The sequence below is a fragment of the Fringilla coelebs genome, assembly GCF_963513975.1.
Source record: "Fringilla coelebs genome assembly, chromosome: 27".
Classification (NCBI taxonomy): Eukaryota; Metazoa; Chordata; class Aves; order Passeriformes; family Fringillidae; genus Fringilla; species Fringilla coelebs.
This window is the reverse complement of record NC_140053.1, coordinates 912,717-1,049,020: the sequence shown is the minus strand read 5'-3', so window position 1 is coordinate 1,049,020 and position 136,304 is coordinate 912,717. Positions and strand designations below refer to the sequence as shown.

The following is a 136,304-nucleotide window of genomic DNA, read 5'->3' as shown; positions in this document are numbered from 1 at the left end:
TCCCCTCCCCTGTCCCCCTGCCCGCCCCGCCGCCTCCCGGCCCCCTCGGCCGCCCCTCCGCTCCCCCGCCCGCCGCTCGCCCGAGTCTCAGGGAAACTCCGCTCCATCCCCGGCTCGCTCCATCCCTGCTCGCTCCAGCCCCGCTCCGGCTCCGCTCCCGCCTCCCCCGCCAGGTGCCGGGGCCGAGCGGCACCTCCGGAGTAACCCTTTAGTGCCCGCGGCCCAGCAGAGCCCCCCGAGGGGGTCCCCGGGGGATGGGGGGGCCCCTGGGGAGCTCAGCGGGCTCTGGCAAAGTCCCCGCGGCTCCCTCGGGAGGGGCAGGACTGGGAGAACCGGAGCGGACTGGGATGGGGGGACCCGCGGGGGTCCCCGGCTCTGTCCTTGTCGCCGGCATCGCCCTCTGGGATCGGTCCCATCCTCCCCCTCCAGGGAAAAGCAAAAACCTTTGGTCACCTCGGTTCCAGCTCATCCATCAAGGAATGCCAGGGATCCCTGAGAAAGGAGCCAGAGGCCGCTGGTTTGGGATCTGAGATGGCTTTTAGCCCGTGGAGGGCAGCAGTTCTCCTTCTCCCACCTCTCAGGAGAAGTTGGAATACCGGGAATTAACTTCCCATGGGCAGCACTGGGATCAAACCCGGGATTCTCCCGCTCTGAGGAGAAAATCCCTTTTCTTTACATCCCTTTGCGCTCCTCTCCACATCCCTCCCTCATCCCCCCTTTCCCTGAGCTGCTTTGGGAAGCAAAAATGCAGCGAATTCCCGGGAACGCTCCCGGTGCGGTGCAGGATCGCTGCCGGAGCCCCGCCTGCCTCCATCGCGGATTTTTGGGAAGGGGAGCGAGGCTGGGCTCCTGCAGCGCCCTGGAATTCTTGGAAAGCCGAATCCTGCTGGAAATCCGACCTTGGGCAGGAATTTCCTGGGAGCTGGATCGGGTTTTATTCCCTGAGCAGCTTCCCTGGCGCGGTGGCACTCGGGGACACGGGAGGACAGGGGGATGTGGCACCTCAGCGGGAATGGATTCCTCAGGGAAAGGTGGGATTTGATGGCCTCGGAGCCTTTCCCAACCTTTCCGATCCTGCCATTCTCAGACTCCTCCTCAACCCCAGAGGAGATCCCGGCTCCTGCGCCAACGGGAGCAAAAAAAAGTGACGGATCCTTCCAGAAACCCTCCCGGGCACCCAGGGCCGGTAAATTCCCGGGATCCAGGAGCGCCTGAGGGGTTTTTGGTGGCGCTGAGGTGGAAGCCGAGCCGAGGTGGTGCTGCCAGGCCCTTTCCCGGCGCTTCTTTCCCGGTTTTCTGTTGCCCTCTAGCGGGACCGGGCGCTGGGAAGAGCGGCCGGGACCGGGGGCACCGGGGGGGCTCAGCCCTGCCGGGGATCCGCGGGATGAGAACCGGGCCAGGAGGGGAACGGGGCCGGGAGAGGCTCAGGAGAGCCCCAAAACCGCTCCCCGTTCCCGGCTCTGCTTCTGGGAAGAGTTTTCCACACGAGGCGTTACAGAACCGGGGATGGGAGGAGGTGGGAGAGACAGAACCGGCCGGGAACGGGAAATTCCCGGGGGCAGGGGAGGTTTGGGGAAATTCCTGGGGGCAGGGGAGGTTTGGGAATTTCCTGGGGGCAGGGGAGTTTGGGGAAAATCCTGAGGGCAGGGGAGGTTTGGGAATATTCCTGGGGGCAGGGGAGGTCTGGGTGAGCCAGCTCAGCCCCTCGGGGGACTCATCCCGGGCGCATTCCCGGGAATCCCGGCGGAGCGGGAGGCGGAGTTGGCCCCGGGCTGGCACGGACGGGCTCAGACTCCCCCGGGAGCGGCGCAGATGGATCCGAGCTGGGAAAGGCGTGAGCGGGATAATGATGGGGCTGAATCCCGGATTATCCCGGGATAGGGAGGGAAAAGAGGGAAGGAAAGGAAGGAAAGGAAGGAAAGGAAGGAAAGGAAGGAAAGGAAGGAAAGGAAGGAAAGGAAGGAAAGGAAGGAAAGGAAGGAAAGGAAGGAAAGGAAGGAAAGGAAGGAAAGGAAGGAAAGGAAGGAAAGGAAGGAAAGGAAGGAAAGGAAGGAAAGGAAGGAAAGGAAGGAAAGGAAGGAAAGGAAGGAAAGGAAGGAAAGGAAGGAAAGGAAGGAAAGGAAGGAAAGGAAGGAAAGGAAGGAAAGGAAGGAAAGGAAGGAAAGGAAGGAAAGGAAGGAAAGGAAGGAAAGGAAGGAAAGGAAGGAAAGGAAGGAAAGGAAGGAAAGGAAGGAAAGGAAGGAAAGGAAGGAAAGGAAGGAAAGGAAGGAAAGGAAGGAAAGGAAGGAAAGGAAGGAAGGAAGGAAGGAAGGAAGGAAGGAAGGAAGGAAGGAAGGAAGGAAGGAAGGAAGGAAGGAAGGAAGGAAGGAAGGAAGGAAGGAAGGAAGGAAGGAAGGAAGGAAGGAAGGAAGGAAGGAAGGAAGGAAGGAAGGAAGGAAGGAAGGAAGGAAGGAAGGAAGGAAGGAAGGAAGGAAGGAAGGAAGGAAGGAAGGAAGGAAGGAAGGAAGGAAGGAAGGAAGGAAGGAAGGAAGGAAGGAAGGAAGGAAGGAAGGAAGGAAGGAAGGAAGGAAGGAAGGAAGGAAGGAAGGAAGGAAGGAAGGAAGGAAGGAAGGAAGGAAGGAAGGAAGGAAGGAAGGAGGGAAGATAAAAGGAAGGGAAATAAAAGGCAGGATCGGCTCCTGTGGCTCCCCCAGCCGCTCTTGTTGTGGCTTTTGAGGTTTTAACCAATTAAAGGAACAAATTGCCCATTTGAGTGAAACCCACACTGCGAATCCCAGTCCCAGGGGATCCCGATCCCGAGCCAAAATCCCAGCCAGCAGCAGGAGAAAAATCAATTTTTATCTGAGAAAATCGAGCCAACTCTGGAGCTTTCTCCCTTCTGTCTGCAACCCCCTTTTTTTTCCCTGCATTTTTAATTTTTTTTGGCTCAGATGTTCCTGTTTTTTTTTTTCTAAAGGGTCAGGATGAGGAGACTGAACTGAGATTTAAGGAGAGAGGGATGGGGACGCTCTCCCAGCCAGGCTTTGTCTGGAAAAAAAGGCAGAATTGGGGCTCAAATCTGTTATTTTGATACGGAGCTGATTAAAGCACAGCCCTTTTCCAGAGAATTTCTCCAGCCTAATTGGATTTGCTTTCCCTCTTCCCGTGCACTCCTTGTTTGGTTATTTATGGAAAACATCTGTCCGAGGCCTGGCAGCTCCCTGAGCTGGGAATTCAGGGAAAAATCTTGGGGAATTTTCTTGGGGAAAAACATCAAAATATCGGGGACCGTCTGGGGGGGACAGCGGGGGCTGCCAGGAGCCCCCAGAAGGGCAGGGAAAAGCCCAAATTCCGTGGGAAAAATGGAATTTTCCTGGCTGGAAAATGGAGCTTCCTCCCCCCAAGTTGTGCTGGGATGAAGCCAGGGATGGTTTTTCCAGGTAAAAATCGGGATCAGCGTTCCAGAGCTGACTCAGCCGTGATTAACCCGGGTAATTAATCCAATTAATCCCGGGGTGGGACACGGCAGAGGCCGAGATTTTCCAGGCTGACCGCTCTGGAAAAGTCCATCCTGCCCTGTGGGTTTTATGGATTTTGGGAAGTTTTCCTCATTTTCCCACTCTCAGGGGGGGTGGGGCTGAGGGAATCGGTGCCACTGGAGCCAAATTCCAGCGGGAATCTCCCAATTCCAGCAGGAATTTCTAATTTCCAGCAGGAATCTCCCCAATTCCAGTGAGAATCTCCCCAATTCCAGCAGGAATCTCCCAATTCCAGCAGGAATCTCCCAATTCCAGTGGGAATCTCCCCAATTCCAGCAGGAATCTCCCAATTCCAGTGAGAATCTCCCAATTCCAATGGGAATCTCCCCAATTCCAGTGAGAATCTCCCAATTCCAGCAGGAATCTCCCAATTCCAGTGAGACTCTCCCAATTCCAGCAGGAATCTCCCAATTCCAGCAGGAATCTCCCAATTCCAGCGGGAATCTCCCCGATTCCAGCAGGAATCTCCCAATTCCAGTGAGAATCTCCCCAATTCCAGCAGGAATTTCTCAATTCCATCGGGAATCTCCCCAATTCCAGCAGGAATCTCCCCAATTCCAGCAAGAATCTCCCAATTCCAGCAGGAATCTCCCCAATTCCACCAGAAATCTCCCAATTCCAGCGGGAATCTCCCAATTCCAGCAGGAATCTCCCAATTCCAGTGAGAATCTCCCCAATTCCAGCGAGAATCTCCCAATTCCAGCAGGAATCTCCCCAATTCCAGTGAGAATCTCCCAATTCCAGTGAGAATCTCCCCAATTCCAGCAGGAATTTCCCAATTCCAGCGGGACTTTCCCCATTCCCGGGCTCCAGCCCCAGCTGCTCGCAGCCGCCGGCACAGCCCAGCCCCAAATCCCGGGATTTGCGGGCTGGGAACGGGCCGGGAGCCAGGAGCCCTGGAATTCCCAGGATTTGCGGCCATCCCAGTGGGATTTTCCCTGGATTTCTCCCCGGTCGCAGCAGGGATCCTCCTCCCACCCCCTCTCTCGTCCCTCCTCTCTTTCCCTCCGTCCCGAGGTCCCCAAATTCCCTTTTCCAGCCTCTCCTCTCCCCGTTTTCCGGAGCCACCGGGGCCCTTCCCGCCCCTCTCCCGGTGATCCCGGCTCTGATTTCCCGGGATCCCGCTCAGGCCGAGCTCCCCGCGCTGGGAACGGCGGCTCCGGAGCTGGAAACGCGCGGAGGGTGAAACCCGAGCCGGGCCCAGCTGATGCCAGAGCCGGCTGGAGGGAAAAACATCCCAGACCTCCCCGGGCAAGTGGGAATATCCGCAGGAATCCATCCCAGAACGGCTTGGCTGCATCCCAGGCTGCGGTTGGGACGGGGGCAGGTTCCTTTGGAGGGATGGGATCCCAAATCCAGCGTGGCAACGGGGGGGGATGGAACCCCAAAATCTGCGCGGGCACCCCAAAATCTCCGCGGGGACCCCAAAGCCCGGGGGACCGGCGCGGTTCTGGTGCCACGGGAGCGGCTCCCGAGCCCCCCCGGCCGCTCCAGGGCTCCTTCCCAGGGCTCTCGGCATTCCCGAGGCTCGGCCGCCCGGCGCCGGGGCCGGGGTGGGGACAAAGGGACCTTTCAGGGTCGGGATGTGACTCAGGGCGCTGTCCCCACAATCGCGGGTTTATCTTCGTCCTTCCCGGGAGGCGGGAGGCTGAGCCGGCTCCCGATGTTCCCACCAGGGAATTCCTGATGTTTTACCCGTGAATTCCCGACGTTTTTGCCAGTGAATTCCTGATGTTTTACCAGTGAATTCCCGATGTTTTTGCCAGCCAATTCCCGACGTTTCCTCCAGCCAATTCCTGATTTTCCCCCCAGCCAATTCCCGATGTTTTTGCCAGTGAATTCCCGATGTTTCCTCCAGCAATTCCCGATGTTTCCACCAACCAATTCCTGATTTTTCCACCAGCCAATTCCCGATGTTTCCACCAGCCAGTTCCTGATTTTCATTCCCGATGTTTCCCCCAGACAATTCCCAACATTCTGACCAAGGAATTCCCGATGTTTCCACCAATGAATTCCCGATGTTTCCACCAGAGAATTCCTGATGTTTTGCCAGTGAATTCCCAACGTTTTTACCAGTGAATTCCCAATGTTTTCTACAGCCAATTCCCGATGTTTCCACCAGCCAATTCCTGATTTTCCCCCAGGAATTCCCGATGTTTCCCCAGTGAATTCCCAACGTTCTCACCAAGGAATTCCCGATGTTTCCCCCAGCCAATTCCTGATTTTTCCCCCAGCCAATTCCTGATTTTCCCCCCAGCCAATTCCCGATGTTTCCCCAATGAATTCCCAAAATTCTCACCAAGGAATTCCCGGTGTTTCCACCAGCGGCAGCTGCGGGCCGGGATCCCCTCCTGGCTCGGGATGGCGGCCACCACAGGCCCCCAGAAGTGTCCCCAGGTGTCCCCAGGTGTCCCCAGGTGTCCCCAGGTGGGGCTGGATGGGCGCCTTGGCTCTGCCAGGGGGGTCCCAGGGTTCATCCCAGACATTCCCAGCTGGATCCGGCCAGCTCTGGCCATGGGAAGGGGCTCCAGGGGGGATTGGGGACCCTCCAGGGAGGATTTGGGTCCCTCCAGGGGGGGTTTGGGACCCTCCAAGGGGGATTTGGGGTTCCAGAAAGGATTTGGGTCCTTCCAGGAGGAATTTGGGTCCCTCCAGGGGGATTTGGGGTTCCAGAAAGGATTTGGGTCCTTCCAGGAGGAATTTGGGTCCCTCCAGGGGGATTTGGGGTTCCAGAAAGGATTTGGGTCCTTCCAGGGGGGGTTTGGGTCCTTCCAGGGAGGATTTGGGGTTCCAGGGAGGATTTGTGTTCTTCCAGGGAGGATTTGGGGTTCCAGGGGGGATTTGGGGTCCCTCCAGGAGGATTTGGGTCCCTCCAAGGGGGATTTGGGATTCCAGGGGGGATTTGGGTTCTTCCAGGAGGAATTTGGGGTCCCTCCAAGGAGGATTTGGGTCCTTCCAGAAAGGATTTGGGTCCCTCCAGGGGAAATTTGGGGTTCCAGGGGGGATTTGGGGTTCCAGGAGGAATTTGGGATTTGGGTCCCCAGGGCCAAGACTTGGAATTCCCGCAGCCCCTCCCAACCCCTCCGGACCCGGGAGCAGACGGGGGCAGGACCCGGGATTTTGGGATTGGGAAGGAAAAACAACCCCGGGGCTGGGAATGGGGCCGGGAATCATCCAGGAATAATCAGGGATATTTTTAGGATCCCCAGCCCTCCCCGGCCCGGCTCGGGGCTGGAATCTGCGGGGTCAGGGCAGCGGAAAAATCCCACAAAAACAAAAACAAACGGGAAAATCCCGCGGGAGCCTCGAGCCACCCGGCCCAGCCTGGCTGAGCAATTAACGCCGCGTTAATTAAGGCCGGGATGAATTTTGGGTGGTCTGGCCTGGCCTGGCTCTGGGCTGGGATGGTTTGGGGTGGTTTTGGGGTGTTCTGGGATGTTTTTGGGGTGTTTAAGGATATTTTTGGGATGCTTTGGGATAGTTTTGGGATGCCTTAGGAAGTTTTTGGGATGTTCTGGGATGTTTAAGGATATTTTTGGGATGCTTTGGGATGGTTTTGGGATGGTTCTGGGATGGTTTTGGGATGTTCTGGGATGGTTTTGGGATGTTTTGGGATGTTTAAGGATATTTTTGGGATGTTTTGGGATGGTTTTGGGATGTTCTGGGATGGTTTTGGGATGTTCTGGGATGTTTTGGGATGTTTTGGGATGGTTTTGGGATGGTTTTGGGGTGTTTTGGGATGTTTTGGGATGTTTTGGGATGTTTTGGGATGTTTAAGGATATATTTGGGATGGTTTTGGGATGGTTTAGGGATGGTTTTGGGATGTTCTGGGATGGTTCTGGGATGGTTTTGGGGTGTTCTGGGATGGTTTTGGGATGTTCTGGGATGTTTTGGGATGTTTAAGGATATTTTTGGGATGGTTTTGGGATGGTTTTTGGGATGTTTTTGGGGTGTCTTTGGATGTCTTAGGATGTTTTTGGGATGTTTAAGGATGTTTTTGGGATGTTCTGGGATGTTTTTCGGACGTTTTTGGGACATTTTGAGACTTTATTTGGAGGTTCTGGGATGTTTTTGGGGTGTTCTGAGATGGTTTTGGACATTTTTGGGATGTCTCAGTGGGAATGGGATTTTTATTGGGATTCACTGGGGATTCTCAGTGGGAATGGGATTTGTTGTGGGATTCCCCCGGGGTTTTGCTGGATCTGGGCACTGCCAGGGCCTCTCCAGCGGGGCTGAGGGGCCTCATCCCTGGGATGAACTGGGATGAACTGGGATGGGGCTGGGATGAACTGGGATGAGCTGGGATGGGGCTGGGATGGGGCTGGAATAAACTGGGATGAACTGGGATGAACTGGGATGAGCTGGGGTGAGCTGGGATGAACTGGGATGGGGCTGGGATGAACTGGGATGAGCTGGGATGAACTGGGATGTACTGGGATGAGCTGGGATGGAGCTGGGATGAACTGGGATGAACTGGGATGAACTGGGATGGGGCTGGGATGAGCTGGGATGAACTGGGATGGGGCTGGGATAAACTGGGATGAACTGGGATGAGCTGGGATGAACTGGGATGAACTGGGATGAGCTGGGATGGGGCTGGGATAAACTGGAATGAACTGGGATGGGGCTGGGATGGAGCTGGGGTGAGATGGGATAAACTGGGATGAACTGGGGTGAACTGGGATGAACTGGGATGGGGCCGAGCGCTTTCCCAGCTCCCAGTCCCAGCTGGGATCGCCGTGTCCTGGCACAGGGACCTGCCCCTCCCCCTCCTCCTCCTCCTCCTCCTCCTCCTCCTCCTCCCCCTCCTCCTCCTCCTCCTCCTCCTCCTCCTCCTTTCCCGTCCATCCCGCGGCCGCCCCCGGGCCGGGCGCTCTGCCGGCGGGGAAGGCGATACCCGCGGCAGGGAAGGACAGATGGACGGAGCAGAGCTTCTGGAACCTTCCCCAAATCCCACCCCCGCCCCACATCCGGGATTCATCCCGGTGAACTCCCGGGATCCAGGCCCGGAAAGTCGGGCAGGGTTAATTAGCGGGAATTTGGGATTAATGAGGGGCGGGTCCTGCTGAGGGCGGCAGAATTCCCGGCAGAATTCCCGGGCATCCATCGATCCCGGAGGATCCCGGAGGATTTATCCCGCAGGCTCTGCCGGGAAACGGCTCCAATCAATCCTGAGCCAATTATCGCCCCCGGGAGCGCCAAAGGGAGAATTCCCGAATTCCCGAATTCCCGAATTCCCAAATTCCCTCCCTCAGGGGAAGCTGGAACGGGCTCCGGAGAAGGAGAATTCCCGAATTCCCGAATTCCTGAATTCCCGAATTCCCGAATTCCTGAATTCCCGAATTCCTGAATTCCCAAATTCCCGAATTCCCTCCCTCGGGCGAAGCTGGGACAGGCTCCGGAAAGGGAGAATTCCCGAATTCCCGAATTCCCTCCCTCGGGGGGAAGGGGAGCCCCCCGAACCACGAGGATCCCGCGGGATCCCCGCTCCCAGCCCCGATTCCCTTCCCAGTTTTCCCTCTCCTCTCCCAAAAACCGGGATCCGAGCCCGGAGCTGCTCCGCTCCCGCCTTTCCCCTCTCCCGGATTTTCCCGGCGGGCAGGATGCCGCGTTTCCATTTCAGCCCCGCTTCCAGGGAGCCGGAATTCCTTTGTCTCTTCCTCCCGCCGGGAATGCGAGGAGCCCCCGCAGCTGACAGAAAGCTGGGAAACGTCAGCTGCCGCCAACTCCGATTCTGGGAATATTCCCCCAAAACCTCCCCCGGGCAGGGAAATCGGGATAAGGTTTCTCCCGGAGCCGGGCTGGGCTTTGTCCGGGAGGAGGTGATGATTTCCCGGGATGATCCCGGGCCGGGCGGGATTTATGGAGCGCTAAAACCCCGCAGCTTTTCCCTCTGCCTCAGCTGGGAAATTTATTTTTCCGGCCGAAAAGCTGCGGGATTTTTCCTTCCTTCCGGCACAAATCCAGGGGGAGACATCCCAGCTCCTTCCAGCCTGGGAATTCCCACAAAATCCCGTCCTGAGCCCCGATTCCCACACGGATCCAGCCAGGGTCTCACTTTCCATGGGCTGATCCACTCCAGGGATCCCATTCCAGGGAATTGGGGGGGTCAGGCCCCTTCCCGAAGGAGAGCGGATCCCAGTCCTGGCCCTGCATCCCCATCGGAATTCCCACATTCCCCAAGAATTCCCACATTCCCACCAAATTCTCAAATCATCCCAAATTCCCACATCCCCACCAAATTCTCACATCATCCCAAATTCCCACATCCCTCTCAGAATTCCAACATTCCTTCCAAATTCCCACATCCTCCCCGAATTCCCACATCCCCACCAAATTCCCACATCCCCCCAACTTCCCACATCCCCCCAAATTCCCACATCCCCCTGAATTCCCACATCCCCCCAAATTCCCACATCCCCCTGGAATTCCAACATTCCTCCCAAATTCCCACATCCCCCCAGAATTCCCACATCCCCCCAAATTCTCACATCATCCCAAATTCCCACATCCCCCCAGAATTCCCACATCCCCACCAAATTCCCACATCCCCCCAAATTCCCACATCCCCCCAAATTCCCACATCCCTCTCAGAATTCCCACATCCCCACCAAATTCTCACATCATCCCAAATTCCCACATTCCCCCCAAATTCCCATATTCCCCCAGAATTCCCACATCCCTTTCAGAATTCCCACATCCTCCCAAATTCCCACATCCCCCCAAATTCCCACATCCCCCCGAATTCCCACATCCCCCCCAAATTCCCACATCCCCCTGCAATTCCCCCATCCCCCTCAGAATTCCCACATCCCCCCAAATTCCCACATCCTCCCTGCAATTCCTACATCCTCCCAAATTCCCACATCCCCCTGGAATTCCCACATCCCCCTGGAATTCCCACATCCCCCCCAAATTCCCACATTCCCCCCACATTCCCACATCCCCCCCAAATTCCCACATCCTCCCCAAATTCCCACATCCCCCTCAGAATTCCCACATCCCCACCAAATTCCCACATCCCCCCAACTTCCCACATCCCCCCAAATTCCCACATCCCTCTCAGAATTCCCACATCCCCCCAAATTCCCACATCCCCCCAAATTCCCACATCCCCCTGAATTCCCACATCCTCCTGAATTCCCACATCCTCCCCAAATTCCCACATCCCCCTGAATTCCCACATCCTCCTGAATTCCCACATCCCCCCCAAATTCCCACATCCCCCCAAATTCCCACATCCCCCTGAATTCCCACATCCTCCTGAATTCCCACATCCCCCCCAAATTCCCACATCCCTCTCAGAATTCCCACATCCCCCCAAATTCCCACATCCCCCCAAATTCCCACATCCCCCTGAATTCCCACATCCTCCCGAATTCCCACATCCCCCTGGAATTCCCCCATCCCCCCCAAATTCCCACATCCCTCTCAGAATTCCAACATTCCTCCCAAATTCCCACATCCTTCCCAAATTCCCACATCCTTCCCAAATTCCCACATCCTCCCCAAATTCCCACATCCTCCCCAAATTCCCACATCCCTCCCTCCCTCCCTGCCAGGTGCAGCTGGAATTTCCTCGGCTCTCACGGAGCGTGGGAAGCGTGGGGGGAGCTGGAGCAGGGAATTTTTCTTGGGAAAATTCTCCTTTTCCAGAAGGTTCTGGGAGCTCTGGGTCCGTCCCCACCCCGAGGATCCCACCCGGATCTCCCGGCCCCGGAATTCCCGGGGGTTCCTGAACCGGGATTGGGGTTTGGGAACCCTGGGGGAACATTCCAAAGGAATTCCCTGGAGTTTCACCCCTCACACCCCAAAGGGGGCTTGGGGAACAAATCCTTCCAGATCCCAAATCCCTCTGGATCCCAAATCCCTCAGGATCCCAAATCCTTCCAGATCCCAAATCCCTCTGGATCCCAAATCCCTGCGGATCCCGAATCCCTCAGGATCCCAAATCCCCCAGGATCCCAAACCCCTCTGGATCCCGAATCCCTCAGGATCCCGAATTCCTCTGGATCCCAAATCCCTCTGGATCCCGAATCCCTCCAGATCCCAAATCCCTCTGGATCCCAAATCCCTGCGGATCCCGAATACCTCAGGATCCCAAATCCCTCTGGATCCCAAATCCCTCAGGATCCCAAACCCTTCCAGATCCCAAATCCCTCTGGATCCCAAATCCCTCCTGATCCCAAATCCCTCTGGATCCCAAATCCCTCTGGATCCCAAATCCCTCCTGATCCCAAATCCCTCCTGATCCCAAATCCCTACAGATCCCAAATCCCTACAGATCCCAAATCCCTCAGGATCCCAAATCCCTCTGGATCCCAGATCTTTCCAGATCCCAAATCCCTCAGGATCCCAAACCCTTCCAGATCCCAAATCCCTGCGGATCCCAAATCCCTCAGGATCCCAAACCCTTCCAGATCCCAAATCCCTGAGGATCCCAAATCCCTCCAGATCCCAAATCCCTCCAGATCCCAAATCCCTCAGGATCCCAAACCCCTCCCAATCCCAAACCCCTCAGGACCCCAAATCCCTCCGGATCCCAAATCCCTCTGTATCCCAAACCCCTCCAGATCCCAAACCCCTCAGGATCCCAAATCCCTCCGTGCCCCCCCAGCTGGGGGTGGGGGTTGGGGCTCCTTGTGTTTCCCCCATCCCGGGGGGATCCCCGCTGGGCTGGGGCAGGGCCCCCTCCCCCAGGGGACCCGCAGGACCCCGGCCCGGCCCAGTCGCTCCCAGTCCGGACTGGGAAGGGGCCGGGATCGGGAAATGGGAGCGGGAGGCGGTGCCGGGGTCGCGACCCCCGCGCCGGGCGGGATTAAAGGCTCAACCGCGATCCCGGAGCAGGAAATTGGAATTAAATCCCTTCCAGGCGGGGCCTTCCCGGCTCTCCCGAGGGTCCTGGAAGGTCAAAGGGGGTCCCGCGTGCCCGGGCTGAGCTTCCCGCGGGATATTTTGGAAAATCCGGGGCTCCGGAGGGTCCCGGGGGATGGAGCAGCGCCCTTCGCTCCGACTGCTTCCCATTACCGGGAATGCGGCTCCATCTGGGAGGCAGATTGAGCCCGGGGGCACCGGGGGGGCCGATCCCGCCCCGGGACCCCGCTGGGATCGGGAACGGCTCCAAACCCCCCAAAAACCCGGGATGGGAACCGGGAGAAAGTGCGGGGAAACAGGGGGGGGTTGGGGGCAGCTCCAGGGGGAATTCCGGGGAGATTTGGGATGGCCGGACCGGGAGCCGCTGATCCTGGGAAGCCCAACTTTCCCTTCCCAGATTTCCCTCCCCGCTTTTCCCTTTCCAGATTTCCCTTCCTCTTTTCCCTTCCCAGATTTCCCTTCCCAGATTTCCCTCCCTGCTTTTCCCTTCCCGCTTTTCCCTCCCCACTTTTCCCTTCCCCCTTTCCCTTCCCAGATTTCCCTTCCCGTTTTTCCCTTCCCACTTTTCCCTTCCCGCTTTTCCCTCTCCTCTTTTCCCTTCCCAGATTTCCCTTCCCAGATTTCCCTTCCCAGATTTCCCTCTCTTTTCCCTTCCCTCTTTTCCCTCCCCACTTTTCCCTCCCCACTTTTCCCTTCCCAGATTTCCCTCCCCACTTTTCCCATCCCAGATTTCCCTTCCCACTTTTCCCTTCCCGCTTTTCTCTTCCCGTTTTTCCCTCCCCACTTTTCCCTCTCCTCTTTTCCCTTCCCAGATTTCCCTTCCCTCTTTTCCTTTCTCACTTTTCTCTTCCCGCTTTTCCCTTCCCTCTTTTCCCTTCCCGCTTTTCCCTTCCCGCTTTTCCCTTCCCGTTTTTCCCTTCCCACTTTTCCCTCTCCTCTTTTCCATTCCCAGATTTCCCTTCCCTCTTTTCCTTTCTCACTTTTCCCTCCCCGCTTTTCTCTTCCCAGATTTCCCTCCCCTTAATTTCCCTTCCCACTTTTCCCTTCCCAGATTTCCCTCCCCTCTTTTCCCTCCCCGCTTTTCCCTTCCCAGATTTTCCTTCCCGCTCTTCCCTCCCCGCTTTTGCCTTCCCGTTTTTCCCTTCCCGCTTTCCCTTCCCAGATTTCCCTTCCCAGATTTCCCTCCCCGCTTTTCCCTCCCCCCTTTTCCCTCCCCGCTTTTCCCTTCCCAGATTTCCCTTCCCTCTTTTCCTTTCTCGCTTTTCTCTTCCCGCTTTTCCCTCTCCTCTTTTCCCTCCCCACTTTCCCCTCCCGCCTTTTCCCTTCCCAGATTTCCCTTCCCACATTTCCCTCTCTTTTCCCTCCCCGCTTTTCCCTCCCCACTTTTCCCTCCCCGCTTTTCCCTCTCATCTTTTCCCTCCCCACTTTTCCCTCCCCCCTTTTCCCTCCCCACTTTTCCCTCCCCTTTTTCCCTCCCCTTTTTCCCCTCCCCTGCTCCAAGGGCAGCTCCCGGCTCCCCGCGGGAGGCCGAGTGAAAATCGCCTCTGCCGCGTTGAATTTGGAATTTTTCCCCGTTTTTTTCCCAGCCCTTGCACCGTTTTCCCAGGGCCTGGGGCTGGGGAGGAGTTTGGGATTTTTCCCGGCGGATCCAGCGGGGGTCTGGCCCTGTTCCCCCCTGGCAGCAGATGTGGGATTAAGCAGCTCTGGCCCTCCCCAGAGTCCCATAAAAAAGGGGAAGGAGCTTTTCCAGGGATTTCCCCCAGCCCCTGAGAACATCAGGCCCCTTTCCACATTTATTCCTAATTTTCCTTTTTTTTTCTTTTTCCCTCTCTCCCCATAAATCTGGCTGCTGTCCCTGATCCCACACACGAAGCCCACCTCGCTTCCTGCTCTGGGAATTCAAGGATTTGGGATCAGAATGGAAAATGGGAAAGGGTGAAAACCCCATCGAGGGATTTTCCTCATCCCGAATTCCCAGTTTGGTTTCGATTTTTTTGAGGGAAAGAGAGCGGGAAGAAGCGAGCGGGACGACGACAACGATGCTCTTTATTGGCATCCCAAGGATACACACGGACAAATTCCACCCCCCTGGGCCTCCCCCGTGCATCCCCCCCGGCTCATGCTGCCCCCAGACCCCCCCAGACCCCCCCAAATCCTTCTATATCCTACAAAATCGGCCCTGGAATTACAGAGTGGGGAGTGGAGCAACACACGGGCTTGGTACAACACGAAACGAGCTCTGGCTTTGGCTTGGGTTTCCCTCCTGGCTTTGGGGTTTTAGAAGGTTTTTTGGGGTTTTTTTTGAATTTTATTTCATTTTTTCCCCGCAGCCAGGAGGGGTTTGAGGCAGCCCCTGGCTCCTCTTTGGATGTTGAGTTTGTCCCCGGTTCCCCCGGCCCTGAAAATCGGATTTTTGGGGCTGGGGGTGCTGAAATGCCTTCCTGTGATGGTGAAAACCTGAGGGTGAGGATGTCCTGAGGAACAGAATTCCCGGCTGGCTCTTCCAGGAAATTCAGTTTGGGTTTGGGCACCTCGTTCCAGGCACCCTCAGTTTGTCCTGGAGTCGCTTTCCAAAGCACCCAGAAGGGTGGGAAATACCTGAAGGTGCCCAGTGATGGAATTCATCCCAAATCCACCCCAAATCCATCTAAAATTGATCCAGAATTCATCCCAAATCCATCTAAAATTGATCCAGAATTCATCCCAAATCCATCCCAAATTCATCCCCCAAATCCACCCCAAATCCATCCCAAATCCATCTAAAATTGATCCAGAATTTATCTCAAATCCATCCCAAATTCATCTGCAATTCATCCCAAATTCATCCCCCAAATCCATCCCAAATCCATCCAAAATTCATCCCAAATCCATCCCCCAAATCCATCTAAAATGGATCCAAAATTCATCTCAAATCCATCCCCCAAATCCATCTAAAATTGATCCAAAATTAATCTCAAATCCATCCCAAATCCATCCCCCAAATCCACCCCCCAAATTCATCCCAAATCCATCTGAAATCCATCCCAAATTCATCCCCCAAATCCATCCCAAGTTCAGCCGAAATCCATCCCAAATCCATGCCCCAAATCCACCCCAAATCCATCCCAAATTGATCCAAAATTCGTCTCAAATCCATCCAAAATTCATCCCCCAAATCCATCCCAAATCCATCCCCCAAATCCATCCCCCAAATCCACCCCAAATCCACCCCAAATCCATCCCAAATCCATCCCAAATCCATCCCAAATCCATCCCAAACTGATCCCAAATTCATCTAAAATTGATCCAAAATTCATCTCAAATCCATCCCAAATTCATCCCCCAAATCCATCCCAAATCCATCCAAAATTCATCCCAAATCCACCCCAAATTCGTCCCAAACCCACCCCAAACCCACCCCCCTGTGCCTCGCTCTGGCAGGAGCTGGGAGTTCCCAGCCCACCGTGAGCGGGGTTGGAAATTTGGGGCAAATTTCCCTGGATTTGGGCAATTCAGAGGAATTTGGGGCTCGGATTTGGGATTTTCCAGCCTTACCAGCCAGAGGTGGCTCTTCCCAAGGGATCCCGGCAGGAATCCCCCAAATCCCAGCCTGAGTTCTCCATCACCCAGAGCACGGCAGGGAGGGAAACTTCCAGAACATTCTGGGGGATCTGGAATCCCACGGACACAGCTCCAGCCCCTGGGAGGCTCCGAGCCCTGCCGTGGGGTTTTTGGGGTGGTTTTGGGGGATTTTGGGGTTCCTCTGCCTCCCCACGGGGCCTTTAGGGCCAGAAACGAGGTGGGAGGGAAGGGGGAGGCGGGGAGGGGACAGGGCTGTCCCCAGGGGGGTCACACTGGGACAAACACCGAATTCCTATTTACAGATCTCAAATCCTGGTTCTGCCTTCGGGGAGGAATTTTGGGATGAATCCGGAGGGGAGGGAGCGGCCACACCTGGCCCGGGGGCAGCGGCCACACCTGGCCTTGGGGACATGGCCCGGAGCTTGGTGGCAGCTCAGGGGACATCCCCAGGCCGGTGGCAGCTCACCCCAAAATGCCCTTTGAGCGATGTCACCTCCCCGGGATGTGCCGGTGTCACCCCGGGGACATTCCCGGTGTCACCCCGGGGGCAGAGGGACCCGCGGGGACAATCCTGGTGTCACCCCGGGGACATTCCCGGTGTCACCCCGGGGGCAGAGGGACCCGCGGGGACAATCCTGGTGTCACCCCGGGGACATTCCCGGTGTCACCCCGGGGGCAGAGGGACCCGCGGGGACATTCCGGGTGTCACCCTGAGGGCAGAGGGACCCGCGGGGACATTCCCGGTGTCACCCTGGGGGCGGAGGGACCCGCGGGGACATTCCCGGTGTCACCCCCGGGGGCAGAGGGACCCGCGGGGACATTCCCGGTGTCACCCTGGGGACAGAAGGACCCGCGGGGACATTCCTGGTGTCACCCCGGGGACAGAGGGACCCACGGGGACATTCCCGGTGTCACCCCGGGGACATTCCCGGTGTCACCCTTCACAGTGCTGGCACAGCAGGAGCCCTTTCAGCAGGGTGGGGACAGCGGGGACAGTGCGAGGGTGGCAGGGGTGGCCTGGCCCGGTCCCGGCAGCTCGGGGACAGCGGGGACAGGGCGGGAGGGCGGAGTGGAGCCCTGGGGGTGTCCCCGCGGGGGCAGGCACTTGGTCAGCGCTTTCCACCTTCAGTGTCCCCTCGGTGTCCCCTCGGTGTCCCCTGCGGCCCCCACGGGGGGGTGTTGGCACCCCAAAATCTGCTCCTCAGTGTCCGGGGCGGTGGCGGCCGCGCCCCCCGAATCCCCGCGGAGCTGTGGGGAGGCCGCCCCACAAATTTCACAGTGTGGGGAGCAGGATCCCCTCCCCCAGCCCCCCCGAGCCCCCAAACTCTGGGGCGGGGTCTCCAGGGCGCCCCAGCCCCGCCCTCCAGGTTTGGGGGGAAAACCGCCGGATTTGGGGGCGTTTGGAGGAAGAGGAGCCCCGGGGAGACGCGGCTGGAAGGAGAGGAGAGGAAAGGAGAGGAGAGGGCTGAGAGCACGGCGGTCTCCCCCGTGTCCATCTGTCCATCTGTCCATCCATCCCGCAGCCGGGATTCGGGGGCGGTGGCGGGATGGCGACACCACCAAGGGCCCGGTACCGCAACGGGGACCGACCCCGCCGCATCCCCCGGGGGGAACCGGGCGGGGACAGCGTCCCCGGGGGCCGCCCCTCAGACGGGGGAGGTGGCGGTGGACTGGCTGGCCAGGCTGTCGGCGATGTCGCCGCGCTGCAGGCGGCGCAGGGCGGCCAGCAGCGCGTCCAGCGTGGCCGACTCGCGGCCGGCCCAGTGCGCCAGCAGCGCCCGCGCCGGCGCCTCCTCCCGCGTGAAGGACTCGATCAGCTCCTCCTTGTAGCCCAGCTCCCCCGCCAGCCGCCGCCACGTCTCCTCGGCCGAGCTGCCCAGCAGCTTCTCCACCTCCTCCTGCTTGCTGGCCGGCAGCGCCGAGTACGGGCTGCCCTCGGCCTTGGGGGCTGCGGGGAGAGAGCGGGGAGAGGGATGGGACGGTGCCCCGGGGGTGTGCGTGTCTGCCCGGCCCTTCCCGGGTGTCCCTGTCCTTCCCCGGGTGTCCCTGTCCATCCTTAGGTGTCCCTGCCCTTCCCTAGATTGTCCCGGCCCTTCCCTGAATGTCCCTGCCCATCCTCCCTGCCCTTCCCTTCCCTGGGTGTCCCTGTCCTTCCCGGGGCGTCCCTGTCCATCCCAGGGTGTCCCTGCCTTTCCCCAGATTGTCCCTGCCCTTCCCCGGGTGTCCCTGCCCTTCCCTGGTTGTCCCTGTCTATCGTCCCTGCCCATCCCTGGGTGTCCCTGCCCATCCCTGAGTGTCCCTGTCCATCCTCCCTGTCCATCCCAGGGTGTCCCTGCCCATCCCAGGGTGTCCCTGCCCATCCCAGATTGTCCCTGTCCATCCTCCCTGTCCATCCCAGGGTGTCCCTGCCCATCCCAGATTGTCCCCACCCATCCCTGGCATATCCATGCCCATCCCAGATTGTCCCTGCCCACCCCAGAGGGTCCCACCTGGCCCCTGGGTGCCCCCTGCCCACCCCAGGGGGTCCCCCCTGCCCACCCTGGGTGCCCCCTGCCCACCCGAGAGGGTCCCCCTTGCCCACCCCAGAAAGTCCCACCTCACCCCTGGGTGCCCCTGCCCACCCCGGGGGTCCCACCTGGCCCCTGGGTGCCCCCTGCCCACGCTGGGTGCCCCTGCCCGCCCCGGGGGTCCCACCTGGCCCCTGGGTGCCCGGCCCGGGGGGCTGCTGCTCGTGCAGGCTCTGGCTGTCCACGGAGATGCCGCTGTCGCTGTGCAGCTTCTCCCCCTCGGGCGACGGCGTCTGGTTCACCGGGCGGTTGTTGGCGCCCTGCTTGTTCTGCTTGCAGCTGTTCCACCTGCGGGGACAGCCAGGGGACATCCCCGGGATGGCACGGGCTGGCACCTCCCCTGGGGCTTGTCCCAGACTCGGGTTTCTGCCCTGGAACCACTGCAGGGACGGGGACAGGGACAGGGACAGGGACAGGGATGGGGATGGGGATGGGGACGGGGATGGGACAGGGACAGGGATGGGGACGGGGACAGGGAGAGGGACAGGGATGGGACAGGGATGGGGACAGGGACGGGGACAGGGACAGGGATGGGGACAGGGATGGGGACAGGGACAGGGATGGGACAGGGATGGGGACGGGGACGGGGATGGGACAGGGACAGGGATGGGACAGGGACAGGGATGGGGACAGGGACAGGGATGGGACAGGGATGGGACAGGGATGGGACAGGGAACGGGAACGGGAATGGAAATTGGAATGGGGATGGGGACGGGGACAGGGACAGGGACGGGGACAGTGATGGGACAGGGATGGGACAGGGATGGGGACAGGGACGGGGACAGGGACAGGGATGGGGACAGGGACAGGGACAGGGACAGGGACAGGGACAGGGACAGGGACAGGGATGGGACAGGGACGGGGACAGGGACAGGGATGGGACAAGGATGGGACAGGGACAGGGACAAGGATGGGGACAGGGACACCACAGAGACAGGGACAGGGACAGGGGACAGGGACAGGAACAAGGGGGACAGGGATGGGACAGGGACAAGGACAGGGGTGCAGTGGGTCCCCCACCCTGCTGCCACCTCCCTCCTCGCCCCTCACCCAATTTTGGAAATCCGCCCGTCCTGGTCCCCTGTGGCTGTGGCACATCCAGAGTGGGGGTCCCACTGTTCCCCCCTCCCCAAATCCCTATCCCATCCCTGTCCCTATCCCATCCCTGTCCCATCCCTGTCCCTGTCCCTGTCCCATCCCTGTCCCCATCCCTATCCCTGTCCCTGTCCCTGTCCCTGTCCCATCCCTGTCCCATCCCTATCCCATCCCTGTCCCTGTCCCTGTCCCCGTCCCTGTCCCATCCCTGTCCCCAAATCCCTGTCCCTGTCCCTGTCCCATCCCGGTACCTCTTGAAGGCGATGTAGGCCACCAGCCCCACCACCACGGCGGCCAGGATGGAGCAGTAGACGGGGATGAGGTTGTCACTGCCGCCGTGGGTCACCACGGGCTGCGAGCTGCCCATGACGGTGGTGGCCGTGTCCCCCGCCGTGCTGGCCGCCACCTCGGTGCTCAGCGGCTCCCTGGTGGCCACCTCGGGGCTCTCGGAGCCCCCCAGGGACGGGGCCTGCGTGGTCCAGCGAGGGTGGAGCCCTGCCAGGGGGAGGGGATGGGACATCGGGGTCAGGACAGGCCACAGCTGTCCCCTGCCCCGGGGGTGGCTGTGGCGGTGTCACCGCTGTCCCAGCACAGCCCCCTCGGGGCACAGCCCCACGGCCGACCCCAAATCCAGGGAAGCGCCCCCAAAGGCCACCCCTCCACCCCAAACCCACCCAGGAGGGGTGACACGGCCCGGGTGACACAGCCCAGGTGCCCCTCGCCCCGCTCGGAGCCGCTCCCGCCGCGCCAGGCCCCGGCTCTGCCCCTTTCCCGGCCCCCGCGGCTCCGGCCGGGAGTGACCCCGATGGATCCTGCCACGCCCGGGCGTGTCCCAGGAGTGGCGGAGCCGTCTGGGCTTGCCCAGGGAAACGCAACACCTGGGTGCCACATCCATCCCATCCACCCCATCCCATCCCAGCCCATCCCATCCCACTGATCCCATCCATCCCATCCCATCCCATCCCATCCCATCCCATCCCATCCCATCCCATCCCATCCCATCCCATCCCATCCCACTGATCCCATCCCATCCCATCCCACCCCATCCCATCCACCCCATCCCATCCCATCCCATCCCATCCCATCCCATCCATCCCATCCCATCCCATGCCAGCCCATCCCATCCCATCCCACTGATCCCATCCCAGCCCATCCCATCCCACTGATCCCATCCCATCCCACTGATCCCATCCCACCCATCCCATCCCATCCCATCCCATCCCATCCCATCCCATCCCATCCCATCCCATCCCATCCCATCCATCCCATCCATCCCATCCCATCCCATCCCATCCCATCCCATCCCACTGATCCCATCCCATCCATCCCATCCCATCCCATCCCATCCATCCCATCCATCCCATCCCATCCCATCCCATCCCATCCCATCCTATCCCAATTCCCTCTCCAGGCCTTTGCCCGCTGCCAGGGCCGGGTTACCTCCCCCAGCCCATCCTGGAGCGAGGCTGAGCCAGGAACCCGGCCAGAGCTGGGACCTCGTCCTGCCACCCCCCTGTCACCCCCCTGTCACCCCCTGCCGTGTCCCAGTGCCATCCTGACATGTCCCTGTCCCATCCTGCCCTCCGTGTCCCTGTCCCATCCTGCCCTGCCGTGTCCCAGTGCCACCCTGCCGTGTCCCTGTCCCTGTCCCATCCTGCCCTGCCATGTCCCTGTCCCTGTCTTTTCCTGCCCTGCCGTGTCCCGGCCCCCGCTGCCCTTTGGGAGCCGCTCCAGGGCCCGCCAGGGACAAAGCCAGCCCTGTGTCCTTGACTTGTGGCTCCATTTACTCGACCCCTTGGCGGAGCCGCCCGGCCCGGCGGCGGCCGGGACAAAGCGCTTTTCTCCCGCCGCGCTCGGGGCAGGGAGCGGCGCCACTGCCGCCTGGAAACGCTGCTGGGCTGCCAGGAGCCCCGGGGGGAGCAGCCCTGGTGGGGACAGCCCTGGTGGGAGCAGCCCTGGCTGGAGCAGCCCTGGTGGGATCAGCCCTGGTGGGATCAGCCCCCTCTGGATCAGCCCCTCTGGTGGGAGCAGCCCTGGTGGGGACAGCCCTGGCTGGAGCAGCCCTGGTGGGAGCAGCCCTGGTGGGAGCAGCCCTGGTGGGATCAGCCCCTCTGGAGCAGCCGTGACAGTGACACACACTGGGCACACACCGGGCACACACCAGGAACGTGACAGTGACACACACCGGGGACAACCCTGCGGTGGCCTCAGAGCCGCGACAACGGCACACACCGGGAACAACCCTGTGGTGGCAGCACAGCTGTGACAGTGACACACACCGGGAATGTCCCTGCGGTGGCAACACCGGGAACGTGACAACGACACACACCGGGCACACACCGGGAACGTGACGACACACACCGGGCACACACCGGGAACGTCCCTGTGGTGGCAACACAGCCGTGACAGTGACACACACCAGGGACATCTCTGTGGTGGCAGCACAGCCGTGACAATGACACACACCGGGAACGTGACAATGGCACACACCGGGGATGTCCCTGCGGTGGCAGCACAGCTGTGACAGTGACACACACCGGGAACGAGAATGACCCTGCGGTGGCAGTACAGCCGCGACAGTGACACACACCGGGGACATCCCTGCGGTGGCAGCACAGCCGTGACAGTGACACACACCGGGCACACACTGGGAACGTGACAATGACACACACCGGGAACGGGAACGACCCTGAGGTGGCAGTACAGCCACGACAGTGACACACACCGGGCACACACCGGGAACGCCCCTGCGGTGGCAGCACAGCTGTGACAGTGTCACAGCGACCCCTCTTACCCCAGAGCCGTGACAGTGTCACAGTGACCCCTCTTACCCCAGAGCCACGACAGTGTCACAGCGACTCCTCTTACCCCAGAGCCGTGACAGTGACACAGCGACTCCTCTTACCCCAGAGCCGTGACAGTGACACAGTGACCCCTCTTACCCCAGAGCCATGACAATGACACAATGACCCCTCTTACCCCAGAGCCGTGACAATGACACAGCGACTCCTCTTACCCCAGAGCCATGACAATGACACAATGACCCCTCTTACCCCAGAGCCGTGACAATGACACAATGACCCCCTCTTACCCCAGAGCCGTGACAGTGTCACAGTGACCCCTCTTACCCCAGAGCCGTGACAATGACACAATGACCCCTCTTACCCCAGAGCCGTGACAATGACACAATGACCCCCTCTTACCCCAGAGCCGTGACAGTGTCACAGTGACCCCTCTTACCCCAGAGCCGTGACAATGACACAATGACCCCTCTTACCCCAGAGCCGTGACAATGACACAGCGACTCCTCTTACCCCAGAGCCATGACAATGACACAATGACCCCTCTTACCCCAGAGCCATGACAATGACACAGCGACCCCTCCTACCCCAGAGCCGTGACAGTGTCACAGTGACCCCTCTTACCCCAGAGCCGTGACAGTGTCACAGCGACTCCTCTTACCCCAGAGCCGTGACAATGACACAGTGACCCCTCTTACCCCAGAGCTGTGACAATGACACAGCGACTCCTCTTACCCCAGAGCCGTGACAGTGTCACCTCTTACCCCAGAGCCGTGACAATGACACAGCGACCCCTCTTACCCCGGCACTCCGCGTCCGCCGTGGCCGTGCACTCCCGCACCAGCACCTCGTTCTCCTCGCAGGTGGTGCAGGGCAGGCAGGGATCCACGAAGTTGGCCTCGCTGGAGAAGGTGCCCTCGGGGCACTCCTCGCACACGGTGTCCTGCGAGTCCTTGCAGGGGAACATGAGGCCGAAGCCCACCTGGCAGACGCGGCACTCGCGGCAGCCGCCGCTGCTCTCGTCCTGGAAGTAGCCGTAGGCGCAGCGGCAGACGGCGTCGTCGGTCTCCACGCAGGGCGCCGACATGCTCTGCAGCCCCTCGCACTGCGTGCACGGCTTGCACGGCTCCGTGGCGCTGGCCGTGTCCGAGAAGGTGACGCCTGATGGAGGGAGAGGGGTGGGAGCGAAGCCCGGCTTCATTGCGCTCTGGGGGTCGCGCCTCTGCGGCTCTGCTTCCCGTCAATGCCTCCAGCATTCCCGCAGGAATTCCCAGCTCCACATCTCTCAGGCTCGTCAGCCCATTCGAACCTTCCCCATTCTCCAGCAATTCCCAGTTTGGAGCATCGTGCCAGGCTCAGCTTCCCAGTAACACCTTCCCCATTCCCACCTCCTCATCCCATTCCCACCTCCTCATCCCATTCACGCCTCCTCATCACATTCCCGCCTCCTCATCCCATTCCCTCCTCCTCATCCCATTCCCACCTTCTCATCCCATTCACGCCTCCTCATCCCATTCCTCTGCAGTTCCCAGTTCTGAGCATCCTTCCAGGCTCAACTTTCCAGTAACATCCTCCCCATTCCCGCCTCCTCATCCCATTCCCACCTCCTCATCCCATTCATCTGCAATTTCCAGTTTCGAGCATCATTCCAGGCTCATCTTCCCAGTAACACCTTCTCCATTCCCGCCTCCTCATCCCATTCCCGCCTCCTCATCCCATTCCCCCCTCCTCATCCCATTCACGCCTCCTCGTCCCATTCACGCCTCCTCATCCCATTCACGCCTCCTCATCCCATTCACGCCTCCTCATCCCATTCCTCTGCAGTTCCCAGTTTGGAGCATCCTTCCAGGCTCAGCTTTGCATTAACACCTGCACCATTCTAACCACAATTCCCAGATTCCCAGCTCCAGCACACTCCGGGTTCCCCTTCCCACTGACAGCTTCCCCATTCTCCAGCAATTCCCAGTTTGGAGCTTCCCAGTTTGGCTCATCTTCCCAGTAACATCCTCCCCATTCCCGCCTCATCATCCCATTCACACTTCCCCCATTCTCCAGCAATTCCCAGTTTGGAGCATAGTGCCAGGCTCAGCTTCCCAGTAACACCTTCCCCATTCCCACCTCCTCATCCCATTCACACCTCCTCATCCCATTCCCTCCTCCTCATCCCATTCACGCCTCCTCATCCCATTCCTCTGCAGTTCCAAGTTTCCTTCCAGGCTCATCTTCCCAGTAACATCTTCCCCATTCCCGCCTCATCACCCCATTCCCACCTCCTCATCCCATTCACACCTCCTCATCCCCATTCCCACCTCCTCATCCCCATTCCCACCTCAATTCCCAGTTTGGAGCATCCTTCCAGGCTCAGCTTCCCATTGACACTTGCACCATTCCCGCCTCCTCATCCCATTCCCTCCTCCTCATCCCATTCCCTCCTCCTCATCCCATTCCCATCTCCTCATCCCATTCCCTCCTCCTCATCCCATTCCTGCCTCCTCATCCCATTCCCTCCTCATCCCATTCCCACCTCCTCATCCCATTCCTTCCTCCTCATCCCATTCCCTTCTCATCCCATTCCTGCCTCCTCATCCCATTCCCACCTCATCCCATTCCCACCTCCTCATCCCATTCCCACCTCCTCATCCCATTCCCTCCCCAATTCCCATCTCCCCGAGGGCCCAGCCGGCTGCGCTGCCCAAGTGCCCATCCCAGCGCTCTCCGCTCCCGTCCCCGCGCTAATTCCCGATTTTATTCCCCTTTCTGACCTCCCGCCGGTCCCCCGGGCCATCCCCGCCCCTCACATCCCCCCCACATCCTGCCGGTGTCCCCGGGGCCCCGCGCGTCCCCGCTGCGGGCGCGGTGGCGGTGACAGCGCTGAAGCGCTGACTCTGCCTGACCCCGCGGCTCCTCCTGCGCTCCGGTTTCACCCCGCAGGACGCGCTGCGGGGGAAATCAATCCCCGGCCCCGCCGTGCCCGCTCCCGGAGGAGTTCGGGGATATTTTTAGCCGCGGAAGAGGCAGCGGAGCCCGTCCTGGAGGGCGCAGCTGCCGCTGCTGCCCCCGCGCCGGCCGCTCCCGGCGATCCCACCGCAGCTCCCGCCCCATCCCGGGGAAATTCCAGCCCCAGGGATGGAGAAGGGGCCGGGGAGCGCGGCTGCGATCCCTGCGACCCCTGGTCAGCCCCAGGGATGGTGCTGGGAATGGGTTCGGGCTCCCAGCGTCTTCCCCGGGGAGACCAAGGACGGGAATTTCGTGCTGATCCAGCGGGGGATGAAGCACCGCGGGGGAGGGATGGAGGTTCCATCCCAGCCTCGGATTTTTCCCATCCCCAACACCTTCCCTCACCCCGTGCCTGTGTGTCCTGGCTTTCCCTGGACCTGCAGAGGACGCAGAGTCACAAAATCCGGGAATGATTTGGGACAGGAGACCCAAATCCAAACCCCACCCAGCTCCTGGACAGGGACCCCTCCCGCTACCCCAGGCTGCTCCCGAGTCCATCCTCGGCCACTCCGGGGGACGGGGCAGCCGCGGCTCCCCGGGCCCCGCCGTCCCCGCCGCTGCCAGCCCTGCCCCGTGCCCGAGCAGCGCCGGAGCAGCCCCGGGGCGGCACACGCGGCTCCCATTAACCTGGGCTCATGCCTCGCATTATCCTGAATTATTGATGGGCGCCATTAGAGCGGGGAAGTGGCCAGGAAAGGCTTTCGGCTGAGTGGGCACATTTGCAGTGGCAGCCGAAGGGATCTGAGCTGAGCAATTACAGCCCAGCTCCAAACGGGGCCCTCGCCCCCAGCCCTCCCTCCCCCGGAGGATAAATAAATCATCAGGCAGCCCTGGGGGGGCTGAGATGGGGGAAAAAGGGGGAATTAGAGCGAACCCTCCCTTTTGGGGTGGTTTCTGGCAGCCCCCCGGGCTTTGGCAGGGGCTGGGCTTCGGTTGCAGCGGGTTTTTTCCGGAACGTTCCCCCCGCGGGTCGGGAACGCGTCCAAGGGAGTGCTCGGAGGAGGCAGCCCCGGGGGCAGGTGGGGACCCTCGGCCGTGCCCACATTCCTGGGGTGCAGTCGGGAGGCTGTGCCAGGAGCGGGGCTGCCTCCACCTGCCCGGCCTGTGGCAGCAGGATCCGGGGGGATCCGGGGGGGTCCAGGGGGTTCAGGGCCATAGGGGTCCTCTCCCCATCCCAGCAAAGGACAGATGCAGGGTTTGCAGTTTTCCTTCCCTTGACGCCCCAAAATCCCTCTCAGGGAAGAGCTGAGGGTGGGGAGGAACTTTTCCCATACTGGGATCCATCCCCACTGGGATCCATTCTCCACTGGGATCCATCCCTCACTGGGATCCATCCCCACTGGGATCCATCCCTCTCTGGGATCCATCCATCCCCCACTGGGATCCATCCCTGACTGGGATCCATCCCTCTCTGGGATCCATCCCTCACTGGGATCCATCTCCACTGGGATCCATCCCCACTGGGATCCATCCCTGACTGGGATCCATCCCTCACTGGGATCCATCCCTCACTGGGATCCATCCCTCTCTGGGATCCATCCCTGACTGGGATCCATTCCCACTGGGATCCATCCCTCACTGGGATCCATCCTCCCTAGGATCCATCCCCGACTGGGATCCATCCCTCTCTGGGATCCATCCCCACTGGGATCCATCCCTCTCTGGGATCCATCCCCACTGGGATCCATCCCTCTCTGGGATCCATCCCCACTGGGATCCATCCCTCTCTGGGATCCATCCCCCTCTGGGATCCATCCCTCACTGGGATCCATCCCTCACTGGGATCCATCCCCCACTGGGATCCATCCCTGACTGGGATCCATCCCTCTCTGGGATCCATCCCCCACTGGGATCCATCCCTGACTGGGATCCATCCCTCTCTGGGATCTGGGATCCATCCCTTACTAGGATCCATCCCTCACTGGGATCCATTCCCCAATGGGATCCATACCCAATGGGATCCATCCCTCCCTGGGATCCATCCTCACTGGGATCCATCCCTCACTGGGATCTATCACTGACTGGGATCCATCCCCACTGGGATCCATCCCCACTGGGATCCATCCCTCACTGGGATCCATCCCTCCCTGGGATCCATCCCCTCGGCCAGGAGGGATCCGGCCCCGTTTCCCGGCCGGGCACGGGCAGGCAGGGCTGTCCATCGATTTCTCAGGACGCTCAGGTATTTTTAGCCCTGCCCTGGCTCTGCTCTGTCCATGCTTGGCTCCTCCAGCCTCCTCTGCCTCCTGTCTGCTCCCTCCCCGCCCCAAACCCCCCTGAGCACATCCCAAACCCCCCTGAGCACATCCCAAACCCCCCTGAGAACATCCCAAACCCCCCCCGAGCAAGGCACCATCCCAAACCCCCCATAGCACATCCCAACCCCACTGAGCACATCCCAAATCCCCCCTGAGCAAGGCACCATCCCAAAGCTATGTCTGGGATCATCCCAAACCCTCCTGAGCACATCCCAAACCCCCCCTGAGCACATCCCAAAGCCCCCCCGAGCAAGGCACCATCCCAAACCCCCCAAAACCACATCACCATCCCAGACCTGTGCCTGGCATCATCCCAAACCCCCCTGAGCACATCCCAAACCTGAGCCTGGGACCATCCCAAACCCTCCCTGAGCCTGGGACCATCCCAAACCTGAGCCTGAGTCCATCCCAATCCTGAGCCTGGGACCATCCCAAACCCCCCCTGAGCACTGCACCGTCCCAAACCTGAGCCTTGGGACCATCCCAAACCCCCCTGAGCACATCCCAAACCCCCCCTGAGCACATCCCAAAAACTCCCCTGAGCACATCCCAAACCCTCCCTGAGCCCGGGACCATCCCAAACCTGTGCCTGGGACCATCCCAACCCCCCCCCCTCCCCGTGCCTGAGAGCCCTGCCCAGACCCCACTGTGGGGCTCTGCCCTTCCCCACACCCCAAACTCCCATTTTGGGTGAAGAATCCCCCAATTTAACCCATCCCCCAATTTAACCCATCCTTTCCCCATGATCCACCCCGAGCCCCTCCTGGGAACGCTGTGACCCTTCCAGGGGGGGACACGAGGGGGGGTTTGGGGGGCCCTGGGGGTACTCACTGTCCAGGCAGGGCTCGCAGACCGTCTGGTTGACCCCGCAGGGCTGCACCACGCCCTCGCCCACGTTGCAGAGCCGGCAGCACTCCCCGCCGGCCGTGAACAGCCTGGAGGCACAATCGTCCTTGGAGGCGCCAGCCCCGGGGCCCTGGCGGGAGAGCAGAGCCGGGAGGTCACTCCTGTCACCCCTGTCACTCCTGTCACCCCCCCCGGGGATGTGACAGCTCCGGAAGGGCCTGCCCTGGGGATGATTTGGGGGGAAAAGCGCTTTTCCAGGCAAAATTCACTCCTTGGGAAAGGCGCTGTGTCTGGAGGGAGCTCGCCGAACCCCAGGGTGGTTTGGGGTGATGTGGCCTCTGTTTGTCCTTGTCCCTCCCTCAGCCACCTCCCCTAAGGGCGCTGTGCCACCCTCGGGGGGCTCAGCCCTTCCCGGCTGAGAGGAGAGGAGGAATTCCCGGCTGGATGGAGGGTCTGGAGAGCCTGGGGGGCACCTCTGCCCCCCCAAACCCCCCTGGACACCAGAAATGGGGAGCTGAGGGAGCGGCAGGAGCTTTGGTGACCTCCCCGTCTGGTGACACCGGGTGTCCCTGCTGCTACAACCCGTCACCACGCCTGAAAGCCACCTGAATTCATCAAGCCACCCCTCTGCAGCCCGGGGAGGGCCGAGCTGCCCCCCAAAACCCCTCCCGGCCGGAGCCCGGGGTGCAGGAGCGCTGTCCCGCCGCTCCCAGCCCTGCCAGCCCTCCTCCGCTCGCATCCCCGCGCCGCTCCCTCCCTCCGCCACCCACCCACGGCTGATTTTGGGGAAGGGGAAGGGGGGGAGAGGCTCGGGGGAGCATCTGGCGGCCTCGTCAGCGCCTTGGCCGCGTCCCCGCGCTCGGTGCGGCGCTCGGAGCTCCGCACGCCGCATCCGGCGGGGCCGAGACAATGGAGCGCCAATTCCAGGCAGCTGAATGACAAAGTGCTCCAATTACCCCGCGCTGCGAGGCGGCCGCTCCCCCTCCCCGCCGCGGCTCCGCCAGCCCGCCCTGGCAGCCCCTTCTTCCAGACCCTTTCTCCAGAACCTTTTTCCAGACCCTTTTCCCAGGCCCTTTTTCCAGACCCTTTTCCAGAACATTTTTTCAGACCTTTTTTCCAGATCCTTTTCCCAGGCCCTTTTCCTCCCAGATCCTTTTCTCAAACCCTTTTCCCAGACCTTTTTTCCAGTTATTTTTCCCAAACCCTTTTTCCCAGATCCTTTCCCAAACCCTTTTTCCCAGATCATTTTCCCAGATCCTTTTCCCAGACCCTTTTCCCAAGCCCTTTTCCCAAACCATTTTCCCAGATCTTTTTCCCAATCCTTTTCCCAATCCCTTTTCCCAGGCCCTTTTTCCAAACCCTTTCCCCAGACTATTTTCCCAGATCCTTTTCCCAATCCCTTTTCCCAGATCCTTTCCCCAATCCCTTTTCCCAGATCCTTTTTCCAGACCATTTTCCCAGACCCTTTTTCCAGACCTTTTCCCAATCCCTTTTCCCAGATCCTTTTCCCAATCCCTTTTCCCAGATCCTTTCCCCAATCCCTTTTCCCAGATCCTTTCCCCAATCCCTTTTCCCAGATCCTTTTTCCAGACCCTTTTTTCCAGATCTTTTTCCCAATCCCTTTTCCCAGGCCCTTTTTCCAAGCCCTTTTCCCTCTCCAGGAGGGTTTGGAATATCGTGAACGCCCCCAGCACCCCGAATGTCCCCTGGGAAGGGGTTTGGGGTGAGGTGGTGCCCACCCGTGGGGGGCACATTTGGGGTTTTGGAGCCAAGCTGGGCACAGCCCATCCCACTGGGGCAGGGTTTGGCAGCTCACCCTTCCCTGGGATGCGCTTCCAGCAGCCGGGAATGGGGCTGGCAGTGACCGGGCTGGCCACGGGGCACCCAGAGCATCCCACGATCCCAGAGCTTCCAGAGATTCCAGAGATCCCAGAGATCCCAGAGCTTTCCCTGATCCCAGAGCTTCCCATGATCCTGGAGCTTCCCATGATCTGATCCCAGAACTTCCCATGATCCCAGATCTCCCCTGATCCCAGAGCTTCCCCTGATCCCAGATCTCCCCTGATCCCAGAACATCCCGTAATCCCAGATCTTCCCGTGATCCCAGAGCTTCCTGGGATCCCAGAGCTTTCCCTGATCCCAGATCTTCCCCTGATCCCAGAGCTTCCCTGATCCCAAAGCTTCCCCGGTTCCCAGAGCATCCCATGACCCCAGAGCTTCCCCTGATCCCAGAGCTTCCCCTGATCCCAGATCTTCCCCTGATCCCAGAGTTTCCCCTGATCCCAGAGTTTCCTGTGATCCCAGATCTCCCCTGATCCCAGAGCTTCCCCTGATCCCAGAGCTTTCCCTGATCCCAGAGCTTTCCCTGATCCCAAAGCTTTCCCTGATCCCAAAGCTTTCCCTGATCCCAGATCTCCCCTGATACCAATCTTCCCCTGATCCCAATCTTCCCCTGATCCCAATCTTCCCGTGATCCCAGATCTTCCCCTGATCCCAGAGCTTCCCCTGATCCCAGAGCTTCCCCTGATCCCAGATCTCCCCTGATCCCAATCTTCCCCTGATCCCAGATCTCCCCTGATCCCAGATCTCCCCTGATCCCAAAGCTTCCCCTGATCCCAGATCTCCCCATATCCCAAAGCTTCCCATGATCCCAGACCTTCCTGCCATCCCAGATCTCCCCGTACCCCAAACCCTCTCCCCACCCTGACCTTCCAGCTCCCCACAGCTGCGAGCAGCCCGCGTGGGCCGGGCCTGGCCGGGCCACCCGGCTCCGCTCCCGGGCCACCTGTCCCCTCCCCGCCGCCTCCCCCGCCCACGGTCCCCGCTCGCCGCGGAAAAGGCGATTCCCCGCTCCAGGTGCCGCGGGCCCCCTCGCTCCGGGGGTTTCCCTTCGGGGCTGGGGGCTCCGAGCCCCCCCGAGCCGGGGAAGGGGCACCTGGTCCGCGTTAGGCCGCGGAAATGCGCGCGTTATTAGCGCGGTGCCGGTGACAAAGCCGCGGAATTAACGCCATAAAGCACCCTGACAGCTGGCCCGGCCGGGAGGGCGCAGGCGACACCTCTGGAAGCTCGAAATTGCTTTAGGAGCCGGCTCGGGGGGGTTGGAGGCCGGGCAGGCGCTGCTGGGTGAGGACGGAGCCGCTCCGAGCGGGATTTCGGAGCCCTGGCAAGGCGGGGATGCTCCAGCTGGAGACGAGCCCGGCTGCGAGATCCGAGCCCGGCGGCGAGATCCGAGCCTGACGGGCGCGCTCTGCCTCTCTTGGCCGAGCACCGCGCCTGGGAGAGGCCAAATCCCGGCTCCCAGCGGCTCCCGAAGTTTGGGCAGCTCGGGGAGCCACGTCCGAGCGCCGCGGCTCCGGCCGGCCCTGGGAGGTACCGAGCGGCGGGCGCGGGGATCCCGGCGGTTTCGGGGGGTCTCGGGGTGCGGGGGGTCCTGGGATGCGGGCACAGCTGTGTGGGCACAGCCGGGGTCCCCGTTGTCCCCCCGGGACGCTCCCAGCCCCGCAGGTGCAGTTCCGGAGGGCAGACGCAGCCCCCGAGGTGACCCCGGGGCAGGGCAGCGGCGATTTGGGGACATCTGCAGCAGGCGGGGGGGGGCGAGAGGGCGACGCCCGGGGGAAGGGGGGATGGTTGGGATCCATCCGGCTGGGACAGCTCCGGACTCTCCTGACCCCCCAGCGGTCCCGGGGGAGTTTGGACCCCCCGATCCCGTGGGGGTGAGGGGGAAGGACCCCCCCGGCACGGCGGTGCCAGCCCCGCTCCGCTCCTCAGCCCCTGCCCGGAGCCGCTGAACTCTGCCTTCAATATCCTGCCCGAGGGGTGTCCGGCTGCCTGACGGCCCCCCTGGGACCCCCGGCAAATCCTGCCCCCAAAAAAGCCCCGTTCCTGTCCCAGCTGTGGGTCTGGACACCCCGGCCCCACTCCGGGCACTCCCCTCTCTGCTGGCCCCCCCGGGCCCTGCCCTGAAGTTTTTTGTCTGCGGCACAGGGCGAGGGCTCTGCCCGGGGGAAAAGGGTCTCAGCCTCAGCTCTGGGGCAGTTCGGAGCCGGGAAAGTCTGGCAGAGGTTTGGGGGATGCGCGGGGGGCAGGTGATGAAGGCACCGGGGGGGTTCTGCCCCCGCTCCCCTCGGGCTGGGGCTCCGTCACCCTTTGCAGCGGCAGCGCTCGGGGCAGCGGCACCGGAGGGGCTGCCGGACCCCCATCCCCACCCAGCTCCGCACGCCCCCTCTCTCCGCACCCCACAGAGCTCTGCCCGCCCCGCCCGGGGCTCTCCGGTGCCCCCGGGACCCTCCAGCCCCGCACGGCGGGGACCCCGCTCCCGCCTGCGCTGTCCCCTGCCCCTCACCCGCGGGGCTCCCATCCCGGAGCCCCCGCGACCCTCCGAACACCCCCGTGCGAATCCTCCGGGCCCCTCCATCCCGCCCCCGCCCGGTGCCTCGGGCACTCTCCATCCCCCGGTGCCTCCGGGGCCGCTCCCGGTGCCCCCGGGACGCTGCATCCCCTCCCCGCCGGGGCTCGGGGGCTGCCCCGGGCGCTGCTCCCCGCACTCACCGCCGGCAGCAGGAGCAGCAGCAGCGGCAGGAGCCCGGCCATGGCGGGGGGCAGCGGGGCCGGTGACACCCCCGGGAGCCGGAGCGCGGCCGGGCTGCCCTCGCTCTGCCGCTCTCCGCCGCGGCGGCGGCCAGAAAAGGGCTGCAAGTCCCTCCCCCTCCTCCTCCTCCTCCTCCTCCTCCTCCCCGCCCCCGGAGCATCACGGAGCGGCCGAGCCCGCACCCTCCGCCGCCGCCACACAAAGCCCGAGCCCCCCCGAGCCCCCCGGGCCCCCCCCGGGCCCCCCCGGGCACCCCCGGCCCCCGGAGCGCTTTTGGGGTGCGCTCGCCCCGAGCTCTTCAGCCCATCCATCGCTTTCCCTCCCGCGCTGTCTGTCCGTCCTTCTGCCCCCTCTGCGTCCCCTCCTCTCCTCGTCCGTCCGTCTGTCTGTCCCTGTCCTTCCGTCCCCGTCCCCGCCGTGTCCCCAGCGGGGTGGGGTCGCCGATGCCACCGCGGCCCCGTGGGGCGGGATGGGGTGACCGGACCTGCTCCGGCCGCAGGGGAAAAGAGACAAGGGACAAGGGACAACCTCGCCACGCTGGGGACACCCCGGGCTTGCCCCAGCTCCGCGGGTGACACCGAGAGGCCCCCAGAGGGGGGCAGGCGGCGGGGGCTGAATTAAATCTTTGTATTTCTGCCCTCCACAGCAAAGAAATCCCATCCGGGCGTCCCGTGCTCCCCGCACGGTCCCTGCGTGCCACCCTCCTTTGTCCTCCTCGGGCCCTCCCCGATCCCGCAGCGCTGTGTCACCCCCGGCCCGGCTCCGCGGGGTCATCCAGCAATGCCGTGGGGTCACTGGTGCCACTGGGGTCACTGGTGCCACTGGGAGCGGCCCCGAGTCGCTGTCACTGCCCCCGGGGCGGCTCCTGCGGCCGCGGCGCAGCGGATTTGGCCTGGTGCGCGTCCAGCTCCAGGTGTTTCCTTCCTGGAAAGCTCTGCAGGTGCTTCTGGGGCTCCCAAAATCCAGCAGTTCCCACCCCTGCAGCCCCAAAATCCCGCGGGAAGCGCCGCCCGGCTGGATTTCCTCTGGAGAAGCCGAGGCAGACCCCGAGGTGCTCGGGGCCGGCTGCTCCCGCCCGGCTCGGCCCGGGAAGGGCTTGACGGAATTCCCTCTCTCGCAGCTCCTCCGTGGGATGAAAGCCGAGCCAAAGCTGCCGTTTGTTCTCCTCCGTCACGGGCGGAACATCTGCGAGCCACATGGAGGAGAGTTCACAGCCAAAAACGCCACGCTGGGGCCAGGTGGGAACGGGCCGGGAGCTGCCCGGGGGCTGGGGCGCCCACCCGGGGCTGGGGTGCCCACCCGGGGCTGGGGTGCCCACCCAGGGTTTGTTTGGGATGCCCACCCAGGATTGGGGTGCCCACCCAGGGTTTGGTTGGGATGCCCACCCATGGTTTCGTTGGGATGCCAGCCATAATCCCAGCGTTTTAAGGTTTTTTTTTATGGGATCCCCGATGACACCGCAGCCCCAGCAGGACGGGGAGGGGGTGACAGGACTTGCCCCGGCTGCAGGGGACAATGGGGACCATCCCTGGGGACGCTGCCGGGAGCAGACGGGAGGCAGGGCTGGCACAGCGGGGGAGCAGCCGCGGGATCCCACAATTAATTTACCGCAGCAAGTGGCAAATCCAGATGTTTTCCTCCGGCCCTCGGATAAATCCCTCCTCCCCCTCCTCCTCCTCCTCCTCCTCCTCCTCCTCCTCCTCCTCCTCCTCCTCCTCCTCCTCCTCCTCCTCCTCCTCCTCCTCCTCCTCCCCCCGTGCTGGGTACACCGAGCCCGTGACCCGCCGTCCCCGAGCCCCGTCCCCGCCACCCCCGTGTCCCGGTGCCGGTCTGGGAACCATCCCGGGAATCCCCCAGCCCTGGAAGAGCCCGTCCCGCCCAGCCGGGCTGCTCCGGGCTCCCGGCGCTCCCAGCCCTGGAATTGCGGCTCCAGGTGGAGCCCTCAGGAGCACCGGGAGCAGCCCCGGGAGCTCTCGGAGCCGTTTTGCGTTCGGGGTAAAAAAAATCCTTCCCTGGGTTTGGGCAGCCGGGAGCCTCCCACCTCTCCTTGAATCCAGCCGTGCTCATCCCACTGATCCCATCCCATCCCATTGATCCCATCCATCCCATCCCACTGATCCCATCCCATCCCATCCCACTGATCCCATCCCATCCCATCCCATCCCATCCCATCCCATCCCATCCCATCCCACTGATCCCATCCCATCCCATCCCATCCCATCCCATCCCATCCCATCCCTGCCCTGCCCTGGATGCAGCCTGGGGAAAGTGGGGAGTGCTCTGGAAAATCAGCTCCCAGGGGAGATTTTCCCGTTGGGATGGGGCCGTGATTCCTGCAGGGATGGGATCAGTTATCCCATGGAAATGGGGCCCAGTTGTTCCTATAGGAACAGGGTCAGTTATCCCATGGAAATGGGGCTGTGATTCCTATAGGAACAGGGTCAGTTATCCCATGGAAATGGGGCCCAGTTGTTCCCATAGGAACAGGGTCAGTTATCCCATGGAAATGGGGCTGTGATTCCTGCAGAGATGGGATCAGTTATCCCATGGAAATGGGGCTGTGATTCCTGCAGGGATGGGATCAGTTATCCCATGGAAATGGGGCTGTGATTCCCATAGGGATGGGATCAGTTATCCCATGGAAATGGGGCTGTGATTCCCACAGGGATGGGGTCAGTTATCCCATGGAAATGGGGCCCAGTTGTTCCTATAGGAACAGGGTCAGTTATCCCATGGAAATGGGGCTGTGATTCCTACAGGGATGGGATCAGTTATTCCATGGAAATGGGGCTGTGATTCCCATAGGAACAGGGTCAGTTATCCCATGGAAATGGGGCTGTGATTCCCACAGGGATGGGATTAGTTATCCCATGGAAATGGGGCTGTGACTCCCATAGGAACAGGGTCAGTTATCCCATGGAAATGGGGCCCAGTTGCTCCCATAGGAACAGGGTCAGTTATCCCATGGAAATGGGGCCCAGTTGCTCCCACAGGGATGGGGTCAGTTATTCCCATGGAAATGGGGCTGTGATTCCCACAGGGATGGGGTCAGTTATCCCATGGAAATGGGGCCCAGTTGTTCCCACAGGGATGGGGCAGTGTCTGTGTGGGTGGAGCAGAGGAGGTGAATTCCCTTTGGGATGGACTGCAGGGCTTGGGGATACAGGGACCATGGGGGACACGGGGGGACTTGGGGGACTTGGGGGGCTCAGGGGACTCAGGGGACACAGGGGACTCAGGGGCCATGGGGACCCAGGGGACACAGGGGACACAGGATTGTCCCCCCTGGGGACCCCCTCGCCCCCGCTGGGGCCAGGATGTGCCCCCAAGGCTCCGAGCACCCCAAAGGCCCCGGGGCTCCCCAAACCCCCCAGACCCGACCCCATCCCCTCGGGGGGTGCCCCTCGGCCTCGCCTCCCTCTCCCCGGCGTCCCGGCCCGCAATTCCTCCCTCCCTGCCCCGCTCCGGCCGCTCCCCCTTCCCCTTTTCCCTCCCCTCCGTTTTTCCATCCATCACCCTGCCGGCGGCACGGGGGATCCGGCACGGATCCTCGGGCCCTTATAAGGCCGGCCTGGAGGAGCCGAGCCGGGCTGGGACAAACAAACCCCGCGCGGCTCCAACAATCCCGGGAGAACACCCCGGGAATGGGCGACGGGCGGGGATGGAGGACGGGGCCACGCCCGGCGGCGTTATCGATCGTTATCGATCGTTATCGATGATTGATCGGTCCCCCCGGGCGGGGCCGGCTCCTCCTCAGGGATCCGATTGATCCCGGGGCTGGATCGGGAATTCCAGTGCCCCGAGGAAACGAGTGTCGGTGCGGATGAGCCGGCCGAGAGGAGATTTTTTATTTTCCTTGGCTCAGGGCTGCGCTTTTCGCTGCGTTTGTTTCTCGTTTGGGGGTGGGGATTTGTTTTAATTGACTCGGCGCTGGGCTGGAGGAGAGCGAGAGATAAAGGAGGAATGGAAGGGGGATGAGTAGGATGGAATAGAAAGGAAATAGAGATGAAATAGAAATCAAATGGGGGGGGAAATTAGAAATAAAATAGAAATTAATTAGAAATAAAATAGAGGTAAATAGAACAAAGATGAGTAGAATAGAATAGAATAGAATAGAATAGAATAGAATAGAATAGAATAGAATAGAGATAAATAGAATAAAATAGAGATGAATAGAATAGAGATGAATAGAATAAAATAGAGATGAATAGAATAGAATAGAATAGAATAGAATAGAATAGAATAGAATAGAATAGAATAGAATAGAGAAATAGAATAGAATAGAATAGAATAGAGAAATAGAATAGAATAGAATAGAGAAATAGAATAGAATAGAATAGAAAGAAATAGAATAGAATAGAATAGAATAGAATAGAATAGAATAGAATAGAATAGAAATAGAATAGAATAGAAATAGAATAGAAATAGAATAGAATAGAAATAAATAGAAATAAATAGAAATAAATAGAAATAAAATAGAAAATGATTGAATATTCCCACCCTAACCCAACCTTCTAACCCCACTCTGCAGCCCAGAGTGGATCCAGTGGATTTTTGGGCTTCTCCCAGCCCTCTCCAGGCCGGGATGTTCTCCGTGGCTGTGCCGGCAATTCCAGCTGCCCGCCCGGCCGTGCCTCAGTTTCCCCTGTGCAAGTGGGGCTGGGAATTTCACCTCCGGGTGGGAATTTCACCTCCGGGTGGGAATTTCACCTCCGGGTGGGAATTTCGCCTCCGGGTGGGAATTTCGCCTCTCCAGAGCCTCTTCCCAGCAGGAGGAGGCAGCTCTGTCCCCAGCCCGCCCGAGGTGATGAGGGAAGTTAATTGCTGCCTTCATTGCTTATGCAAATGAGCCGCGGGCATCTGCGGGAGCGGAGCCGGGAGCGGAGCCGGGAGCGGGCCCGGAGCCGGCCCCGGTGTCCCCGCACACCCGGAGGGACCCCGCAGCTCCCACCCCCTCCCCCCTTCCACCCCCTCAATTACCCCGCGATTGGTTTTATTTTAATTAACGCCTTCCCAGCGGGACGGGGCAGCTTCGGTGGGGATCGGTGCCGGGAGGAGCCGCGGGCGGGGGCGGCTTTGGGCGCTCGGGGAGGGAGGTGAGAGCTCGGCAAAGGTCAGAGCCGGGGATCGATCGGGGCGGGATAATCGGATTGGGACGGGCAGCGCTGGCGCGGCCCCGCTGGAATTCTCGGAGCCAGCAAACAGCCCGGAGGAAATTGGGTAAAAGCAATTTTATCCTGGTTTGAAGGAGGGATTTAATGAGGGCCAGGACGTGACAGCGACGGGGAAAGCGCCGAGAGGAGGGCCCGGGGCGGGGAGAGGCTCCTGGGGGGTTTGGAGAGGGATCCCAGCGCTGGATGGACGGGGAGACGGATCCCCGGCAGCCCCCAAGGTGGGCACTGAGGTTTGGGGGGCTGGAGAGTCCCGTGCTGCGCTGGGGGGCTCTGCCAGCCCCATGGAATTGTCTGTCAGTGTCACAGAACTGTCTGTCAGCCCCATGGGGTCCTGTCCCGGTCCCATGGACTGCTGTCCCATCCATCCATACCTCCATTCATCCATCTGTCCATCCATCTGTCCATCCATCCCTCCATTCATCCATCCATCCGTCCATCCATCCATCCATCCATCCATCCATCCATCCATCCATCCATCCATCCATCATCCATCCATCCATCCATCCGTCCATCCATCCATCCCTCCATCCATCCATCTGTCCGTCCATCCATCCATCCATCATCCATCCATCCATCCATCTATCATCCATCCATCCATCCATCCATCCATCCATCCATCCATCCCCATCCATCCCTCATCCATCCATCCATCCCTCCATCCCTCCCTCCACCCATCCCCATTTCCCCGCGTTCTTTCCCGGGATTTTCCCTCCCCACCCCGGGATATTCCGGTCCAGCCCCGGGGTCCCTCTGGGGGCTGCGACCCCCAGGCTCCCCCAGCCCAGGGGGGTCCGGGGGTCGCTCCCGCCCCGGTTTCTCCCCCAGCCCAGGGGGATCCGGGGGTCGCTCCTGCCCCGGTTTCTCCCCCAGCCCAGGAGGGGTCCGGGGGTCGCTCCTGCCCCGGTTTCTCCCCCAGCCCAGGGGGGTCCGGGGGTCGCTCCCGCCCCGGTTTCGCCCCCGGGCGGGGCCGTGCCGGACGCGGCAGCCCCGGTGAAAGCCGAGCCGGGCGCTGGCAGTGACGGATGGGCCGGGGGTGCTGCCCGGGCGGATCCGCCGCTCCTGAAAGCTTTACGGCTCCCAGGCCGCCAGCGCCGGGGATTCGCTGAAGCCTCTTGAGCTCCCATTTTCCCTGGAACCCATTTCCACGGCATGAATCACCGAGCGGAATGAACTCAATTAGTCCAGACAGAGGCAGGAGATAAATCAGGGTCCCATTAGGAAACCTGGAGGGTAATTTATGGCCCCGAGCGGCAGCGCTGCCTGTCTCCCTTCCCTGCCCATCTGCAACCCGCTCCGCAGCCGCGCCGGGACCGCGCCTCGCCCTCCCGGGGCCGGGGATGCTCCGGGCCGGGCCAGCCCTGCCCTGGCCGGCTGACCCAGATCGGAGCGTGCTCCTTCTCCAGCCTCATTCACCCTCCTTGCTCATTCATCCCCGCTCGGGAGAAACGCGGAGCCTTCCTGGAAACCTGGGCTGGAATTTCCCCGGTTCCAGCAGCCGGGGCTGCAATCCGTGCCGAGCTCCCGGGGGATCCGGGGGTGCTCCGGGGGTTTGGATCCCCCTCAGCAGCCGGGGCTGCAATCCGTGCCGAGCTCCCGGGGCATCCGGGGGTGATCCGGGGGGTTTGGATCCCCCTCAGCAGCCGGGGCTGCAATCCGTGCCGAGCTCCCGGGGGATCCGGGGGTGATCCGGGGGTTTGGATCCCCCTCAGCTGCCGGGGCTGCAATCCGTGCCGAGCTCCCGGGGGATCCGGGGGTGATCCGGGGGTTTGGATCCCCCTCAGCAGCCGGGGCTGCAATCCGTGCCGAGCTCCCGGGGCATCCGGGGGTGATCCGGGGGTTTGGATCCCCCTCAGCTGCCGGGGATGCGGGGAGGGGGCCGGGAAGGAGCTGAATGGGCTCGTCCAGGGAGATCAGCCCGGATTTGGGGCGGTCACCCACCCTGGGGATGTTCTGTGCGCTGAGTCTGCCCTGGGCTGGAGCCGGAGCTGATTTTATCAATCGTTTATCAATCGTTTATCGATCGTCACTATCAAGCCCGCTGCTCCGGGCTCCTTCCAGGCAGCGGGGAGGGACCGGGGTCTGCCGGGGACAATTCCCGGTGCAGCGGCGGCGGCGGCGGCTCCATCCCCGCCCCAGGGCTCCGCCACATCCCCGAGCCAGGATTTCCCAGGGCTCAAAAAGGATTTTTGCCTCGGGGGCAAAACCCGCGTCGGGAGCCTCTCCAAGGGCTGGGAATGCTCGGAGCTCCTTCCAAAAATCAACCCAAAAAAAAAAGTGTCAGGTGCTGCTTTTCCCCAGGGACAATTCAGGTGCGGGGGTCGGTCCCCTCGAGGGTTTTCCCGCAGCTTTTGGGTGACACAAACTTTGCCCCGGGGGGACCCTTTCCTGCCCTCTTTCACCTTTTCCCCCCTCGATTCTCCGAGCGCGGCCGGATCCCTCCCTCCCCTTCCCCAGCACCCGCCAGCCCGCCCTAATGGGAGTCAGCGGGGAATTTGGGGGATCAATTAACGCGCCCCGGAATCGGGGGAGGCGGCGGAGCGGTCCCAGCCGGGAGCCTCTCGGTGCCGGGGAATGGGAAGGCTGGGACGGAGCCATGCGGGAAGTGACGCCTGGGGAGCGCTGCGGCCGCATTTGGCACGGAAAGGGCCCGGCCTGGCAGCCGCGGCAGCCGAGAAATGGAAACGATGGGGGGGCTCAGACAGGGCTGGGGCTGGCAAAGCCCCCCCGGGCCACCCAACACCCCCACGGGCCACCCAACCCCCCCCCGGGTCACCCAACCCCCCCCGGGCCACCCAACCCCTGCGCGGGCCACCCAACCCCCACCGTGGGCCACCCAACCCCCCCACGGGCCACCCAACCCCCCCCGTGGGACACCCAACCCCCCCGTGGGCCACCCAACCCCCCCGTGGGTCACCCAAACCCCCCACGGGCCACCCAACCCCCCCACGGGCCACCCAACCCCCCCCGTGGGACACCCAACCCCCCCGTGGGCCACCCAACCCCCCTGTGGGTCACCCAACCCCCCCACGGGCCACCCAACCCCCCCCCCGGGCCACCCAACCCCCCCCGTGGGACACCCAACCCCCCCCGTGGGTCACCCAACCCCCCCCCGTGGGTCACCCAACCCCCCCCCACGGGCCACCCAACCCCCACCGTGAGTCACCCAACCCCCCACCCGTGGGCCACCCAACCCCCCCCCTGTGGGCCAGAAGGCAGAGGCTGCGCTGGGGGGGAGCCCCCCAGGAGTGACCCCCGATATCTGTGACCCCCCCCGATATCTGTGACCCCCCCAGTGTCTGTAACCCCCCGATATCTGTGACCCCCTCCCTATCTGTGACCCCCGATATCTGTGACCCCCCGATATCTGTGACCCCCCGATATCTGTGACCTCCCCCCGATATCTGTCACCCCCCGATATCTGTGACCCCCCCGATATCTGTGACCTCCCCCCGATATCTGTGACCCCCCGATATCTGTGACCCCCCCCCCGATATCTGTGACCCCGATAATTGTGACCCCCCCCGATATCCGTGACCCCCGATATCCGTGCCCCCCCAGTCTCCCCCTGCCCACCGCTGCCCTCCTTCCCGGCCGAGGGCCCCGCGCCGTCCCCGCCGTCCCCCCGGGGCTGTGCCCGAGGCACCGGGGGCTCCCTGACCCCGGGCCGGCTCCGGCTCCACAAAGCGCCGGATTGTTCCCCCCGGCGGCCGCTGCTGCCCCTGCCAGACACAGGAAAGCGGCGGGGAGGCGTTTCCCGGGATTCCTGCGGGATTCCGGGATGGATCCTGGGCCCCAAAGGGCTGCAAATCCTGGGGGGGCCACAGTGTCCCCTGCCCCACTGATCCCATCCCACTGATCCCATCCATCCCATCCCACTGATCCCATCCCATCCCATCCCGCTGATCCCATCCCATCCCATCCCATCCCATCCCATCCCATCCCATCCCATCCCATCCCACTGATCCCATCCCATCCCATCCCATCCCATCCATCCCATCCCATCCCATCCCATCCCATCCCATCCCATCCCATCCCATCCCATCCCATCCCATCCCATCCCATCCCATCCCATCCCATCCCATCCATCCCATCCCATCCCATCCCATCCCGGGAATGAACACGGCCCAGAACCGGGACACGGACACGGACAGACACACGGACAGACACACGGACAGACACACGGACAGGTCCCGGGGCTGTCCCGCCCGCCCGTGGCTCCGGACCCGCCCCTCGCCAGGCCCCGATCGATCCCGAGCCTGGAACGGGACCGGGAGGGACCCGCCGGGGTCCCCGGGGCGCGGAGCGGCACCTGGGACTAATTGCGCGGAATAAATGAGCAATTAAGGAGCGCTGGAACATCCCAGAGCCCTCGCTGACCCCCGGGCGGTATCCCTGGAAACGGCCGCACCGGGACGCTCGGCCCGGCCGGCACCGGCGGCACCGGGGCCCTCGGAGCCCCCGCGGCGGCGGAAGCGGCTCCGGCCCCACCGGCAGCTGGGGAGGCCGCACTGAAGGGCCTTTGTCCGGCGGCGGGGGGGATGCGGCCGGGGGGCAGGGGCTGGCCCGGGGAGGACAGGGTTTGTCCCGGGAAGGACAGGATTTATCCCGGGGAGGGCAGGGTTTGTCCCGGGGAGGGCAGGGTTTGTCCTGGAGCGGGCAGGATTTATCCCGGGAAGGGCAGGATTTATCCCGGGAAGGGCAGGATTTATCCCGGGAAGGGCAGGATCTGTCCCGGGGAGAGCAGAGTTTGTCCTGGAGCGGGCAGGATTTATCCCGGGAAGGGCAGGGTTTATCCCGGGGAGGGCAGGATCTGTCCCGGAGAGGGCAGCATTTATCCCGGGTAGGGCAGGGTTTGTCCTGGAGCGGGCAGGATCTGTCCCTGGGAGGGCAGGATTTATCCCAGAAGGGCAGGATTTATCCCGGGGAGAGCAGGATTTATCCCGGGGAGGGCAGGATCTGTCCCGGGGAGGGCAGGATTTATCCCGGGTAGGGCAGGATTTATCCCGGGAAGGGCAGGATTTATCCCGGGGAGGGCAGGGTTTGTCCCGGGGAGGGCAGGATCTGTCCCAGGGAGAGCAGGATTTATCCCGGGATGGCAGGATCTGTCCCAGGGAGGGCAGGATCTGTCCCGGGAAGGGCATGGTTTATCCCGGGTAGGGCAGGGTTTGTCCCGGGAAGGGCATGATCTGTTCCGGGAGGGCAGGATCTGTCCCAGGGAGGGCAGGATTTATCCCGGGAAGGGCAGGATTTATCCCGGGTAGGGCAGGGTTTGTCCCGGGAAGGGCATGATCTGTTCCGGGAGGGCAGGATCTGTCCCAGGGAGGGCAGGATTTATCCCGGGAAGGGCAGGATTTATCCCGGGTAGGGCAGGGTTTGTCCCGGGAAGGGCATGATCTGTTCCGGGAGGGCAGGATCTGTCCCAGGGAGGGCAGGATTTATCCCGGGAAGGGCAGGATTTATCCCGGAGAGGGCAGGGTTTGTCCTGGGAAGGGCAGGATCTGTCCCGGGTAGGGCAGGGTTTATCCCGGGGAGAGCAGGATCTGTCCCGGGTAGGGCAGGATTTATCCCGGAAGGGCAGGATCTGTCCCAGGGAGAGCAGGATTTATCCCGGGAGGGCAGGGTTTGTCCCGGGAAGGGCAGGATCTGTCCCGGGGAGAGCAGGATTTATCCCGGGTAGGGCAGGATTTATCCCGTGTAGGGCAGGACTTATCCCGGGTAGGGCAGGATTTATCCCGGGTAGGGCAGGACTTATCCTGGGGACGGCAGGGTCTGTCCCGGGGAGAGCAGGATTTGTCCCGGGGAGGGCAGAATTTATCCCGGGGAGGGCAGGATCTGTCCCGGGGAGGGCAGGATTTATCCCGTGTAGGGCAGGGTTTGTCCTGGAGCAGGCAATATTTATCCCGGGTAGGACAGGATTTATCTGGGAAAGGCAGGATTCATCCGGGGAGGGTAAGATTTGTCCCGGAGCGAGAAGGAATGGAGGGATTTGGTAGATTTGGGAGGATTTTGAGGCATTTTGGGAGTCCCCGCTCCTCACCGGGTGTCCCCTGTCCCCCCTCCAGGACATTAAACCCGAGCCCAGTTCGGAAGGAAATGAAAATCTGCGCAATCCCGGAGCCCGGGCAGGGTCAGAGGTTGAGGATTCATTAAGTCATTAACGCCCTTTTAATTGCGGCGCTTTACCTGCGCGGGGACAGCGGCCGCCGCCAGGGTGGCACCGGCGCCTCCCGCTGCGTCCCCGCGCTCCGGGAATGTCCCCAACCCGCCGGGATCGCCTGTCGGTGCCCGGAGCCCTTCGCTCCGCCGATTCCCCGAGGAAGAGGAGGACGGGGAAAGGTGGGGACCGGAGGGGTTTGGGGGGGATGCGCGGTTTGGGGGTGCTGCGCTTTTCCCTGGGCCGGCCCCGATTTCCTCGGAGCTGACAATTCCCAGCTCCCGGAGCCTTCCCGGATAACGCGGCCGCTTCCAGCCGGCGGAGGGAATCCGGTTAAGGGCCGGTAACCACCGGGGAGAAGCGAGGAGCCCCGGGGAGCGGCGGGGACCCCGGGGAGCGGCGGGGACCCCGGGGAGCGGCGGGGACCCCGGGCTGGCAGCACGGGACGCTCCCGTTCCCCCCGCGGCTCCCAGCCCGGCTCGGGGGGCTCAGCCCCGGCTCGGGGTCACTCCCTGGTGGCACCGGCGACAATCCCGCCGCTCCCCGAACCCCCCGCGATCTGCCGTCCCCAAACCGGGGCTGCCCCGGTGGCTCCCGGGGGGGATTTTTGGCTTTGCCCCCGGGGCGAGGCGGGTGGGGCTGTCTGGGCGGAAGGCAGGCAGGGTTTTAAAGCAGATTAATTAAGCTGCGCTGCGGGGCCGTGCGGACAGAGTTCAGAATGCAAACAGCCCTAATTCGATTTCTCTGACTTGCAAATCGCGGCAGGGAACTCGGCCGAAATCACATTAAGGCCGTTTCCACTCCGAGCCGCGTCCTCGCAGGGCTTTAATGCAGTTTCGCTAATTGAATTTAAACGCTTATTGAGCATAATTCGGGTTTGTGCCGGGTGCGGGGCTGGGCTGAGACCCCCGGGCAGGGCTGGGACCCCCGGGGAGGGCAGGGCTGGGACCCCCGGGAAGGGCTGGGACCCTCGGGAAGGGCTGGGACCCCCAAAAAGGGCAGGGCTGGGACCCCCGGGAAGGGCTGGGACCCCCGGGAAGGGCTGGGCTGGGACCCCTGGAAAGGTCTGGGACCTCCGGGCAGGGCCGGGACCCCCAAAAAGGGCAGGGCTGGGACCCCCGGGCAGGGCTGGGACCCCCGGGCAGGGCTGGGACCCCCCAGGCTGGGCTGGGACCGGGCTGGGTTGGGCTGGGCTGGGCTGAGACCCCCGGGAAGGGCTGGGACCCTCGGAAAGGACTGGGCTGGAACCCACGGGAAGGGCTGGGACCCCCAAAAAGGGCTGGGCTGGGACCCCCGGGCAGGGCTGGGACCCCCAGAATGGGCTGGGCTGGGACCCCCAGGAAGGTCTGGGACCCTCTGAAAGGGCTGGGCTGGGACCCCCGGGCAGGGCTGGGACCCCCGGGCAGGGCTGGGACCCCCAAAAAGGGCTGGGACCCCTGGGCAGGGCCGGGACCCCCGGGCTGGGCCGGGACCCCCGGGCAGGGCTGGGCTGGGACTCCTGGAAAGGTCTGGGCTGGCACCCCCGGGCAGGGCTGGGACCCCCAAAAAGGGCTGGGACCCCCAAAAAGGGCAGGGCTGGGACCCCCGGGAAGGTCCGGAACCCCCGAAGGACGGGGTGGGTGGGAGTGGGATCAGCGCCAGCCCCACAGCGGATTTGGGGTGGAAAAGCCCCCAGCCCCGCCACCCCCCGGAATCCCCCCGGAATCCCCCCGGCCCCGGGGCCCGGCGCGTCGGTGCCGCGGAGTTTCGGGAGCGGGGCGAGGAGAAGAGGAGGCGCTTTGTTCGCAGCCCGGGGGGACAATGAGCCCTTCTTGAGCCGCCCGCGCTGCCCGCAGGAAACGTCCCCCCAAAACGGGAGCGCGGCGAGGGGGGGCTCGGCGAGGGGCCCAGAGCCGGTTTGGGGCGCGGTTCTGCCGCCATCCCCCAATAACGGGGTTCCAGAACTGGTTTGGGGTGCGGTTCTGCCGCCGTCCCCCAATAACGGGGTCTCAGCCCAATTTTGGGGTTCAATCCCACAGCCATCCCCCAATAATGGGGTTCCAGAACTGATTTGGGGTGCGGTTCTGCCGCCATCCCCCAATAACGGGGTTCCAGAACTGGTTTGGGGCGCGGTTCTGCCGGCATCCCCCAATAACGGGGTCCCAGCCCAATTTTGGGGTGCAATCCCACAGCCATCCCCCAATAAAGGGGTCCCAGCCCCATTTTGGGGTGCAGTTCTGCCGCCGTCCCCCAATAACGGGGTCCCAGCCCAATTCTGGGGTGCGGTTCTGCTGATATCCCCCAATAACGGGGTCCCAGCCCAATTTTGGGGTGCGGTTCTGCCGCCATCCCCCAATAACGGGGTCCCAGCCCAATTTTGGGGCGCGGTTCTGCCGCCATCCCCCAATAATGGGGTCCCAGCCCAATTCTGGGGTGCGGTTCTGCTGATATCCCCCAATAACGGGGTCCCAGCCCAATTTTGGGGTGCGGTTCTGCCGCCATCCCCCAATAACGGGGTCCCAGCCCAATTTTGGGGCGCGGTTCTGCCGCCATCCCCCAATAATGGGGTCCCAGCCCAATTTTGGGGTGCAATCCCACAGCCATCCCCCAATAATGGGGTCCCAGCCCAATTTTGGGGTGCGGTTCTGCTGCCATCCCCCAATAACGGGGTCCCAGCACTGGTTTGGGGTGCGGTTCTGCCGCCATCCCCCAATAACGGGGTTCCAGAACTGATTTGGGGTGCAGTTCTGCCGCCATCCCCCAATAACGGGGTCCCAGCCCAATTCGGGGGTGCAATCCCACAGCCATCCCCCAATAACGGGGTCCCAGCCCAATTTTGGGGTGCGGTTCTGCCGCCATCCCCCAATAACGGGGTTCCATAACTGATTTGGGGTGCAGTTCTGCCGCCATCCCCCAATAACGGGGTCCCAGCCCAATTCGGGGGTGCAATCCCACAGCCATCCCCCAATAACGGGGTCCCAACCCAATTTTGGGGGGTGGTTCTGCCGCCATCCCCCAATAACGGGGTTCCAGGGCTGGTTTGGGGTGCAATCCCACAGCCACCCCCAAAAAAAGGGCTCCCAGCTCAATTTTGGGAATGGGGATGGGAATGGGAATGGGGAATGGGGAATGGGAATGGGAATGGGAATGGGGATGGGAATGGGAATGGGGATGGGATTAGGAATGGGAATGGGAATGGGGAATGGGGATGGGGATGGGGATGGGAATGGGAATGGGATTGGGAATGGGGATGGGGATGGGGATGGGAACGGGAATGGGAATGGGGATGGGATTGGGAATGGGGATGGGGATGGGGATGGGAATGGGGATGGGGATGGGAATGGGAATGGGGATGGGAATGGGGATGGGAATGGGGATGGGAATGGGGATGGGAATGGAAATGGGAATGGGAATGGGAATGGGAATGGGGAATGGGGATGGGGATGGGGATGGGAATGGGAATGGGAATGGGAATGGGGAATGGGGATGGGGATGGGGATGGGGATGGGAATGGGAATGGGGAACGGGAACGGGGAGAGCTCACCCCACACGGGAACGGGAATGGGATTGGGAACAGGAACGGGATTGGGAACGGGAACGGGAACGGGAACGGGAACGGGAACGGGCAGCACGACCCTCGCACGAGCGAGGAGCAGAGCTCAGCGGGCGCAAATCCCGATCCATAAATCCCAGATTTAATGGGATTTTCCCTGTTGGATCATCCTAAGGGGTCACCCGGCAGCGGCACCCGCCGCGGGGCCGGGGTGGGTTTTTTTTTTTTTCCCTTTTTCCCCCCGTTTTTCGGGATTCCCGGAGCCGACGGGAGAGCGCTGCTTCCCTCTAGCGGCTCCGGGGACAGGAGGGGACACGGCCGGGAATGCCACCAAATCCCGGCTCAGGAAGGACCAGGAGCTACGGGAAAGGGCAGAAAAATGATTTATTTGGGGTCTGGAACAACTCGGCGGAGGAGAGGGAGGGAGCTGGGGCTGGTGAGGCTGGAGGAGGGGAGGATGAGAGTGGAGATATCCCACATTTCTATGGAAATATCTGAATTATCCATGGGAAGCTGTCGCTGGAGAGGGGATCCCGTCGGTGCGTGGGAATGACCTCAAATATCCATGGAAATAACTCGGATATCCATGGAAATATGACACTGCAGAGATTCCCACTGATGTGTGGGAATGGCTCAGATATCCATGGAAATCTCTGTTTATCCATGGAAATCTCTCATTTTGGGAAAGGGATCCCATTGATGTGTGGGAATAGCTCAGATATCCATGGAAATTTCTGTTTATCCATGGAAATCTCTCTTTTTGGGAAAGGGATCCCATTGATTCATGGGAATAGCTCAGATATCCACGGAAATCTCTCATTTTGGGAAAGGGATCCCATTGATGCAGGGAAATAGCTCAGATATCCATGGAAATCTCTCATTTTGGAAAAGGGATCCCATTGATGCATGGGAATATCTCAGATATCCACGGAAATCTCTCTTTTTGGGAAAGGGATCCCATTGATTAATGGGAATAGCTCAGATATCCATGGAAATCTCTCATTTGGGGAAAGGGATCCCATTGATTCATGGGAATAGCTCAGATATCCACGGAAATCTCTCATTTTGGGAAAGGGATCCCATTGATGCAGGGAAATAGCTCAGATATCCATGGAAATCTCTTTTTTTTGGGAAAGGGATCCCACTGATGCATGGAATATCTCAGATATCCATGGAAATCTCTCATTTTGGAAAAGGGATCCCAGGAATTCATGGAAACACCTCCCGGAGGTGTCAGACCCTGCTCAGCAGCGCCAGGACGAGGAGACACGGCCAGAAATCAACCACGAGTCCCGCCTCGGCAGGAGGGAGAGCTGTCCGTGGAGGGTGGCCGGGACAGGTGACCAGGAGGGGTCTGAGGTGTCCCTCTGGACACGCCACCCCCACCCGTGTCACCTGCTCCGGGTGGCGCTGCCTGGTCGGGGGTCGGACTGTGTGACCTTCAGGGGGCTCAGCCCATTCTGGCATTCCGGGAGCGGGCAGTGCTGTCCCCAGAATGCTGCCCGTGTCCCCCGCGTGTCCCCGTGTCCCCCGCGTGTCCCTTGTCCCCTCCACGTGCCTTCCCCCGCCAGAACTACATCTCCCAAGAGCCCTTGCGCGCAGCGCGCCTCTCCAACCAATAGCGCGCGGCCTTGCTCAGCCGCCGGGCCGCCGCGGGGTACACCGGGATCTATAGGCGGGCCGGCAGCGGGCACGGCAGCTGCGAACTACATATCCCAGAGAGCCCCGGGCGGCGCGGGCCAATGAGGAGCGCGCGTCTTGGCGCGGCGCGCAGGCGCGCTGCGGCGGGGGGCGGCCGCGGATTCATGTGGAGGTCAGCGGCGCGGCGGGAGCGGCGGGCGGGGGGGCGGCGGTGGGTCCGGGGAACCCAACCGGGGCAACCGGGGCAACCGGGCCGAGCTGAACCGAGCCGCGGCATGAGGCGGGCGGGCAGCGTGGGCACAGCGAGGCCTTGGCCGCTGGGGTGGCCGTGCTGGGGGCGAGCGGCCTAGCAGGGAGCGGGGAGGCCCGGGGAGGCCCGGGGCGTGGGGCCGGGGTGTGGGGGAGATCTGGGGGTGTGGGGAGATCTGGGGGGTGTGGGGGAGTTCTGGGGGTGTGGGGGAGATCTGGGGGTGTGGGGAGATCTGGGGGGTGTGGGGGAGTTCTGGGGGTGTGGGGGAGATCTGGGGGGTGTGGGGGCACGGGAGAGCGGGGTGGGAGCCCTGGAGGGTGCCCGGGTGCTGCGGGGCCGCAGGGTCCGAGCCTGGGGAGGGTCACGGGAGCGAGACCCCCGGGGCCGAGGAGACCCCCGGGGCCGAGGTGTTTGTGGGGCAGAAGGGTTAGGGTTAGGTTTGGGGCTCTGGGCAGGGGTCTCAGCCCCCAGTGAGTCTGGGGGCTCTGGGCAGGGGTCACTGCCCCCCAGCGAGGTTTGGGGCTCTGGGGTTTGCAGGAGGGCTCTGGGCGGGGGTCTCAGCCCCCAGTGAGTCTGGGGGTTTGCAGGAGGGCTCTGGGCAGGGGTCTCAGCCCCCAGTGAGTCTGGGGGCTCTGGGGTTTGCAGGAGGGCTCTGGGTGGGGGTCTCAGCCCCCCCCAGTGAGTCTGGGGGTTTGCAGGAGGGCTCTGCAGCGGGGCCTGCAGCGCTGAGATGGCCGCCAAGGTGTTCGAGAGCATCGGGAAGCTCGGCCTGGGCTTGGCCGTGGCGGGGGGCGTCGTCAACTCGGCTCTTTACAACGGTGAGTGGGGGGCTGGGCGCCCTGATCTGTCTGTCTGTCTGTCTGTCCAAACCCTGAGGAGATAGACTGCAGTGCCACGAGCACTGTCAGCTCCTTCCTCCCAGGAGCAGACCGGGGTGCCCTGCAGCTCCGCCTGCAGCTCCAGCTGCAGCTCCACCTCCGCAGCTCCACCTGCGGCTCCACCCTCGCGGCTCCACCCCCGCAGCTCCACCCGGAGCTCCACACCCGCAGCTCCACACCCGGAGCTCCGCCCGCAGCTCCACCCCCGCAGCTCCGCCCGCAGCTCCACCCGCAGCTCCGCCCCCGCAGCTCCGCCCCCGCAGCTCCACCCCCGCAGCTCCACCCGCAGCTCCGCCCCCGCAGCTCCGCCCCCGCAGCTCCACACCCGCAGCTCCACCCGCAGCTCCACGCCCGCAGCTCCACCCGCAGCTCCACGCCCGCAGCTCCACGCCCGCAGCTCCACCCGCAGCTCCACCCCCGCAGCTCCACCCGCAGCTCCACACCTGCAGCTCCCCCTGCAGCTCCCCCTGCAGCTCCACCCGCAGCTCCACCCGCAGCTCCACACCCGCAGCTCCACACCCGCAGCTCCACACCCGCAGCTCCGCCCGCAGCTCCACACCCGCAGCTCTGCCCGCAGCTCCACACCCGCAGCTCTGCCCGCAGCTCCGCCCGCAGCTCCGCCCGCAGCTCCGCCCGCAGCTCCACCCCCGCAGCTCCACCTGCAGCTCCACCCCCGCAGCTCCACACCTTCAGCTCCACCCGCAGCTCCACCCCCGCAGCTCCACCCGCAGCTCCAAGCCATGCCGTTAATTAAGCCGTGCCGTTAATTAAGCCGTGCCGTTAATTAAGTCTCCAAGTTGTTTTCCCCCCGCAGTGGACGCAGGGCACAGGGCTGTGATCTTCGACCGTTTCCGAGGCGTGCAGGACGTGGTGGTGGGCGAGGGCACCCATTTCCTGATCCCCTGGGTGCAGAAACCCATCATCTTCGACTGCCGCTCACGGCCCCGCAACGTCCCCGTCATCACCGGCAGCAAAGGTGGGTCTGGGGGCTCCAGGGGTGGGGGTTTTATCCTTCTGCACCTGCAGTTGGGGTCCTGAAGGCCAGGCTGTGGAGCAGGGATCAGACATGGAGCAAAGCGCACCTGGGTGTGGGGTAAGGGTGGCCGAGCTGTGGGACAGGTGAGCAGGAGTGGCCTGGAGGGTCCCTGTGTGGGCACAGAGAGGGAGCCCCAGGTGTGTCACCTGCTGCAGGTGACCCTGCCTGCAGAGTCCCTCTGGAGGAGTCAGGAGGGGCTTGGGCTCTTTAATAAAGGACAGCTTGAGGAACTCTTTGGGGAAATATTTGGGGCTGGAAGGGGCTCTGGAGGTACTCCTGCTCAACCATCCTGTGACTGTGGTGAATCACTGAGTCCTGAGCAGCTGGGGCTGGGAGGGACCTCTGGAGCTCACCTGGGGCAGGTGACACAGGTGGGGCTGGGAGGGACCTCTGGAGCTCACCTGGGGCAGGTGACACGGGTGGGGCTGGGATTCTCCCTCTGGAGCTCACCTGGGGCAGGTGACATGGGTGGGGTTGGTTCCTCTGGAGCTCACCTGGGGCAGGTGACACGGGTGGGGTTGGGAGGGACCTCTGGAGCTCACCTGGGGCAGGTGACACGGGTAGGGCTGGGATTCTCCCTCTGGAGCTCACCTGGGGCAGGTGCCACGGCTGGGGCTGCGATTCTCCCCCTGCAGCAGCGCAGGGGTGGGGCAGGGCAGCAAACCCAGCCCGTGTTTGGTGGGGATTTTGCTGGGCTGCATCCCCAGTGGTGCAGCAGCCCTGAGGGCGGTGCTGCTCCCCTGCAGACCTGCAGAACGTCAACATCACCCTGCGGATCCTGTTCCGGCCCGTGACGGCGCAGCTGCCGCGCATCTTCACCAGCATCGGCGAGGACTACGACGAGCGCGTGCTGCCCTCCATCACCACCGAGATCCTCAAGTCCGTGGTGGTGAGCGCGCCCCGGCTGCTGCGCCCTCCTGGAGGGGGTGGGGAAGGGGCCCTGCCCTGGGATTGGGTGGGGAGGCACCTGGGGGCTCCTCCAGCTCCTGCCCTGCCATGGGCTCCGAGCCCCATCCGGCCTGGCCGTGGACATTCCAGGGGTGGGGATGCCAGACCTCCCTGGGAGGCCTTTCCATGGGGAAATTCCTGCTGCTGTCCTTGCTGGGGGCTGTGTCTGGTCACTACCCGCTCCCAGCGGTGTCCATCCCATTTCCAGAGGTGTCCATCCTGTTCCATCCCGTTCCCAGCAGTGTCCATTCCGTTCCATCCTGTTCCCAGCAGTTTCCATCCTGTTTCATCCCGTTCCCAGCGGTTTCCATCCTGTTCCATCCCATTTCCAGAGGTGTCCATCCTGTTCCCAGCAGTGTCCATCCTGTTCCAGCTGTTCCCAGCAGTCTCCATCCTGTTCCATCCCATTCTCAGTGGTGTCCATCCTATTTCACCCTGTTCCATCCCATTCACAGCAGTGTCCACCCCGTCCCCGTCCCGTCCCCGTCCCGTCCCCGTCCCGTTCCCGTCCCGTCCCCATCCCCGTCCCCATCCCTGTCCCCACCCCATTCTGTGCTGTTCCACCCCGTTCCATCCCGTTCCCGTTCCATCCCGTTCCCGTTCCATCCCGTTCCACCCCATTCCCACCACATTCCATCCCATTCCCGTTCCATCCCGTTCCGTGCCGTTCCCATCCCGTTCCCGTCCCACCCCGTTCCATGCGGTTCCCACCCGTTCCATGCCTTTCCCTCCCGTTCCAGGCCCGCTTTGACGCCGGCGAGCTGATCACGCAGCGGGAGCTGGTGTCCCGGCAGGTCAGCGAGGACCTGACCGAGCGCGCGGCCACCTTCGGCCTCATCCTGGACGACGTGTCCCTGGTGAGCCCTGGGTGGCCCTGGGTGACCACAGTGTGAGGACAGGACAGGATCCCTGGGTGACCAGAGTGTGGGACAGGACAGGGGGGAGCCCTGGGTGACCACAGTGTGGGGACAGGACAGGATCCCTGGGTGACCAGAGTGTGGGGACAGGACAGGATCCCTGGGTGACCACAGTGTGGGACAGGACAGGAGCCCTGGGTGACCACAGCATGGGGACAGGACAGGGGGGAGTCCTGGGTGGCCACAGCGTGGGACAGGACAGGAGCCCTGGGTGACCAGAGTGTGGGACAGGACAGGGGGGATCCCTGGGTGACCAGAGTGTGGGGACAGGACAGGACAGGATCCCTGGGTGACCAGAGTGTGGGGACAGGACAGGGGGGGATCCCTGGGTGGCCACAGTGTGGGGACAGGACAGGGGGGAGCCCTGGGTGACCAGAGTGTGGGACAGGACAGGAGCCCTGGGTGACCACAGCGTGGGACAGGACAGGGGGGAGCCCTGGGTGACCAGAGTGTGGGACAGGACAGCAGGGAGCCCTGGGTGGCCACAGTGTGGGGACAGGACAGGGGGGAGCCTGGGTGACCAGAGCCTGGGGACAGGACAGGAGCCCTGGGTGGCCACAGTTTGGGGACAGGACAGGGGGGAGCCCTGGGTGGCCACAGTGTGGGGACAGGACAAGATCCCTGGGTGACCAGAGCGTGGGGACAGGACAGGGGGGAGCCCTGGGTGACCACAGGGTGGGGACAGGACAGGGGGGGATCCCTGGGTGGCCACAGTGTGGGGACAGGACAGGACAGGACAGGAGCCCTGGGTGACCAGAGTGTGGGACAGGACAGGAGCCCTGGGTGGCCACAGCGTGGGGACAGGACAGGGGGAGCCCTGGGTGACCACAGTGTGGGGACAGGACAGGGGGAGCCCTGGGTGACCACAGTGTGGGGACAGGACAGGGGGGGATCCCTGGGTGGTCAGAGGGTGGGGACAGGACAGGACAGGGGGGATCCCTGGGTGGCCAGAGCCTGGCGGGCTGGACCCTTGGACACGCGTGGCTGTGTCTGGAGGGACATCATGGTCACAGCTCTGCTGTTGTCCCCGTGACCTTGGGCAGCCCTTGGTGGCCCTGGGTGGCCTCAGCCCTCCCCGTGCAGGGATTTTGCAGCCCCACAGGAGCTGCTGAGGGGGGTGGGTTGGGCTGCAGGTGCTTGGGGATTGGGAGCAGCTCCACAGCACCAGGGGGGAAAATTCCCACTGGGACAGCAGGAAATTCCCGCTGGTTCCTCTGCTGAGCTATCCCAGGAGGGAGCTCTGCCCTCCCAGCTCCCTGCAGAGATAAAATTGATCCTGCTGGGAGCACGGGCCCGCAGGACACCTCTGCAGAAGGTGACTTTGTTTCTCCCAAAGGGGAATTGGGACACTTTGTTTCTGGAGCTGTCCCCGGGGGTCGGGTGTGGGATTTCTTTCAGGGCTCCCAGTTTCTGTCCCCATCCCGGTGTCACTGTGGCAGCAGAGCTGCTGGCAGCTGTCCCTGCTGTGACCCGGTTTGCTTTGTGCCCCCAGACCCACCTGACCTTCGGCAAGGAGTTCACGGAGGCGGTGGAGATGAAGCAGGTGGCGCAGCAGGAGGCGGAGCGGGCCAGGTTCATCGTGGAGAAGGTGCCTGCTCCTTCAGGGCGTCCCCTCTGCTGTCCCCTCCCTCTCCGGGGGTTCTTCCTTGAATATCCTCTGCCAGCCTGCCTGGAGTGCTGAGCAGAAATGGTTTTTTTCCCCAATATCCAACACAAACCCAGCTGGGAATGCTCCTCCAGCCATGCTCGCTGTTCCCTCCTGGCTCATCCCAGTTTCCCTCCTGGCCCATCCCAGGTTTCCCTCCTGGCTCATCCCAGGTTTCCCTCCTGGTTCATCCCAGGTTTCCCTCTTGGGTCATCCCAGGTTTGCTCCCGGCTCATCCCAGGTTTCCTCCTGGCCCATCCCAGTTTCCCTCCTGGCTCATCCCAGGTTTCCCTCCTGGCTCATCCCAGGTTTCCCTCCTGGCTCATCCCAGGTTTCCCTCCTGGCTCATCCCAGGTTTCCCTCCCGGTTCATCCCAGCTTTCCCTCCTGGCTCATCCCAGGTTTCCCTCATCCCAGGTTTCCCTCCTGCCTTATCCCAGGTTTCCCTCCCGGCTCATCCCAGTTTCCCTCCTGGCTCATCCCAGGTTTCCCTCCTGGCTCATCCCAGGTTTCCCTCCTAGCTCATCCTAGTTTCCCTCTGGCTCATCCCAGGTTCCCTCCCGGCTCATCCCAGGTTCCCTCCCGGCTCATCCCAGGTTCCCTCCCGGCTCATTCCAGGTTTCCCTCCTGGCCCATCCCAGGTTTCCCTCCTGCCTCATCCCAGGTTTCCCTCCTGCCTCATCCCAGGTTCGCTCCTGGTTCATCCTAGTTTCCCTCCTGGCTCATCCCAGTTTCCCTCCTGGCCCATCCCAGGTTTCCCTCCTGGCTCATCCCAGGTTTCCCTCCTGGCTCATCCCAGGTTTCCCTCCTGGCCCATCCCAGGTTTCCCTCCTGCCTCATCCCAGGTTTGCTCCCGGCTCATCCCAGGTTTCCCTCCTGCCTCATCCCAGGTTTCCCTCCTGCCTCATCCCAGGTTTCCCTCCTGCCTCATCCCAGGTTTCCCTCCTGCCTCATCCCAGGTTTCCCTCCTGGCTCATCCCAGGTTTCCCTCCCGGCTCATCCCAGGTTTGCTCCCGGCTCAGCCCAGGTTTCCCTCCTGGCTCATCCCAGGTTCCCTCCTGCCTCATCCCAGGTTTCCCTCCTGCCTCATCCCAGGTTTCCTCCTGGCTCATCCCAGGTTTCCCTCCTGGCCCATCCCAGGTTTCCCTCCTGCCTCATCCCAGGTTTCCCTCCTGGCTCATCCCAGGTTTCCCTCCCGGCTCATCCCAGGTTTCCCTCCCGGCTCATCCCAGGTTTCCCTCCTGCCTCATCCCAGGTTTGCTCCCGGCTCATCCCAGGTTTCCCTCCTGCCTCATCCCAGGTTTCCCTCCTGGCTCATCCCAGGTTTCCCTCCCGGCTCATCCCAGGTTTCCCTCCTGGCTCATCCCAGGTTTCCTCCTGGCTCATCCCTGCTTGGATCCACTCTGCATCATCTTAGTGCCATGACCTAGTTGAACTGTTAGAACATGGGTTGGACTTGATGATCTTAAAGGTCCCTTCCAACCTAGAAATTCTGTGATTCTGTGATCTCTGCATCATCTCCAGCAGCACAGTGGGCTCTTCATCTCTTGTGCCAGCTCAGATTTCAGCTGACCGCAGACCTCTGGCTTTGGGAGCTGCCAAACAAAAGGGGGATCCCTGGGTGGGACAAACAGCCCGAAAATCACCAAAATTCAGCTTGGAATTGCCTTTTTTCCTTTTGGTTGTTCTTTATCCCACCGTGTTTAAAGAGCACCACCCTACACCAAAACCCTTTTACCGCCCTGGCCGGGGGAAGCCCGGCGGGGCGGCGCGGCTCCGTCCGTCCGTCCGTCCATCCCCGTGTCCCTGCTCTCCCTGCATCATCTTAGTGCCATGACCTAGCTGAACTGTTAGAACATGGGTTGGACTCGATGATCTTAAAGGTCCCTTCCAACCTAGAAATTCTGTGATTCTGTGATCTCTGCATCATCTCCAGCAGCACAGTGGGCTCTTCATCTCTTGTGCCAGCTCAGATTTCTGGGTTTGGGACCTGCCAAACAAAAGGGGGATCCCTGGGTGGGACAAACAGCCTGAAAATCACCAAAATTCAGCTTGGAATTGCCTTTTTTTCCTTTTGGTCATTCTTTATCCCACCGTGTTTAAAGAGCACGGCCCTACACCAAAACCCTTTCACCGCCCTGGCCAGGGGAAGCCCGGCGGGGCGGCGCAGCTCCGTTTGTCCGTCCGTCCGTCCATCCCCGTGTCCCTGCTCTCCCTGCATCATCTTAGTGCCATGACCTAGCTGAACTGTTAGAACATGGGTTGGACTCAATGATCTTAAAGGTCCCTTCCAACCTAGAAATTCTGTGATTCTGTGATCTCTGCATCATCTCCAGCAGCACAGTGGGCTCTTCATCTCTTGTGCCAGCTCAGATTTCTGGGTTTGGGACCTGCCAAACAAAAGGGGGATCCCTGGGTGGGGCAAACAGCCCGAAAATCACCAAAATTCAGCTTGGAATTGCCTTTTTTTCCTTTTGGTCATTCTTTATCCCACCGTGGTTAAAGAGCACCACCCTACACCAAAACCCTTTTACCGCCCTGACCGGGGGAAGCCCGGCGGGGCGGCGCAGCTCCGTCCGTCCGTCCGTCCATCCCCGTGTCCCTGCTCTCCCTGCATCATCTTAGTGCCATGACCTAGCTGAACTGTTAGAACATGGGTTGGACTTGATGATCTTAAAGGTCCCTTCCAACCTAGAAATTCTGTGATTCTGTGATCTCTGCATCATCTCCAACAGCACAGTGGGCTCTTCATCTCTTGTGCCAGCTCAGATTTCTGGGTTTGGGACCTGCCAAACAAAAGGGGGATCCCTGGGTGGGACAAACAGCCCGAAAATCACCAAAATTCAGCTTGGAATTGCCTTTTTTTCCTTTTGGTTGTTCTTTATCCCACTGTAACCAAAACCCTTTTCCCGCCCTGGCCGGGGGAAGCCCGGCGGGGCGGCGCAGCTCCGTCCGTCCGTCCGTCCGTCCGTCCATCCCCGCGTCCCCGCTCTCCCCGCAGGCCGAGCAGCAGAAGAAGGCGGCTGTGATCTCCGCAGAGGGCGACTCCAAGGCCGCAGAGCTGATTGCCAACTCGCTGGCCACGGCGGGGGACGGGCTGATCGAGCTGCGCAAGCTGGAGGCGGCCGAGGACATCGCCTACCAGCTCTCGCGCTCGCGCAACATTACCTACCTGCCCTCGGGCCAGTCCGTGCTGCTGCAGCTGCCCCAGTGAGCCCCTGCCCCACCCAGCCCGGGGCAAACACCGAAATAACCAGGGGGAGAAAGAATCATTGCGATTTCCTCGCGGAGGAAAGGGAGATTTGGGAATTGGAGGGGTTGGTTTGGTGGAAAATCAAATAAAAGTGAACGCTCGCGACAGCCGGGCCTGCGGTTCCTCCCCTGTGCTGCCTTGAGTGAGTCTGGATCTGGGAGGTGAGGAGAATTTGGGAATTTGGAAAGTGAGGTTTGGGAATTCGGGAAGTGAGGTTTGGGAATTCAGAAAGTGAGATTTGGAAATTCAGGAAGTGAAATCTGGGAATTCAGAAAGTGAAATTTGGGAATTCAGAAAGCGAGATTTGGGAATTCAGAAAGTAAGATCTGGGAATTCAGGAAGCAAGATCTGGGAATTCAGGAAGTGAGATTTGGGAATTCAGACAGTGAGATTTGGGAATTCGGGAAGTGAGGTTTGGGAATTCAGGAAGCGAGATTTGGGAATTCAGACAGTGAGATTTGGGAATTCAGGAAGTGAGATTTGGGAATTCAGAAAGAGATTTGGGAATTCAGGAAGTGAGATTTGGGATTTCAGAAAGCGAGATTTGGAAATTCAGAGAGATTTGGAAATTCAGAGAGATTTGGAAATTCAGAAAGTGAGATTTGGGAATTCAGAAAGCGAGATTTGGGAATTCAGACAGTGAGATTTGGGAATTCAGACAGTGAGGTTTGAGAATTCAGGAAGTGAGATTTGGGAATTCAGAAAGTGAGATTTGGGAATTCAGAAAGTGAGATTTGGGAATTCAGAAAGTGAGGTTTGGGAATTCAGAGAGAGATTTGGGAATTCAGAAAGAGATTTGGAAATTCAGGAAGTGAGATTTGGGAGTTCAGGAAGAGAGATTTGGGAATTCAGAAAGTGAGATTTGGGAATTCAGAAAGTGAGATTTGGGAATTCAGGAAGTGAGGTTTGGGAATTCAGGAAGTGAGGTTTGGGAATTGTCCCTCTGTGGGCAGTTGGAGCAGCAGGAGCAGAGTTTTCCTGGGATGGAGCCCAGGTGAGTCCCTGGCCACGGGCACTGCATCCATCAGGGCTCAGAGCTGCCCTCAGGTGTCACCTGAGAGCCTGGGGACACCTCAGGGCCCTCAGGTGGCACTGAGAGCCTGGGGACACCTCAGGGCAGGGCACTGGGAGCCTGGGGACACCTCAGGGCAGGGCCCTCAGGTGGCACTGAGAGCCTGGGGACACCTCAGGGCCCTCAGGTGGCACTGGGAGCCTGGGGACACCTCAGGGCAGGGCCTTCAGGTGGCACTGGGAGCCTGGGGACACCTCAGGGCAGGGCCCTCAGGTGGCACTGAGAGCCTGGGGACACCTCAGCTCGGCAGGGGCTCAGTGGGGGTGACAGGAGCAGAGATTCCTCTGGCTCTGTGCAGGAAGCCCTCCTGGGGCTGGGCCTCTCCTCTCCTTCCCCCTGAGCTGTCCCTGTCCTGCCCCGTGGCTCCTGTCCCTGTCCTGCCCCGAGGCTCCTGTGCCTGTCCCTGTCCTGCCCCATGGCTCCTGTCCCTGTCCTGCCCCTGTCCCTGTCCTGCCCCTGTCCCTGTGCCTGTCCTGCCCCGTGGGCTCCTGTCCCTGTCCTGCCCCGTGGCTCCTGTCCCTGTCCTGCCCCGTGGCTCCTGTGCCTGTCCCTGTCCTGCCCCTGTTCCTGTCCCTGTCCTGCCCCGAGGCTCCTGTCCCTGTCCTGTGCCAGCCCCTCTGCTCCAGGGGCAGAAATCCTCTGTGCCACCCCTGCTCCTCTTCCAGGGAGGGGACATTGTGTACCCAGCCTCAATAAATGTCACAGTCCCCAGGCTGGCACCCTGGGTCCTCGCTTTTTTTGTGCTGCTGTCTCAGGAGTGAGGGTTGGGCTCGGCTGGGAAAAGTCCTGGCAAAGATCCTGAGCCCTCCAGAGCCGGGGATGTGAGTCTGCCTGGATTCCTGTCACCAGGTGAGAGCACCTGGGGCAGCCTCGGGGCAGCCGGGATCTGCTGGGCACCGGAACGGGCACCTGGCCCTGCTGGGGACACCAGGTGGGGCAGGGCCAAACCCGGGACAAATCCTGTCCTGGGGCAGGGCCAAACCCGGGATAAATCCTGTCCTGGAACAGCCTGGAATCATCCCCCAGGGCCAAACCCGGGATAAATCCTGTCCTGGATCCAGCTGGAATCATCCCCAGGTGGGGCAGGGCCAAACCCGGGATCCACCTGGAATCATCCCCCAGGTGGGGCAGGGCCAAACCCGGGATCATTCCTGCCCTGGGGCAGGGCCAAACCCGGGATCATTCCTGCCCTGGGGCAGGGCCAAACCCAGGATAATTCCTGCCCTGGATCCAGCTGGAATCATCCCCCAGGTGGGGCAGGGCCAAACCCGGGATAAATCCTGGCCTGGAACAGTCTGGAATCATCCCCCAGGTGGGGCAGGGCCAAACCCAGGATAATTCCTGCCCTGGGGCAGGCTGGAATCATTCCCCAGGTGGGGCAGGGCCCAAACCCGGGATCATTCCTGCCCTGGGGCAGGGCCAAACCCGGGATCATTCCTGCCCTGGATCCAGCTGGAATCAGAGCAGGAATGATGGAAAAGAGCAGGAATGCCATGGAATTGGTGTCCCTTTCCACAGGGACAGAAAGTTCCAGCACCTCTGTGGTGACATTTCCATTTAATGATTGCTCCAGCACGGACTTCAGAACTTCCCTTGGGAGGAATCTTGACTTGAAAAGGCAAAACGAAGCAGAGAGCCAAGGCCAGCCAAAGGGGAATTTAATTTTTTGGTGATTTTTGTGCAGGGGCTCTGGTGGTGCAGTCATGAGAAGGAACAAGCCCAGCACCAGGAGATGCTGCTGGGTGTGAGCTCTGCTGCCTGGAGGCAATTAATTAAAAATCTTTAATTGTGCTTTTACACCGGGAAAGGGAACAGGAATTTCCTCTGCTGTGGTGGCTCCCAGGGCTTCCTGTGGCAGAAGCCAGCAGGAAAATCCCTTTGTTCCCCTTCTGCTTCCTCTCCCGCTGCTCCAGGGCATCCTGAGCAGGTCTGGAGGATAAACCTGGAGCTGCCAGCACTGTCTGTGCCTCAGTTTCCCTTTCCAGGATCCTGGAGCAGCTCCGAGGGCTCTGCTCTTTTGGGGAAGGAGGAATTGTCCCAAAGGTGTCAGGTCCTGCCTGGTTCAGGTTTCCCAAGGATCCTCCTGTCAGGAACAGGGATGAGGCAAATCCAGGGCTGCCCCAGGAGGTTTCCCAAGGATCCTGAGACAAATCCAGAGCTGCTCAGGGAGTTTTCCCAAGGATCCTCCTGTCAGGAACAGGGATGAGACAAATCCAGAGCTGCTCCAGGTTTCTCAAGGATCCTCCTGTCAGGAACAGGGATGAGGAGCCCAGAACTGCTCCAGGAGGTTTCCCAAGGATCCTCCTGTCAGGAACAGGGATGAGGCAAATCCAGGGCTGCTCCAGGAGGTTTCCCAAAGATCCTGTCAGGAACAGGGATGAGGCAAATCCAGAGCTGCTCCAGGAGGTTTCCCAAGGATCCTCCTGTCAGGAAGAGGGATGAGGAGCCCTGAGGGAGATCTGTTCATTTCTGAGTGAGATCTGTGCATTTCTGGGTGAGATCTGTGCATTTCTGAGTGAGATCTGTTCATTTCTGGGTGAGATCTGTTCATTTCTGAGTGAGATCTGTGCATTTCTGGGTGAGATCTGTTCATTTCTGGGTGAGATCTGTGCATTTCTGAGTGAGACCTGTTCATTCCTGAGTGAGATCTGTTCATTTCTGGGTGAGATCTGTTCATTTCTGAGTGAGATCTGTGCATTTCTGGGTGAGATCTGTGCATTTCTGAGTGAGATCTGTTCATTTCTGGGTGAGATCTGTTCATTTCTGAGTGAGATCTGTGCATTTCTGGGTGAGATCTGTTCATTTCTGAGTGAGATCTGTTCATTTCTGAGTGAGATCTGTGCATTTCTGGGTGAGATCTGTTCATTTCTGGGTGAGATCTGTTCATTTCTGGGTGAGATCTGTTCATTTCTGGGTGAGATCTGTGCATTGCTGAGTGAGATCTGTGCATTTCTGGGTGAGATCTGTGCATTTCTGAGATCTGTGCATTTCTGGGTGAGATCTGTTCATTTCTGGGTGAGATCTGTGCATTTCTGAGTGAGATCTGTTCATTTCTGAGGGAGATCTGTGCATTTCTGGGTGAGATCTGTGCATTTCTGGGTGAGATCTGTGCATTTCTGGGCGAGATCTGTGCATTTCTGGGTGAGATCTGTGCATCCCTGAGTGAGATCTGTTCATTTCTGGGTGAGATCTGTGCATTTCTGAGATCTGTGCATCCCTGAGTGAGATCTGTTCATTTCTGGGTGAGATCCGTGCCCCTGAGTGAAATCTGTTCATTTCTGAGTGAGATCTGTGCATTTCTGGGTGAGATCTGTGCATTTCTGAGTGAGATCTGTTCATTTCTGGGTGAGATCTGTTCATTTCTGGGTGAGATCTGTTCATTTCTGAGTGAGATCTGTGCATTTCTGGGTGAGATCTGTTCATTTCTGAGTGAGATCTGTGCATTTCTGAGTGAGATCTGTGCATTTCTGGGTGAGATCTGTTCATTTCTGAGTGAGATCTGTTCATTCCTGGGTGAGATCTGTGCATTTCTGAGTGAGATCTGTTCATTTCTGGGTGAGATCTGTTCATTTCTGGGTGAGATCTGTTCATTTCTGAGTGAGATCTGTGCATTTCTGGGTGAGATCTGTTCATTTCTGAGTGAGATCTGTGCATTTCTGAGTGAGATCTGTGCATTTCTGGGTGAGATCTGTTCATTTCTGAGTGAGATCTGTTCATTTCTGGGTGAGATCTGTGCATTCCTGAGTGAGATCTGTTCATTCCTGAGTGAAATCTCTGCATTTCTGAGCGAGATCTGTTCATTTCTGGGTGAGATCTGTGCATTTCTGGGTGAGATCTGTTCATTTCTGGGTGAGATCCGTGCCCCTGAGTGAAATCTGTTCATTTCTGAGTGAGATCTGTGCATTTCTGGGTGAGATCTGTGCATTTCTGGGTGAGATCTGTGCATTTCTGGGTGAGATCTGTGCATTTCTGGGTGAGATCTGTGCATTTCTGAGTGAGATCTGTGCATTGCTGAGTGAGGAGATCTGTGCATTTCTGGGTGAGATCTGTTCATTCCTGGGTGAGATCTGTTCATTGCTGAGTGAGATCTGTTCATTTCTGGGTGAGATCTGTGCATTTCTGGGTGAGATCTGTGCATTTCTGGGTGAGATCTGTTCATTTCTGAGTGAGGAGATCTGTTCATTTCTGAGATCCATGCCCCTCACATGAGTGAGATCTGTTCCTCCCAACTGAGGGGCTCTGTTCCTCCCAACTGAGGGGATCTGTTCCTCCCAACTGAGGGGCTCTGTTCCCCTCTGATCCCCCTCCCCACAGCCCTGCAGAGCTCCCTGCACCCCACAACCCCCCAAATCTGCTTCCTCAGCAAGCCCAGGCCTCTGGCAGCCCTGCAGGTGGGGACAGCACGTTCTGCTGCGTCTGCAGCCCTCGGCCCAGAACGTTCTCCCACTTTGGCTGAACTTTTTTCAGCCCTAAGCTGCTCAGACAAAACAAAATCTGCTTTGTAGGGGAGGCCAACGCCACCCACAGCTGAGGGGCTGCAGGGGCTGGGGAGGAAATGAAGATTTGTGTCACCTTCACCTGGTACAGGAGGGAGGAAATGAAGATTTGTGTCACCTTCACCTGGCACAGGAGGGAGGAAATGAAGATTTGTGTCACCTTCACCTGTGGAAGTGGCTGATGGCTCTGCTCCCACTCTGTGCTCCTTTGCTGTCCCACATTTGGAAAAGGGGCTCTGCTGCTTCTCGTGCATTCACCTCCCAAGGAACAAAAAATCCCCAAAATTCTTCTTTCTTCCCTCTCTGAGGCAGGGATTCCAGCACATCCTCACCCAGTCCCAAGGAACAAAAAATCCCCAAAATTCTTCTTCCTTCTCTCTCTGAGGCAGGGAATTCCAGCCCATCCTCACCCAGTCCCAAGGAACAAAAAATCCCCAAAATTCTTCTTCCTTTCCTCTCCAAGGCAGGGAATTCCAGCCCATCCTCACCCAGTCCCAAGGAACAAAAAATCCCCAAAATTCTTCTTCCTTCCCTCTCCAAGGCAGGGAATTCCAGCACATCCTCACCCAGTCCCAAAGAACAAAAAATCCCCAAAATTCTTCTTCCTTCCCTCTCCAAGACAGGGAATTCCAGCCCATCCTCACCCAGTCCCAAGGAACAAAAAAATCCCAAAATTCTTCTTCCTTCCCTCTCTCTCCAAGGCAGGGAATTCCAGCACATCCTCACCCAGTCCCAAGGAACAAAAAAACCCCAAAATTTTTCTTCCTTCTCTCTCCAAGGCAGGGAATTCCAGCACATCCTCACAAAAAAATCCCAAAATTCTTCTTCCTTCCCTCTCCAAGGCAGGGAATTCCAGCACATCCTCACCCAGCAGCACAAGGAACAAAAAATCCTCAAAATTCTTCTTCCTTCTCTCTCTGAGTCAGGGAATTCCAGCACATCCTCACCCAGTCCCAAGGAACAAAAAAATCCCAAAATTCTTCTTCCTTCTCTCTCCAAGGCAGGGAATTCCAGCCCATCCTCACCCAGTCCCAAGGAACAAAAAAATCCCAAATTCTTCTTCCTTCCCTCTCCAAGGCAGGGAATTCCAGCACATCCTCACCCAGTCCCAAGGAACAAAAAATCCCCAAAATTCTTCTTCTTTCCCTCTCTGAGGCAGGGAATTCCAGCACATCCTCACCCAGTCCCAAGGAACAAAAGGAACAAAAAAACCCCAAAATTCTTCTTCCTTCCCTCTCCAAGGCAGGGAATTCCAGCACATCCTCACCCAGTCCCAAGGAACAAAAAACCCCAAAATTCTTCTTCCTTCCCTCTCTGAGGCAGGGAATTCCAGCACATCCTCACCCAGTCCCAAGGAGCAAAAAATCCCCAAAATTATTCTTCTTTCCCTCTCCAAGGCAGGGAATTCCAGCACATCCTCACCCAGCAGCACCTGTCCCAAGGAACAAAAAATCCCCAAAATTCTTCTTCCTTTCCTCTCCAAGGCAGGGAATTCCAGCACATCCTCACAAAAAAATCCCAAAATTCTTCTTCCTTCCCTCTCCAAGACAGGGAATTCCAGCACCTCTCCCAACACCCTCCCCTGATTTTCCTTCGGAGCTGAGCTCGGGAGCCTTGGGATGTTGCCAAAAGTACCTGGTGGCTCAAATTTGACCCTACAAGAGATGTCCCACCTGTGTGTGGGGATATAAGAATCACTAGTGTGTAAAAGATATAGAAATAGAACATTTATAGGTTAAAGCACAGTTTTTAAGATTTTGGTACAGGGAGGTTGGAAAAACAAGATGGAGGGAGTTGGGGCCTGCCTCCTTCTTCTTGTCTTCCATTTTCTGTGTGACATAGGTATTTTTGATAAGTTTATAGTAAAAGTACACTTAGTAATAAAAATTATAAGTATTGGAGACGAAAGATAAATATAGTTTATATAGACTTTGTTATAAAAAGATGTGATTGCCCTGTGGGCAGGCAGAGTGCCTTTGGCTGCCTGGCTGGGCAGAAAGAAAATTTTTGTAGATAAGAAACAACAAACAACCTTGAAGACCGAACCTGAGAGTCCAGCCTCGTCTTTTGGAGCCCGAGAGGTGAGCCCATCTCACCTGGGCAGAGACAAACAACAGCCCGGACACCAAACCCTCTGGAATTTGGCATTTGTCACTCGGGGGGAGGGAGAGCAGCCGAGATTTTTTGGCAGAACGTCAAATTTAAACAAACCCCAGGTGGAGAGGGTGGACTGCAGGGTTCAGGAGAGGCCCTGGGTGCCTTTCCCCTTCCCCTCTCGGCTCTCACCGATTCCTGCACGGCTGCCAAACCCCGACCGCAGCGGCGCTCTGCCCTCCCACGCAGCCCCAGCTGCGGCTTTGGGGCCGTGCGCCCGGCTCGGCAGCTCCCCGGGGCAGGTGGCACCTGGAGGGGGCTCAGGGCCACACCTGGGGCTCACTGAGGGGGTTTGGGGCCATACCTGGGGCTCACTGAGGGGCTCAGGGCCACACCTGGGGCTCACTGAGGGGGCTCAGGGCCTCACTGAGGGGCTGACTTGGGGCTCAGGGCCTCACCTGGGCCTCGCTGAGGGGGCTCAGGGCCTCACCTGGGGCTCAGGGCCTCACCTGGGCCTCGCTGAGGGGACTCAGGGCCTCGCTGAGGGGGCTCAGGGCCTCACCTGGGCCTCGCTGAGGGGCTCAGGGCCTCACCTGGGCCTCAGGGCCACACCTGGGGCTCACGGCCTCACCTGGGCCTCGCTGAGGAGGCTCAGGGCCATACCTGGGGCTCACTGAGGGGCTCAGGGCCTCACTGAGGGGCTGACTTGGGGCTCAGGGCCTCACCTGGGCCTCGCTGAGGGGCTCAGGGCCTCACCTGGGCCTCAGGGCCACACCTGGGGCTCACGGCCTCACCTGGGCCTCGCTGAGGAGGCTCAGGGCCATACCTGGGGCTCACTGAGGGGCTCAGGGCCACACCTGGGCCTCGCTGAGGGGGCTCAGGGCCTCACCTGGGGCTCAGGGCCACACCTGGGGCTCACTGAGGGGGCTCAGGGCCTCACCTGGGCCTCGCTGAGGGGCTGAGGGGCCACACCTGGGCCTTGCTGAGGGGGCTCAGGGCCTCACCTGGGCCTCACTGAGGGAGCTCAGGGCCACACCTGGGCCTCGCTGAGGGGCCTCAGAGCCTCACCTGGGCCCGAGGGGCAGCTCCGAGGGCAGGAGCCATCCCCGACAGCCCTGAGGGCCCCGGAGCTCCGTGAGAGCTCGGCCACAGCCTGCCCGCCTCACCCCGGCGCGCTAATTGGGGCGGGCTCGCTAATTACCCGCGGGCTGAGGGGGAGCCGGGGCGCCCCTTGCTCCACCAACCCCCTCACACCACAGCTTCACCCCGCGCAATCACCGCACCGCACTAATTAGGGCATGGCGGCTAATTACCGGCGCGGGGTGACGAGCCCGCTGCCTCTCCCCGCGCATGCGCACCCCCCGCCTCACCTGCGCCCCGCGCGCCGCCGCCGCCTCAGGTGAAGACAGCGGCGGGAAAGGGGCGGGCGGCGGGAACGGCCCCGCCGGCGCATGCGCACAGCGCCGCCTTCCCCCCGCTCCCCGCCCGCGGTCGGCGCGCGCCCCGCGGGTGCCCCCGTTCTACCCGTGCGCGCTCCCGCGCTCCCCTCCCTCTCGCTCTGTGTGTCACCCCCCCGGCCCGCCGTCATCCCCGTGCGCGTACCTGCCGTCCCCGCTGCCCTCGGCCTACGGTGCGGGCTGTTTTCCCCCCCTCCTATCCCCCCCATCACGGTCCGTTCCCTCCCCGCCTCCGCGCGCGCGCGCGCGCTCCCGCACACGCGCACTTGCACACTCACTAACCCCCCATCCCCCCCCCCCCAACCTTCCCGGGCCTTCAACCGCGGCCCGCGCGCGCTCCCGCGCCTACCGCCTTCCCCTCCCCCCCCGCGCCACCCGCGCGCGCTCCCGCCGCGCACCGGCCCGGGCGCGGGGCGCGCCCCCGCCATTCCCCCCCCCCGCCACCCGCCCCGAACCCCGCGCGCGCGCGCCCCCGCGAGGACCGGCGGCGGCTGCGGCGGCGGCCACGTAGCGCTGCAGCGGCGGCGGCGGCGGCCGAGGGGCAGCGGGAGCCGCGACCGCCCTCCCGCCCGCGGCGGCAGCGCCTGGGCCTGAGCGCCGGCCCCGGGCCGAGGCAGCGGCGGCGGCGGCGGCCACTGGAGCGCGGGGGCCGAGCGGAGGGGCCGGAGGGAAGGCAGGCAGGGAGGGAGGGCCCCGGCTGCCCTGCCCTCCGCCCTCCGCCGCCGCGCCCGCCCGCGCCCCCCTCCCCGCGCCGCCCGGCATGGACGGCGGCGGGGGCGGCCCCGAGGGCACCGGCCTGGGTGAGTGCGGGGCCGCCCGCGCGGCCGCCGAGCCCCTTCCCCCTTCCTTCCCCCCGGGCCTGGCGGCGCAGCCGAGCGGAGCTAGGCCCGGCCCGGCGGTGGGCGGCGGGGGGAGCGGGGCACGGGCGCCCGCCGGCCCGCAGCGGAGCGGGGGCACCGGGGGAGCCCCGGGCAGCGATGGGGCCGGGGGGCTCTGCCCGGGGTCGGGGGGTTCCCCTGGGGCTGGGGGCTCTGCCCGGGATCGGGGGGGTTCCCCCGGGGTCGGAGGCTCTGCCCGGGGTGCGGGGACCTGCCGCCGCTCGGGGGGCTCCGCCCGGGGGTCCCGGGGGCTCTGTGTCCCCTCCGGTGGGCGCGGGGCCGTGTCACCTGCCGGGGGAAGGAGGGAAGGGGGGATCCCGCGGCAGCGGAGCCGAGGGAAGGCAGCGTTCCGGCGGGACCCCTGCCCTGTCCCGGCCGGTGTCACCGCGGGGCCGCCCGGCAGCGCTGCCCGGTGCCCCGGTGCCCCGGCTGTGCCTCCGGGGGTTTCTCTCCCTCTCAGCCTTTCCCTTCAGGTGTTTCCCCCTGCCCCGGGGTTGGGATTTTGGGCGTGATTTTTTATTTTTGAGCGCAAGTTTGGGTGCCGCGGTGCGGGGCAGAGCCGAGCGGCGGCTCCCGGGGCTGGCCGGAATTCCATCACCACCGGGGAATCGCGGGGAGTTCGGGGCACGGGACGGACGGAGAAGCCCCGGAGGTGCCGCGGGGATGTGAGGAACGGGAGATTTTATCCTCCCGGGGATGGAGATGAGCTTTGGGAAGCACCTGGGCTCTTCCCAGCTGGAAGTTGTGTTGTGTTTCTCTCCCTCGCCGCCCGATCTGTGCGAAAAATTTGATTTTTTTAGGTGGTTTTGAAAGGGCTGTGGGGTTGCCAAGCGTGATTTTCAAAGCGCTTTGTGTCTCTGATATCTGATAATTCCCCTCGTGTTTATCAGATCTGATAATTTACCTCGGTTTGGGCGTTCTCACCTTGGTTTTACCCCTCCACCTCCCTACCTGTGCGCCAGGTGAATTTCTCTGCCGCTTTTGTGGTTTTTCACCCCATCTCCTGCAGGGATGCGACCCCAAAATCTGGGAACAAGCAGTTCCGAGAGCTTTTCCAGAGAGCTTTTCCAGAAAAGTGCAAATTCGTGGAGGATTTTTGGTTTTTCCAGTTGTGTTTCCTGGGCTGCCGGGGGGGTTGAGGGCTGGTTTGGAATTTTATAATTTGATTTTCTGTTGGGGGGGAAGCTCAGAGATGCCTGAGATTGTGGGGATTTGGGGTTATTTGTTAAAACACCTCTGGAATATTGATGTGATCAGAAGAGGCTTTGGCAGCGGGGATGATTGTGAGTTTTGAAGGGTTTAATTGAATTTATTATCCAACAATGCCATAGGGAGCCTTTAACTGATGATTTCAGAGGAAATCTTGCTGTGAGAAGGGAGGAAATTGGGGTAAACCATCCAAAAATAGAAAATATTGGGGTGCTGTGCTTTCCTCCTCTCTGCCACAATCACAAAATTTGGGGATTTTACCCCAAAAGCTGCAGCTTCACCTGAAAAAGTGAAATTTTTTCTATCCAAAGTCTCTTTTTGGGCTCAAAAAGTGAAATTTTATCTATCCAAAGTCTTTTTTTTGGGCTCAGAGCAGGAGATTCCCTGTGGGAGCAGCTTGGGAAGGGTTCCCCGAGGGGTGAAATGGATTTTTGGAGTAAACAGGAGGAGCAGGGACGTGCCCAGAGCACACCTGGGGTGGCACAGGTGGATTTCAGGTGCTTACAAAACTCCTCTCTCCTCGCTGACCTATTTCTTCTCTGCAGCTCTCAGGGGCCTGGCCAGAAAAATAAAATTAAATTTCTTCCTGGTTCCATAAAAAAAGAGACAGAATTGAAAGGAGGCAGCTGAGGAGAGGGAGATTTCTCTGATATTCTGTGAATAATTATGATAGTAAAACATTGAATAATATATACAATATATGGTATTATATACAATATTTTATATGTTACATATTGTATATTCATCTATAATTTAATACAGATATATATTCTGTCTCATACATTATATAATATATTATTTCTCATATATTCTATATAATATATGACATATAAAATGCAATATTTCATTTTTTTCTGGTTCAGTTCCTCCAGCACAGCCTCTCACCCTGCTCTGCTCCAGGCCTTCAAAAAAATCAATTTTAAAGATAATTTTACTTTTCAAACCAGCATTCATTTACATTTTGCTGAATCTCTGCTGTTTGTCCTTTCAGGATTTTATTGAGTGAGTGTTTGGAGGTTTCCCCCACAATAATGAGGGGAAAAAAGTGAATTTTTCTGCAGAGTTCGTTTTATTCTCACAAAGTTTCACCCTTTAAATATTAAAGCAGATCCAGGTGAGATCTCCCTGCTCTGTCCTGGGGGGAAGGTGGCTGAATTTTTCCAGCGTTTTCCACCAAAAATGTGGATTTTTTAACCCCTTCTTCGCTGGATCCCAGTGCATCATTCCCTTCAAATCCTTTCCTGGATTGGAGCAGAATTTAAGGAATCTCTGGAGCCCGAGGGGTTTTGGGGGGATCTGTCAGGGCTTTGAAGTCCTTTTAATCAAAATTTGATTTTTTTAAACACACCCCCATAGAAACCAGGCAGGTTCCATCCCAGTTTGTGCCTTTTCAGGGAGTTTTTCCAGGTTTTGGGGGCAGAATTCCTCAATTTCTTCCAATCAGCAGGGCAAAACTTCCCCAAAAAACCCCAATTTCCCCTGCCCAATTCCCAAATTCCTGGAGGAAAATAAATAAAATAAAATAAAATAAAATAAAATAAAATAAAATAAATACCAGAGAGTGAAACCCCAAAAAACCCCAATTTCCCCAGCCCAATCCCCAAATTCCTGCCGGGTTTTTTTTTCCAGACCTGGGATTTTTGCAGGCTGCTCCTCCCCTGGAGGAAAATAAATAAATAAAATAAATTAAATAAATAAAAACTTGGAGTGAAACCCCCAAAAACCCCAATTTCCCCTGCCCAATCCCCAAATTCCTGGTGTTTTTTTTTTCCCCAGCTGGTTTTGGATCTGGGATTTTTGTGGGCTGCTCCTCCCCTGGAGGAAAATAAATAAATAAATAAATTAAATAAAATAAATAAAAACCAGGGAGTGAAACCCCAAAAAAACCCCAATTTCCCCTGCCCAATCCCCAAATTCCTGACTTTTTTTTTATTCCAGCTGTTTTTGGATCTGGGATTTTTGTGGGCTGCTCCTTCCCTGGAGGAAAATAAATAAATAAATAAATAAAAAATAAAATAAAAACCAGGGAGTGAAACCCCCAAAACCCCCCAATTTCCGCTGCCCAATTCCCAAATTCCTGTCGGTTTTTTTTCCAGCTGGTTTTGGATCTGGGATTTTTGTGGGCTGCTCCTCCCCTGGAGGAAAATAAATAAATAAAATAAATTAAATAAATAAAAACTAGGGAGTGAAATCCCAAAAAAACCCAATTTCCCCTGCCCAATCCCCAAATTCCTGTCGGGTTTTTTTTTCCCAGCTGATTTTGGATCTGGGATTTTTGCAGGCTGCTCCTCCCCTGGAGGAAAATAAATAAATAAATAAATAAATAAATTAAATTAAATAAATAAAAACTTGGAGTGAAACCCTGGCAGGTGCCAGCAGCAGCTCCAGCTCCTGCCCTTCCCTCGGGAGGTTTCACACTGGGATTTCTCCCAGCAGTTCCCAGCAGCTTTTCCAGCACCTTCTGCTGGGCCTCCTCTCTTTGGAAATGAGATTTTTTTACCCCCTGGAAATGGGATTTGTCCCCCTGGAAATGGGATTTTTTCCTCCCTGGATATGAGATTTTTTTTACTCCCTGGAAATGGATTTTTCCCTCCTGAAAATGGATTTTTTCCCCCCTGGAAATAGGATTTGTCCCCCTGGAAATGAGATTTTTTTTCCTCCCTGGAAATAGGATTTGTCCCCCTAGAAATGGGATTTTTTTTCCCACCTGGAAATGAGATTTTTTACTCCCTGGAAATGGATTTTTTCCCTTCTAGAAATGGATTTCCCCCCAGAAATAGGATGGGTCCCCCTAGAAATGGGATTTTCCCCCTCTGGAAATAGGATTATTTCCCCCTGGGTATGGGATTTTCCCCTTCTGGAAATAAGATTTTTTTCCCCCTGAATATGGGATTTATCCCCTCTGGAAATAGGATTTTTTCCCCCCTGGAAATGGGATTTATCCCCTCTGGAAACAGGATTTTTTTCCCCCCTGGATATGAGATTTTCCCCCTCTGGAAATAGGATTATTTCCCCCTGGAAAGGGGATTTTTTCCCCTCTGGAAATAGGATTTTTTTCCCTCTGGAAATAGGATTTTCCCCCTCTGGAAATAGAATTTTTTCCCCCCTGGAAATGGGATTTTCCCCCTCTGGAAATAGGATTTTTTTCCCTCTGGAAATGGGATTTTCCCCCTCTGGAAATAGGATTTTTTTCCCCCTGCATATGGGATTTATCCCCTCTGGAAATAGGATTTTTTTCCCCCTGGATATGGGATTCTTCCCCTCTGGAAATAGGATTTTTTTCCCTCTGGAAATGGGATTTTCCCCCTCTGGAAATAGGATTTTTTTCCCCCTGCATATGGGATTTATCCCCTCTGGAAACAGGATTTTTTTCCCCCCTGGATATGAGATTTTCCCCTCTGGAAATAGGATTTTTTCCCCCCTGGAAATAGGATTATTTCCCCCTGGAAATGGGATTTTTCCCTCCCTGGAAATAGGATTTTTCCCCCTGGGTATGGGATTTTCCCCTTCTGGAAATGAGATTTTTTTCCCCCTGAATATGGGATTTTCCCCTTCTGGAAATAGGATTTTTCCCCCCTGGAAATAGGATTTTCCCCCTCTGGAAATAGGATTTTTTTCCCCCTGGGTATGGGATTTATCCCCTCTGGAAATAGGATTTTTTTTCCCCCTGGGTATGGGATTTTCCGCCTCTGGAAATAGGATTATTTCCCCCTGGATATGGGATTTATCCCCTCTGGAAATAGGATTTTTTTCCCTCTGGAAATGGGATTTTCCCCCTCTGGAAATAGGATTTTTTCCCCCCCTGGATATGGAATTTTCCTCCTCTGGAAATAAGATTTTTTTTCCCCCTGGATATGGGATTTTTCCCCTCTGGAAATAGGATTTTTTTCCCTTTGGATGTGGGATTTTCCCCCTCTGGAAATAGGATTTTTTTCCCTCTGGATATGGGATTTTCCGCCTCTGGAAATAGGATTATTTCCCCCTGGAAATGGGATTTATCCCCTCTGGAAATAGGATTTTTTTCCCCCCTGGATATGAGATTTTCCCCCTCTGGAAATAGGATTATTTCCCCCTGGAAAGGGGATTTTTTCCCCTCTGGAAATAGGATTTTTTTCCCCCCTGCATATGGGATTTATCCCCTCTGGAAACAGGATTTTTTTCCCCCCTGGATATGAGATTTTCCCCTCTGGAAATAGGATTTTTTCCCCCCTGGAAATGGAATTTTCCCCCTCTGGAAATAGAATTTTTTCCCCCCTGGATATGGGATTTTTCTCCTCTGGAAATAGGATTTTTTCCCCTCTGGAATTAGGATTTTTTTCCCCTAAAAATGGGATTTTGTCCCCCTGGAAATGGGATTTTTTTTTTTCCCCTGGAAATGGGATTTTTCCCTTCTGGAAATAGGATTTTTTTCCCCCTGGAAATGGGATTTTCTCTTCTGGAAATAAGATTTTTTTCCCCCTGAATATGGGATTTTCCCCCTCTGGAAATAGGAATTTTTTCCCCTAAAAATGGGATTTTGTCCCCTGGAAATAGTATTATTTCCCCCTGGAAATGGGATTTTCCCCCTCTGGAAATAGGATTTTTTTCCCCTAAAAATGGGATTTTGTCCCCCTGGAAATGAGATTTTTTTTTCCCCCTGGATATGGGATTTTCCCCCTCTGGAAATGGGATTTTTCCTGGCAGGGAAATATCCAGGTAGGAATTCCAAGGCGGCTTTGGGGCAGGATATTCACACTTCATTTACACCTCTGCATATCCAAGGACACAGAGACACCCCCGGGGCCTCTTTGGGGTGAAAAATGCTAATTTTGGGCAAAAGATCTTGATGGCACATTTCCTTTTTGGGGCTCCCACCGTCCCTGGACCTCGGGGTGCCATAATTGAAATAAAATCTGAATAAAATCTTAGCCCAGCTTTAGTTTTCTTCAAGATACATCAGCAGAGAGGGGTGAAAATAAGAGGTTTTAAAGGAAAAAAGGAATTTGGACAATTTTACAAATTTTTTTTGGTCTAAAAATGATCAAATCACGATAAAAAAAATGATAAATTGGAAATGTGAACCAGGGAACCATCTGGGGGTGTTTTTAATCTTATTTTTTTGCATTAAAAGATGCAGGAATAAATTGGAATACCTGGAATTTCCTATTTCAGCCGCAGCTTTTTCAATTTTCAGGTGTTTCAGGTGGTGGGAAGGGTCTGGAGTTGTGATTTGAGGGTAAAGAACTCAAAATTATTTTAAGAATTTTTTGTTTTTTCCTCCTTAGGTTGAGTTTGTGGCCTTTAGATCTCAAACTCCAATAAAAACCCCCCTTGTTTATTGCAAAATCCGAAGGGTTTTAATGCTGAATTCCCAAATGGAAACTTCTGGAAGGGATTTTTCCTGGAGATAATGCTTGGAAAATATCCGGGAATGGCCAAAAAGCAGCAGGGTGAGGTGGGAGCTGTGGGAATTCCAGGATTTGCAGGATTTATTCCCTCTCCAGGCTGTTCTATCCCTGCCCAGCCTCTCCTGCACCTTCCCTTGGTTGTTTTGGGAATTCTCAAGGAAAAAAAGCTGGAAAAAAACCCTTGGAATTGCAGAATTCACAGGATTTATCTGTGTCCCTGCACCTACCCTTGGTTATTTTAGGAATTCTCAATTAAAAAAAGCTGGAAAAACCCCTGGAATTGCAGAATTCACAGGATTTATCCCCTCCTCCCAGGGTTTTGTGTCCCTGCCCTGGCTCTCCAAGGGTTAAAATAATACTTTGTTATTTTAGGAGTTCTCAAGAAAAAAATAGTTGGAAAAACCCCTGGAATTGCAGAATTCACAGGATTTATCTGTGTCCCTGCACCTACCCTTGGTTATTTTAGGAATTCTCCAGAAAAAAAAAGCTGGAAAAGCCCCTGGAATTGCAGAATTCACAGGATTTTTTCCCTCTTCCCAGGGTTTTTTATCCCTGCACCTTCCCTTGGTTATTTTAGGAATTCTCAATTAAAAAAAGCTGAAAAAACCCCTGGAATTGCAGAATTCACAGGATTTATCCCCTCTTCCCAGGGTTTTTGTGTCCCTGCCCTGGCTCTCTAAGGGTTAAAATAATACTTGGTTATTTTAGGAGTTCTCAAGAAGAAAAAAGTTGGAAAAAAACCCTGGAATTGCAGAATTCACAGGATTTATCTGTGTCCCTGCACCTACCCTTGGTTATTTTAGGAATTCTCAAGGAAAAAAAGCTGGAAAAACCCCTGGAATTGCAGAATTCACAGGATTTGTCCCCTCCTCCCAGGGTTTTGTGTCCCTGCCCTGGCTCTCCAAGGGTTAAAATAATACTTTGTTATTTTAGGAGTTCTCAAGAAGAAAAAAGTTGGAAAAAACCCTGGAATTGCAGAATTCACAGGATTTATCTGTGTCCCTGCACCTACCCTTGGTTATTTTAGGAATTCTCAATTAAAAAAAGCTGGAAAAAACCCTGGAATTGCAGAATTCACAGGATTTATCCCCTCTGGGCTCTCTGGAATTGAAGGAAAAGCTGTCCCAGGGAATCTGGGCCTGGAGGGTTTCTGGGAATGGGGTCGTTAGCAGCACTCATCGCTTTATTTTACATTTATTTTACATTTATTTTGCATTTATTTTGCATTTCCATGGGCTCAGGCAGCTCCAGCACTTCCCATGGAAATGCAAAAGTGCTGGGAATGGAGTGAGGCTCTGGGAGATAAAATTCCCCACTTAAAAACACATTTTTAGGGTTTTTTTGGGGTTTTTTTGGGGTTTTTTTTGCACCTAAAGCAGCCCGGATGCACAAGAAAGAAAAGGATTGAGAGCTGAGAGAAATAATTGAAATAATTCCCTTCAAATGTGTTTGGGAATGTTGCAGGCACCTGTGCTTACAACTGGGAGGGTTTATTGAGGCTTTTTTATTGCAATATTGCACATTTATTCACCTGTTTATGGAATCATGGAATATCCTGATAAAGGCACCCTCAGGGATCGAGGCCAATTCCTGCACAGAACTCCCCAAAAATGTCATTTTAGCCCTTACTTTGTGTTTTTCCTGGTTATTCCCTGCTGGTTCATTCTCCAAAATTCACATCTCCCGGGCATTTCAGTGGGAAAACATCTTCACAGCCTCAGCTTTTCCTGAAATCTTGAATTTTCCTCATATCTTCAGTCAGTTTTTCCTTCAATTTTCCCTCACACCCTCAGTTTTTCCTTCAATTTTCCCTCACACCCTCAGTTTTTCCTTCAATTTTCCCTCACACCCTCAGTTTTTCCTCAATTTTCCCCTCACACCCTCAATTTTTCCTCAGTTTTTCCCCTCACACCCTCAAATTTTCCTCAGTTTTTCCCTTACACCCTCAATTTTTCCTCAGTTTTTCCTCACACCCTCATTTTCCCTCAAATCTTACTTCCCTCACATCCTCACCTTCTCCTGAAATTCTGTTTTTTCCCGGGTTTTCCCCACTTTTTCCTCAGTTTTCCCTCACACCCTCAATTTTTTCTCAGTTTTTCCCTCACACCCCCAATTTTCCCTCAAATCCTGCTTTCCTCACATCCTCACCTTCTCCTGAAATTCTGTTTTTTCCCTGTTTTTCCCCACTTTTCTCTCAATTTTCCCCTCACACCCTCAATCAGTTTCCCTCCAGTTTTTCCCTCACCCCCTCAGATTTTCCTCGGTTTTTCCTCAATTTTTCCTCAGTTTTTCCTCATACCCTCACTTTCCCTCAAATCTTGCTTCCCTCACATCCTCACCTTCTCTTGAAATCCTGTTTTTCCTCACTTTTTTTCCACTTTTCCCTCAGTTTTCCCCTCACACCCTCAGTCTCCCGTTTTCCCCTCACACCCCCAATTTTTCCTCAGTTTTTCCTCGGTTTTTCCTCAGTTTTTCCTCACACCCTCATTTCCCCTCAAGTCCTGCTTCTCTCACATCCTCACCTTCTCCTGCAATCCTGTTTTTTCCCGGTTTTTCTCCACTTTTCCCTCAGTTTTCCCTCAATTTCCCCCTCACACCCTCAGTCTCCCCTGTTTTTCCCTCACCCCCTCGGTTTTTCCTCAGGTTTTCCTCAATTTTTCCTCAGTTTTTCCTCACACCCTCACTTCCCCCCAAATCCTGCTTCCCTCACATCCTCACCTTCTCCTGCAATCCTGTTTTTTCCCGGTTTTTCTCCACTTTTCCCTCAGTTTTTCCTCAGTTTTCCCTCACACCCTCAGTCTCCCGTTTTCCCCTCACACCCCCAATTTTTCCTCAGTTTTTCTTCAGTTTTTCCTCAGTTTTTCCTCACACCCTCATTTTCCCTCAAATCCTGCTTCCCTCACATCCTCACCTTCTCCTGAAAATCTGTTTTTTCCCGGTTTTTCTCCACTTTTCCCTCACTTTTCCCTCAGTTTTCCCCTCACACCCTCAGTCAGTTTCCCTCGTTTTTCCCTCACCCCCTCGGTTTTTCCTCAGTTTTTCCTCACACCCTCATTTCCCCTCAAATCCTGCTTCCCTCACATCCTCACCTTCTCCTGCAATCCTGTTTTTTCCCGGTTTTTCTCCACTTTTCCCTCAGTTTTTCCTCTCTTTCTCCTCCGGCCCGGCCCTGCTCCCCCGAGCCCAGGCCCGGCTGAGGCCTCCCGGGCCGAGCCCAGTTCTCTCTATTTTTAGCACCGGTAACACCAAAAAATGCGGTTTTTCTTCAGAAGCTCGGTGTGAAGTTGCTCCCACACACTCACCAGCTTCCTCCACCCACTCTTTTGTCTGCAAATTGTGCTTTTTTCTCTTCAGAGTTCGAGCTTTTCATGTCGGAGTCTTTGCAAACCTTTGATTGCTGCAGATATTCCCCAGGTTTGGGGCTTGATAAGCATCAAAAATCGCTTTGAAACTTCTTGTTTCCTTTTTACATCTTAATCACTGCCTGCATTTCTTTGGCAGCGTGACTGGAATTTGTTCTGCGGAAAAAATCCGCCTCGACAAAATTAAATTCACCTTTAAAACAACAAAAAAAAATAAAACACGCTCGGGTGTTTTGGGATTAAAACCACCCAAACGCTGCTTCGGGATTAGAAATTTAAAAGTGAGGGAAGGAAATGTGTTTTAAGAGCGTTTTTAGGGCAGCGTTTCAGAGCTGCTGTTTGTGTTAAATGGCCAAGGAGGGCTTTGCTTTTTATTTAAATAATGGTTTTGAAAGTTGTGGGTCCCTGGAGGGTGGCAGTGAGAGGTTCAAAGCCTCTGATGCTGCAGAGTGAAGTGGTTTTCAGAGCAAACAGCTTTGATAATTCAGAATAAACCCCACCGTGGCCTTGATTTGAGGTGATTCCTCTTGATAAAAAGGTGTTTTATTTTTTTTTTTTTTTTACACACAAGATCCCTTTGGGGAGCGGAGGTGAAATATTGGCAGGAATTTTTTTTTGCCGTTTGGTAAAATTTACTTTTCTTGGCTCTGCAGTGGAATTCCTGATTTCCTTCTGCAGCTTCTTAGAGATGCTAAATATGATGAGGAAATAATATGATGAGGAAATAATATGATGAGGAAATAATCAGGCATTTTCTACACGGAACTGGGAATTTCCTGAATAATCCTGAATAATCCATCCCACTGGAAGGGAAAACTAAACTGGGATTCATCCTTCCCACGGCTTCCTGGTGTAGCATTGGGAATTCCAGCTGGAAAAATTATAAAACCAACAGGTTTTATAATTTTTTTTCCCTCTGAATGTGAGTTGTGCCCAAAATCCAGCATTAACAGCCCCTTTCCAGGGTTTTCTGTGGGGCTGGGAAGGTGGGGTTTGAGGATGGAGCAGTGGGAATGGGCTCTGGTGCTGCCAGGCACCTCCAGAAAATTAATTTGGAAGAATTTGGGAAGGGCTGGAGTGTTTTAATGAAGTTGATCATCAAACTGTTTATTTTTTTTTTTCCCTTTCCTTCCACAGTGTGGCACTTCCCAAAGATTCTCTTTATTGTTATTAATAATTAATATTACTTATTCAGGCGCTGGTTGCTTCATCTCCTGCCTTTTTTAATTTTAAGGAATTAAAATTAAGGAATTTTAAGAATTCCTGGTGGGATCAGCCCATCAGGAATTGCCATGCCGAGCTGCCAAATTGGAATTGTCCCGGTGGGGGGAAAAAAGCTTAAAAAAAAAGCTTAAAAAGCTTAAAAAAAGCTAAAAAAAAAGCTTAAAAAAGCTAAAAAAAAGCTAAAAAAAAGCTTAAAAAAGCTAAAAAAAGCTAAAAAAATGCTGAAAAAAGTTAAAAAAAAAGGGAAATGTGAGGGGTTGATTGCTTTGTGTCCATGAGGGACCACGTGGCGCTTCCTGCAGGAGGAAGTGGCAGGGCAAATTCCAGCTTGGGAAAATGTGGATGGGCAAACTGAGATTGTGCCGTGGGGATTAAGGAGCTGGGGGAAGGGAGGGAGAGACAAAGGGAGAATTCCTCAAATCCTTCAAAATCCAGCATCTCCGAGGTGGTTTAGTGCTCCACTGAAATTCCTCAGTGGAGGAATTCCTCCGTGGTTGGAATGTGGCTCTGGAGTGGGTGAGGATGGGCTGGGGGAGAGCTCCGGGGTGTTTTGGGGTGGGTTTGTGGGGGCAGAGCAGAGTTTGGGGCCATCAGTGCTCCCAGAAACCTGGGAGAAACAGGTCTGGTGGGTGGAGAGCATCCCTTGCCTGGATTTCCATTCCCTGGGAGTCTCTGCTGCTGGGAATTCTCCTGGTCCCTGGTGTTTGTGGGGCTGTCAGTGCCCCCAAAAATCCAGGAGGAATGGTTGATGGAGAGTATCCCTTGCTGGATTTCCATTCCCTGGGAATCTGCTGCCAGTCTGTTTGTGGGGCTGTCAGTGCCCCCAAAAATCCAGGAGGAATGGTTGATGGGGAGTCTCCCTTGCTGGATTTCCATTCCCTGGGAGTCTCTGCTGCTGGGAATTCTCCTGGTCCCTGCTGTTTGTGGGGCTGTCAGTGCCCCCAAAAATCCAGGAGGAATGGTTGTGGTTATCTCTGGTGGGTGGAGAGCATCCCCTGCCTGGATTTCCATTCCCCGGGAGTCTCTGCTGCTGGGAATTCTCCTGGTCCCTGCTGGTTTTGGGGCTGTCAGTGCTCCCAAAAATCCAGGAGGAATGGTTGATGGGGAGTATTCCTTGCTGGATTTCCATTCCCTGGGAATCTCTGCCAGGAATTCTCCTGGTCCCTGCTGGTTTTGGGGCTGTCAGTGCCCCCAAAAATCCAGGAGGAACGGTTGATGGGGAGTATCCCTTGCTGGATTTCCATTCCCGGGGACTCTGCTGCTAGTCTGTTTGTGGGGCTGTCAGTGCCCCCAAAAATCCAGGAGGAATGGTTGATGGGGAGTATTCCTTGCTGGATTTCCATTCCCTGGGAATCTCTGCTGGGAATTCTCCTGCTCTCTGCTCTTTTTGGGGCTGTCAGTGCCCCCAAAAACCAGGAGGAACGGTTGATGGGGAGTATCCCTTGCTGGATTTCCATTCCCCGGCAGTCTCTGCCGGGATTTCTCCTGGTCCCTGCTGTCTGTCCCTCCCTGCCCCACCCTCAGCTCCCCCTGGACGGGCTGTCCCCGTCCCCATCCCCGTCCCCATCCCCGTCCCCATCCCCGTTCCCATCCCCGTCCCCGCGGTCAATCCCCACCGACTGACGCCGCTCTCCCTCCCGCTGTCTCCCGGTCCTTCCCCACCGACTGACGCCGCTCTCCCTCCCGCTGTCTCCCGGTCCTTCCCCACCGACTGACGCCGCTCTCCCTCCCGCTGTCTCCCGCAGATAAAATGCTCGAGGGCTCCGCTTGCTGCCGAAGATCCCTCCCCGCCCTGCCCCTGCCGTGATCCCGACCCCCGCCGCAGCCCGCCCAGGACCCCCCGCCCCCGCCGGGCTCCGATGGAAGAGGCGCCGGGCCGGAGCAGCCCCCCCGGGACGGAGGGCGCCCCATGAGCCCCCCCAGATGAGCCACGCAGCCAAGGGGGAGCCCCCCGGGGCCGGCATGGCGCAGGAGGGGCCGCCCGCCTTCTACCCCGGCCAGGAGCTGGACCTGTCCACCAAGGTGTACAAGAGGGAGTCAGGGAGCCCCTTCTCGGTGCTGGTGGACAGCAAAGTGAGCAAGGGCCACCTCCACGAGAGGGAGGAGCAGCCGTTTTTCAGGGAGAGCAGAGCGGTAGGAGAGGTCCGGGCTGTGAAAGAAGACAGGGAAAACTCTGACGACTCTGAGGAGGAGGAAGAGGAGGAAGATGAAGTGACTTACAAAAGGGAGCAGATTATAGTGGAGGTAAACCTTAACAACCAAACCTTAAATGTGTCCAAAGGGGAGAAGGGTGTCCCCTCCCAGTCCAAAGAGACTGCTGTCCTTAAGAGCAGCAGTGAGGAAGAGGAGGAGGGTGACAGTGGGGAAGAGGCCACGGAAGACAGTAATGATTATGAGGAGAATGAGAGGCAGAAGAAAAAGGAGAAAAGAGTGGAGAAGGTTAGTGTTGGCCAGAGGAGAAGCAGGAGAGCCGCCTCGGCCGCGGCCGCCGCCGCCTCCCCGGCGCCCCGAGCCGCGCGCGGGCGCAGGAAGAGCGCGGAGCCCCCCAAGCGTAAGAAGAAAGCTGCAAAGGAGCCCAAGGCGCCTGTGCAGAAATCCAAGTGCGAGGAGAAGGAGACTCTGACCTGTGAGAAGTGCCCCAGGGTGTTTAACACACGCTGGTACCTGGAGAAGCACATGAACGTCACCCACAGGCGGATGCAGATCTGCGACAAATGTGGGAAGAAATTTGTGCTAGAGAGTGAGCTGTCCCTCCACCAGCAAACTGACTGTGAAAAAAACATCCAGGTAGGTCTGCTCGCCTGCTGGCCAGGTCCCCACACCTCCTGGCGTGCCCTGGATCCGGCTGGTGGACGCTTCAGAGGGGGAAAAAATAAAAAAAAATCTCTTTTTGCGCGGCCCCAGGTGCTGAGCCGGGCCCGGGCTCTGCCTTATCCCACGTTTTGGGGTTTCCCAAAAGGAGGGGATGGCAGGGAAAGCGTGCTCAGCTGCTCTGAGCAGTTACTCCAGGAGTAAAACTTGAGTTGGGAACACAAAGCTCCTTTAGCAGGGTCAGAATCTGGAGTCAATGGTCCCAAAAATCCGAAGTTCTGTGGTAAATCCTCCTCCTCTGGAGTCAATGGTCCCAAAAATCTGAAGTTCTGTGGTAAATCCTCCTCCTCTGGAGTCAATGGTCCCAAAAATCTGAAGTTCTGTGGTAAATCCTTCTCTGGAGTCAATGGTCCCAAAAATCTGAAGTTCTGTGGTAAATCCTCCTCCTCCTCCTGCTCTCGCTGAGTTTAGAATTCCAGGGGTTTCCATGTCCTGAAATGCAGTTCCCACAGCCTGGGAAACCAGGTGAGATTTCCAGGGGAAACAGCATTCCAGGAATTCCCTGCAATGGGAGATCTGCCAGATCCCCGAGGCAGCAGTGCAGTCAGGCTCTGAGCTGGGCTTAAAACGGGGTTTAAACCCCTGAAGGGTTGGAATTCAGCCCCTGCACCCTGAGCCTGCCCCTTCCCGCCAGGAAACCCCGGCAGATCTCCCTGAAGACACAAAAATCTCATTTTTTGTTCCTCCCCAGCAGCTCTGATTTCCCCCACAACGGGAGGAGCAGCTCTGCTGGGAGCTGTGGGAAGAGCTCCGGAGTTTCTGCTCCCTCTGGCACCCCAAATCTGCTTTTTTGGCCTTATTTTCACCCACCTCCTCCTGGAATCCTGGCAGCAGCAGCAGCTGCTCCCGTTGGATTTTTGGGGCAGTTGGAATTTGTAGGGCAAGGAGGGTTTTTTATTGAACATTTTTCATTGTTTGTTTGTTTTCAGTGCTGAACTGGGTTGATCCTCAGCTCCCACTGCGTGGGAGACGTGGAATATTTATTGCAATTTCTCTTTTCCCAGCTCTGTAACCCTTGGCTGGTTTGTTTTTTTTTTTTTTCCCTTAAGTTTCAGCTCAAGGAAGGATTTATTAATCTAAATTTAATTTTTGCAGCTTTTGAAAGAAATATTTTAAGAGTTCAGTGCAGCAGGGAGGATTTAAATGGGAATTTAAGAGATGCCCCCAGCAAGCAGGGGGTTCATTCACAGCATAAGATTTAAGCAGGAATTAAAATCTAAGCAGGAATCCCTGAATATTTTAAACACATAAAATGGTGAAATATCCTATATCCATCTACACCTGCGTGATAAGAAAAGGAGAAATTGTAGAAATTTTGATTTAAATCCAGAGGAATCTGGTCCAGAAACTTCCCAGTGCCAGCAGCACTGAGAGTCACCTTCAGGTCTTTAATATCCAAGAACAAATCCAGCAATTCTTGTTCTGTCCTGCCTTTGGGATGTGTTTTTATTCCAATTACCAACAGGATTGAGGGAAAATTAAAATTCCCCTCAGTTCAGGGTCCAAAGTGTCGAGGGGGAGCTTTGTCCTGGAATAAAATTGGTTAAATATCGGACTGAAATGAAAAATCAAGGCTGGCTCCTCCCAGCTTTTCCTCCTGGGGATGGAATAAATCTGTTTTTTCCAGGTAATTTCTGCTTTTTCACCCATCACAGTCAGCACCTTCAGGGGATTTCCTGAGCTCTGTGTGCTTCCTCCCTCTCACTGTTGGTGTTTAAATCCTGAATTCTGTCCCCTTTCTCTGTAAATCCAAGGATTTGGGGATTTGTGGAATTTCTTTGCTCTCCAGGAATTTTTTTCCCCCCCGGGGGGGGGGGGGGCAGAGCTTGCCCCTCTGTGCCTGCAGAATTCCAGGTGAGAATTCCCAGCCCTGCAGAGATCCCAACCAGCACAGCTAATTAATCTGTTCGTTAATCAGCGCCCAGCCCTTCTGACTGATGGGGAAAGGGTGGGAATTGATGGGCTGGGAAGTGGAGAGATCCCAAAAAATCCCAAAAAACCCCCAAAAACCCCAGGACCAGGCACAGTGTTGGGGAAGATGAACTCCAAGACGAAGATGATTCGTTTTCCTCAAGCTGGAATTTCCACACTGGAATTTTTACTGAAGTTTTTTGGGAAGAGCTGCTGGGAAAAGGAAGAGCTGCCTGAAATCCTGGGGGAGCTGCTTGCCTGGACATCCCACAGGAATTTTGGGAAGGAATTCTCAGCCTCCAGTGCCGCTTTGGACCTCGGATGAACAAAGAGGAGCAGCAGGAGGAGCCGATCCCGGAGTTTCCAGCGGGATGGGAGAGCCTGGAGCGGCCACACCTGGATTGGGGGGCAGGAAGGGCTGGATGGGGCTTTGGGAATTTGGTGGTGTCAGCCTCCTCCAGCTCTGTTGGGCTCTTCCCTCTCCAGGAGTTTGGATTTTCCCACTCCAAGGGTTTGGATTCTTGTCTCACCAAGGGTTTGGATCCTTCCCTCTCCACATTTTGGATTCTTTCTGCTCCAAGGGTTTGGATTCTTCCCTCTCCACATTTTGGATTCTTTCTGCTCCAAGGGTTTGGATTCTTCCCTCTCCACATTTTGGATTCTTTCTGCTCCAAGGGTTTGGATTCTTCCCTCTCCACATTTTGGATTCTTTCTGCTCCAAGGGTTTGGATTTTTTTTTTTCTCCACCACGGGTTTGGATCTTCCCTCTCCAAGGGTTTGGATTTTTCCACTCCAAGGGTTTGGATTTTTCCACTCCAAGGGTTTGGATTCTTTGCCCTCCAAGAGTTTGGATTCTTCCCATTCCAAGGGCCTGGATTCTTCCTACTCCAAGGGTTTGGATCCTTCTCGCTGAAAATGTTTGGATTTTCCCAGTCCAAGGGTTTGGATTTTTCCATTCCAAGGGTTTGGATCCTTCCCTCTTCAGGGGTTTGGATTTTCTCCCTCCATGGGTTTGGATTTTCCCAATCCAAGAGTTTGGATTCTTCCCTCTCCAAGGGTTTGAATATTCCCTCTCCAAGGGTTTGGATTTTTCCATTCCAAGGGTTTGAATATTCCCTCTCCAAGGGTTTGGATCCTTCCCTCTCCAAGGGTTTGGATCCTTCTCACTGAAAGGGTTTGGATTTTCCCCCTCCAGGGTTTGGATTTCCTCCCTCCAGGGTTTGGATTTTCCCCCTCCAGGGTTTGGATTTCCTCCCTCCAGGGTTGGGATTTTCCCCCTCCAGGGTTTGGATTTTTCCCCCTCCAGGGTTTGGATTTTTCCCCCTCCAGGGTTTGGATTTTTCCCTCTCCAGAGCTGGACTCTCCCAGCCCAGCAGCCCCAGGGCCTGTGGAGCTCTCCCTGTGCCCCTCCCCTGCTGCTGGAATTTGGGATCAGGAGGCACCAGAACACCAGCACTGCCTCCATTCCCCTCGGAGCAATCCCAAAATTTACATTTTTACTGCCTCCATTCCCCTCGGAGCAATCCCAAAATTTACATTTTTACTGCCTCCCCTCAGCTGTAAATCCCAAAATTCACATTTTTCATTCCCCTCAGTGTAAATCCCAAAATCCACATCCTCACTGCCTCCATTCTTCTCAGCTGTAAATCCCAAAATTCACATTTTCACTGCCTCCGCTCAGAGCAATCCCAAAATCCACATCCTCACTGCCTCCATTCCCCTCAGTGTAACCCCAAAATTCACATTTTCACTGCCTCCTCTCAGGTATAAATCCCAAAATTCACATTTTCACTGCCTCCCGTCAGGTATAAATCCCAAAATTCACATCCTCACTGTCTCCCCTCAGGTATAAATCCCAAAATTCACATTTTCACTGCCTCCATTCCCCTCAGGTATAAATCCCAAAATTCATTTTCATTGCCTCCATTCCCCTCACTGTAACCCCAAAATTGACATTTTCACTGCCTTCTCTCAGGTATAAATCCCAAAATTGACATTTTCACTGCCTCCCCTCAGTGTAATCCCAAAATTCTCATTTTCACTGCCTCCCCTCAGGTATAAATCCCAAAATCCACATTTTCCACTCCCCTCAGCTATAACCCCAAAATTCACATTTTCACTGCCTCCCCTCAGCTGTAAATCACAAAATCCACATTTTCCATTCCTCTCAGTGTAATCCCAAAATTCACATTTTCACTGCCTCCTCTCAGGTATAAATCCCAAAATTCACATTTTCACTGTCTCCCCTCAGGTATAAATCCCAAAATCCACATTTTCATTGCCTCCATTTCCCTCAGTGTAACCCCAAAATCCACATCCTCACTGCCTCCATTCCCCTCAGGTATAAATCCCAAAATTCACATTTTCACTGCCTCCTATCAGCTGTAAATCCCAAAATTCACATTTTCACTGCCTCCCCTCAGCTATAAACCCCAAAATCCCCATTTTCCACTCCCCTCAGCATAACCCCAAAACCCTCATGCACCTTTTTCACCATTTCTGTTCTTTTTTTCCCCAAACCTGTCCCCCCCTGACGCGGCTCCCTCTGTGTCCCCCCAGTGCGTGTCCTGCAACAAATCCTTCAAGAAGCTCTGGTCCCTGCACGAGCACATCAAGATCGTGCACGGCTACGCCGAGAAGAAATTCTCCTGCGAGATCTGCGAGAAGAAATTCTACACCATGGCCCACGTGCGCAAACACATGGTTGGTGAGTGGCTGGGAACGGGGATTGGCGGGGGGATTGAAATTATAGGGAAATTTAAATTATTGGGGGGATTGAAATTAGCAGGGGGAGTGAAATGATCGGGGGAATTGAAATTATGGGGGATTGAAATGATCGGGGGATTGAAATTAGCAGGGGGATTGAAATTATAGGGAAATTTAAATTATTGGGGGGATTGAGATTATCAGGGGGAGTGAAATGATCGGGGGAATGGAAATTATCGGGATTGAAATTATCGGGGGAATTGGAATTATTGGGGGGATTGAAATTATCAGGGGGAGTGAAATGATCGGGGGAATTGAAATTATCGGGATTGAAATTATCAGGGAAATTTAAATTACCAGGGGGATTGAAATTATCAGGGGCAGTGAAATTATCAGAATTAAAATGATTGGGGAAATTGAAATTATCAGGGAATTGAAATTATCAGAATTAAAATGATTGGGGAAATTGAAATTATCGGAGGAATTGAAATTATCGGGGGAATTGAAATTATCAGGATTGAAATTATCAGGGAAATTTAAATTATTGGGGGGATTGAAATTATCGGGGGAGTGAAATGATCGGGGGAGTTGAAATTATCGGGATTGAAATTATTGGGGAATTGAAATTATCGGGGGGATTGAAATTATCAGGGGGAGTGAAATGATCGGGGGAATTGAAATTAGCAGGGGGATTGAAATTATCAGGGAAATTTAAATTATCGGGGGGATTGAAATTATGAGGGGGAGTGAAATGATCGGGGGAATTGAAATTATGGGGGATTGAAATGATCGGGGGAATTGGAATTATCGGGGGATTGAAATTATCAGGGGGAGTGAAATGATCGGGGGAATTGAAATTATCGGGGGATTGAAATTATCGGGGGAATTTAAATTATCAGGGGGATTGAAATTATCAGGGGCAGTGAAATTATCAGAATTAAAATGATTGGGGAAATTGAAATTATCAGGGAATTGAAATTATCAGAATTAAAATGATTGGGGAAATTGAAATTATCAGGGAATTGAAATTATCAGAATTAAAATGATTGGGGAAATTGAAATTATCGGAGGAATTGAAATTATCGGGGGAATTGAAATTATCGGGATTGAAATTATCAGGGAAATTTAAATTATCAGGGGGATTGAAATTATCAGGGGGAGTGAAATGATCGGGGGAATTGAAATTATTGGGATTGAAATTATCAGGGAAATTTAAATTATTGGGGGGATGGAAATTATCAGGGGGAGTGAAATGATCGGGGGAATTGAAATTATGGGGGATTGAAATTATAGGGAAATTTAAATTATCGGGGGGATTGAAATTATCAGGGGGAGTGAAATGATCGGGGGAATTGAAATTATCGGGGGATTGAAATTATCGGGGGAATTTAAATTATCGGGGGGATTGAAATTATGAGGGGGAGTGAAATGATTGGGGGAATTGAAATTATGGGGGATTGAAATTATCAGGAAAATTTAAATTATCGGGGGGATTGAAATTATCAGGGGGAGTGAAATGATCGGGGGAATTGAAATTATGGGGGATTGAAATTATCAGGAAAATTTAAATTATCGGGGGGATTGAAATTATCAGGGGGAGTGAAATGATCGGGGGAATTGAAATTATCGGGGGATTGAAATGATCGGGGGAATTGAAATTATTGGGATTGAAATTATCGGGGGAATTGGAATTATTAGGGCAATTGAAATTATCAGGGAAATTAAAATTATCGGGGGAGTTGAAATTATCGGGGAAATTGAAATTATCGGGGGATTGAAATTAGCAGGGGATTAAAATTATCGGGGGATTGAAAATATCGGGATTGAAATTATCGGGGGAATTGAAATTATCGGGATTAAAATTATTGGGGGAATTGAAATTATATGGGAAATTTAAATTATCGGGGGAATAGAAATTATCGGAATTAAAATGATTGGGGGATTGGAATTATCGGGATTGAAATTATTGGGGAAATTGACACATTCAGGGAAATTAAAATATTCAGGGAAATTGAAATTATTGGGGAAATTGAAACATTCAGGGAAATTAAAATATTCAGGGAAATTGAAATTATTGGGGGGAGTGAAATGATCGGGGGATTGAAATTCGCAGGGGATTGAAATTATCGGAATTAAAATTATTGGGGAAATTGAAATTATTGGGGGGATTGAAATTATCGGGGGAATGAGATTATCGGGGGAGTGAAATGATTGGGGAAATGGAAATTATTGGGGGGATTGAAATTATTGGGGGAATGGAAATTATCGGGAGGATTGAAATTATCGGGAGGATTGAAATTATCGGGGGATTGAAATTATCGGGGGGATTGAAATTATCGGGAGGATTGAAATTATCGGGAGGATTGAAATTATCAGGGAAATTTAAATTATCAGGGGAATGGAAATTATCGGGGTTAAAATGATTGGGGGATTGGAATTATCGGGATTGAAATTATTGGGGAAATTGACACATTCAGGGAAATTAAAATATTCAGGGAAATTGAAATTATTGGGGAAATTGAAACATTCAGGGAAATTAAAATATTCAGGGAAATTGAAATTATTGGGGGATTGAAATTATCGGGGGATTGAAATTATTGGGGAATTGAAATTATTGGGGGAATTGAAATTATTGGGGAAATTGAAATTATTGGGGGATTGAAATTATTGGAATTAAAATGATTGGGGAAATTGAAATTATTGGGGAAATTGAAATTATTGGGGGGAGTGAAATGCTCGGGGGAATTGAAATGATTGGGGGAATTGAAATTATCGGGGAAATTGAAATTATCGGGGGATGGAAATTATCGGAATTAAAATTATTGGGGAAATTGACACATTCAGGGAAATTAAAATATTCAGGAAAATTGAAATTATTGGGGAAATTGACACATTCAGGGAAATTAAAATATTCTGGGGAAATTGAAGTTATTATCAGGGGAATTGAAATTATTGGGGGGATTGAAATTACTGGGGAATTGGAATTATCAGGGGGAGTGAAATGATCGGGGAATTGAAATTAGCGGGGGATTGAAATTAGCAGAATTAAAATGATTGGGGGAATTGAAATTATTGAGGGAGTGAAATTATTGGGGGGATTGAAATGATTGGGGAAATTGAAATTATCAGGGGAATTGAAATTGGGGGGATTGAAATGATTGGGGGAATTGAAACATTCAAGGAAATTAAAATATTCTGGGGAAATTGAAATTATCGGGGGAATCGAAATTATCGGGGGAATTCAAATGAGCCGCAGCCCTGCCTGGGATTCTCTGGGACTCCTGGAATTCTCTGGAATTCTCTGGAATGTTCCTCCCAGCCCCGGTTTCCCTGGGTGTGTGACCCCCCTGTCTGTGCCGCAGCCCACACCAAGGACATGCCCTTCACCTGCGAGACCTGCGGCAAGTCCTTCAAGCGCAGCATGTCCCTCAAGGTGCACTCGCTGCAGCACTCGGGGGAAAAGCCCTTCCGCTGCGAGGTGGGTGAGCAGGGATCCCGGGGGAAAACCACGGGAACGGGAACGGGAGTGGGAACGGGAACGGGAATGGGATTGGGAACGGGAATTAAGGGCGGCTCCATCAGAGTTTGGGGATTGGAATCACCCTGGGGTGATCCCAGCACAGGTCCCTCCTCAGGGGTCTCTGGAGGGATTGAGGGGGTTAAATCCATGGGGTAAATCCATGGAATAAATCCATGGGAATGTTCCTGGGAATGGGAATGGGAATGGGAATTAAGGGCGGCTCCATCAGAGTTTGGGGATTGGAATCGCCCAGGGGTGATCCCGGCACAGGTCCCACCTCAGGGGTCTCTGGAGGGAGATTGAGGGGTTAAATCCATGGGGTAAATCCATGGGAAGTGGGAATGGCCCTGGATAGGGCGGGAATGGCCCTGGATGGGGTGGGAATGCTCCCGGGAATGGGAATGGGAATGGGAACCAGGGGCGGCTCTATCAGGGTTTGGGGATTGGAATCGCCCAGGGGTGATCCCAGCACAGGTCCCACCTCGGGGGTCTCTGGAGGGATTGAGGGGGGTTAAATCCATGGGATAAATCCATGGAATAAATCCATGGGAATGTTCCTGGGAATGGGAATGGGGATGGGAATTAAGGGCGGCTCCATCAGAGTTTGGGGATTGGAATCACCCAGGGGTGATCCCGGCACAGGTCCCTCCTCAGGGGTCTCTGGAGGGATTGAGGGGGTTAAATCCATGGGGTAAATCCATGGAATAAATCCATGGGAATGTTCCCGGGAATGGGAATGGGGATGGGAATTAAGGGCGGCTCCATCAGGGTTTGGGGATTGGAATCACCCAGGGGTGATCCCGGCACAGGTCCCTCCTCGGGGGTCTCTGGAGGGATTGAGGGGGTTAAATGGGGTAAATCCATGGGGTAAATCTATGGGAATGCTCTTGGGAAGTGGGAATGGCCCTGGATGGGGTGGGAATGCCCCTGGGAATGGGAATGGGGGTGGGAACCAGGGGCGGCTCCATCAGAGTTTGGGGATTGGAATCACCCAGGGGTGATCCCGGCACAGGTCCCTCCTCAGGGGTCTCTGGAGGGACCGAGGGGGTTAAATCCATGGGGAGCTGGTTTGGAGGGGGCAGAGTCCTCTAGTGGAGAGAAACCCACAGAAACCCTTTTTTCCTGGAAAAACCCCATCCCTGCCAGGCATTTCCCTCCCAATTCCAGCTTTCCCCACTCAATTCCAGCTTTCCCCTCACAATTCCATCTTTCCCCTCCCAATTCCATCTTTCCCCTCCCAATTCCAGCTTTCCCCAGTCAATTCCAGCTTTCCCCAGTTAATTCCAGCTTTTCCCTCTCAATTCCAGTGTCCCCTCACAATTCCACCTTTCCCCTCCCAATTCCATCTTTCCCCTCCCAATTCCATCTTTCCCTTCCCAATTCCAGCTTCTCCCACTCAATTCCATCTTTCCCCTCCCAATTCCAGTTTCCCTCCCAATTCCACCTTTCCTCTCTCAATTCCAGCTTTCCTCTTACAATTCCATCTTTCCCCTCCTAATTCCAGCTTTTCCCCTCACAATTCCAGTTTTTCCTTCCCAATCCCAGTTTCCCCTCCCAATTCCACCTTTCCCCTCCCAATTCCAGCTTTCCCCTCACAATTCCACCTTTCCCCTCCCAATTCCAGCTTTCCCCTCCCAATTCCAGTTTCCCCTCCCAATTCCAGCTTTCCCCTCTCAATTCCACCTTTCCCCTCCCAATTCCACCTTTCCCTTCCCAATTCCAGCTTTCCCCTCCCAATTCCAGCTTTTCCCTCACAATTCCACCTTTCCCTTCCCAATTCCACCTTTCCCCTCCCAATTCCACCTTTCCCCTCCCAATTCCAGCTTTTCCCTCTCAATTCCACCTTTCCCCTCACAATTCCATCTTTCCTCTCCCAATTCCATCTTTCCCCTCCCAATTCCATCTTTTCCCTCCCAGTTCCATCTTTTCCCTCCCAATTTCACCTTTCCCCTTACAATTCCATCTTTCCCCTCCCAATTCCAGCTTTTCCCTCTCAATTCCACCTTTCCCTTCCCAATTCCATCTTTCCCTTCCCAATTCCACCTTTCCCCTCACAATTCCAGTTTCCCCTCACAATTCCACCTTTCCCCACTCAATTCCACCTTTCCCCTCCCAATTCCAGTTTCACTCCCAATTCCAGTTTCCCCTCCCAATTCCAGTTTTCCCTCCCAATTCCACCTTTCCCCTCCCAATTCCATCTTTCCTCTCCCAATTCCATCTTTCCCCTCCCAATTCCATCTTTCCCCACCCAATTCCAGCCCTTCCAAACCCTCATTCCAACCCTCCACAAACCATTTCCATCCCTTCTTCCTCTTCCTGCCCAGCCCCATCTCCCTCCCATCCCCTCCAGGTCTCATTCCCAGCTTCCCAAACCCCCGAAATTCCCGTTTTTTCCCCCAGAACTGCGACGAGAGGTTCCAGTACAAGTACCAGCTGCGCTCCCACATGAGCATCCACATCGGGCACAAGCAGTTCATGTGCCAGTGGTGCGGCAAGGACTTCAACATGAAGCAGTACTTCGATGAGCACATGAAAACCCACACTGGTGAGGGCATTCCCGGGCATTCCCTCGGGATTTGGGGTGTTCTCCTGCTGGGAGAGAGGCTGGGAGGGCTTTTCCTTCCCTGCCTCGGGTCCCTTTCCTTGCTGGTGTGGCTGGATGGGTTCCCTGGGGGGAATGGGAATTGTTGGCTGGGTGTTTGGGGCTGGAGGAGCCCCTGGCCGGAGCCTTTTGGCTCCAAACCCAAACTGAGCAGGATTTCAGAGCTTTTTGACCCAAACTGAACAGGATTTCAGAGCCTTTTATACCCAAACTGAGCAGGATTTCAGAGCCTCTTATACCCAAACTGAGCAGAATTTCAGAGCCTTTTGACCCCAAACCCAAACTGAGAACAATTTCAGAGCCTTTTAGACCAAACTGAGCAGAATTTCAGAGCCTTTTTGACCCAAACTGAACAGCATTTCAGAGCCTTTTTGACCCAAATTGAGCAGAATTTCAGAACCTTTTGGCCCCAAATCCTGAGGAGAGCTGGGATTTCAGAGCCTTTTAAACCAAAACTGAGCAGAATTTCAGAGCCTTTTGACCCCAAACCCAAACTGAGAACGGTTTCAGAGCCTTTTAGACCAAACTGAGCAGAATTTCAGAGCCTTTTTGACCCAAACTGAACAAGATTTCAGAGCCTTTTTGACCCAAATTGAGCAGAATTTCAGAACCTTTTGGCCCCAAATCCTGAGGAGAGCTGGGATTTCAGAGCCTTTTAAACCAAAACTGAGCAGAATTTCAGAGCCTTTTGACCCCAAACCCAAACTGAGCAGGATTTCAGAGCCTTTTCAACCCCAAACCTAAACAGAACCAGGATTTCAGAGCCTTTTGACCCAAACTGAGCAGGATTTCAGAGCCTTTTAGCTTTAGACCCAAACTGAGCAGGATTTCAGAGCCTTTTGACCCAAACTGAGCAGAATTTCAGAGCCTTTTGGCCCCAAACCCAAACTGAGAACGATTTCAGAGCCTTTTGGCCCCAAATCCTGAGGGGAGCCAGGATTTTAGGGCCTTTTCACCCCAAACTGAGCAGGATTTCAGAGCCTTTTGACCCAAATTGAGCAGGATTTCAGAGCCTTTTGACCCCAAACCCAAACTGAGAACGATTTCAGAGCCTTTTGGCCCCAAACCCAAACTGAGCAGGATTTCAGAGCCTTTTGACCCAAACTGATCAGGATTTCAGAGCCTTTTAGACCCCAAACCCAGACTGAGCAGGATTTCAGAGCCTTTTGACCCAAACTGAGCAGGATTTCAGAGACTTTTGGCCCCAAACCCAAACTGAGCAGGATTTCAGAGCCTTTTGACCCCAAACCCAAACTGAGCAGGATTTCAGAGCCTTTTGACCCAAACTGATCAGGATTTCAGAGCCTTTTGACCCAAACTGAGCAGGATTTCAGAGCCTTTTGGCCCCAAACCCAAACTGAGCAGGATTTCAGAGCCTTTTGACCCAAACTGATCAGGATTTCAGAGCCTTTTGACCCAAACTGAGCAGGATTTCAGAGCCTTTTGGCCCCAAACCCAAACTGAGCAGGATTTCAGAGCCTTTTAGACCCCAAACCCAGACTGAGCCAGGACTTCCTAAACCCTTGTTGATCCCTTAAGGCAGTGGTGTTTCCCAGGGCTCAGGTGATTTTCCCAGGGGTTCTCCATGTCTCAGGGGTTCTCCATGGCTCAGGTGATTTTCCCAGGTGGTTCCCCATGGCTCAGGTGATTTTCCCAGGGGTTTTCCATGTCTCAGAGGTTCTCCATGGCTCAGGTGATTTTCCCAGGGGGTTCTCCATGGCTCAGGTGATTTTCCCAGGGGTTCTCCATGTCTCAGGGGTTCTCTTCGGGCTCAGGTGATTTTCCCAGGTGGTTCTCCATGTCTCAGGGGTTCTCCATGGCTCAGGTGATTTTCCCAGGGGGTTCTCCATGGTTCGGGGGTTCTCCATGGCTCAGGTGATTTTCCCAGAGAGTTTTCCATGGCTCAGGAGTTCTCCATGGCTCAGGGGGTTCTCCATGTCTCAGGGGTTCTCCCATGGCTCAGGTGATTTTCCCAGGGGATTCCCCATGGCTCAGGTGATTTTCCCAGGGGTTCTCCATGTCTCAGGGGTTCTCCATGGCTCAGGTGATTTTCCCAGGGGTTCTCCATAGCTCAGGGGTTCTCCATGGCTCAGGTGATTTTCCCAGGTGGTTCTCCATGGCTCAGGTGATTTTCCCAGGGGTTCCCCATGTCTCAGGTGATTTTCCCAGGTGGTTCTCCATGGCTCAGGTGATTTTCCCAGGGGTTCTCCATATCTCAGGGGTTCTCCATGGCTCAGGTGATTTTCCCAGGGAGTTCTCCATGGCTCAGGGGTTCTCCATGGCTCAGGGGTTCTCCATGGCTCAGGTGATTTTCCTAGGTGGTTCCCCATGGCTCAGGTGATTTTCCCAGGTGGTTCTCCACGGCTCAGGTGATTTTCCCAGGGGTTCCCCATGTCTCAGGGGTTCTCCCATGTCTCAGGTGATTTTCCCAGGTGGTTCTCCATGGCTCAGGTGATTTTCCCAGGGGATTCTCCATGGCTCAGGGGTTCCCCATGTCTCAGGTGATTTTCCCAGGTGGTTCCCCATGTCTCAGGTGATTTTCCCAGGGGTTCCCCATGTCTCAGGGGTTCTCCACGGCTCAGGTGATTTTCCCAGGGGTTCCCCATGTCTCAGGGGGGTCCCCATCATCTCTGACCCCCATCTCCGTGCGTGCCCGGCAGGAGAGAAGCCCTTCATCTGCGAGATCTGCGGCAAGAGCTTCACCAGCCGGCCCAACATGAAGCGGCACCGGCGCACGCACACGGGCGAGAAGCCGTACCCGTGCGACGTCTGCGGCCAGCGCTTCCGCTTCTCCAACATGCTCAAGGCGCACAAGGAGAAATGTTTCCGCGTCACCAGCCCCGCCACCGGCCCCGCCACCGGCCCCGCCACCGGCCCCGCCGCGCTGCTGCCCGCGCCCTGCCCGGCCCCTCCGGCCGCCGCCGCCGCCGCCGCGCTGGGGCTGGGCCCGGCCCCGCCGCCGCCGCCGCCGCCGCCGCCGCGCCCCGTCCCGCACCCCTACGGCGCCCTGGCCCTGCCGCCCCACGGGCACCACCCCCACGGGCACCACCCGCAGCACCTGCCCGTGCCCCCCGTGCCGCACCTGCCGCCGCCCCCCGCCCTCTTCAAGAGCGAGCCGCTGAACCACCGCGGGCACGGCCACGGGCACGGCGCAGACGGCTTCCTGCGGCACCTGGAGAAGGGCAGCCCGGCGCAGCCGCACTGACACCGGCTGGCACCTGGCACCTGGCGTCCAGGTTTGGGAGCTGGGAGCTGGGGAGGGAGCTGGGGTGGGAGATGGGGTGGGGTGGAGCTGCTGTGAGCGCGGCTTCCTGCAGGGCAGCCCGGCACGGCCGCGTTGGGATCCAGGTGTGGGAGCTGGGATCCAGGTGTGAGTGCTGGGATCCAGGTGTGGGAGCTGGGATCCAGGTGTGAGAGCTGGGATCCAGGTGTGGGAGCTGGGATCCAGGTGTGAGATCCAGGTGTGGGACCCAGGTGTGGGAGCTGGGATGGGATTGAGCTGCTGTGAGCACGGCTTCCTGCGGCACCGGGGTGAGGGCAGCCCGGCACGGCTGCGCTGGGACCCACGTGTGGGAGCTGGGATCCAGGTGTGGGACCCAGGTGTGGGAGCTGGGATGGGATTGAGCTGCTGTGAGCACGGCTTCCTGCGGCACCGGGGTGAGGGCAGCCCGGCACGGCTGCGCTGGGACCCACGTGTGGGAGCTGGGATCCAGGTGTGGGACCCAGGTGTGGGAGCTGGGACCCAGGTGTGGGATCCAGGTGTGGGAGCTGGGATCCAGGTGTAGAATCCAGGTCTCGGATCCAGGTGTGGGAGCTGGGATGGGATTGAGCTGCTGTGAGCACGGCTTCCTGCGGCACCTGGAGAAGGGCAGCCCGGCGCAGCCGCACTGACACCGGCTGGCACCTGGCACCTGGCGTCCAGGTTTGGGAGCTGGGAGCTGGGGAGGGGGCTGGGGTGGGGTGGAGCTGCTGTGGGCACAGCTTCCTGCGGCACTGGGGTGAGGGCAGCCCGGCATGGCCGCGCTGGGACCCAGGTGTGGGATCCAGGTGTGGGATCCAGGTGTGGGAGCTGAGATCCAGGTGTGGGAGCTGAGATCCAGGTGTGGGAGATGGGGTGGGGTGGAGCTGCTGTGAGCACGGCAGGGGAACGGCTTCCTGCGGCACCGGGGCGAGGGCAGCCCGGCACGGCCGCGCTGGGACCCAGGTGTGGGAGCTGGGACCCAGGTGTGGGATCCAGGTGTGGGAGCTGGGATCCAGGTGTGGGAGCTGGGATCCAGGTGTGGGAGCTGGGATCCAGGTGTTGGATCCAGGACTGAGACCCAGGTGTGGGAGCCTGGGTGGGGTGGAGCTGCTGTGAGCGCGGCTTCCTGCGGCACCGGGGCAAGGGCAGCCCGGCACGGCCGCGCTGGGACCCAGGTGTGGGAGCAGGGATCCAGGTGTGGCATCCAGGTGTGGGAGCTGGGATCCAGGTGTGGGAGCTGGGATGGGATTGAGCTGCTGTGAGCACGGCTTCCTGCGGCACCTGGAGAAGGGCAGCCCGGCGCAGCCGCACTGACACCGGCTGGCACCTGGCACCTGGCGTCCAGGTTTGGGAGCTGGGAGCCGGGGAGGGGCCGGGGTGGGAGATGGGGTGGGGTGGAGCTGCTGTGAGCACGGCTTCCTGCGGCACCTGGAGAAGGGCAGCCCGGCGCAGCCGCACTGACACCGGCTGGCACCTGGCACCTGGCGTCCAGGTTTGGGAGCTGGGAGCCGGGGTGGGAGCCGGGGTGGGAGATGGGGTGGGGTGGAGCTGCTGTGAGCGCGGCTTCTTGCAGGGCAGCCCGGCACGGCCACGCTGGCATCCAGGTGTGGGAGCTGGGATCCAGGTGTGGGAGCGGGGATCCAGGTGTGGGAGCGGGGATCCAGGTGTGGGAGCGGGGATCCAGGTGTGGGATCCAGGTGTGGGATCCAGGTGTGGGAGCGGGAATCCAGGTCTGGGATCCAGGTGTGGGAGCTGGGACCGAGGTGTGGGATCCAGGTGTGGGAGCTGGGATGGGATTGAGCTGCTGTGAGCACGGCTTCCTGCAGTGCCAGGGCGAGGGCAGCCCGGCACGGCCACGCTGGCATCCAGGTGTGGGAGCTGGGATCCAGGTGTGGGAGCTGGGATCCAGGTGTGGGAGCTGGGATCCAGGTGTGGGAGCTGGGATCCAGGTCTGGGATCCAGGTCTGGGACCCAGGTGTGGGAGCTGGGATCCAGGTGTGGGATCCAGGTGTGGGATCTAGGTGTGGCAACCACGTGTGGGATCCAGGATGGGATCTGGGATGGGATCTGGGATGGGGTTGGGCTGCCAGGGCCCCGGGCACGGCTTCCTGCAGCACCTGGGCAAGGCCAGCCCGGGACAGCCACGCTGGGATCGGGATCTGGGATCCCCTCTGGGCTCCGGGTTTGGGATCCGGGATGGCATCGAGACCCTGAGGCACAGCAAGGGCTCCCTGGGGCACAGCCACACCGCCACCGGCTGGGATCCAGGGTTGGGATCTGGGACCCAGGGTTGGGATCTGGGATCCAGGGTTGGGGTTTGGGATCTGGGACCCAGGGTTGGGATCTGGGATCCGCTCTCCTGCTGCTCCACTTCCTGCTGGGGGTCGGGGTTTGGGATCTGGGACGGGATCGAGCCCCAGAACCACCATGGGCAGCTGGACATGGGCTGGGGTCTGGGATGGGATCTGGGATCTGGGATCCGGGATGGGATCTGGGCTGGGATCTGGGATGGGATCTGGGATGGGATCCGGGATGGGATCCGGGATGGGATCTGGGATGGGATCTGGGATGGGATCTGGGATGGGATCCGGGATGGGATCTGGGATGGGATCCGGGATGGGATCCGGGATGGGATCCGGGATGGGATCTGGGATGGGATCTGGGATGGGATCCGGGATGGGATCTGGGATGGGATCCGGGATGGGATCTGGGATGGGATCTGGGATCTGCCCTCCTGCCACCCCAACACCACGCTTGGGATTTGGGTTTGGGATCCAGGATGCAGCTTTGGGATCCAGTCTGGGTCTGGGATCTCTGGGATCCACCCTGGCTCTGGGATCCACCCTGGCTCTGGGATCTGGGTTCCAGCTGTGGGATCCATCCTGGCTCTGGAATCTCTGGGATCCACCCTGGCTCTGGGATCTCTGGGATCCATCCTGGCTCTGGGATCTCTGGATCCACCCGGGATCTCTGGGATCCACCCTGGCTCTGGGATCCACCCTGGGATCTCTGGGATCCACCCTGGCTCTCTGGGTTCCAGCTCTGGGATCTCTGGGATCCACCCTGGCTCTGGGATCTGGGTTCCAGCTCTGGGATCCACCCGGGATCTCTGGGATCCACCCTGGCTCTGGGATCCACCCTGGCTCTCTGGGATCCACCCTGGCTCTGGGATCTGGGTTCCAGCTCTGGGATCCACCCTGGCTCTCTGGGATCCACCCTGGCTCTGGGATCTCTGGGATCCACCCTGGCTCTGGGATCTCTGGGATCTCCCCTCCCCCCACCCCGCCCTGCTCCCGTGCCGAGCTCTGCCCCTCCCCCCCCCCTCCCCGGGTCCCCTCTCGAGGACCCCCCAGGACTGAAACCCCCCCAAATTTGTGGTTTTTTTCCCCAAATCTGTGACTTTTCTACGCCCCGGCTGCCGAGCCTGGGGGGATTTTCTAATTTCATATCAGCTGACGAGGTTTGCTTGGCTTTTATAGCCCGGCCCTTCCTCAAAGAGGAGGCGAGCCGGGCTCTTTGTACTAATGGGAAAGGCTGTGAGTTAATTAATTGATTAATTAATTAATTAATACAGAGCATTAATGAGCACTGTGTACGTCATGATTCCTTTCAGCACCCCGAGCTCGGAGCGTTCACCCAGAAAAGCAAAAAAAAAAAAATCATAAAAAAAGATAAAAAAAACAACAAAACAAAACAAAACAAAACCCTCCAGTTGTTTTTGTGTAGCTCTCCTAACACACTTCTTTATTTTACTACAGAAATTATTTTAGAGGTTTTTTGTATAGATCTTATTTAGTAGAGTCTGTTTTTAAAGCAACAACAAAAAAAAAGCCAAAAAGGAAAAAAAAAATTAATGATGATGATGATGATGATAATAATAATTGTATTTCCATAAACGGTGTAATTTTTTCAGTGTAGCTGCACCTCTGTTGTACAATAGAGAAATTTTTATAATCAGCCCCAATGTGATTCCTCAAAGATGCTTTTTTCCCAAATTCCCCGACCCCACAACTCCAAGGTGCTTCGGAGAAGAGAGGAGAAAAAAAAACCCAAAAAACCCAAAAAAAAAACCCCAGAGGATTCTGGAAAAGTCACCCCAAAAAAAATCCCAGTGGGAATTTCTGGATGTAATTTAATTTTTAGGGTTTTTTTTGGGGTTATGAATGCAGTGGGATCAGGGAATTCTGGAATTCTGAGAGAGGGGAATGGAGTGGGATCAGGGAATTCTGGAATTCCTGGAATTCTGAGAGGGAAATGCAGTGGGATCAGGGAATTCTGGAATTCCTGAGAGAGGGGAATGCAGTGGGATCAGGGAATTCCAGGAATTCCTGAGCAGGGAATGCAGTGGGATCAGGGAATTCTGGAATTCCTGGAGATGGGAATGCAGTGGGATCAGGGAATTCTGGAATTCCTGGAATTCCTGAGAGGGGAATGCAGTGGGATCAGGGAATTCCGAAATTCCAAGGGGAAGATCAGGGACAGAGAATTCCTGGAATTCCTGGGCGCTCCTGCCTGGTTTTTTTTGGGATATTTTGGCTCCGGATTTTCCTCATCAGCTCCATCCCAGGACTCCAGGATGGGTTTTGGGGTCAGAGTCGGGAATTTTGGGCAAATCCAGGACCAGGGTGAGGAGCTGGGACCCCTCAGGTTGGAATTTCCCCCCCCTGGATCCGGGAATTTGCTCCCCCTGCCAGAGCAAATCCCGAATTCCTGGGAATTCCTGGGAATTTTGGGAATTCCTCCTCTTTGTGCCGCTTTTCCCACAGGATTGTGGTTTTTGGGATTCATTTTCAGCCAGGAATTCTCCCCCAGGACGAAGCTGGGTCAGGAATTTGCTCCTCCCTGGATGTTTTTCCAGCCTTTTCCTAATCCCAGAGTTTGGTTTTCCATAACTTTGGAAACTTTGGGGCCATTTTGGGCCCAAACTCTTCAGTTTTGGCTGAGCTGGAAGCTCCTCCTGATGAAAAAAATGCCATTTTTAGATTCCTCCTGGATTTTTAATCCCCCCCTTTGGCAGGAAAGAATTCCAATCCTGAATTCCCAACAATCCCCTGGAATTCTCTGCATCCTCCAGTGGTGCCACAATTTCGGGATAATCCAAAATAATCCAATTTTTCAATGCTGAAAAACCCCAAAATGAGCCATCAAAAATTTGTATTCCAGCTTTTTCTCCTCCTCCATAAATCCTCCAGCATTTCCAGGCTGTTCTTCCAAGAATTCCAGAATCTGGGATGGGGTTTTTTGGTTTTATTTTATTTTTATTTTATTTTTTTTTTCCTGCTCTTCAGCTCCGCTCTGTATCGGATCATTCTGAGAATTTATGAACTTCCTTTCTGTGGAAGAAGATTAAAAATTCCAACCCCTCTTCCCGGTCTGGCCGTGATGTGAGGTGCTGGGAGGGCGGGATCCTTTCCAAAGGAAAAAGAAAAAGAAAAATAACAAAAAAAACCCCAAAAAATGGGGAAATTTGGTTTAAAGGCAGGGAATTCCAGGCTGGCATTTGTTGTGGGTTTTTAATCCTTCAATTTCCATTTTTGCTGCAGGCACAGAATTCCACAGGGATGGGGAAACTCCCAGGGGTTTTTTGGCTGTTCCCTCCTTCCTGCACCCGTCACTCCTGCTTTATTTTCCCATCTCATTTTCCTTTCTTTTCCTATTTTATTTTCCTGCTTTCCCCCCATTTTATTTTGCTTTTCCCTTATTTTATTTCCCTTTATTCCCCCACTTCACTTTGCCTTATTGCCCCCTTTTATTTTGCTTTTCCCCTATTTTATTTCCCTTTATTTCCCCACTTCACTTTGCCTTATTGCCCCTTTTTATTTTACTTTTTTCCCTCATTTTATTTCCCTTTATTCCCCCATTTTATTTTGCCTTATTGCCCCCTTTTATTTTGCTTTTTCCCCCATTTTATTTCCCTTTATTTCCCCCATTTTATTTCGCTGCTTTTCCCCATTTTATTTTGCCTTATTTCCCCCTTTTATTTTGCTTTTTTCCCCCTATTTGCTCTATTTCCCCACTTCACTGTACCTTATTTCCCCCTTTTATTTTGCTATTCCCCCATTTTATTTCCCTTTATTTCCCCACTTTACTTTGCCTTATTGCCCCCTTGTATTTTCCTTTATTTCCCCCTTTTTATTTCGCTGCTTTTCCCCAATTTATTTTGCCTTATTTCCCCCTTTTATTTCGCTTTTCCCCTATTTTATTTCCCTTTATTTCCCCATTTTATTTTGCCCTATTGCCCCATTTTATTTTGCTTTTCCCCTATTTTATTTCCCTTTATTTCCCCACTTTACTTTGCCTTATTGCCCCCTTTTATTTTACTTTTTTCCCCCTATTTTTTGTTCTATTTCCCCATTTTATTTTGCTTTATTTCCCCCTTTTATTTTGCTTTTCCCCTATTTTATTTCCCTTTATTTCCCCACTTCACTTTGCCTTATTTCCCCCTTTTATTTAGCTTTTCCCCCATTTTATTTCCCTTTATTTCCCCATTTTATTTTGCCCTATTGCCCCCTTTTATTTTGCTTTCCCCCCATTTTATTTCCCTTTATTCCCCACTTTATTTCCTTTTATTTCCCCCTTTTATTTTGCTTTTCCCCTATTTTATTTCCCTTTATTTCCCCACTTTACTTTGCCTTATACCCCCCTTTTATTTTCCTTTATTTCCCCCATTTTATTTCGCTCTATTTCCCCACTTTATTTCGCCTTATTGCCCCCTTTTATTTTCCTTTATTTCCCCCATTTTATTTCGCTCTATTCCCCCACTTTATTTTGCTTTATTGCCCCCTTTTATTTTCCTTTATTTCCCCCATTTTATTTCGCTGCTTTTCCCCATTTTATTCTTTGGTGGAACCCGGGGTCGGCGCCCCCTTTTCCCGGGAATTCCTTCCCGAGGGTTGGGATTTGTCCCGAGGTTTTGGGATTTAACCCGAGATTTCGGGATTTAACCCGAGGTTTGGGATTTAACCCGAGGTTTGGGATTTGCCCCGAGGTTTTGGGATTTAACCCGAGGGTTTGGGATTTAACCCGAGGTTTGGGATTTAACCCGAGGTTTTGGGATTTGACCCGAGGGTTGGGATTTAACCCGAGCCGCATTTTTGGGAGACGGAGCCAGGAGAGGGCGACGGAGCTGCCGCAATCCAAAAATCCAGGACAGAGCTGGAGCCGGCGGGGCTGGACCGGCCCCTGCGGGAATCCGGAGCTGGAAAATGCTCCCGTGGCATTCCCGGGGCTGGGAACGGCTCCCGGGGCTCTCCCGGGGCTGGGAAAGGCTCCCGTGACATTCCCGGGGCTGTGAAAGGCTCCCGGGGCTCTCCCGGGGCTGGGAACGGCTCCCGTGGCATTCCCGGGGCTGGGAACGGCTCCCGTGGCATTCCCGGGGCTGGGAAAGGCTCCCGTGGCATTCCCGGGGCTGGGAACGGCTCCCGTGGCATTCCCGGGGCTGGGAACGGCTCCGGTGGCATTCCCGGGGCTGGGAACGGCTCCCGTGGCATTCCCGGGGCTGGGAAAGGCTCCCGGGGCTGGGAACGGCTCCCGTGACATTCCCGGGGCTGGGAAAGGCTCCCGGGGCTGGGAGAGGCTCCCGTGGCATTCCCGGGGCTGGGAAAGGCTCCCGTGGGCTCCGGTGGCATTCCCGGGGCTGGGAAAAGCTCCCGTGGCATTCCCGGGGCTGGGAAAGGCTCCCGTGGCATTCCCGGGGCTGGGAAAGGCTCCCGGGGCTGGGAAAGGCTCCCGTGGCATTCCCGGGGCTGGGAACGGCTCCCGGGGCTGTTCCGGGGCTGGGAAAGGCTCCGGTGGCATTCCCGGCCCTGGGAAAGGCTCCCGTGGCATTCCCGGGGCTGGGAAAGGCTCCGGTGGCATTCCCGGGGCTGGGAAAGGCTCCGGTGGCATTCCCGGGGCTGGGAAAGGCTCCCGTGGCATTCCCGGGGCTGGGAAAGGCTCCCGTGGCATTCCCGGGGCTGGGAAAGGCTCCCGTGGCATTCCCGGGGCTGGGAAAGGCTCCCGTGGCATTCCCGGGGCTGGGAAAGGCTCCCGTGGCATTCCCGGGGCTGGGAAAGGCTCCCGTGGCATTCCCGGGGCTGGGAAAGGCTCCCGTGGCATTCCCGGGGCTGGGAACGGCTCCCGGGGCCGCCCCGGAGCTGCCGGGAGCGCCCGCCCCGGGCTCTGTCCTCGGCTGCTCCCCGGAGCTCTCCGCAGTGGAAAATCACCGGGAGCGCCCGTGCCAAACCCCCGGGATGGGATGGTCCGGGACGAACCCGGGATGGGTCCGGGATGAGCCCGGGACGGGTCCGGGACGAACCCGGGACAGGTCCGGGATGAGCCCGGGATGAGCCTGGGAGGGGTCCTGGGTGATCCCGGGATGGTCCGGGTCGGATCCGGGGTGATCCCGGGATGGTCCGGGACGGATCCGGGGTGATCCCGGGATGGTCTTTGCCCCGCTGGATCCCGGTGGGAAGCGGCAGGAGCCCGCGGGGAATTCCCCCTTTGGATTCTCCCGCTCCGAGCGGCTCCAGGGCTCGGAAATGTCCGGGGAGAACCGGAGAGCCCCAGGCTGAGGAGGGGAGACAAGAATTCCCTGCAGGAATTCCCTGCAAGAATTCCCTACAAGAATTCCCTACAAGAATTCCCTACAGGAATTCCCTGCAAGAATTCCCTACAAGAATTCCCTCCAGGAATTCCCTGGAATCGCTGCCTGCCGGGATTCCCCCGGCGGGGCAGGGTCGCCACCTCCACCCGGGGGTCCCAGGAGCGCTCCGAGCTCCGCTCTGCGGCAGAATTTCACCAAAAGGAGCAAAAATCCCCAATTTTGGGGGCTCGGGGACAACGTGGCACCGCCCGGGGGGCGCGACCCCCGCGGCTCTTCCCGACCTTTGGAATCCCGGCCGCGCCTTTCCATTCCTGGCCGCTTTTAATTAAAAACCACCAAAAAAAAGCCCCGAGCTCGGCCGGGGTTTGGCCGTCCCCGGTGCCCCGAGGGCGCTGCCCCGGTATTTTTATCTCGGCGGCTCCTGCGGCCCCCGCGATAGCGGCGGGGCCCGGGCGGGGCTGCCCTGGCACCGCCACCCTGCAATCGCCCGTCCCGGCTCCCAGAATTAGCTCGGTGACCGCGCCCGCCGCGGCGGGGCCGGGCCGGGCACGGAGCGCGGCCGCCGGATCCCCCCCGCCCGTCCCCGCCGCTATTTTGGGGACAATTCGGGCGTTTTTCTCACTCGGAGCTTCGGCGCCGCTCTTGGCTCCGGGGACAGAACCCCCCCCGCCGAACGGCTTCGTTACACAACCCCGGGGCGGTTACCGGGGGGGGGACCCGGGGTTTTGTTGGTTTTTCCCGATTTGGCAACTTTTGGCAGCGGGGCGGGGGCGGCGGGACCCGCGCGGGGCGCTCCCCCCGCCCCTCGGAAAAGGGGCGCGGCCTGGGCTGGCCACGCCCCTCCGCGGCGGGGAAGCTGCGCGGCCATTGGCTGCGTTGGCGATGACGTCAGCGCACTGCGGCGGCTCCGCGCGGCCCCGGCCGTGTCGCTTTAAAGGGGCCGCGCTCGCGGCAGCGCCGGCGGCGGTACCGGCCCCGGAACGGCCCCGGAACGGCCCCGAACCGGCCCCGGAGCGGCCCCGAGCCCGGGCTGCCCCCGCGCCGCCCCCGCACACTCCGGCACCGGGGCGGGCCGGGCGCTCCCGGCAGGTTCCGACCCGGTAAGGTGGCGAGAGGCGGCACCGCGGCGGTACCGGGAGATGCCGGATCCGCAACGGCTGCTCCTGCCGGTACCGGTTGGTTTCCCCCCGGCTGGACCCTGCCAGGATCGGATGGTGCCGGTACCGGGGGTCTCCACCCGGGGGGATCCTGCCGGGAGCCGAGCGGATGGTGCCGGTACCGGGGGGTGCCGATAGGGTTGGACCCTGCCGGTACCGGGGCGGCTCCTGCCGGTACAGGGGGGTCCTGATTCGGTTGGACCCTGCCGGGACTGGGGCAGATGGTGGCGGTACCGGGGCGGTCCCTACCCGGTTGGACTCTGCCGGTACCGCTGCGGCTGCTGCCGGTACCGGGAGGTGCTACCCGGGCACGGAGCGGCCGCGATTCAGCCCCGCCGGTACCGGAAGGAGCCGCGGAGCTCGGGGAGGGGCTGTGCCGGTACCGGAGCCGCAGCCGTTGCCGGCCCGGTGGCACCGGGCGAGAGACGGGATCCGGGACTGGATCCCCCGAACCGCCGCGTTCCGGGGCCGAACCGGGGCTGCGGTAACGCCGCGGATTCCCGGCAGGAAAAACAAACACCGGGAAAAGCCGGAGCAGCCCCGTCACCCGAGGTGACCTGGAACGCTCCGCCCGTGCCCGGGAACTCGGGGGGACCCCGGGGCCGGCGGGACCCGCTCCGAGCGCTCCTTACCGGGGATTCCCGTTAATTCCCGCATTTTCTCCTCTTTCGGGAGCCGGGTTTCATTCCAGCCGCGGCGGGATCGTGTCCCGGTCCCGGTTCTCCCCCCGCTCGGTTTCCCGGGAATTCTGTCCCGGAGCTGGAATTCGCTCCAGGGCAGAAGTTGGGTTTGAGATCGTTAAAAACCCGAATATTCCCCGCACCAAAATCGGCTTTGGGGTTCAAAACCTCCGGACCGGGCACGGTCAGAGAGCGCCGGGGGCAGAATCGCCGCCGCCCCGGGAATGCTCCCGGTGTCCCGGCACTTCCCGGCTCCCCGCGGCCGCTCCTCTCCGGTACCGGGGCGATTTCGGGGAACCCGCGGGGACCGAGAGGGCGCGGGCGGCTCCGGCCGTTCCTCCCTCGGCTCTGGGGACAGGGATCCCCGAAACCCCGAAACGCGGGGCGCGAACCGCGCCGGGAAACCATTCCCGGCATTTCCCCGGCGCTTTCCCACCCTCCGCCCAAACTCGGGGGGTTAAAATCCCTTTATCCCTGCGCCATTGCCCCGTTTATTTCCCGTCCCCCCGGCTGCGCTTTTTTGGGGAAAACGCGGCTGCTTTGCGTCCCGAGGGAGCCCAAACCCGCACCGAAATCCGGGATCCGCTCCCGTCGGGATTTCCCACCCCGCACCAAAATTCGGGATCCGCTCCTGCCGGGATTTCCCTTCCCGCTGCCCCATCCCGTACCAAAATTCGGGATCCGCTCCTGTCATGATTTCCCATCCCCCACCAAAATCTGGGATCGGCTCCCGTCGGGATTTCCCCTCCCGCTGCCCCATCCCGCACCGAAATTCGGGATCAGGTCCCGCCGGGATTTCCCATCCCGCACCAAAATTCGGGATCCGCTCCTGTCAGGATTTCCCTTCCCGCACCAAAATTTGGGATCCGCTCCCGCCGGGATTTCCCTTCCTGCACCAAAATTCGGGATCCGCTCCTGTCAGGATTTCCCCTTCCCGCACCAAAATTCGGGATCCGCTCCTGCCGGGATTTCCCCTCCCGCACCAAAATTTGGGATCCCCTCCCGTCGGGATTTCCCTTCCCGCTGCCCCATCCCGCACCAAAATCCAGGATCCGCTCCCGCCGGGATTTCCCATCCCGCACCAAAATTCGGGATCCGCTCCCGTCGGGATTTCCCTTCCCGCACCAAAATTCGGGATCCGCTCCTGCCGGGATTTCCCTTCCCGCTGCCCCATCCCGCACCAAAATTCGGGATCCGCTCCCGCCGGGATTTCCCATCCCGCACCGAAATTCGGGATCCGCTCCCGCCGGGATTTCCCCTCCCGCACCAAAATTCGGGATCCCCTCCCGTCCGGATTTCCCATCCCGCACCAAAATCTGGGATCTGCTCCCGCCGGGATTTCCCCTCCCGCACCAAAATTCGGGACCCGGTCCCGCCGGGATTTCCCCTCCCGCACCGAAATTCGGGATCCGCTCCCGCTGGGATTTCCCCTCCCGCTGCCCCCAGCCCCTCCCGGGTGTGTCCCTGCCTTCCTTCAGGTCCGGCAGAATTCCCAAATTGTTTTTGGCAGAATTCCCAAATTGTTTTTTCCCCTCCCGTGGGATCAGGGAGGAGCCGGGAATTGCGGCTGAGCTCTGCTTTATTGGGGTGGCGTTTCCTTTCCCGTATCCCCAGGATTTGGGGTTTTTTTTTTTTTTTGGGATGCCCTCAGAGGATTTCAATCCCGAAATTCCCACCTGGAACTCAATCCCCAAAAAACGCTGGCTCCACTCTGGGGCCTGTTTTGATGGGATTCATCACGGTTTTGGGGCAGGTTTGGGGCTGCTTTTGGGGCAGGTTTAGGGCCTGATTTAGGACAGGTTTGGGGCTGGTTTTGGGACAGGTTTGGGGCTGGTTTTGGGGCAGGTTTGGGGCTGCTTTTGGGACAGGTTTAGGGCCGGATTTAGGACAGGTTTGGGGCTGGTTTTGGGGCGAGTTAAGGGCCTGATTTAGGACAGGTTTGGGGCGGGTTTTGGGACAGGTTTGGGGCCGGTTTTGGGGCGAGTTAAGGGCCTGATTTAGGACAGGTTTGGGGCTGGTTTTGGGACAGGTTTAGGGCCTGATTTAGGACAGGTTTGGGGCCTGATTTAGGACAGGTTTGGGGCCAGTTTTGGGACAGGTTTAGGGCCGGTTTGGGGGCGGGTTTAGGGCCGGTTTTGGGGCCGTTTTTGCGGCCGTTTTGGGTGCCCCAGGGGCTCTGTCTGACCTGGCCTGCCCCAAAACCCCAAGTTCTGCCCCTGGAACTTTTCCCACCCCACAAACCCCAACCCGAGGAGTTTTTTGGGGCAGTTTCACCCCCTCTGCTGTCCCACCCCGGTGTCCCCAGTGTCCCCAGTGTCCCCAGTGTCCCCAGGGCTCTTTCCCTGCCTCTCCCAGCACCACAGCCTCTCCCTGAGGCTTCATCCCAAATTATTTCCTCACTGCTGGCAGTGACCAAGCAGCGACCAAAATTCCAGTTCCTCTTTCCTGTTTAATCCCATTTTTTTTATATTTTTTTCCGTCTCTCCCCCTTTGGAAGCCGCTCCCAGCCTGGCTGTGGCGTCGTTTGGCTCCAGATTCTGTCTGTAAATAAACCCTCGAGTTCTGGTGGCTTTTTTTAGCAAATAAACACCCAGAGTGTGTTTCCAGGCCTCACAAAAAACAAACAAAAAAAAGGGATTTTTCCATTTTTCCACAATTTCCACCCCAGGCTCCGTTTCCCCGCGCCAGGTGCCGCAGGGTTTTTATTCCAGCCGAGTCACGGATCGTGTTTGTGCCCAAAATAGCCGCGAGCCGGGCTCGGATCCAGCGCGATCCCCCCCAAATCACCTTCCTGCCGCGGGGGACAAATCCCCGGCATCCTCCCGGCCCGGCTGGCCGCGCCCGGCTCCGATTCCCACCGGGAATTCCCAATTTCCCTCCGGCTGAGCCATTCTGGGGAGGTTTCCCCCGGCCGGGGACCACCAGGGGTCGGCAGAATTCCGCTCGGAGAATTCCACCCGAAGGAATCACCCCGCAAGAAAATCGGGAGCCGCTGCTCCCGGGGTTTTTTTTGCTGATCCCAATTTTTTTTGCTATTCCCGGGGCTTTATTTTTTTTGTTTTTTGGTATTTTTTTGCTGTTTTGCTCTTCCCGTTTTTTATTTTTTCTGCCCCATTCCCTCGCTGTCCTCACGGTGGGGGGAATCGGGAGGGATCGGCGGATTTAAACGGGCTCTGCTCCCCTCCAGCTCCCCCGGCCTGGAACGGAGATTCCCGAACTCGGGAATTCCTCGGGAATTCCCCGGGATTGACGGAATTCCCTCTTTTCTGTGCCCCGCAGCGCTCGGCCCGGGATGCTGCCAGCATGAGGAGGTGCTGCCAGGGCGTGGGGCTGCCCTGCCTGTTTAAGGTCAGTGCCACCTCTGTCACCTCTGTCACCTCCCCGGACCCCCGGTCCCCGAATTCCGGAATTTCGGAATTCCAGAATTCCGGAATTCCACCCTGGAGCAGCCGGGAAGGGCTGAGGGGAGCGGGGTGGGGGTGCCAGGCCGGGCAGATTTGGGGTTCCCTGAGCTGGGAGGGATCCCCCAGGAGGGCCCAGCCCTGCAGGACACCCCAAAAATCCCCAAAATCCCACCCGGGGCGTCGCTGGGGCCTCGGGAATGGGGACATGGTGGGGAGCCACCAGGGCCCCCCTCTGGGGAGGAACTCGTCCCCAAAATCCCACCTGAGCCCCCCGGGCTGTCACCCCTGTCCCCAAGATGGCACAGGAGGACCAGGCTGGGCTGTGACCCCCTGTCCCAGCTGTCCCCCCTGTCCCAGGTGTCCCCCCCTGTCCCAGAGGTGGCACAGGAGGACCAGGCTGGGCTGTCACCCCTGTCCCAGCTGTCCCCCCTGTCCCATGTCCCAGCTGTCCCCCGCTGTCCCAGAGGTGGCACAGATCAGCCTTGGTTGTCACCTCCTGTCCCAGTTGTCACCCCCTGGCCCCGAAGTGGCACAGACCAGGCTGAACTGTCCCCCCCTGTCCTAGGTGTCCCCCCTGTCCCATGTCCCAGCTGTCACCCCTGCCCCAGAGGTGGCACAGGAGGACCAGGCTGAGCTGTCACCCCCTGTCCCAGCTGTCCCTCTGTCCCAGAGGTGGCACAGATCAGCCTTGGCTGTCCCCCCCCGTCCCAGCTGTCCCCCCTGTCCCAGAGGTGGCACGGGAGGACCAGGCTGGGCTGTCACCCCCTGTCCCAGCTGTCCCTCCCTGTCCCATGTCCCAGCTGTCACCCCTGCCCCAGAGGTGGCACAGAAGGACCAGGGCTGGGCTGTCACCTCCTGTTCCAGCTGTCCCTCTGTCCCAGCTGTCACCCCTGTCCCAGAGGTGGCACAGACCAGGCTGAACTGTCCCCCCCTGTCCCAGCTGTCCCCCCTGTCCCAGAGGTGGCACGGGAGGACCAGGCTGGGCTGTCCCCCCCTGTCCCAGCTGTCCCCCCCTGTCCCAGCCCCGGTGTCCCCCCTGTCCCAGCCCAGCTGTCCCCCCCTGTCCCGGCTGTCCCCCTGTCCCAGCTGTCCCCCTGTCCCAGCCCCGGTGTCCCGGTCAGAGCCGCCCTCGCTGATCCCGGAGCTTTTCCCAGCGCCGGAAATTCCCGGATCCCGCGGGCGCCGCCCCCTCCCGGCGCGGTGACCTCGGCCCGGATTACCGGGCACGGGTTAACCCCTCCCGGCCCGGATTACCGGGCACGGGTTAACCCCTTCCGGCCCGGATTACCGGGCACGGGTTAACCCCTCCCGGCCCGGATTACCCGGCACGGGTTAACCCCTTCCGGCCCGGATTACCCGGCACGGGTTAACCCCTCCCGGCCCGGATTACCCGGCACGGGTTAACCCCTCCCGGCCCGGCTGCGCTCCTCGGCCTCGGCTCAGGCGGGCCCGGGCTGGGGCCGGCGGTGCCAGCGGGGCAGGGACGGGGAACGGCCCCAAAAGCAGCGGGGTCTGTCTGTCTGTCCCACACCCCAAGGACACCGGGGTCTGTCTGTCCCACACCCCAATGACACCAGTGTCTGTTTGTCCATCTCACACCCCAATGACACTGGTGTCTGTCTGTCCATCTCACACCCATAGATACTGGGGTCTGTCTGTCCCTCCCACACCCAATGACCCTGCTGTCTGTCTGTCCGTCCCATACCCCAATGACAGTAGGGTCTGTCTGTCCATCCCACACCCCAATGACCCCACTGTCTGTCTGTCCGTCCGCCCCACACCCCAATGACAGTGGGGTCTGTCTGTCCATCCCACACCCCATAGACACCGCTGTCTGTCTGTCTGTCCCTCCCACACCCCAGTGACCCCGCTGTCTGTCTGTCCATCCCACACCCATAGACACTGGGCTCTGTCTGTCCCTCCCACACCCCAATGACCCCGCTGTCTGTCTGTTCCTCCCACACCCCAATAACCCCGCTGTCTGTCTGTCCGTCCCTCCCACACCCCAATAACCCCGCTGTCTCTCCGTCCGTCCGTCCGTCCATCCCCCACAGGGCACGACCACATCCCCCCCTCCTCCCCCCCGCTTCCTGCTGGTCTTCGACTTCGACGAGACCATCGTGGACGAGAACAGCGACGACTCGGTGCTGCGGGGCCGCCCCTTACCGGAGCCGCTGCGCCGCGGCCCCGGCGCCACCGGCGGCTACAACGAGCACATGCGGCGGGCTCTGGCCTTCCTGGGCGAGCAGGGCGTGCGCCCCGCCGAGCTGCGCGCCGCCTACGAGAACATCCCGCTCTCCCCGGGCATGGCCGAGCTCTTCCAGCTGCTCTCCAAGCACCGGGAGCTCTTCGAGCTGGTGCTCATCTCGGACGCCAACACCTTCGGCATCGAGGCCAAGCTCCGCGCCGCCGGAGCCCGCTCGCTCTTCCGTAAGGTTTTCAGCAACCCCGCCAGCTTCGACCGGCGCGGGGTGCTCACCTTGGGGCCCTACCACAGCCACAAGTGCCTGCGGTGTCCCCCCAACATGTGCAAGAGGAAGATCCTGGCCGAGTACCTGGCGGAGCGGGCGCGGCAGGACGTGGAGTTCCAGCGCGTTCTGTACGTGGGGGACGGAGCCAACGATTTCTGCCCCGCCGGGACTCTGAGGGCGGCGGACGTGGCGTTCCCCAGGAAGGGTTACCCCATGCACAGGTTGATCCAGGAGAGCCAGGAGAAGCAGCCCGGCGCGTTCCAGGCCGCCGTGGTGCCCTGGGAGTCGGCGGTGGAGGTGGCGCGGTACCTGCAGGAGCTGCTGCGCAAAAAGTGCTGAGGGAGGCGGCGGCGCCGGGCTCGGCCCCGCTGCCGCTCCCCGGGCGTTCCTCGGCCCTTCCCGGCTCCGTTCCCGGCCGGTGAAGCGCTTTGTGCAGCCCCACAGCCGGTCCCCGCGCCCTTCGCCCACCTGACGGGGATTTTTGGTGGAGTTTTGCTTCCTTTCCCTTCTGACCTCGAATGAGAATTCCTAAAAATCCAGCAGCGCGCTCCCCCGGGCCGGGCGCGCCCTTGCTCCTGCCTGGCCCTGGGCTCCGGATCCCGCTGGGAATTCCAGCTGAGGAATCCCCGCTCGCTGGGCTCCTGATCCCGCTGGGAATTCCGGCTGGGGAATCCCTGCTCGCTGGGCTCCTTCCTTGCTCCTGATCCCGCTGGGAATTCCGGCTGGGAAATCTCTGCTCGCTGGGCTCCTGATCCCGCTGGGAATTCCGGCTGGAAAATCCCTGCTCGCTGGGCTCCTGATCCCGCTGGGAATTCCGGCTGGGGAATCCCTGCTCGATGGGCTCCTGATCCTGCTGGGAATTCCGGCTGGAAAATCCCTGCTCGCTGGGCTCCTGATCCCACTGGGAATTCCGGCTGGGGAATCCCTGCTCTCGCTGGGCTCCTGATCCCACTGGGAATTCTGGCTGGGAATTCTGGCTGGGGAATCCCTGCTCGCTGGGCTCCTGATCCTGCTGGGAATTCCAGCTGGGAAATCCCTGCTCGCTGGGCTCCTGATCCCACTGGGAATTCCGGCTGGAAAATCCCTGCTCGCTGGGCTCCTGATCCCACTGGGAATTCCAGCTGAGGAATCCCTGCTCGATGGGCTCCTGATCCCGCTGGGAATTCCAGCTGAGGAATCCCCGCTCGCTGGGCTCCATTCTTGCTCCTGATCCCGCTGGGAATTCCGGCTGGAAAATCCCTGCTCGCTGGGCTCCTGATCCCGCTGGGAATTCCGGCTGGAAAATCCCTGCTCGCTGGGCTCCTGATCCCACTGGGAATTCCGGCTGGGAAATCCCTGCTCGCTGGGCTCCTGATCCCACTGGGAATTCTGGCTGGGAATTCTGGCTGGGGAATCCCTGCTCGCTGGGCTCCTGATCCTGCTGGGAATTCCGGCTGGGGAATCCCTGCTCGCTGGGCTCCTGATCCCGCTGGGAATTCCGGCTGGGGAATCCCCGCTCGCTGGGCTCCTGATCCCGCTGGGAATTCCCGCTGGAAAATCCCTGCTCGCTGGGCTCCATTCTTGCTCCTGATCCCGCTGGGAATTCTGGCTGGGGAATCCCTGCTCGCTGGGCTCCTGATCCCGCTGGGAATTCCGGCTGGAAAATCCCTGCTCGATGGGCTCCTGATCCCGCTGGGAATTCCGGCTGGAAAATCCCTGCTCGCTGGGCTCCTGATCCCACTGGGAATTCCAGCTGGGAAATCCCTGCTCGCTGGGCTCCTTCCTTGCTCCTGATCCCGCTGGGAATTCTGGCTGGGAATTCTGGCTGGAAAATCCCTGCTCGCTGGGCTCCTGATCCCGCTGGGAATTCCAGCTGGGAATTCCGGCTGGGGAATCCCTGCTCGATGGGCTCCATTCTTGCTCCTGATCCCACTGGGAATTCCGGCTGGGGAATCCCTGCTCCCACACCGCACCCCGAGCCTTGCTCTGGGGTTTGCCGTCCCTGGGGGTTCATCCCCGGGACAAACCGAACCGGGAGCCCCGGGAGAGCTTTGGGAAGGGGCAGAGCCTCTCCAGCCCCGTGAGAACCGGGCCAGGCCGAGCCTCTCCCAGCCCCGCTCCTCTCCCGGTGTCCCCGCGGTGTCCCCGCGGTGTCCCCGCGGTGTCCCCGCGTCCCCTCCCTGCCCCGAGCCCTTCCCGGATCCAGGGAGGGTCAATTCCCCCTGACCCTGACCCTGCCAGGTGCCACAATCCCCCCGGGGGACACTGTCCCCAGAGGCCAACCCCCCCTCCCCACCGCAGTATTAATTAATTAATTAATGACCCCTTCTAATTGCACTCTGCAGGGGCGCCCCCAGCAGCCGCGGCTCTCCGGGGTTGGCTCCCCCTGGATTTATCCCGGGTTTATCCCGGGTTTATCCGCAGCCTTACCGGCCCCCGAGGGCTCCCCCAAACCCTCGGGACCCCCAACCCAGCAGGAAAGAACCAAAGCGGCCCCGAGCGGCTCCTCCTCCGCGCCCCCTCCTCCCTCGGACTGTGCGGAACTCAAAGCCATGGAATTAAAGACACAAAGCCAGACGGACAGAGCTCTGTACTGCGGACAGACAGACAGACGCGGGGGCGGGGCAGAGCCTGGCTGGGGGGCAGCTCCGAGGGGCGCCCGAGGGGGCTCCGGCCCCGGGTCCGGCTCCAGCCCCGGGTCCTGCTCCGGCTCCTCGGGCCCGGGAGTTTGGGGATGGGGCAGGGAACGGGCAGGGAACGGGCAGGGGACAGGCAGGGGACACTCTGGGGACACTCCGGGGACACTGGAGAGAGGTTTTGGGGCTGGAGCAGCCGGGTGGGGCAGGGGATGGGCAGGGGACACTCTGGGGACACTGGGGAGAGGTTTTGGGGCTGGAGCAGCCGGGTGGGGCAGGGGACGGGCAGGGGACGGGGATGGGCAGGGGAGACTCTGGGGACACTCTGGGGACACTCTGGGGACACTCTGGGCAGGGGTTTTGGGGCTGGAGCAGCCGGGCGGGGCAGGGGATGGGCAGGGGACACTCTGGGGACACTCTGGGGACACTCTGGGCAGGGGTTTTGGGGCTGGAGCAGCCGGGTGGGGCAGGGGACGGGCAGGGGACGGGGATGGGCAGGGGACCCTCTGGGGACGGGTTTTGGGGCTGGAGCATCCCTGGAGCCCACAGGGACTGCGGGCTCTGCTCCATGCCCAAGGTCCAGTTCTGGGCTGGGATCCCGGGCTGGGATCCAGGGCTGGGATCCAGGGCTGGGATCCAGATCAGGGATCCAGAGCTGGGATCCAGAGCTGGGATCCAGAGATTGGATCCAGGGATGGGATCCAGGGCAGGGATGCAGATCAGGGATCCAGGGCAGGGATGCAGATCAGGGATCCCGGGTTGGGATGCAGAGATGGGATCCAGATCAGGGATCCAGGGCAGGAATCCAGGGCTGGGATGCAGATCAGGGATCCAGATCAGGGATCCAGAGGTGGGATGCAGATCAGGGATCCAGATCAGGGATCCAGGGCTGCCCCCCAGGATCAGCTCCTGCCCTGCCGCGTTCCCAGCTCGGTGTCCTCGGTGTCCTCCTGCCGCGGGTCGGGGAGCGGGGCCACCTCTGGGGACAGGGACAGGGACATGGGGCCTCTCTCCAGGGGGGGTTTGGGACCCCCTGTACCTCCCCACAGGGGTTTGGGACCCCCGGTACCCCCCTAGAGGGGGATTTGGGACCCTCTTTACCTCCCCACAGGGCTTTGGGACCCCCTGTACCCCCCCTAGAGGGCTTTGGGACCCCCTGTACCCCCCCTAGAGGGCTTTGGGACCCCCTGTACCCCCCCACAGGGGTTTGGGACCCCCTGTACCCCCCACAGGGATTGGGGACCCCCGGTACCCCCCCACAGGGATTGGGGACCCCCGGTACCTGCCTAGAGGGGTTTGGGACCCCCTGTGCCCCCCTCCAGGGGGGTTTGGGACCCCCTGTACCCCCCACAGGGATTGGGGACCCCCTGTACCCCCCACAGGGATTGGGGACCCCCGGTACCTCCCTAGAGGCGGCTCCCCGGGGCCCACGGGGGCTCCTCAGCCGCTGGTGGTGGGGGCAGGGCCGGGTCCCCAAAGTCAGGGGGGGGCGGCGGCAGCTGGAGATCCTGGGGGGCTGCAAGAACCCCAAAAGAGCGAGGGAGGGAGGGATGGATGGAGGGATGGATGGAGGGATGGATGGATGGATGATGGATGGATGGATGGATGGATGGATGGATGGATGATGGATGGATGATGGATGGATGGATGGATGGATGGATGGATGGATGGATGGATGATGGATGGATGGATGATGGATGGATGATGGATGGATGGATGGATGGATGATGGATGGATGGATGATGGATGGATGATGGATGGATGGATGGATGGATGATGGATGGATGATGGATGGATGGATGGATGGATGGATGATGGATGGATGATGGATGGATGATGGATGGATGATGGATGGATGGATGGATGGAGGGATGGATGGATGGATGGATGATGGATGGATGGATGGATGGATGATGGATGGATGATGGATGGATGGATGGATGGATGGATGATGGATGGATGATGGATGGATGATGGATGGATGATGGATGGATGGATGGATGGATGGATGATGGATGGATGGATGATGGATGGATGGATGGATGGATGGATGGATGGATGGATGGATGGATGATGGATGGATGGATGGATGGATGGATGATGGATGGATGATGGATGGATGGATGGATGGATGATGGATGGATGGATGGATGGATGATGGATGGATGGATGATGGATGGATGATGGATGGATGGATGGATGGATGATGGATGGATGGATGGATGGATGGATGGATGGATGGATGGATGATGGATGATGGATGGATGGATGGATGGATGGATGATGGATGGATGATGGATGGATGGATGGATGGATGATGGATGGATGGATGGATGGATGGATGATGGATGGATGGATGGATGGATGATGGATGGATGGATGATGGATGGATGGATGGATGATGGATGGATGGATGGATGGATGGATGGATGGATGATGGATGGATGATGGATGGATGGATGGATGGATGATGGATGGATGATGGATGGATGGATGGATGATGGATGGATGGATGGATGGATGGATGGATGGATGGATGGATGGATGGATGGATGGATGGAGGGATGGATGGAGGAGCTCACCCACCCCAGAAGGGATGGGGACAGGTCACACGCTGTCCCCCGTGCCCCCGTCACCCCCCCGGAGCCCTGAGCACTCACCTGGGGGTGGGAGCTCCGGTGGTGGCAGCAGGTCCCCAGGGGGTGGTGGCAGCAGGTCCCCAGGGGGTGGTGGCAGGTCCCCAGGGGGAGGTGGCAGCAGGTCCCCAGGGGGTGGTGGCAGGTCCCCAGGGGGAGGTGGCAGCAGGTCCCCAGGGAGGGGAGGTGGCCCTGGCAGGTCCCCAGGGAGGGGAGGTGGCAGCAGGTCCCCAAGGGGAGGTGGCAGCAGGTCCCCAGGGAGGGGAGGTGGCCCTGGCAGGTCCCCAGGGAGGGGTGGTGGCCCTGGCAGGTCCCCAGGGAGGGGTGGTGGCCCTGGCAGGTCCCCAGGGAGGGGTGGCGGCGGCGGGATGGCAGTGGCAGGTGGGGGTGGCCCCGGAGGGGACGGTGCCAGCGGGGGTGGCCCTGGCGGTGGGGGAGGGGCAGGAATTCCGTCCCCAGGAGCCGCTGGGGTCCCGCTGGAGCTGGGGGGAGGAGCAGCAGTGTCAGGGTGGCGTCCCCGTGTCCCATTTCCCATCATTTCCATCATTCCCACCACTCCCACCATTCCCATCATTCCCATCATTTCCATCATTCCCATCATTTCCCATCATTTCCCATCATTTCCCATCATTTTTCCCCCAATCCCTTTTTTCCCCCAATCCCTTTTTTCCCCCAATCCCGGTTTTTCCCCCAATCCCGTTTTTCCCCCCAATCCCGGTTTTTCCCTCCAATCTCATTTTTTTCCCCCAATCCCGTTTTTCCCCCAATCCCGGTTTGTCCCCCCAATCCCGTTTTTTCTCCTCAATCCCATTTTTCCCCCCAATCCCGGTTTTTCCCCCCAATCCCGGTTTTTCTCCCCAATTCCCTTTTTTCCCCCAATTCCCTTTTCCCCCCCAATCCCGGTTTCCCCCCAATCCCGGTTTCTCCCCAATCCCGTTTTCCCCCCAATCCCGGTTTTCCCCCAATCCCATTTTTCCCCCCAATCCCGGTTTTTCCCCCCAATCCCATTTTCCCCCCAATCCCAGTTTTTCCCCCCAATCCCATTTTCCCCCCCAATCCCAGTTTTTCCCCCAATCCCGTTTTTTCCCCCAATCCCATTTTTCCCCCAATCCCGGTTTTCCCCCCAATCCCGGTTTTTACCTGGGGTCCCTCGGGGAGGGGCTGCGGGGGTCCCTCGGGAGGGTCCCCGCGGGAACCACGGGCGGCTGCACCGGCTCCGGGACGCGGCCGCTCCTCCTGCGAGGCCGGAGCGGCAGGATCGGGGGATCAGTGGGATCGGGGGATCAGGGGATCCATGGAAGGGGAGCGGTGGGATTGGGGGATCAGTGGGATTGGGGGATCAGCGGATCCATGGGATCGGGGGGATCAGGGGATCCGTGGGAGGGGAGCGGCGGGATCGGGGGATCAGTGGGATCAGGGGGATCAGGGGATCCGTGGGATACATGGGATGGTGGGATCAGGGGATCCATGGGATCCATGGGAGGGGATCAATGGAGTGGGACAGGATGGGGCGGGATGGGATGGGTTGGGATCAATGGGATGGGATGGGATCCATGGGATGGGATGGATGGGATGGGATGGGATGGGATGGGATGGGACGGGACGGGACGGGATGGGATGGGATCAATGGGATGGGATGGGATGGGATGGGATGGGATGGGATGGGATGGGATCAATGGGATGGGATGGGATGGGATGGAATGGGATGGGATGGGATGGGATGGGATGGGATGGGATGGGATGGGATGGGATGGGATGGGATGGGATGGGATAGAATCAATGGGATGGGATCAATGGCATGGAACAGGATGGGATGGGATCAATGGGATGTGATCTATGGGATCAATGTGCTGGGATGGGACGGGTTGGGATCAATGGGATGGGATCAATTGGATGGGATGGGATCAATGGGATGGGATCAATGGGATCAATGTGCCGGGATGGGTCGGGTTTGGATCAATGGGATGAGATCAATGGGATGGGATGGGATCAATGGGTTGGGATGGGATGGGATCCATGGGATCAATGTGCCGGGATGGGATGGTTTGGGATCAGTGGGATGGGATCAATGGGATCAATGTGCCAGGATGGGATGGGTTGGGATCAATGGGATGGGATCAATGGGATGGGTTGGGATCAATGGGATCAATGGGATGGGTTGGGATCAATGGGATGTGATCCATGGGATCCATGTGCCGGGATGGGATGGGTTGGGATCAACGGAATCAATGGGAAGGGATGGGTTGGGATGGGATCAATGGGATGTGATCCATGGGATCAATGTGCTGGGATGGGATCAATGGGATGGGATGGGATCAATGGGATCCATGGGATGGGATGGGATGGGGCCCCGACAGATCCCACACCCCGTGCCGCCCTGCTCGGGGCACACAGGGCAGCCTCACCCCAGCGTAAGATCAATGGGATCAATGGGATGGGTTGGGATCAATGGGATCAATGGGATGGGATCAATGGAATGGGATGGTTTAGGATCAATGGGATCAATAGGATCAATGGGATGGGATGGTTTGGGATCAATGGGATCAATAGGATCAATGGGCAGGGATGGTTTGGGATCAATGGGATCACTGGGCAGGGATGACAGACCCCACACCCCGTGCCGCCCCGCTCGGGGCACGCAGGGCAGCCTCACCCCAGCGTAAGATCAATGGGATCAATGGGCAGGGATGGTTTGGGATCAATGGATCAATAGGAAGGGATGGGATGGTTTGGGATCAATAGGATCAATGGGATGGGATGGTTTGGGATCAATGGGATCAATGGGATCAATGGGATCAATGGGATCAATGGGATCAATGGATCAATGGAATGGGATGGTTTGGGATCAATGGGATCAATGGGAAGGGATGGTTTGGGATCAATGGGATCAATGGGATCAATGGGATGGGATGGTTTGGGATCAATGGGATCAATGGGAAGGGATGGTTTGGGATCAATGGGATCAATGGGATCAATGGGATGGGATGGTTTGGGATCAATAGGATCACTGGGCAGGGATGACAGACCCCACACCCCGTGCCTCCCCTTCGGGGCACACAGGGCAGCCTCACCCCAGCGTAAGATCAATGGGATCAATGGGATGGTTTGGGATCAATAGGATCAATAGGATCACTGGGCAGAGATGACAGATCCCACACCCCGTGCCTCCCCTTCGGGGCACACAGGTCCAGCCTCACCCCAGCGTAAGATCAATGGGATCAATGGGATGGGATGGGATCAATGGGATCCATGGGATGGGATGGGATGGGATGGGATGGGATGGGATGGGATGGGATGGGATGGGATGGGGCCCCAACAGACCCCACACCCCGTGCCTCCCCTTCGGGGCACACAGGGCAGCCTCACCCCAGCGTTCCCGCAGCCTGCGCCGAGGAGCCCTTGGTGCCTTTCCGAGCCAGGGTGCCGGTGCGGGACAGCTGCGTGCTGGTGTCCTGCGGGGACACACGGACACGGGGACACACGGACGCGCTGGGCGCCGTCCCTGCCCCGGGGGAAGCGGCCCCGGCTCGGGCAGCCAGCGGAAGGCGCCGGGGCTGCGGGGGCGGCCCCGAGGCGGCGGCGCCGTGGGAACCGCGGCCGCCTCCCCCGAGCCCTCCCGCGGGGGTTTCCGGTGTGGGGCAGGATCCGTGGGGCTGGGGGGCCTCTGAACCCTCCCGTGGGGGTTTCTGCAGTGGGGGAGGATCCGTGGGGCTGGGGGGGCCTCTGAACCCTCCCGTGGGGGTTTCCGGAGTGGGGCAGGATCTGTGGGGCTCAGAGGCCTCTGAACCCTCCCGTGGGGGTTTCTGCACTGGGGCAGGATCCGTGGGGCTGGGGGGCCTCTGAACCCCCCCGTGGGGAAATTCTGAACCCTCCCGCGGGGGTTTCCGGAGTGGGGCAGGATCCGTGGGGCTGGGAGGGCTCTGAACCCTCCCGTGGGGGATTTCTGCACTGGGGGAGGATCCGTGGGGCTGGGGGGCCTCTGAACCCTCCCGTGGGGAAATTCTGCACTGGGGGAGGATCCGTGGGGCTCAGAGGCCTCTGAACCCTCCCGTGGGGGTTTCTGGAGTGGGGGAGGATCTGTGGGGCTGGGGGGCCTCTGAACCCTCCCGTGGGGGATTTCTGAGGTAGGGGAGGATCTCTGGGGCTCTGAGGATCCCAAAACCCTTTTGTGGGGGCACCTTTCAGAGCCGGGAAAGGCTTCACGGGGCTCTGAGGATCCCAAACCCCTCCTGTGGGGTTTTCTGGAACCAGGAAAGGCTCTGTGGGGCTCTGAGGATCCCAAACCCCTCCTGTGGGGTTTTCTAGACCCGGGAAAGGCTCCACGGGGCTCTGAGGCTCCCCAAATCCTTTTGTGGGGTTTTCTGGAACCAGGAAAGGCTCCACGGGGGTCAGAGGATCCCCAAACCCTTTTGTGGGGTTTTCCAGACCCGGGAAAGGCTCCACGGGGTTCTGAGGATCCCAAAATCCTTTTGTGGGGTTTTCCAGAGCCAGGAAAGGCTCCACGGGGCTCTGAGGATCCCTAAACCCATTTGTGGGGTTTTCTGGAACCAGGAAAGGCTCCGTGGGGCTCTGAGGATCCCCAAATCCTCCTGTGGGGTTTTCAGACCCGGGAAAGGCTCCGTGGGGTGCCCCAAGGCTGAGTGGGCACAGCCAGACCCCCCCCTCTCCACGCAGGAGGGGTCTGAGCCACCCGTGCGCCCCTCAGGGGACACCGGGGACATCGGGGACATTGGGGACACCGGGGAACGCCCCCGAGCCCCCCGGGACCCACCTTGATGCCGTGGCCGACGCCGTCCAGCGCCCCGAAGTTGAGGGGTCTCCTGTGGTAGGGCTCCAGCCCGGGGGGCTCCGGGGGGGCCGCGACCCTCGGGGAGCTCGGGCAGCGCTTGGGGACGGTCAGGGCGCCGATGGCGCGGCGCGACACCTTCTCCTTGTGGATGGCCACGCGCTGCCGGGGGGACAGCGCTGTCCCCAGAGCCACACCCTGGGGACAGCCGGCTCAGCCCCCAGGTGACACCGTCCAGCCAGCCCTGTGTCCCTGCCAGCCCTGTGTCCCTCCCTGCCAGCCCTGTGTCCCTCCCTGCCAGCCCCGTGTCCCTCCCTGCCAGCCCTGTGTCCCTCCCTGCCCGCCCTGTGTCCCTGCCCGGGGCATCCTGACAGCCCCGGTGTCACCGAGCTGTCCCACAGCCCTGTCCCCAAGTTTGGGGTGGCCACTGGACCCTGCAGCAGTGTCCCCAAGTTTGGGGTGGCCACTGGACCCTGCAGCAGTGTCCCCAAGCTCGGGGTGGCCACGGGACCCTGCAGCAGTGTCCCCAAGCTCCACAGGACTCTGCAGCAGTGTCCCCAGGTTTGGGGTGCCCACAGGACCCTGCAGCAGTGTCCCCAAGCCCCGGGAGGACAAGGCCAGCCTCCACCTTGGGGACAGTGTGGCAGCCAGGCCAACACTCTGAGCTCCCCCTCGCAGATTTGGGGACACTTTGGGACTGGCAGAGGTGACAGGGAAGCACCCCCGAGGCCAATTCCTGCCCGGCCCGGGCTGGCTCCGCGTTCCCAGCGCACGGGGGGGGTCTCCACCCCCAGGTCCCCCGTGTCCCACCTGTGCCACGCAGGTGACATCGGCCTCCAGCTGGCGCAGCTGGGCCGCCTGCAGGTCCAGCAGGCGCAGGAAGGCGCCGGCCAGGCTGCTGACCTGGTAGGTGACACTGGCCAGGGACTGCGTGCTCAGAGCCATCGTCTCCTCCAGCGCCTTCCTCTTGTCGCCGGCCTGCAGGGGACAGAGCGGGCCGTGGGACAGAGCCCGCCCGTGTTTCCTTCTGCTTTCCAAATGCCTCAGACTTCCCCCGGCTCCGGCGCCGGCGGGCGGGGGGGATCCCGGGATTCCCCGGGATTCCTGCCGGGAATGACGTCCCGGAGGGCTCCGGCCGGCCCTGGGGACAGCCGGAGGGGCCACGTGTGTGACAGCCGGGGTGGCAGCGGGCTCAGCTCCCGGAACAGCTCAGCTCATTTCCCTTCGGTTCTGCCCCGCTGCCTCCGGGCCCTTCGGAGCCCCGGGTGGGCACACGGAGACCCCTGCCCGGCAGGGAGGGGCAGGGTGGGCATTTCCCGGCTGGCTCCATCTCGGAGGGCCAGGCAGGGAGGAGGAGGAGGAAGAGATGAGGATGAGGACGAGGGATGCCCCAGCAGAGCTTCACGCTCGCCCTGTGCACGCAGGCCCTGCCCGGTGTCCCCTCCCACCCCCTGCGACACGCACCTGGCCCCAACCCCCTCCCCGCGCTTCTCCAGCGACCCCAACCCCCTGGAGACCCCCCCGTGCCCCCCAGACCCCCGCGGGAGCTGCTGGCGAGCCGGGGAGAAGCCACGACCCGCGGAAAACCCAGCGGAGGGCGGCTGGGACGGGCGCCCCGGGAGCCGTGGGGATGCTCGGGCTCCCGGGGGGCGGCTCCAGCATCGCCCCCGGCCCGGCCCGGCCCGGCTCGGCTCGGCCCGGCTCGGCCCGGCCCTGACCTGCAGGTAGTTGCTGTGGCAGTAGTCGGCCACCCGCAGCAGGTTGCCGTGCTGCTCCCGCAGCCGCTGCCGGCCCGCGGGGATGTCGCCGAGCCGCAGCCGCTCCAGCTCCGACATCGCGCCCGCCCCGGTCCCACTTCCTCCCCGCTGCGCCTTTTGAAGGCGCTGCCGGTGCTGACGCAGGGCCCGAGGGCGCCGCGGTGTCCCCGTGTCCCCGAGGGGACAGCCCGCCCTGCCCGGGACGAGCGGGGGGCTGGCACACCGGGAGGAAGGCACCGGGCCCCGGCCGCGGGGACAGCCCCGGGCTGGCGGGGACGGCAGCGGGGAAGGATGTGAGGCACGGGGAAGCGGGGCTGCGGGTCGGGGAGTGAGCCCAGAGGGATCCTGACCCCAGAAGGATCCCGGCCCCTAAAGGATCTCGACCCCTAAAGGATCTGGACCCTTAAAGGATCCTGACCCCTAAAGGATCCCGACCCCTAAAGGATCCCGACGCCTAAAGGATCCCAAACCCAGAAGGATCCCAACCCCTAAAGGATCTGGACCCCTAAAGGATCTGGACCCCTAAAGAACCCTGACCCTTAAAGGATCCCAACCCCAGAAGGATCCCGGCCCCTAAAGAATCCCAACCCCAGAAGTATCCCGGCCCCTAAAGGATCCTGACCCCTAAAGGATCCTGACCCCTAAAGGATCCCGACCCCTAAAGGATCCTGACCCCAGAAGGATCCCGACCCCTAGAAGATCCTGACCCTAAAGGATCCTGACCCCTAAAGGATCCCGGCCCCAGAAGGATCCTGATCCCAGAAGGATCCCGACCCCAAAAGGATCTCGACCCCAGAAAGATCTGGACCCTTAAAGGGTCCCGACCCCAGAAGGATCTGGACCCCTAAAGGATCCTGACCCCTAAAGGATCCCGACCCCAAAAGGATCTCGACCCCAGAAGGATCTGGACCCTTAAAGGATCCCGACCCTAAAGGATCCTGATCCCTAAAGGATCCCGACTCCAAAAGGATCTCAACCCCAAAAGGATCCTGATCCCTAAGAAGATCCCGACCCCTAAAGGATCCCAACCCCAGAAGGATCCCGACCCCAAAAGGATCTCAACCCCAAAAGGATCCTGATCCCTAAGAAGACCCCGACCCTAAAAGGATCCCGACCCCAGAATCACCCTGACCCCAAAACCGCCCTGTCCCCACCTGTGCCACCTGTGCCCAGCACCCCCGAGCCGCCGCCGCCGTCCCGGGGCTGGGCACGCCCGGGACCCCGCGGAGCTCCCGGTGCCCTGGGCTGCGCGCCTGGCCCGCCCGGTAAGGGCACGGGAGGGGAGTGCTGGAATGTTCTCGGCCCCCGGTGACCCCCGAGGTGCCCGGCCAGGCCCGTTTCACATCCCCGCAGGAAATTCCCCCTTCCCGGGGCTCGGAAAGCCCCGGCGGCCGCTCCTCCGCTCCTCCTCCCCCGCCGGGGCTTCCCCGCGGCCTCCGGGCTCCGTCCCCAGCCCCGGGCCGGGCCCTTCCTGAGCCCGGCCCCAGGGAAATGATGGATTTCCTCCGCTCCCGCTCGGCACGGCACGGCTCGGCACGGCACGGCACGGCAGGGCACGGCTCGGCTCGGCACGGCACGGCACGGCACGGCACCGGCAGGGCACGGCACGGCACCGGTACGGCACGGCACGGCACGGAGCGGCACGGCACGGCACCGGCACGGCATGGCACGGCACCGACACCGACACTGGCACGGAGCGGCACCGACCGGACCTGGGGGGAACCTCCGGGACCCCCAGGGGTCATTCCCGGGGTCAGCCCAGGGGTCAGTGAGGGGGTCAGTGCTGGGATCAACCCAGGGTCACTCCCAGGGGTCAGCCCTGGGGTCAGTACCGGGGTCAGCCCAGGGGTCAGTGCTGGGATCAACCCAGGGTCACTCCCAGGGGTCACTCCCAGCGGTCACTCCCAAGGTCACTCCCAGGGGTCACTCTCAGTGGTCACTCCCAGTGGTCACTCTCATTGGTCACTCTCATTGGTCACTCCCAGCGGTCACTCCCATGGTCACTCCCAAGGTCACTCCCAGGGTCACTCTCAGTGGTCACTCCCAGTGGTCACTCTCATGGTCACTTCCATGGTCACTCCCAGGGGTCACTCCCAAGGGTCACTCCCACGGTCACTCCCAGGGGTCACTCCCAGGGGTCACTCCCGCGGTCACTCCCAGGGTCACTCCCAGGGGTCACTCCCGCGGTCACTCTCATTGGTCACTCCCAGGGTCACTCCCGCGGTCACTCCCAAGGGTCACTCCCAAGGGTCACTCTCATTGGTCACTCCCAGGGTCACTCCCACGGTCACTCCCAGAGGTCACTCTCGCGGTCACTCCCAGGGTCACTCCCAAGGGTCACTCTCATTGGTCACTCCCAGGGTCACTCCCAAGGTCACTCCCAGGGTCACTCTCATTGGTCACTCCCGGGGGTCACTCCCAGGGTCACTCCCAAGGGTCACTCTCATTGGTCACTCTCAGTGGTCACTCCCGCGGTCACTCCTGCGGTCACTCCCGGGGGTCACTCCCAGAGGTCACTCCCAAGGGTCACTCTCATTGGTCACTCTCATTGGTCACTCCCGCGGTCACTCCCGCGGTCACTCCCGCCGCTCCGCCAGGCTCCGGACACGCCGCGGGCAGGGTCTGGGGTCTCCCCGGCTGTCCCGGCTGTCCCCCCGCCAGCCCCGGTGCCCCGCCCCGCCCCGGCCCGATTAGGCCGGGCTTTGGGGCTAATCCCGACACCTGACCGGCTCAGGCCGCTCAGCCCATTATCGGCTTAGCAGCCACGACATCTGCCGCCCGCCGCGCCGGGGGCAGCCTCCCTCCGGTCCCTCCGGTCCCGCCGCTCCCTCCGGTCCCGCCGCTCCCTCCGCTCCCTCCGGTCCCGCCGCTCCCTCCGGTCCCGCCGCTCCCCTCCATGGGGCTCTGAGCGACCCCAAAGAACAGGGGCGACCCCCGGTGAGTCCCCCCAGGTGAGTTCCTCCGCTCCCGCCGCTCCCGCCGGTCCCGCCGCGCCGGGGCAGCCCCCGCTCCGCTCCCGCCGGTCCCTCCGCTCCGTCCGCTCCGCTCCCTCCGGTCCCTCCGCTCCCTCCGGTCCCCTCCATGGGGCTCTGAGCGACCCCAAAGAACAGGGGCGACCCCCGGTGAGTCCCCCCAGGTGAGTTCCTCCGCTCCCGCCGCTCCCGCCGGTCCCGCCGCTCCCTCCGCTCCCTCCGGTCCCCTCCATGCGGCTCTGAGCGACCCCAGAGCACAGGGGCGGCCCCCGGTGACTCCCCCCAGGTGAGTCCCTCTGCTCCTCCGCCCCCAGGTGAGTCCCTCTGCTCCCCTCCATGGGGTTCTGAGCGACCCCAAAGAACAGGGGCGGCCCCCGGCCCCCGGTGAGTCCCCCCAGGTGAGTCCCTCCGCTCCGCTCCGCTCCCGCCGCTCCGCTCCCGCCGCTCCGGGGGCAGCCCCCGCTCCGCTCCGCTCCCTCCATGGGGCTCTGAGCGACCCCAGCGCACAGGGGCGACCCCCGGTGAGTCCCCACAGGTGAGTCCCTCTGATCCTCCCCCCCCAAGGTGAGTCCCTCTGCTCCCCCGGGGCCGTTTGGGGAGCAGGAATTGCTTCCTCCAGGTGAGTCCCGGCCCCAGGTGAGTCCCCCCAGGTGAGTCCCTCTGCTCCCCCAGGGCCAATCGCTTCCCCCCGGGTGAGTCCCGGCCCCAGGTGAGTCCCTTTGCTCCTCCAAGGCTGTTTGGGGAGCAGGAATTGCTTCCCCCCAGGTGAGTCCCAGCCCCAGGTGAGTCCCGGCCCCAGGTGAATCCCCCCAGGTGAGTCCCGGCCCCAGGTGAGTCCCTCTGCTCCCCCAGGGCCGTTTGGGGAGCAGCAGTCCCTTCCCCCCAGGTGAGTCCCCCCCAGGTGAGTCCCCCCAGGTGAGTCCCTCTGCTCGCCCAGGGCCGTTTGGGGAGCAGCAGTCCCTTCCCCCCAGGTTTGGTGGCTCCCGGGGCTGGCGGTGTCCCCAGGGATGTGCAGGCACAGGGACACGTGTGCCACACGGGGTTTTTGGGGGAAAAGACTCAGATTTCCCCAACCTCCACAATGCCAAAAATCGTTCAGGGGGGGCAATGACGGAGCTGGGACGTGTTTAATTCCCCAGGGAGCTGGGAGGGCGTCCCCAGGGGTGACAATCCCGGTGGCACCCTTTGGGAGGGCGTCCCCAGAGGGTGACAATCCCGATGGCACCCTTTGGGAGGGCGTCCCCAGAGGGTGACAATCCCGGTGGCACCCTTTGGGAGGGTGTCCCCAGAGGGTGACAACCCCGGTGACACCCTTTGGGAGGGCGTCCCCAGAGGGTGACAATCCCGGTGACACCCTTTGGGAGGGCGTCCCCAGAGGTGACAATCCCGGTGACACCCTCTGGGAGGGCGTCCCCAGGGGGTGACAACCCCGGTGGCACCCTCTGGGAGGGCGTCCCCAGAGGGTGACAATCCCGGTGGCACCCTTTGGGAGGGCGTCCCCAGAGGTGACAATCCCGGTGGCACCCTTTGGGAGGGCGTCCCCAGAGGTGACAATCCCGGTGGCACCCTCTGGGAGGGCGTCCCCAGAGGGTGACAATCCCGGTGGCACCCTTTGGGAGGGCGTCCCCAGAGGTGACAATCCCGGTGGCACCCTTTGGGAGGGCGTCCCCAGAGGTGACAATCCCGGTGGCACCCTTTGGGAGGGCGTCCCCAGAGGTGACAATCCCGGTGGCACCCTTTGGGAGGGCGTCCCCAGAGGTGACAATCCCGGTGGCACCCTTTGGGAGGGCGTCCCCAGAGGTGACAATCCCGGTGGCACCCAGCAGCAATCCCAAGCGGCCGCTGTCCCTCGGCTCCAGGGCGCCATGGCTCAGGACATGACCGAGAAGGAGCTGCTCAAGATGGAGCTGGACCAGCTGAAGAAGGAGGTGAAGAACGAGAGGCAGATGGTGAGAGCAGGGCAGGGCAGGGACCTGAGGGGGCTGGGGAGGGACCCCGGGGTCTGAAATCCACCCACACTGCCCCAAAAACGGCCAAACTGCCCCTAAAACAGCCACACTGCCCCTAAAACAGCCACACTGCTCCTAAAGAACCCACACTGCCCCTAAAACGGCCACACTGCCCCTAAAACGGCCACACTGCCCCTAAAACAGCCACACTGCCCCTAAAACTGCCCCCAATGCACCCACACTGCCCCTAAAACAGCCACACTGCCCCTAAAACGGCCACACTGCACCTAAAACAGCCACACTGCCCCTAAAGAACCCACACTGCCCCCAAAACAGCCACACTGCCCCTAAAACAGCCACACTGCCCCTAAAACGGCCACACTGCCCCTAAAACAGCCACACTGCACCTAAAACGGCCACACTGCCCCCAAAACAGCCACACTGCCCCTAAAACAGCCACACTGCCCCTAAAACAGCCACACTGCCCCTAAAACGGCCACACTGCACCTAAAGAACCCACACTGCACCTAAAACGGCCACACTGCACCTAAAGAACCCACACTGCCCCCAAAACAGCCACACTGCCCCTAAAACGGCCACACTGCACCTAAAGAACCCACACTGCCCCCAAAACAGCCACACTGCCCCTAAAGCACTCACACTGCCCCTAAAACAGCCACACTGCCCCAAAAACAGCCACACTGCCCCCAAAACAGCCACACTGCCCCTAAAACTGCCCCCAATGCACCCACACTGCCCCTAAAACAGCCACACTGCCCCCAAAGCACCCACACTGCCCCTAAAATACCCACACTGCCCCTAAAACAGCCACACTGCCCCTAAAACACCCACACTGCCCCTAAAACAGCCACACTGCCCCCAAAGCTCTGGGGTGCTCTGGGACACCCCATGGGTGGCTTTAGGATGCCCCAGAGATGGTTTTGGGGCGCCCCAGGGGTGGTTTTGGGGTGCCCCAGGGGTGGTTTTGGGGTGGCCCAGGGATTATTTGGGGTGCCCCAGGGATGGCTTGGGGTGCTCTGGTTGTTGGGATGCCTCAGGGGTGCCTTGGAATGCTCTGGGACACCCCAGGGGTGGTTTTGGGGTGCCCCAGGGGTTATTTGGGGTGCCCCAGGGGTGGCTCTGGCACACCCCAGGGGTTATTTGGGGTGCCCCAGCGGTGGCTCTGGCACACCCCAGGGGTGGTTTTAGGTTGCCCCAGGGGTGGTTCAGGGATGTCCCAGGGGTTATTTGGGACAGTTTGGGGGTGCCCCATCCCAGGCCCATGCTGTCCCACTCCCCCGCCCCAGCCCTGGGCTGGCCCCGGTGCAGATCCCGGGTGCAGATCCCCTGGTGTGCATCCCCTTGGGGCAGATCCCAGGTGCATCCCCCTGGGGCAGATCCCAGGGTTGGATCCCCGGTGTGGATCCCTGGGGTTGGATCCACTGGGTGCAGATCCCCAGGGCTGGATCCCCCCATCACAGATCCCCCTGGGGCAGATCCCCCCATCGCGGATCCCCAGGGTTGGATCCCCAGGGCTGGATCCCCAGGATTGGATCCCCATTGTGGATCCCCGGTGCGGATCCCCCCGTTGTGGATCCCCAGGGTTGGATCCCCATTGTGGATCCCCCCGTTGTGGATCCCCCCGCCGTGGATCCCCTCCCCACCACGCTCTGGCCCGGGCAGGTCTCCAAGACGGGCAAGGAGATCAAGGATTACATCGAGTCGATGGCGGCCGAGGACCCGCTGCTCAAGGGCGTGCCCGAGGACAAGAACCCCTTCAAGGAGAAGGGGGGCTGCACCGTCAGCTGACCCCCGCCCCGCCGCAGCCCCCGCAGCCCCCGCATCCCCCTCATCCGGGACCCACCCCCAGCGCACCCAAAACGGAGAGAAAGGAGGGAAAAAAGGCACGGAAAAGGAAAAAAAAACCAAAAAAACCCCAAAATTCCCAGCCCCGCTGCAGCTCCCGCATCCCCCATCCGGGACCCACCCCCAGCGCACCCAAAAGGGAGAAAATGAAGGAATAAAAGGCACGGAAAAAGGAAAAAAAAAATAAACCTAAAATTCCAGCTCCGCCGCAGCCCCCGCATCCCCCCGCATCCCCCTCATCCGGGACCCACCCCCAGCGCACCCAAAACGGAGAGAAATTAGGAAAAAAAGGCACGGAAAAGGAAAAAAAAACCAAAAAAACCCCAAAATTCCCAGCCCCGCTGCAGCTCCCGCATCCCCCATCCGGGACCCACCCCCAGCGCACCCAAAAGGGAGAAAATGAAGGAATAAAAGGCACGGAAAAGGAAAAAAAAAATAAACCTAAAATTCCAGCTCCGCCGCAGCCCCCGCATCCCCCCTCATCCCCCTCATCCAGGACCCACCCCCAGCGCACCCAAAAGGGAGAGGAAGGAGGAAAAAAAGCCGCGGAAAAAGGAAAAAAACCCAAAAAACTAAAATTCCCAGCCCCGCCGCAGCTCCCGCTCCCCCCTCATCCGGGACCGACCCCAGCGCACCCCAAGGGGAGAGAAAGAAGGAAAAAATGGCACGGAAAAAGGAAAAAAAAATAAATTAAACAAAATTCCCAGCCCCGCCGCATCCCCCCATCCGGGACCCACCCCCAGCGCACCCAAAAGGGAGAAAATGAAGGAATAAAAGGCACGGAAAAGGAAAAAAAAAATAAACCTAAAATTCCAGCTCCGCCGCAGCCCCCGCATCCCCCCTCATCCCCCTCATCCAGGACCCACCCCCAGCGCACCCAAAACGGAGAGGAAGGAGGGAAAAAAGGCACGGAAAAAGAAAAAAAACCAAAAAAACCCCAAAATTCCCAGCCCCGCTGCAGCTCCCGCATCCCCCTCATCCGGGACCCACCCCCAGCGCACCCAAAACGGAGAGAAAGGAGGGAAAAAAGCACGGAAAAAGAAAAAAAACCCACAAGAACCCGAAATTCCCAGTCCCGCCGCAGCTCCCGCATCCCCTCCGGGCTGACCCATCCAGGACCGACCCCAGCGCACCCAAAACGGAGAGAAAGGAGGAGGAAAAAGGCACGGAAAAAGAAAAAAAATAAATAAAACAAAATTCCCAGGCCCGCCGCATCCCCCTCATCCGGGACCCACCCCCAGCGCACCCAAAAGGGAGAGAAAGAAGGAAAAAGGCACGGAAAAAGGAAAAAAAAATAAATAAAACAAAATTCCCAGGCCCGCCGCAGCTCCCGCTCCTCCTCATCCAGGAGCGACCCCCAGCGCACCCAAAAGGGAGAAAAAGAAGGAAAAAAAGGCACGGAATAAGGAAAAAAACCCAAACAACCCGGAATTCCCCGCCCCGCCGCAGCTCCCGCATCCCCTCCGGGCTGACTCAGCCAGGACCGACCCCAGCGCACCCAAAAGGGAGAAAATGAAGGAATAAAAGGCACGGAAAAAGAAAAAAACCCACAAGAACCCGAAATTCCCAGCCCCGCTGTAGCTCCCGCTCCTCCCTCATCCAGGACCGACCCCAGCGCACCCAAAAGGGAGAAAATGAAGGAATAAAAGGCACGGAAAAAGAAAAAAACCCACAAGAACCCGAAATTCCCAGCCCCGCTGTAGCTCCCGCTCCTCCCTCATCCAGGACCGACCCCAGCGCACCCAAAAGGGAGAAAATGAAGGAATAAATGGCACGGAAAAAGAAAATAAAAAACCAAGAACCCGAAATTCCCAGCCCCGCCGCAGCTCCCGCTCCCAAAAGGGAGAAAAAGAAGGAAAAAAAGCACGGAATAAGGAAAAAACAAACCAACCCAAAATTCCCAGCCCCGCCGCCGCCGCAGATTTGGTTTCCCACGAGCAAAAAACGGAAAAAGCAGCAAAACTTCTGCATTTTCAGCAGCCTGAGGGGTGGGGGGAACACCGAGCCCGGCGCTGTCCTTTATCCCAAACCCCGGAGCTCCTTCCCGGGGATTGCGGCCGGGAATGGGATGGAGAGGAGGGAGAGGAGGGAGAGGAGGGAGAGGAGGGAGAGGAGGGAGAGGCCGCCGGGAGCTCCCCCAGGTCCCGATTCCCCTCTGGAAAACCCCTGGAAAATCGGCGTGGAGCACAGAGAGCGCCCTGCTGCTGCGTTTTGGGGATTTTGGGGTAAATCTTGGCAGGAAAACCCCTGGAAAATCGGCGTGGAGCACAGAGAGCGCCCTGCTGCTGCTTTTTGGGGTTTTGGGGGTTAATATTGGCAGGAAAATCCGCGTGGAGCCGGCCCCAAGCACAGAGAGCGCCCTGCTGCTGCTTTTTGGGGTAAATCTCGACAGGAAAATCAGCGTGGAGCACACAGAGCGCCCTGCTGCTGCTTTTTGGGGTTTTTGGGGTAAATCTTGGCAGGAAAATCAGCGTGGAGCCATCCCCGAGCACGCTGGGTTCTCCTGCTGCTCCTTTTTGGGGTTTTTGGGGTAAATCGTGATAGGAAAATCGGCGTGGAGCTGCTCCCGAGCACGCTGGGTTCTCCTGCTGCTGCTTTTTGGGGATTTTGGGGTAAATCTTGGCAGGAAAACCCCTGGAAAATCAGCGTGGAGCACAGAGAGCGCCCTGCTGCTGCTTTTTGGGGTAAATCTCGACAGGAAAATCAGCGTGGAGCCATCCCCAGAGCGCCCTGCTGCTCCTTTTAGGGGTTTTTGGGGTAAATCTTGACTGGAAAATCAGCGTGGAGCCATCCCCAAACACGCCGGGCACTCCTGCTGCTCCTTTTTGGGGTTTTTGGGGTAAATCTCGACAGGAAAACCCCGAGGCACAGCCAGCTCCCGAATTCAGCGGGGTAGCTTTGCTGTTTGGAGCCGTTTTGCTTTTTTAAGAACCCATCCCGGGGTTTCTTTCTCCCTGTTTAACCTCAGGGGAAGGAAACTCTCCCAGAACGGCCCCGATGGCATCGAGCCCAACAATTTGAATTTCGGAGCCCTCGGGGCGCTGTCCCCAGCCCTCTGCCACTCCTCCCCTCCTCCCAGCCCGGTTAAATCCCAGGAAATTCCTCTGGATCCCACCTGGAGCGATTTTCCTGCCCCTGGATCCCAGGAAATCCCCCTGGATCTCACCTGGAGGGATTTTCCTGCCCCTGGATCTCACCTGGATCTCACCTGGAGCGATTTTCCTGCCCCTGGATCCCAGGAAATGACTCTGGATCCCACCCAGAGTGATTTTCCTGCCCCTGGATCCCACCTGGAGCAATTTCCCTGCCCCTGGATCCCAAGGAAATTCCTCTGGATCTCACCTGGAGCATTTTCCTGCCCCTGGATCCCACCTGGATCCCACCTGGAGTGCTTTTCCTGCCCCTGGATCCCAATAAAATCCCTCAGGATCCCACCTGGAGCATTTCCCTGCCCCTGGATCCCAGCTCAGCCTCACCACGGGGCAAAGTCACCCTAAAAACAGGAGGAAAAGACAAAAAAAAGTGAATTTTCTTCAAGCAGGGAGTCCCCTCTGCAGCCAGAGCCCCCTCCCTGCACTCCCTGGTCCCAAAACACCCCAAAAAACCCCCAAAAATCCCAAACCAGCCCAAAAAACCCCAAACCAGCCCTAAAAACCCCAAAGCAGCCCAAAATCGAGGTGGTTTTGTTCTTTCTCTCAGATGCTCAATAAACCCGCCAGCACCACCATGGCCTCTGTTTCTTGCAGGAAATACTCTCAAAAAATTGGAATTTATCTGCTTTATTTTTGCTCTAAAGTGGATTTTTATTTTATTTTATTTTATTTTATTTTATTTTATTTTATTTTATTTTTTATTTTAATTTCTGCAGACCTCCCAGTCCCAATATCCAGCTCGTGACTCACATTATTCCTTTAATGCTCCAATATTTTTATTTCTTTTTTTTTTTTTGCCTTTAAAACACGGGTGCACAGTGGGGCTGAATCCTGGTTTTTGGCAGAGTTTTTGATTGTTCTGCTGGGTTTTTTTGGGGTTTTTTTTGGGTGAAATCCTATTTTTTGATGGAGTTGGTTGGTGGGGGTTTTTTTGGGGGGGTGATGGAGCTGAATGTGAGATGCTCCATAATTAATTTAGGGCTCACCCAAAGGCGCTGCTTCTTCTCCGGGCCACAGCTCCAAGACAATTTCAGGCTATTTAAGGAAAAAAAAAAAATAAAAATAGTCTTGAGACGATCGGCTCCTCTGAGGCCTGAGCTGCCCCTAATCCGGGGCAATAACCGGGCCGCGGCCGGAGGGGATTGACCCGTTAATCGATGTTAAAGGGCTGGGAACGTGCGTCAGAGCCGGCTAAGCCGCCTCGGAGGGGATTCGGGACAATGCCGGCCCCACAGCGCCTCAGGGCAGGGCGGCAAAGGCCGGGCAGCGTCGTGAGGGCTCCGACCCTCCGCCATGAGGGCGCCGGGCGGCTGAGGGGGAGGCGGGCCAAAGGGCGCTCCCAGCCAATAGCAGCGCGGGATTGGCAGAGTGACATCCGTTCAGCCAATCAGAGGTGGAGAACGGAGGGCGCGAACGCGCTCCCGGGGGATTGCTGAAGTGGGAGGCGGGACAAAGGAAGGTGGCAACCAATAGAAACGCGATGTTGTGGGAGTGACAGCAGGTGTAGCTAATCAGCGATAGGGGAACGGAGAGCATGAAACCCCCTCGGGAGATACGGATTGCGGAAGAAGGAGGCGGTGCAAAGAGCGCTGTCAGCCAGTAAAATTAAGAACTTGTGAGAGTGACAGCCCGGACAGCCAATCAGCGATGGAAAACGGAGATGGCGATTCTCCCCGGAGGGCTCCGTGCCTCGCCGGTAGAAGGCGGGGCGA

General features: G+C 58.5%; 6 protein-coding genes across 8 annotated transcripts; 4 read left to right on the top strand and 2 right to left on the bottom strand.

Moving 5' to 3' along the window:
* Window positions 1–17,508: 17,508 nt before the first annotated feature.
* Window positions 17,509–33,159, bottom strand: NGFR (nerve growth factor receptor). The gene is made up of 6 exons (XM_084222290.1): window positions 33,067–33,159; window positions 28,504–28,648; window positions 23,219–23,578; window positions 19,868–20,111; window positions 18,649–18,809; window positions 17,509–17,902 (listed from the first exon to the last, which is right to left on the bottom strand). The coding sequence occupies exons 1-6, from the start codon at window positions 33,106–33,108 to the stop codon at window positions 17,601–17,603; spliced, it is 1,254 nt and encodes a 417-aa protein (XP_084078416.1). The 5' UTR covers window positions 33,109–33,159; the 3' UTR covers window positions 17,509–17,600.
* Window positions 33,160–49,751: 16,592 nt separating this feature from the next.
* On the top strand, window positions 49,752–58,656 carry PHB1 (prohibitin 1). The gene is made up of 7 exons (XM_084222427.1): window positions 49,752–49,779; window positions 50,556–50,675; window positions 51,550–51,711; window positions 52,518–52,660; window positions 53,460–53,576; window positions 55,129–55,224; window positions 58,282–58,656. The coding sequence occupies exons 2-7, from the start codon at window positions 50,588–50,590 to the stop codon at window positions 58,492–58,494; spliced, it is 819 nt and encodes a 272-aa protein (XP_084078553.1). The 5' UTR covers window positions 49,752–49,779; window positions 50,556–50,587; the 3' UTR covers window positions 58,495–58,656.
* A 9,537-nt stretch (window positions 58,657–68,193) lies between these two features.
* ZNF652 (zinc finger protein 652) lies at window positions 68,194–97,889 on the top strand. Of its 3 annotated transcripts, none has more exons than XR_014616784.1 (8): window positions 68,194–68,452; window positions 81,458–82,499; window positions 87,054–87,201; window positions 90,563–90,678; window positions 93,121–93,265; window positions 95,983–96,558; window positions 96,797–96,922; window positions 97,527–97,889. XR_014616784.1 is itself a non-coding variant. In XM_084222338.1 (7 exons), exons 2-6 carry the CDS (start codon window positions 81,636–81,638, stop codon window positions 96,525–96,527), a joined length of 1,818 nt encoding a protein of 605 aa, XP_084078464.1. In that variant the 5' UTR covers window positions 68,194–68,452; window positions 81,458–81,635; the 3' UTR covers window positions 96,528–96,558; window positions 96,797–97,232. The 3 variants fall into 3 exon arrangements, 1 of the variants encoding a protein (XP_084078464.1); XR_014616785.1 differs by lacking the exon at window positions 97,527–97,889 and adding an exon at window positions 97,128–97,144 and having other exon boundaries at window positions 96,797–97,048; XM_084222338.1 differs by lacking the exon at window positions 97,527–97,889 and having other exon boundaries at window positions 96,797–97,232.
* An 8,210-nt stretch (window positions 97,890–106,099) lies between these two features.
* Window positions 106,100–113,350, top strand: PHOSPHO1 (phosphoethanolamine/phosphocholine phosphatase 1). The gene is made up of 3 exons (XM_084222227.1): window positions 106,100–106,247; window positions 110,264–110,332; window positions 112,443–113,350. Exons 2-3 carry the CDS (start codon window positions 110,288–110,290, stop codon window positions 113,196–113,198), a joined length of 801 nt encoding a protein of 266 aa, XP_084078353.1. The 5' UTR covers window positions 106,100–106,247; window positions 110,264–110,287; the 3' UTR covers window positions 113,199–113,350.
* Window positions 113,351–116,880: 3,530 nt separating this feature from the next.
* Window positions 116,881–124,731, bottom strand: ABI3 (ABI family member 3; the record flags this gene model as incomplete). The annotated part of the gene is made up of 7 exons (XM_084221996.1): window positions 116,881–116,990; window positions 118,135–118,592; window positions 119,251–119,346; window positions 121,477–121,562; window positions 122,882–123,058; window positions 123,707–123,874; window positions 124,615–124,731. 7 exons carry the CDS (start codon window positions 124,729–124,731, stop codon window positions 116,881–116,883), a joined length of 1,212 nt encoding a protein of 403 aa, XP_084078122.1.
* Window positions 124,732–127,283: 2,552 nt separating this feature from the next.
* GNGT2 (G protein subunit gamma transducin 2) lies at window positions 127,284–133,440 on the top strand. Its single transcript, XM_084222289.1, has 3 exons — window positions 127,284–127,604; window positions 129,485–129,574; window positions 131,258–133,440. The coding sequence occupies exons 2-3, from the start codon at window positions 129,491–129,493 to the stop codon at window positions 131,381–131,383; spliced, it is 210 nt and encodes a 69-aa protein (XP_084078415.1). The 5' UTR covers window positions 127,284–127,604; window positions 129,485–129,490; the 3' UTR covers window positions 131,384–133,440.
* The last annotated feature ends 2,864 nt before the right edge of the window (window positions 133,441–136,304 follow it).

Bases quoted from the DNA above. Each gene is read 5' to 3' on its own strand.
- ZNF652 (XM_084222338.1), top strand. From the start codon at position 81,636: ATGAGCCACGCAGCCAAGGGGGAGCCCCCCGGGGCCGGCATGGCGCAG. The intron at 82,500-87,053 runs GTAGGTCTGCTC...GTGTCCCCCCAG, and splicing joins ACTGTGAAAAAAACATCCAG to TGCGTGTCCTGCAACAAATC. The intron at 87,202-90,562 runs GTGAGTGGCTGG...TCTGTGCCGCAG, and splicing joins CGTGCGCAAACACATGGTTG to CCCACACCAAGGACATGCCC.
- NGFR (XM_084222290.1), bottom strand. From the start codon at position 33,108: ATGGCCGGGCTCCTGCCGCTGCTGCTGCTCCTGCTGCCGGCG. The intron at 23,579-28,503 runs GTGAGTACCCCC...TCCCTCCATCAG, and splicing joins CTGCGAGCCCTGCCTGGACA to GCGTCACCTTCTCGGACACG. The intron at 17,903-18,648 runs GTGGGACCCCCG...CTCTCCCCGCAG, and splicing joins GCCGGGCACCCAGGGGCCAG to CCCCCAAGGCCGAGGGCAGC.
- PHB1 (XM_084222427.1), top strand. From the start codon at position 50,588: ATGGCCGCCAAGGTGTTCGAGAGCATCGGGAAGCTCGGCCTGGGCTTG. The intron at 50,676-51,549 runs GTGAGTGGGGGG...TTCCCCCCGCAG, and splicing joins CAACTCGGCTCTTTACAACG to TGGACGCAGGGCACAGGGCT. The intron at 51,712-52,517 runs GTGGGTCTGGGG...GCTCCCCTGCAG, and splicing joins CGTCATCACCGGCAGCAAAG to ACCTGCAGAACGTCAACATC.
- GNGT2 (XM_084222289.1), top strand. From the start codon at position 129,491: ATGGCTCAGGACATGACCGAGAAGGAGCTGCTCAAGATGGAGCTGGAC. The intron at 129,575-131,257 runs GTGAGAGCAGGG...TGGCCCGGGCAG, and splicing joins TGAAGAACGAGAGGCAGATG to GTCTCCAAGACGGGCAAGGA.
- PHOSPHO1 (XM_084222227.1), top strand. From the start codon at position 110,288: ATGAGGAGGTGCTGCCAGGGCGTGGGGCTGCCCTGCCTGTTTAAG. The intron at 110,333-112,442 runs GTCAGTGCCACC...CATCCCCCACAG, and splicing joins GGCTGCCCTGCCTGTTTAAG to GGCACGACCACATCCCCCCC.